At 36.6% G+C, this 144,179-nt stretch overlaps 2 protein-coding genes, 1 long non-coding RNA gene, 2 pseudogenes and 3 gene segments (V, D, J or C); 6 read left to right on the top strand and 2 right to left on the bottom strand.

Annotated features, from left to right (window-relative positions):
• LOC135773562 (fibrocystin-L-like) overlaps positions 1-7,762 on the top strand; it is a 63,587-nt gene extending 55,825 nt beyond the window's left edge. Inside the window, exons 56-75 of the mRNA XM_065283225.2 lie at positions 180-309; positions 1,039-1,212; positions 1,411-1,514; positions 1,629-1,752; positions 1,849-1,970; positions 2,178-2,268; positions 2,388-2,533; positions 2,655-2,777; positions 2,964-3,075; positions 3,372-3,488; positions 3,596-3,761; positions 3,905-4,137; positions 4,258-4,422; positions 4,561-4,718; positions 5,016-5,151; positions 5,743-6,114; positions 6,201-6,358; positions 6,496-6,642; positions 6,844-6,997; positions 7,281-7,762. Coding sequence (XP_065139297.2) covers positions 180-309; positions 1,039-1,212; positions 1,411-1,514; positions 1,629-1,752; positions 1,849-1,970; positions 2,178-2,268; positions 2,388-2,533; positions 2,655-2,777; positions 2,964-3,075; positions 3,372-3,488; positions 3,596-3,761; positions 3,905-4,137; positions 4,258-4,422; positions 4,561-4,718; positions 5,016-5,151; positions 5,743-6,114; positions 6,201-6,358; positions 6,496-6,642; positions 6,844-6,997; positions 7,281-7,492 — 3,144 coding nt within the window. The 3' untranslated portion in view covers positions 7,493-7,762. The remainder of the gene's footprint in view (positions 1-179; positions 310-1,038; positions 1,213-1,410; positions 1,515-1,628; positions 1,753-1,848; positions 1,971-2,177; positions 2,269-2,387; positions 2,534-2,654; positions 2,778-2,963; positions 3,076-3,371; positions 3,489-3,595; positions 3,762-3,904; positions 4,138-4,257; positions 4,423-4,560; positions 4,719-5,015; positions 5,152-5,742; positions 6,115-6,200; positions 6,359-6,495; positions 6,643-6,843; positions 6,998-7,280) is intronic.
• A 2,954-nt stretch (positions 7,763-10,716) lies between these two features.
• On the top strand, positions 10,717-49,844 carry LOC135773552 (fibrocystin-L-like; annotated as a pseudogene).
• A 1,886-nt stretch (positions 49,845-51,730) lies between these two features.
• LOC135773542 (fibrocystin-L-like) lies at positions 51,731-103,726 on the top strand (annotated as a pseudogene).
• Positions 103,727-104,689: 963 nt separating this feature from the next.
• Positions 104,690-108,131, top strand: gdf6b (growth differentiation factor 6b). Its single transcript, XM_065282254.2, has 2 exons — positions 104,690-105,195; positions 106,951-108,131. Exons 1-2 carry the CDS (start codon positions 104,838-104,840, stop codon positions 107,814-107,816), a joined length of 1,224 nt encoding a protein of 407 aa, XP_065138326.1. The 5' UTR covers positions 104,690-104,837; the 3' UTR covers positions 107,817-108,131.
• Positions 108,132-117,283: 9,152 nt separating this feature from the next.
• Positions 117,284-128,119, bottom strand: LOC135771990 (uncharacterized). 2 transcript variants are annotated; one of them, XR_010543198.2, is made up of 4 exons: positions 128,047-128,119; positions 122,531-122,663; positions 122,264-122,343; positions 117,284-118,930 (listed from the first exon to the last, which is right to left on the bottom strand). It is a non-coding gene; the product is annotated as an uncharacterized lncRNA (long non-coding RNA). The 2 variants fall into 2 exon arrangements; XR_010543192.2 differs by lacking the exon at positions 128,047-128,119 and having other exon boundaries at positions 122,531-122,964.
• A 951-nt stretch (positions 128,120-129,070) lies between these two features.
• LOC135773535 (Ig kappa-b4 chain C region-like) lies at positions 129,071-131,033 on the top strand. The segment is given in 3 exon segments: positions 129,071-129,118; positions 129,423-129,501; positions 130,521-131,033. Coding segments are annotated over 3 exon segments (447 nt in total).
• An 11,174-nt stretch (positions 131,034-142,207) lies between these two features.
• Positions 142,208-144,179, bottom strand: part of LOC135771969 (immunoglobulin kappa variable 1-6-like) — a 4,063-nt gene continuing 2,091 nt past the window's right edge. Inside the window, 1 exon segment of the V gene segment in view lies at positions 142,208-142,509. Coding sequence covers positions 142,208-142,509 — 302 coding nt within the window.
• LOC135771953 (Ig kappa-b4 chain C region-like) overlaps positions 142,839-144,179 on the top strand; it is a 1,744-nt gene continuing 403 nt past the window's right edge. Inside the window, 2 exon segments of the C gene segment in view lie at positions 142,839-142,964; positions 144,104-144,179. The exon segment at positions 144,104-144,179 is cut by the window's right edge and continues 403 nt beyond it. Of these exon segments, the coding sequence occupies positions 142,907-142,964; positions 144,104-144,179 (134 nt within the window).

The raw sequence follows: 144,179 nt of genomic DNA, 5'->3' as shown, positions 1-144,179 counted from the left end.
AAAACATGAAATTCCAAAAGGTTCACATATTTTTCTTGCCACTGTAATTTTACTTTTTTTATTTAATCAAATTGTCATAATTTTAAAAGATTATATCAATGTGCTCTCTACATTTGGACTTCAGTGTTTTACACAGTGCATAATAACATATTTTGTCTTTACTTGTTTATTACCTTCAGGTTGGAGATCAGATTCTGCTGTCCACCACCAGTTATGACCCACGGCATACAGAAATTCGCACCATAAATGGAGTCTCAGACGATGGCCGCACACTGATCCTGGATCGGCCTGTATCATACACACACATTGGTTAGTACTGAGCATTTTCAAATGCTTACGACCCCAGTAAGTTTATCTGGGACCAACTTTTTCAAAACCATGCAATATTCCCATTATCACTTAATGCAATTCCTGTTTCCCTGTACTCTTAATGGATTCTGTTAACAAACCAGTATTTCTGAAAGACCTAAGGCTGGGATTAAAGGGATAGTTCACCTAAAAATGAATTTACTCGCCCTTATGTTGTTACAAACCTGTATAAATGTCTTTGTTTTGCTGAACACGGAGGAAGATATTTTGAGGAATGTTGTAACCAAACCATTCATGACTCTTAGTATAATTTTGGAATACTGTGGAAGTGAATGGGGCTCATATTTCGTGTTCAATTAATGACAGAATTTTTTGGGTGAACCATCCCTTCCATCCCTTTAAGCAATGAAAGTATTTGATGAATGTATAGTATTTGCCGAGAGCATTCGGTTAATATTGTTTTTTAGTTTTTGACAGAGGTGGTATTTAGCGGGTTTTGCAGTTGAGCTCCTCATATGTTGTCTGAAAGTGATTTATTGGCATTTAGTTTCCTAAACAGAACCACCCTATGCTTATTATACATTTACTAAATATTAAAAGATTTTGATTGAATATTTATAGTTGATTTATTAAAGCAACTTGGAATTATCCCAATTCTCACAGATTTCTTTTTTACACAATTTTAAATGTATTTTCTAACCAACAAATAATATGGCTATGGTCATACAGGAAAAAGGTACAACGTTCCAGGATCTTCTAGAAGCTATCAGCTTGCAGGGAATGTGGGTCTGTTGACCAGAAACATCAAGATCATTGGACAGGAGTATCCAGCCATGAACACACAGTCTTATGGAGCAAGAGTACTGGTGGCCACTGTCCCAGGAGCAGAATCTGACTACAGAGGTATAAACCTCACAACAAAATACTCACAATAGGGAGGGGGCCATCTGACAATGAGTTAAACCAAAAGAACACAAAGGCAATCTCTTAAAAAATTCACACACTTCATATTTAAATACCTCTTACAAAGTGTGTCAAAATTATACGGGTACAGCATAAATAACTAAAACTTAAGCTCACCTGTGATATTATGTGTTACAGGAAAAGCTCAGATCAGAAACGTTGAGTTCTACCACACAGGACAGGAGGGGTGGAACGACCCATCAGATCCACGTTACTCTCTCGCGTTTCTGAACCTGGGAAATGTGAGAAAACAAATCTTGATTTTTATGCCTGGTTGATGCTTTCCTACACACCATATTCAAAATTGTTTTATACTGCAGTGATCTGCTGAAACCACATGGTTATTATTTGTATAGGTGGCTGGTGAGTCCTACATCAAGGGATGTGCTTTCCATGATGGCTTTGCTCCTGCTATTGGGGTGTTTGGAACAGATGGACTGAATATTGATGACAACGTAATCCATCACACTGTTGGAGAAGGTGTCCATTTAAAGGAAATCAATATAACAAATGTAACCAGATAAAGTATGCTGATATGATTTAATGCTTTTGTCTTTTGCAATGATCTTTCTTTAGGAATCAGAATATGGGGCGATAACAGTGCTGTCCGGAGAAATTTGGTTACTATGACACTATGGCCAGGATCCTACAATGGTGCAGCGGAGACTTTAAACACTGAGTGGAATGCAGCTATTGAGGTAAAAATAAAAAAATATTGTGGCCATACCATGCTATATTTGTGTATCATGGTAACTAAATGATATTCTTTATCAAAATCAATACAATTGTCTTATTTATGATGATAGAAACAATTATTAGCATTGCCTTCCCAGAGTACTATACAAAAGCTCTCCTGAAAAGGCAAAAGATACCTACATAAATAATAATTACGGCTTTTAATTTAGGTTAGTGAAGCAACCAATGTGATTATTCAAGGGAATATTGTTGCTGGTTATGAACGAGTGGGATTCAGAATTGATGGAGAACCTTGTCCAGGTACATAAGACTCTAGTGTATTTTAATGGACTTGATAAAGTTATAAAAGTCGTTAGTTAGAAAGATTACATGTGCAGTCTTTGTAAACTAACTACTACTTAATTTCCATTATATAAAAGAATCAGATTCAGTGGCCCAGTGGAGTGAGAATGAAGCACATGGTGGTCTGTATGGAGTTTACATGAATAAAGACGGACTTGCTGGTTGCTCTCAAATCCAGGGGTTCACCGTCTGGAAAAGTTTTGATTTTGGCATTTACGTTCAAGTATGATAAACGTCTTAAGTCAATACCTTAAAACTCATCAACAATAACAATTAAGTAGTATACAGTGCGGTACATTGCTCTTGTGGGCTTTAGGAATAAATGTTGTCGTTCTGACCTTCAGGTATCTATGAATGTGTACATCTCCAATGTGACTTTAGTTGATAATGGAATGGGCATCATGCCTATAATCTACAGTCCTCCATCTGTCAGCCACGAATACGATGACAAAACCGTCTATGTACAGGTGAGGATACACAGACTGGTTCAGCCAAAAATATCAAATTGCTTTAACATATCAACACTGTTGTTGTAATTACTTCAGATTAATCAAATGTTCGATTAAAATGGCAAAGTAAACTAGATAGTTATGAGTGTTTATTAGGAACATGAATGATTATTTAACACACACACTTCAATGATTTTCCTGCAGGAGTCTCTGATTGTGGGCAGCAGCCCTGATTTTAACTGTCTGGACAAACTGGCAACAACTGAGACCTACGTTGCACTCAGCAAAAGCCACAGGGCTCCACGACCCCCTAAAGGTACTAAATGTACTGTATATACATTTATTCAACAATATTTGATTCAAATGGTAAATAGCTGTGTTTCAATCATAATACAGCAATGTCCACTACACCCAATGATTCTATGTATTAGGAACTTAGCTTAGCAACTTTTTGCATTGTGCCTAACAGCAGCCTTTATCTGTGAGTTATTCACAAAACTGCATGTACAGGTGTATATATATAGTAAATACATAGTATATAGTATTGTTTTTATTGATGCATGCATTTAATTGGTTTAATTAATAAACTAATGCATTTTTTTTGTGCAACAGGTGGCAGGTCTGGAGTTTGCTGGCCGACGTTTGAATCTGACCACAACCAAGCACCACAGAAACCTCACCCTGGACTCACAAGCTACAACGCCATAGCCGGTTTACTGACGGTCTCTGGTGAGACCAACCTCACCTTATGTTTAATCTCCAGTTTCACATATGAAATTGTCTACAAGCTGCTAAAATTGACACTCTGTCATTTTACTGTCTGTTCCTGTCTGTAGATACAACATTTGTTGGGTTCAGGAATGTTTGTTCCACTGAAAGAAATTACATGTTCATGACCAACCCAGGAAATGAGGACCTACAACATCCAATCAGTGTTGAGAGGATCTCTAAGATAGACAGCACTGAAGAATCTCTAGCGTTCATTCATAACCCTGATCTCAGGTAAACTGAAGGCTTACTGTTCATCAATTATTGAATTAACATCATTTAGTTATTGCAGGCATTCCAAACAGAACAATATAATGTAAGGTGACTGATAAATTTAACTTGTTACCTTCCTACATCTTTCTTTGGTCTTACCGTAGTAAAGTGAACCCATCAGCCTGTGTGGACATGGACTGTGATGCTAAGAAGAAGACTCTGTTGAAGGATCTGGATGGAAGTTTCTTGGGTGCAGTAGGAGCAGTGGTGCCGTATTCAGAGTACGAGTGGAACGGAGACCCGCGGCATGGATTGGGTGATTACCGCATCCCTAAAGTCATGCTCACTGCTCTCAACGGCAGCCGCATACCTGTCAATAAAATAGCTCCTAATAAAGGTAAACCTGAGAGTTCTTCATTATTTACATTGATGTAAAAGAACCATAAGAACCATAAGCAATATTTTATCACTTGCATTTAATATCTCTGTCTATGATGTTTGTGTTTTACCTGTACAGGTGTGATCAGAGACTCTTGTACATACATGAACACCTGGCAGAGCTACAAGTGCTTTGGACTGAATTATCAGATGCTGGTTATTGAAAGTATGGACGCAGACACAGAGACAAGACGTCTTTCACCTGTGGCCATCCTTGGGGACACATATGTAGATTTACTGAATGGTATAACCAACTAACACATTATACTCTTCATTTAACATCCAACATTACCAATCATGTCCTGATGCAGTCAAATAAGTTGTTGAATGTTACTGTATTATTTCATTTTAAACTGTGGACATCTTTTTACTCTCTTTTCAGGCCCACAAGACCACAGCTGGTGTACAGGTTATGCCTGTAAGAAGAGAGTCTCTCTGTTTCATAGCATTGTGGCCACCAATAAATCCTTTGATATCTATTTCACCAGCACAACACCACAGAAGCTGAGACTTATGATGCTCAACGCTAAAACTACTGAGGTTTGTCTGTTAGATAGACACTACAATAGACAAAAAGCATTAAAGTACGACTTTACAGCTAATTATCTTACATTATAAAACGTTTCCTGAGCTTTATTTTGCTAAATGTTCTGGGAAAGTTCCAAACAACACTTGATTTTAAAAAAAATTTTGGGGGGGGTTCTTGAATGTTTCACAAAGGTTTATGAAAACAGACAGCTATAGTATCATCTTTGTAGACAACTACTGTATATATTCATTTCCATATGGACTTGTATAGTAGATTTATGCATTAACCTGCACTTCTTTTCTTTACAGGCTGTTAGGGTGGCTATATTTTACTCAAACCCTCAGCGGTTAGACGTGTATGTAAACGACAACTTAGTTGCTCCAACTAATGCTCAGTGGAATCCAGAGTACACAGATTACACAACAATTGAGCCCACATATCCAGGTGCTGTAAAGTAATACATGTTACTTGGTTGGGACAATGTTTTATGAAAATTTGAATTCCAAGTTATATGATAAATGAAAGAATACAGTAAAATGAATATAACCTATTTATCTGTTTCTGGGTCATTAAGAAAACTTATACAAACATGATAACATTTGGGTAGGATATAGAAATTTTTAAATGTACAGTACACTCTAAAATCAAATGGTGCTAAAAAGCACTAAAAGTGGTTCACTGGCTTGTAGGGGAACCATTTTAAGGGCCATATAGCACCTATGTAGTACCTTTGTAGGACCTTATAATGCTATATAGAACCATATGTGGTGCTATAGTGGTGCTATATCAACCCCGTATAGTTCTTCATAGGTGCTTTATAGGTGCTATATACTGTAGCACTAAAAATGGTTCCCCTATGATTACGAGCTTTTAGTGCTATTTAGCACCATTTTTTTAGTGTATGTAGGTTTTCGACTTTTCAGTACAGGTATTATGCTGATAAAACAATTATTAGTAAACTAATTTAGATATTACAAAAAACTGAACAACAAATTCATAATTTTACACTTTTTGATTACTCTGTCCATTCTTTAGGTGAATATCTTCCAAGTTTTGACTCCGATCACGGTTCCAACTTCTTTGACCCAGACTACAATATGTTGTACATACTTCTTCGTGGCTCACAACCGGTCCAGATCCGCACTTCCCCGCTTCTTTTCGTGGCCTTCAACCTCCCGGCCATGACTGAGGCAGAGTTCTTTGGGCCTAATCTGGTCACAAATCTGGCTGCATTCCTCAGAGTACCACCGAATATGATTCGAATCACCAAGATCATTCGTGAGGGCAGCAGTGCACGAAGACGCCGTGCGACTGGACTGACGGTTGAGATTCAGATCAGTCAGCCACCCATCCGGAGCATCAGCACCAACAACACAAACAACATCGACAACACCACCAGCACCACTAGTAAGGCCAGAAAGTGTAAATTAAGCATACATTTTAAATTTAAGATAACTTTACAATGCCTAAAATACAATTTTAAACATCTGTAGTTGAAGATGAGCAGCAGTTTGTGATTCTGAGGAACGCTGCTGATGAACTAGGCCGTGCTGCTGTATCAGGCGATCTGAGTCAAGCCATCGGCTTCAATATTTCTTCTCTGGACATGATCACCCCTCCACCCTCTTCCACTGACCCATCCTGGAGTCAAGTAAGATATTTATCAGCTCATGTTATCAAAGTCACTAATGTTGCATTTTATATCTTATATGTTGTCATAGATTAAGATCTAGTTATAATAAAATACACCACGCTGTTTTACTTATTTTACCTGTAATTGTCTGTAAGGTGGCCACTCAGGAGGTGACCCGTGAAGACCCACAGTTGGAGTCGGTCAGCACAGTGTCTTCACTGATAATTGTGGTCCAACCGGTGGCTGCGTTGTACCCTGGACCCCTCAGCGTGCAGCCCAGCATCATGGCTGTGGATGCAGAGGTGAGACTGAATTGTCTCCTCAACCTTTGTTAGGCCTCACCTTAAAAATATGATGACCAATTAGCAACATTTTCATTTTCCATTTCATCAGACAGTAACCCCAAGGGCAGAACTAAGTGATGGATAATTTTATTTTGAAAACAGTATTTGATGCAAACTGTATTTTAAGTAAATATTTTATATTTTCTTATCTGTTTTTAGGGTAACTGTGTGTCTGTGGGTGTGACGAGTTTATCAATCTCAGCTGAACTCAAAGATGCTTATGGAAATCCAGCAGAGGGACTTTCTGGAAACACATCCATCCTGTTTAATGGCTGCTGGGCAAATTACACAGACCTCAGCATATTAAAGACTGGTGAGTCCTCTCATCTCTATAAAAGACACACAACCATCAACAGATGTTCTTTTTAGTCTTTGTCTTTTTATTTAAATATTAAACCACTTAAATCAGTAATATTTGGATAATCATCTGTACAGTCAAGTTGAGGTTTTTAAAAGCTGCGTACAGTGCATATGTTTTTACTTGCATTTGTATTCATTGTGGATCATAAAGGGTTTTTGAGGTGGTAAGCATGGATAGCCATCACTGGTCATTTTCATTATTATTTTAACTTTCCCTACTGTATATTTTTTTACAGGTGTTAACCTGAAGCTGGCATTTACTCTGAATGAATGGAATGCTGAGTCGAGATCCTTTACTGTCAGAGAGGTTACAACTCCTGCACCTGTGGTTGTCACCCCGGAGTGGGACTTTCCAGGCATCTTTGACTCCAGTCCATCTATCTCATCACCATCTTTGTGTCTGCTCGTGCTGTTGAGCGGTTTTCTCCTCCTGCTCAGAGAAACCTAGGAACAAATCAAACCAATTGAAAATGTGCAATTTAAAACCCATCTTCTCTGTTAACACTTAAAATCAATATTAAGCATTTTCTCATAATTATTTATACAATCATTCATTAATCATTATTTTTGAGAGATTTAGGCCAACATTCTATAGTGATTCATAATCAGTCCTAAACATCTATTACTTCTGTCAAAATTAAACTTTTAATATATTTTGATTTGAATATTTAAATACAAATATGTCTATTTCCTTATAATTAAATTTAGGCATATTTACAATATTTCCTTCTATCATCAATAAAAATCCATTTCTAGCCTGATTGTGGTGTCTGTCATTGTATTCAGTGAGATACTGATGACTGTCGCAGTGGAAATCAGTCCGGTGCCATTATAAGAAGCCGGCACAATCTCACGCTCCACCTACACTCCATTACTTAAAAATCTCAGAAATAGTTAATAATAATTCAAAGCTCAATGGACGAGGATAGCATCAATGTGGTAAAAAGCTGAAGCTGCCTCTTCACTTAAAGGTTCACTGTGTAACTTTTCAAAGGAATTCTTGATAGGAATGTAATATAACATACATAACTATATTATCAACGGCGTATAAAGACCTTACATAATGAATTGTATTGTTTTTATTACCTTTGAGTGAGTTGTTATTATCTACATACACCTTGGGTCACCTTACATTGAAGTGGCCGTCATGTTTCTACAGTAGCGCTTAACGGACAAACTGCTCTACAAACGCTTGTCATCCCTACGTTGCCTGTGTCCAAAACCCAAGGCAGCTGACTTTTACAGATTGTCAATGTTAATTTCAACAATTACTAATACTTTATTAAAATTTGGTTAACATACATGAATAAACAATGATAGCTTTATTTCTATTAACTAACATTAACAAAGATTAATAAATTCTGTACTGTAACAAATGTATTGCTCATGGTTTGTTCATGTTAGTTAATACATTAACTAATGTTAACTAATAAACCTTATTGTAAAGTGTAACCCATATATTTGTGAAAAAACACTGTACAAGCATGCAACTATCAGCGCATAAATGCACATATTGATTTGTGAATGTGCAAAATTTGTGTGTGACTTTACATTTTTTGATGCAGGCGTTCAAATATGTTTTGCACCATATTTACTGCAGCAAAAAAACTGTGAATCTGTGATTCGTAAAATAGTATTTGTGCAGCTACAAATTCCACTGCCACAGGCGTTCAGTTTTTTTGCACCAATGCCTCATACTGTACAAAACACATTCAACCTGGATTACCATAGTAAGAAACAATGCTTTCACTCATTTACTGTACAACATCATGCGCTGGGGAGCTATCAAAGAAGATCCTGATCCGTTTAGGGGCTGTGTTTGTTTTGGTGATTTGAAATATCGTTTCCCAAAAACACTTACACCGCAGTTGGAGCACGTTTAGTGAAATATCATGAAAAGGTGTATTTAACCATAAATATACAAAGTATTTATACTTAAGGAAGTCAGTAATGCTCTTGGCTTATTTATTTTACAACCACATTAACAACACATTAATTCTACAAAGTGCAAGTTATGTTTAGCCTTTTGATTGTTCAGACTTTTGCTACTAAGGAAATGATGCTTTATTGGTTTAAATAATTGTTTTTGCAATGTGTTAAATTTCATTTAAACAAAAGGTGTCTATTGGCAACTGCATAATTATACACCAGCTTGCCAGTATCCAACATATAAAATGCACTCATTTAATTTACAAAATCTCCTTTACAGTAAACCAAGGCTGCATTCCGGTAAAGGAAATAAAGAGGACAATAAGGGGCGGTTTCCCGGACAGGGATTAGACTAGTCCTAGATTTAAATAAATGTAAGAGCTGTCCAAACTGAAAACATCTTGCACTGACATTTCTTTAAATACATCAGTGTCCAACCAAAGGTCAGAGTTGGAGGTCATCTGTGTCAAATCTTCAGCAGCACCTCTATTGAGATTGCCTGCAGACTCGGTCCTGACAGTGGCCGGTCCAGTGGCTCTGATTTAACTATATCAGTTCAGTTATCTATTAGATATTATTTCAAATTATGAACACATTTTTTGAGACTTTCTAAAGTTATTAAATATTTTAAGTTATAATTCAGTTATCTGCCTTGCATGTTTTTCCTCCTTTCAGTATAGTTGCTCCTTCACAATAATAAAAGTGAAAGTGTATTTTTACTTAAAGGCTTAAAATGCCCTTAGGTTAAGCAATATTGCACTTTATCAATTAAGTATAAAGGTAAGCTTTATATTATTCTGAAATCATTATTTTATGCCAACCACAGTTACCTGTTTCTTAACGTAAATCAATGCATTATTTACTTTGTTGTACACTCATAACATGCTTGTAGCAAAGACACCATGTTTGTAGAATGACAATAACGTTTATGATTGACATACAGAGAAAAAACAAAAAACAAAGGCCGTCTCATGTGTCAAGAACTATAAAAGGAGGAGATCTGTTAGGTTTGTTAGTGTGTTGGTTTCCAAAAAGATCTTCACAGGTATGTGACTCTGAATGATGATTAATAATGAGTAAACTTTAAAGAGCTGTAGGCTATTTAATTTATAAGAGCTAGCATAATTTATTTTGTAATAGACTAATCCCTTTTAATAATTTAATATAAAAATGTGTAGGATTTTTATTGTTAGGTACATTTTATAATATTTTCAATAATATTAACCTTCGTTTTATTATTAATATAACATATAACATATATTATATATATTATATATATATATATATATATATATGTATATGTAAATATATATATATATATATATATATATATATATATATATATATATATATATATATATATGTATATATGTATATATGTATATATGTATATATATATATATATATATATATATATATATGTATATATATATATATGTATAAATATATATATATATATGTATGTATATGTATATGTATATGTATATATATATATATATATATATATATATATATATATATATATATATATATATATATATATATACGTACGTACATATATACATACATATATACATATATATAAAAATGCAAAATGCTAATAAAATCAATAATTCCTAAGATTACAAGATTACACAATATGATCTCTAAAGGACAGTAAGTATCTTTCTGTTTTTGGTACATAAGTGATTTCTGCAGGTGTCATTGCTTTGAGGTGTGTGTGTTGTGAGTCTGTTGGAGAAGATGGGTTGCGTGGCCCGGCAGCTGCATCTGCCGCTTGCCGTTTGTACTATATTACTGTGGAGCTCCGCAGGTACGCACTTTCTTGAGTTTTTTTATTTAAATTGGATGAAAATTACTACGTTTTCATACTTAATATAAATCTCTCAATACTGACCGTCTGAGTGACCCTTTCACAACATCGACTTAGTTAAACAAATTCAAAACATGTCTTAGTAATTTTCTGCCAAGACATTAGTTCATTTTACAGACATTTTAGAGCCTTATTTTTACAGATATTTTTAAGTGTTCTACAAATGAAAATGCATATTTGGTATATTTCGTAATTTTGTGACAAATCAGGGTGGTGATGGCACAGTGGATAAGCCACTCGCCTTTGGTGTGAGAGACCTGGGTTCGAATCCACTGTGACACATTATTGTGTCCCTGAGCAAGACACTTAACCCCAGAGTTGCTCCAGAGGCGTGCGACCTCTGACATATATAGCAGTTGTAAGTCGCTTTGGATAAAAAGTGTCAGCTAAATAAGTAAGTAAGTAAGTAAATCTCATGTCATACAGGTGCGCAGCAGGTCACCAGAATATCACCCAACTATGGCAGTGTCAATGGTGGAACGAGGTTGACCATAGAGGGGGAAGGTATTAAAAACAATGTGCTAATATCTAAATGAACTGCTTCTCTTTTAAGTCAACCAAATAAATTTAAAGCCACATTTAAAAGCATTTACTGCAGTAAACTGTATTTGGGCTACTAGATACTATAGTGTTTTTGAATGTTACAATATTTGCTATCATTTCACTAGTTAATAGTACTACAGAATTGCTTTGGTTAATCGTCCTCAGGTTTTGCTCAAGCCAGTCAGTTCAGTTTAAATGCAGATGATCCAAACGTTGGCAACAGTGTGACTCTGGTGTCTCAGACGAAATCGATTCCCTGTGATGTCGAAAAAGACTCCAGTCACTCCAAAAAGATCATGTGCTATACGAGGCAAGAATGAACTAGTATAATTTTATAGTACTAATCATGTATGCTTTTCTGAAACTAAATAATAGATAGATAAATGTACAGTATGGGGAAACATTGGGTAAAGTGAATTAACTTAAAAAAAATATTTCAATGTACACAGAAGAATTCTTTAAAAATGCAAAACTGCAAAATGTCAATTATGTGTCCTAAACAAATCATTGGATTGTCTTTTTCAGAGCTCTGCCAGAAGATGACTATGATATAAGAGTCACTGTGGATGGTGTGCCGATTCCTTCAAGTCAGAGTTGTAGTTACTGGTGGTGGTATTATTGCAGGTTCTATGTAAGTCAACAAGCCTTCAATAAACTGTTTACTACAAAAAAACTTTCAAAATATTACAAAATACTTATAAATACATGTTGTGCTTTTACAGAGTAGATCATACTACACACCCACCATTGAAAGTCTTAGCCCACTGTCAGGTCTCCCAGGTAAGAGTCTAATTTTATTTAGTTTATTTCAGTAATAATTATTTTATTATAGTTCAAACTTTAAAGTAAAGTGATTTCATAAGATTCCATTATTTTAATAAACAGGGACTGTGGTGACAATTCGAGGAAGAATAATTACTGATATGTACGGAAGCAGTATAGACAGAACTTCAGCTGGTCGAAATATAAGATTTGTGAGGTCTGTAAAGATCTAATAAACAGTAAAAATTATACGAACTACACTGTAAAAAATACAGCATCAACTTGATTTTGCAAATCCTTTCAACATACTGTACTACTTAAAGCTTTTACCTGTGATAAGTTCACATAACTTATAAAAACAAGTTAAAATTGTTTAACTTAATTGTTTATGTTAAAGTAACAAAATATATGTAGAGTTGATGCAAAAATGCTTTTTTTACAGTGTATCATTATATGTTATTTAAAATATTTGTTAACATACATGCAACCGCTTGATAATAATTTAACCTGAATACTGTTTTTAATTTGTATTTTTTAAACAGGGCATACATGGGTGGTATGTCTTGCGAACTGCTGAAACCTAATTCAGATAAAAAGTAAGCAAATGACGAAAAATCGAAAGTTCAATGTATACTGCACACTGTAAATGTTGGAACTTAAAAAAATACTTTATTTGGTAACACCTACACATTTTTCACTAGTTGAAAAAAACCCTAATTTTGTAGGTTGCCAACTGAAGTAATTTTTAAGTCCAATTACAGTGCATGAATTGCCTTTCATTTTTTAGATATGGCCTAAAATTGGACTATCCTGGGAGTGAATGGGGTTACATGAGTTGTAAAATGGCAGGAACTTATGTTGGTGAGGAATTTTATTTATTTAAATAAAATATTTAATAAGAAATAATTTAAATATTTGTTGAAACAAAAATGGTTTGCTATATGGTCATCAGGTCATCACAATCTCAGTTACATTCTGGATGGTGAATACGGAAGGTCAGAGGAGTTTGATACTTAACACCAAATTTACACTGCTTCTAAATCACGTCCATATGTTGTAAAAAGTGACACAACACATTGTCTTTTAGGAGTCTGCCAGACTTGGGGCTTTTCAGTGTCTCAGCCCTGAACAAGCTTGCCATGTTTCAGACATATGCAGGTATAGAAAAACATTCATTCTTATAATACAAACTAGTAATTCCCTGAAAAGTCAAATTTTTCCTAAAATCTTGGCTTGTTGTTGATTAAAATTGTGACTGTCTTTCAGAGGTGACAGGAGTTTCTCCATCTGTTGGCAGTGTATTGGGCGGCACATCATTGACCATTCAGGGACGCTACTTTGATGAGACTGATAGTAAAGCAGTGGTTTTAGTAGGAGGTAAACCTGATATGTCAGTGGTAAATGTATATACAGGGTTCAAAATCTGAGACTACATTGAAAATCTGGAATTCAGTTTTTAACCTTACCCCGAAAATAAAGTTTAGGATTTAAACAATGTAAAATTACGCTCTATGATGTAAAATACAAGATGCCTTTGAAACATTATTAAATCAAGATGAATTATCAGGCTTTTTACAAACTTGAGTCTATTCCAGCTTCTTTGCATGCAAAAGCAAATAGAGAACATACAAATACAAAAAAATCCTGTTTAATATTGAAACTTTCAGTCCAATTATGCTTATAATATAATTTTTATGAAAAACCAATAAAAGCATTTATTACAAATGATTACAAAAATTTGATGTAACAATTCACAACTATTTCCTTTGTTATCTTTAGGTCACCAGTGTCAAATTCAGAGCTTATCAGATCAGAAAATAGTCTGCATGACTCCTGGTTATGAAATGACAAACATGACAGTGTTTCCAGGTGAGAACCTGAGATCTGATCTCTGTATGGTGACATTACTGTAAAATGTCTTTCTACAGTCCAATGTTGCACTTCAAAAATTGCACTTCAAAACAGTCACAATAAGTGTAAACTGCTTACACTTTAAGTTTGTATTTATTAACATTAGTTAATGTTATAGCTTACATGAACTAACAATGAACAGCTTTCTACAGCCTTTATTAATCTTATTTAATGTTAATTTCATTATTACCAATGCATTTTTAATTCAAAAGTTGTTACTGTTAAGTTATTTCCCCAGGGAACTTACATGAACTTTTGTTTTGGCATTAACTATAGAAAAAAATCAATCTACTAATGTTAACCAATACACTCTTATTGTAAAGTGTTACAGTTTATTTTGTCAACATAAGTTACCTACCTTAGTCAACATGAATAATTCTTCGACAGCATTTAATCAACTAATTTATGAATATAAAACTATTTTATCTATTAATTATTTAAAATGCATGTTCCTATAAAGATTGTAAATATTAATGTTAAAGTCCTACTGTGGAGAAAATCAAGTTTTAATTGTTGTTTATGTGGTGTTTTTAATGTGTTTTAAGACAAGCCATGAAACTACAGGGAGATTTTAAATAAATAACATGCTTGAGAAATACTATTTTTGTCCAATTATGTTTTGTGTTTGCAGGCAGCAGAGGATTAAAAATGGAGATGTGGAATAAAAGTAATCCCAGCAATCTAACAGACGTTTTGACCTATAATCCCAGCAGGCCGGGTTATTCTGTACAGTGGGTGGATTCATTGTCCTATATGTGGCCTGCTGAAATGAATAACTTTGTGGCTCGACTGAGTGGTTTCTTTGTTCCGACGGAAACAGACAACTACTATTTTCTAATCAAAGGATACTCTATAAACCAGCTGTACTTCAGTCAGACAGGTCTTCCAAAAGATAAAGTATGTGAATCACAGTAAAAACAAGGAAATATGTCATAATTTGCTTTGAAATAATAATTATTAGTCATTTTACCATTTATGTATTTGTAATAGAATCATGATTAAATATATTCTAACATTATAATTAAAAATCAAATAATATTTTTTTCCAGGTCAGGATTGCATATCAGCCTCAAAACACATACAATTTCTATAATTTTGGCATCCAGAAGTCAAAGGTCATGCGCTTAGAGAAGGGAAAACCGTAAGTGGGTTTCAAGCAGATAATCTGCAAAATTAAATTAAATGCGAAACAAAAAAGGCTTAAAAACAAACTGCACTTATGTACTGCTGTTCTTGTGTTGTTCTAATTGCTTCTATTGTTTACCTTATTTGTAAGTCGCTTTGGATTATAAAGATTGACAAATAACTAAATGCATATATTTGCAGTATAAGATTTGATTGTCTTCCACAAATAATTTTATATGTAACAATCTCATCATTTATTATAAAAATGCCCTGCTGTCTCCAATGTGCTGCAGGTACTACATTGAGGTTCTAGTGCAGAAGTATTATTATTATCAAGCTTCAGTTGACGTGGGCTTTTTTAAAGACATCAGTCATTTCACAGACCAGCAGACTAAAGAAGCCATCAATGAGAAACAGCAGATAAATGCCAAATATGATGTTTTTCCAGAGCAACAGGTGAGCTTACAGAAGACAGGTAAAGTTCCAAGATAAGATAAAAAGAAGTTGAAAGTGTTTGGAAATGTATAACTGGCATTGCACTTTCAATATCTATAACCAAAAGTTTTAGATATCAATGACTGTTATATTACGTCTTGTTTAATTCTTTTATAGGTGGTTAGTTTTAAGGGGTGGGCACCAGTACGTGCCGTCCAAGAGGTGCAGACTATCAGAATCAACAGTGACTGCTTTTCAACAAACTTCTGTGACAACACATATTACTTCCTGGGATATGGAGATCATAAAACAGGTACATTAATTTACCTCACTAAAGTATTAAATATTTAGTTATTGTTATAATTTTGATGTAGCTACTAGTGATGTAGTCATTGAGTCCGGTCTCGAGACCGATTTCTGCTTTCTTGGATTCTGCTTTTCAAAGACTTGTCAAAGTCTTGACTCGGACTCGGCATAGACGGTCTCGTCCCCATCACTAGTAGCTACTGTACAACATCGAAAAGAATATACTATTTTACTCCAAATGTTTGGATTCACCATCTTCTACTTCAAAACAAATCTTTACGTTTGTTTGTTAGTGTTGTTTACCGATATTGTTTCGATTATTGCAGGGCCGATTCCAGTCAGTGCATCTGCGTTGGAGTTACAGAACGCTCTGAATGATTTGTGGACGATTGAACCAGACACTGTTACAGTCACAAAGCAGGAACTGAGCACAGAGTCACTTTACAATGTGACATTCAACTCAAACAGAGGTGAACTAAACTAACATCACAATGAAAAGAGACTAAGGGCCCTATCTTGCACCCAGCGCAATTGACTTTGTCAGTGACGCATGTATCATTCGTATTTTGCGCCGGCGCACAGCGGGGTTTTTCCCTCCACAGATGCACGTCAGCAAACGAGGGAATGAACTTGCGCTCCCTGGGCGGTTCAGCGCAAAAAGGAGGCGTGTTGCGGCGCAAACCATCTCTTATGCTATTTTGCAGTTTCAAAAAACAATTGCGCTACTAACAAAAAAAAAACTAGTCTAAAGTCAGTGGCGCGTTGCGCGTGGTTCATTATGCTATTTTAAGGGCGCATGCTTGACCATAATGTATAGCGTGCACAACGCGCACACACTTTGCTTATCTAATCTACACAGATGCAACAGTTATTTTTGCAAATCATAAATTGTTACACTTAAAAATATTAATACACGAGATAAGGGGAATCATAGTGGTGAGCATTGTGGTGATAGTTTTTATTTATTCTCATGCAAATAACGATTAAAATATTTTCATAACTTTGTTGTGTGGCTGTATTACGTTTATTTTATGTAAATAATAGTTAAAATGTTTTCATAAGAAACCTTAATGTATATGAACTTGATTTGTAAGAGTACTTTGGGGTTGGACCTTGCTTGCGTTTCTTGGGTCCGATTTCAAAGCCCCCAAACCCTTTCAGTGGTGAGGGTGGACGCAGCGATGTCCTCTGCTGGCGTCAAGTCAAGAGGCAGATCCACCTCCCGTTACACGGCGTGCCCGATTTATGCTGGCAAGCGTGGGATTCCCCCGTACAAGGACGTAGGTCTCCTCGGCTGTGAACCGCTCCTGGCGTGGTAAATCCGTCATAATAATAGCAACCCGCCATGGAACTTGCGCCCTTGCGTTTAAAGGGAATGTTGGCTAGCGTTCTGATTGGTTTATTTGACGTTACGCCCAAACCACACCTATGAATAATGAACCTACTTTAGACCAACCCCTTATTGATTTGCGCCCGGCGCAAGAGTTATTTCTCACGCCGGGAAAATAGCAACAGCGCCCAAGATCCGCCCACAAACTCACTTGCGCGTTGGGCTTCGCACTTGCATTTCAGATCGTTAAAATAGAGCCCTAAGGCCTCATACACACAAAGTTGTCACTTCACCTTTCAATGCTTAATCCTGTTCTGTACAAACATAGTTCAGTCATTTACTATAGTGACAACCGCAATCTACAACCGAATAGGCTTTATTTCCAGCTGCACTACTTCCTGAACTTCAGCCAGCTCCTTGTTTCCTGTCTGCCATTATTGGACAAACTGATTAATCAAGGTGTGTCTGATTATTGTTGTTGTGACTACTGAGGTCAGGCACACCTGGATTAATCAGTTTGTCCAATAATGGCAGACAGGAAACAAGGCGTACAACAAAACGGCAATATAAAGGTGCATTTCCAATATAATGCTGAAATATTTTTTTAGTCAAAGCAGTGAATGCAAACCATGTCAGAATGGCAGGCCGTTGCTATGGTTACCTCTGTGTCAATCTTCACAGTCTGAAGAGACATTTCTGTAGAGACATTTCGGGATTCACTCCTGCATTTGTATGTGGTTGTGACTCTCGAAACTTTGAAGTGTGTACCAGGCCTAAGTGATTTACATTATTAAGCATCAAGATTCTTCTGAAAGAACTGTCTGTGAGAATCAGTACACAAGTGACTATTTTACTACTAGATGTAACAGTATTTTTTGGATTCTTAAACATTACATTCTCATGACAAATATAACAAAAATTGTCCCAATTTCAGGGGACTTTGAGGATCTTCGCTATTGGACCGTGGGGCCAGATGTTAACATCACAGTTACTGAGCGAGTAAAAGGGAAGGCCAGTCTGGAGAGTTTCACACTGATGTGGGGTGGAGTCCCATCTCCTCCACTGACTTTGGATGCATCCGAGACTGAGGTGTTTGTTTGACTGTCGAATAAAATATTAGTCCAGAAGTGTCCAATCCTGCTCCTGGAAAAATTTAGCTTACTGTCAAAAAATGTTACCCCAAGCTGTCTTTGGGGTGGTGGTACCATTTAAAAAAAGTGCAGCTTTGCCCCTATAAAGTTCATATTAGTACTACCAAATGTACACATACATTATCTGTACCTAATTATAAATATTAGGACCTTTTTGAATGGGTAGTGCCCTGGTGACAGTTTGGGTACATAATGTATTTTGCCCATTTTTTTCTAACAGTGTATGCATGACAACATTGTTAGGCAAAACATGTAATCCTCTTTTCATGTCTTTTAACACTTTTGTTTTATGATTAAAGGTGCTGGCTGCACTAAATGCGATGGTCACAGCTAAATGTCCATCTCAGATTCCAACCACTGAAAACTCGAATGTGAAATTTTTCAGAGATTATGAGGACGGCAGAGCAGTAAGTAGTTTGTATTGATAACTCAATGAGTTTAATCATAATAATCATCATTTACTTCAGCCAAAGCATCAAAAGTACATAAAGCTTTCTCTTATAGTGGTCAGGATACCTGGTCACAGATTCTGAAGCTTTCTGTGGCCGTTGGTCTCTAAGGAACCCAGGGATTATATTTAACTACTACGACTATACAGCATCCGGCGATGAAAACTACAACCCAATCCCACTTCAGACATACAATACTGTAAGCATCACTAAACATCTCAATTTTCCTCAGTATGGAAATTAATTTTCATAGGGTTGAAACTAAACCTTCTTTTGATAAAATATGTAAAAACTGTTTGTTTTCTAGCTCTGCATGGCCTACAAAGGCCGTTTGATGGATAAACTTGGAGTGTACTTCAGTTACCAGACAAGTGCAGATGTTAACCGGGAGAAAAATATACAAATCTCTGTGCAGTTTGACTCAACGGATGAGTATGTTGAATCCTCTACACATAGTCATCTTATATCAATTAAATGAAAGATTTGTTTTCTGTATTAAAGAATACATTGAATTCACAATCAAATTCATTTTTGTTATGAGCTTCTAAGTAATGTTGTTTTGGTCAATCTCAGGTGGAATTACAAGTGTGTGGATCTCCTGGATTCTCTTCAGCAAACATACGACGGCTCTAACCACAGACTCATGTGGCTGAGTTTGTATGGAGAGAGTGCTAACTCTGTTTACTACGTAGATACTGTTCACATTGGACGAGCAGAGACTGCTCTAGATCCTAATGGTAATTAGAAATAATTTTGGCTTCATTTTAAGTGGCATTTTTAAAGAAATTACTGTAAACAAATGGTTTATACACAAACTGGATCAAATCTGTTTTAATTTCTATAACATTGTTTTTACTTTCTCCATTTGTTTGTGTTCAGTTATATTGCAGAGAAGAAGGCCACCTGCTCTTGCCAGTTCAGGAAATTTCATTTCAAACTTTGCTGTACGCAAACAGGCAAATGCTTCGCAAGTCAGCTATGAGATCACAGCTTCGCCATACAACTGTGGCTTTGGTTTACCATTGTTTGAAATCGGCTTTTTGCAGGTGAGATAATAATTAAGCAAAAAATGTTGAAAGACTTTCTTTCAAAAAAAGCTTCCATGCAATGAACATATCAATATTTATAATTTTTCGTCTGTATTTATGTCTTCTTTTAGTTTTATATTATCAGGAACTAAGCAGAAACAAAAATGAACAAGCACTTTCTTCTGCTTTTAATGATTTGATTCATTTCAATTTATTTATTTTGCGACCACACACACACGCACACACATTCTGGTTTCCATGTTTTGTGGGGACATTCCATAGATGTAATGCATTTTATACTGTACAAACTGTATATTCTATTCCCAAACCCTAACCCCAACCATCACAGAAAACTGTAACTTAGATTTTCAATAAACATCATTCTGTTTGATTTATAAGCTTGTTTCCTCATGGGGACCTCAAAATGTCCGGGTAATTTTAAATGACTTTACACCGCAGGTGTGCATTATGTAAGGAATAATTGTAGAGGGTCAGTTATAATTTAATAATTGAAAAATAATGCAGACCGTCGTTGCCGCATCACCACCTCGGGTGTGCATAATTTTTCTAATAATTCAATGGCCCGTCGTTAATTACTCCTTACATTGTGCACACCTGCAGTGTAACGGCACTCCGCTTCGCGTTACCACATTGGGTGTGCATTATTTTCTAATAATTTAATGGCCGGTTGTCAATTATTCATTACGTATATTATGGTTAGGATTAAAATTTAATGTTGTTTCAGGAACAGCTAAATATGTTGACCCAGAAACAGTCCTTGCTCAGCAAAACAGGATGTGTGTTTATGAGTAGAGTAGATAACTGCATAATTGTCCCCAACATATACATATTTCAACATACTGATTTTGTGCACAAAATTCAGCATTCCCAGACTTCAATTTGTGTCCTATAGAAACTGCCAAACAGCACAGAGGATCTACTGATTCAACGTCAAGAGAATGCCACAGTCACCATTTCCCGTCTTCACAAAGCCAGCCCCCCTCTTACTGGAACCTTTGATGTTGCAATCTTTGGTCGACACATTAAGGGTAAGCTGGCTATGAGTTTGTTACCCACACTAACATAATTTCCTGTACTTGCACTAGAGATTGTTAATACTGTTGCTTTGATGTTTTGATCTTGAAATTAAATAGCAGTGAATTGGATTTTCTTTTCTGAAGAAACCACAACTCTTTAAGAGGTTTTAACATATTTTATATGTGGTGTTTGTACCTCAGGTCTGCCAGTAGACATCAGTGCTGCAGACCTTAAGTTCGCTCTACAGGGGATTCCAGAGCTCGGTCAGCTGGAAGTGCAGAAATATGGAAGTTGTACGGGATACGGCTGGGACATCCAGTGGCTCACCGTCCCTGGCAATCAACCACTGTTAGAGGCAAGAAAGACACAATAAACTCATAAACACCAAAGCAGAATGAAAATTTCAATTTCAATTACAATACCTGTAAAAATACTCTCTCATGAGAATAAGCAAATAATAATTCTAGTAATACCAAATCTGCATCTCTTCTAGATTTTAGATCGAAATAAATCTTATGAGTTTTCCCAGATTCCACCTTGCAATCCACAAGTTATATATATGAATAATCTGAGTTGTGCTTTCCACATTCATTGTATAATCTTAAATTAATACTTAATGATATGTTAACCAGATTAATTCTTCTGCTGTGATTGGCGTGAACCCTTCTGTGACAACTAGCGAGGTTCAGCAAGGAGGACTCCTCAAACAGAGAATTATGGGAGACTATCTGCGCATCCCAACAAATAAACCACAGGTGCATTTCTCACACATTACAGATTTTACTACAATATTTGTTTGTTCAACATACAGTAATTGGTTTTATGAAGTTGTGGCCTTCTGGCAACTCTGTTTCTCTTGTCACCCGAGCATGCAGTTTTCAATATACTGTTTTAAAGGCCTGATAGAAAAGTTGTTTAACTCTGAGTATACATGCTTTGGGAATTTTTCATGTTCGGTGAATTATGGTTCACGTAAAGCATAAAAGTTTGATTGTATGTGACTGCCCAATGCTATCTCATGGCAATTTGTTTGTATTTTACGAGGTGGCTAATTCGTATTTATTAGTAATTTTTTATTATTTACCTTGACCCCTGTGACATTGGGGTTAGGGGTGGGGTTTCATTATAGTTTTTTTTTTATGATAATATGTATTTTCATGACATCAGGCTGACTGCCCCTCTAAAAGAGCAACTATGGTCTGATTCACAATTGTACATTTCCTTTGGTGTGTAAGTGTGTATTAGTACATGTTAACGATATGCAAAAGGTAAATACCCCAAAGTAAACAATGACGGGAGTTATCGCTTCCAACATAAATCTCTTTTCTTGGACTACAAAAAACACACAGATTGTAGGCAACAGTTTACTTCCTGGGATTGGTGATGTAGACAAGACCGACATTATCATAATTCCTCCCACTTCGGACTCTTAACAAACGAATCTTTCAAACATGGTATGGAGCGTCACAATTCCAGCTGACGTCAGAGGTATTCAGGCAAATCACAACGTACAGGTTAGCTGGCAATCAGGGATACAGAGCTTTTCAGATCGATGAGTTTTGTACAAAATCAATGCGTTTGAGGAAAGCGGTATATCTGGAGCTACAAAAATGTACGGTATGTGGAAAATAATGTGTTTTTAACCATGAACCACACAAACAGTACATCCAAAATTTAAATTTAGGCATTATTTACTCACCTTTATGTTGTTCTAAAACCTTATGACTAGAATCTTTCTTCTGTAAAAGAAAAACAGTTTAGCAAAATGAGCTGATCTTTTTCTTATAATAAAAGCAGTTGGATACCAGTTGGCTATTTAGTGAAGTCAAATGATACCGCAACTTCATATAAAGAAAAAAGTAAAGTATTTTTTACTTGGGCAGTAGAAAAATCCTACAAATACTAAAGTTTTGTTTCTTGAAATTTGAATATCTTTCTTGACAGCCTAGATCAACATTTACTTATGTGTTAAATATAGTAGCAGACTGAAGTTTTAAGATAACAACAACTTACAATTGTCATGTGGTTTTTAAAAAAACATGAAGGTAGGGAAATACCAGAACGTTCACTTACTGTAAGTGATACTGCATGTTTGTATGAGGAAAATACCAAAGTGTTTATTTACTGTAAATCTTACCTCTGAAATCTTTCTGGACAGCCTTGGTCACCATTTGGCAGATTTAATCTTCTCCTATTAACAATTTGTGTTCCTTAATGGAAGCATAGTCATGCTGTTTTTTATAAAACACATGAGGGTGGAAAAAATACCAGAATGTTCACAAGTAGACAGCAGTGACAAAACGAATTTACAAAAATAAAATGCAACTATGCTTGTAATCTTGCATTTTTCATGTTAAGATCAAATGAAAAAACATTTGAGAATATAACTTTGAAAGTGTTTACATACAGTTATGTGTATGTTTATTTCCTTTTTATCCATAAGGTGGAGGTTTTCATCAATGGCATCCCATCATGGTGTTCGGGTGACTGTGGTTTCAACTGGAGTGAATCTAAGACACCAACAGTGACAGGAATTTCTCCTACTGAAGGTGCAATAAAAAATAAAGTTACATGTACAATATAAGCTGTAATCGGTTATTGTTTCGACAGTGGTTCATGTTGACTTGCATTTTTAGGTTCCAGTGGCTTATCAACTCTTCTAAACATAACTGGATCTGGATTTGATGGTGGGAACGTCACTGTAAAGACTGGTGATGTGAAATGCTCTGTTCAAGAGGTCAAAAGTAGGTCAATACTCAACAAGATGCATTCTGAATGGTCCTTTTAGTCTATGCATGAATATGGTAGTATAGTAGATTAAGACTTTAACAGAATGTGATTTTTAGTCATTTTAAGCACTATTTAATAAGAATTCTGAGCATGTAATTTTGTCATTTGTTTGTGTTACAGACAGCTATATAACCTGCAGAGTTGGCCCAGCAAGTGCTGGTATGCAACCGGTGTCTCTGAGTTTCTCTGCCCTGGGCAATGCCCGATATCAGAACAACATCAGTTTTAACTTTACACACCTGTTAGGAGTGACCTCCATAAACCCCACTACAGGAAGTGAAGCAGGTACAACAATAATAATCTCAGCAAAGTTGCAAGAACTGCATTTTGTTGTGAAGTGTAAAATTTCTTTCAGATAAACATTCATTGCATATTGTTGTTTTTATCTCACATTAAGATTTTGTACTAAAATGGTTGTTTGGCTTCACAGGTGGGGCGATTCTGACTGTGTTTGGTTATGGATTCAGTATTAATACATCAGTCACCATCGGCACTCAGTCATGTAATGTTATTGAAGCAGAATTTGGCCAGCTGAGATGCATAGTTCCTGCTGTAAGTGAATGGTTGCTTTTACTTTAATATTTTTACTTTTATTTTAATAATATTGTTACTTTAATAATTCATAGTGAATTTATTTTTTGAGAAACACACATGTTTATATGGGGCGATTATCAGATTTCTGTGGTCTTGTTTGTCAAATATCAATCAGGGGTCAGCAGGTGAACAGACTGTTACAGTGACCATGGGAGAGATAACAGCATCTTTAACCAACTCATTCACATACAACAACACTCTGATGGCCACCATCACTGCTGTCAGCCCACAAACTACAACAGTATTTGGTAAAGCTTTGTTTTATTATTACATGAAGTAATAAAGTTTGATGCTGATTAATAACTGTACTAGGACATTTTGGCTGCTGTAATAGCTTCAGGATCCAGACTTTATACATTAAACATCTAATGGTGACCTTAAAAACTGTTTATTAACAAAATAACCTTGAATGAAACATTTAAATGTATCAATATTACAGTAAATTGCAAAAATATGCACAGGGAGAAAAACTAAATAAAAATGTAATTTTTTACCTAACCTCATTATCTTCACCTAGTAAGTGGTAATTACAGTAATTGCTCTAAACTCTATTCATTTTCTACCATGTTTTTTTTTTGTAAAGGTCTCAGAGTTCTCACCATCTTGGGCAGAAATTTTGATGTGCAGGTCAATGGCAGCTCTGTTCTGATTGGTGAGACCGAGTGTGAATTGTTGCAGTGGACCAATGAAAACATTACCTGCATGTTACCCACACTCGGCCCAGCCGTATACGACATCCGTGTGAGAGTCGGGAACCAGGGCTACGCCTTAATCAGGTCTCATATCACTCACTGTAATGAATAACAGCAGGTTACTGTTGAATTTAAAGCATACAGTTGACAGTGATTTAATGATTTTGTTTTTGCAGTGCTGGTGTTAGTAGCACCATAGAGTATGTTCTGAAGGTGACAGGCTTCTCTCCACCGCTGGGCTCCTTGTATGGAGGAACCACCATCACCATCACCGGCTCTGGGTTCAGCTCAGTCCCAACAGACAACAATGTGACTCTGGGTAAGACAAGAGAACAGGACCAAAAACAATATGTCCCCCATATGGTATGTTTTTGAACGATTCACTTATTTTCATGGATGTTGTGACTCATGCGTTTCCCACAGGAGATGCGCAATGTCAAATAACAGACGCTTCAGAAAATCAGCTGACGTGTGTAACACAGCCAACAGAGAAAATATATACAGTGACAAACCAAGGTGTCCACCCCGGTAAGATCTTTGTAGAATGATTTCATGTAAAAAAAAAACTGTAAATCACAAGCAGGGTCACATACCTGTATGTAGTAAAATGTGTTTGCATCTTTGTGTGAACATTTGACTACATGCGTGTACAGTGGCGGTTCTAGACAAATTTCACTAGGGGGGCCGAGGAGGGGCCAGTGTTTTACAAGAGGGGCACATAAAAATGGCAAGAAATTATATTTAAAGATAATAGGGGTGGTTACAGGAATCAGTTTAAGACAGGACTAGGCCTTATAGTTTAATTAGGAAATATAACTAGTTTTGACAAACATGCCTTACTAAATACATTACTTGTGTGCATTTTGAAGCAAAACAAAGGGCACTGGTGTATTTTAAGATATGGCATTGCAAGTTGTTTTCAGTTTACGGGGAAACTGCCCCGTAAACTTTATTTTACTTTACAATCATATAAATATGTATTTAATACTTTTCTAAAGCCCCCCAACCGATAATCATGTGACCCTACTCAATAAACTTTATGAAATGCAAACTTTTATAAAGACAAACGTTTGTTTTAGTTTACATATAAACACACATTGCTAGACAGTTAGGGACCACAATCTAATCAGTATTTAAAATAATATTTATTTTAAATTGTAAACATTTTTATATGTAACATTTAATTAAATTCCTCCAATTGTATGCACGTATATGTAAGAGCATAATAACAGCGCTTTTTACAATGTGTAAACTTTAAAAAGTTAGCGAGATGTTGGTTTTACCGGTTGTTGATGAGTAACAGCTGTGAATGATCACAACGCGCCTCAGCAGCCACGTCACAGGAGAACAAGTGAACAGTGTCCCAATGTCAAGTCAGCTAGAGTCCTTACCAGTGCCCAAACCTGCATACACATTCTCAACATCGGGAGATTGGGAACAAATTCGCCGAGCATCACCCGCAGCCGGCTACAGTGATTGGGAGCGCCGCTCTAATTTGCCCGTATAGAACGTTGCGTCGCATTAGTTCCGCTTTTGGCGCTCGCGTGTAAAATCTAAATAAATGTATACTCAGGGGCGAAAATCTCATCTAAATGTTGGGGGGGACAATAAACATAAAATTTTTCAAGAACAATTTTTGAAGGGGACACCAATAATACAGGCAAAATTGTACTTGCAAGGAAATGGGTACAGATAGAAAACGTTTCTCTTTCTCTATGAACGGACGCAAATTTAATTTTAATACATATGAATGCAGAGGTGAAAAGAGTAATACAATTTTCTACTTAAGTAATAGTAAAGTTACTTTAATAATATTTTACTTAAGTAAAAGTAAAGTTACTGGTCTAAAAATCTACTCAAGTAAAAAGTCATTTTAATTTTAAGAGTTACTTTTTTACAGCGGGGAGAGGTTTCTAGTATAGTTCACAAAGGAAGGATATATACATCTCAAACTATGTTTTTAATTGTAAACATCTCTACAATTAAAGTGCAATAACAAATGTTAATAAAATAAAAAGCTTTTTATAACTAAGAAACATTTATGGAATTATTTAATGATTTTTACAGGTGAGTTATGCACTTTTGAAGCAAACATAATATGAGGTCAGCAGCTAGTAAATACAATCATTATATGAAGGTTGTAATTGATGTATTGCTGGTAACATACATTGTTATTAAACTATATACATAAATGAACATATAATGAGATGAGTGCCATGGCTATACACTATACATCCTTTACACGTTTATTAGCTCCCAGACCTGTGTACCTGATGTCTTTCAATCTATCTCTCTCGCGCTCTCTCTCTCTCTGCAATGTCTAATGATCTGCGCATTCTCGAGGACGTTCTCAAGTTGTTTGACTTGACGCGAAGCTGCTAGACCTCGGAAGATAATGCGCATGTATTAAAAATGCATCGTGCAAATTAGCGGTTAAACACGGTCGGCAATTCTCAAACTCCGTACTCAAGAGCATGAACCCTACCTGAATGAAACAATCGCTTTGCGTCAATGACCAGGGGTTTCTTTCGTAAGAATTGAATTGAGGGTCTGCATTAGCCTGCGCCTGTCTCGTCCCTCTCCATGGTTCTTTTTGCGCGTTCCCCCGCCCATCAATCAATCATCCGACCGTGGCGCGTCTTTATCACCTTACTTTTTTATTTATTTTTACTCAGTAACGGATATGATTTAACATGTAGCGAAGTAACCAACAATACTTTAAACATACTTAAGTAAAAGTAAAGTACAGATTTTAAAAACTACTCAAAGTAAAAGTACACAAAAAACTCAGTTACAGCAAGGTGAGTAAATGTAATTTGTTACTTTCAGCTCTGCCTTACCTCTGCATGAATGCATAAAAATGTTTTCTTGATCGTTTATCTGCTTCTGTTCTCAGAAAACGAAATATGTTCATGTTTATATGTCAAAATAGTCCAGTTTTAAAACATATGAGGATAAACTGATAAGTGATGGGAAACGTTGTATTGTATATAGCTTATTAACGCGTCGGCTCCGTACACTTCTCTACCACCGGAATGTGTGGTGGTGAGGTAAAAGGGGCGTGGGCAGTGGACCAAACCACTGTGAGGCAAGGGAGGGGGAATCCAAATATTTAAAACGTTTTTTTGTTGTTGCTCCGTTTGCATTTGTATTGTTTCACTTCTTACACAACTAGTTTAAGTATTATAAATCATTAAATTATTTTCAATACACATATTCTAATGATAATTTAGGGGGGACAACCCTCAGATAGGGGGGGTCCTGTCCCCCCCGACCCCCCCGGGATTTCCGCCCATGTATACTTTTTTATTTGGTCAGCACGGGGTGGCCACGGGGGTGGCCAGGGACATGTCTACAGAGGCACGGGCCACCCTTGGCCTCCGTGTAGAACCGCCACTGTGCGTGTACAGTATACTAGTACTTTAAATCATACTGAACTGTATATGTGTTCAGTGTATGGTCAGGGTTACGCCTGGAGTCCCTCTGCACTTCTAGTCTCAGTGGGAGATACAGTGGTTTGGCGCTGGGAAGCTCCGGCTTTTGTTTCTGATGTGGGCTACAGGGTCTTCAGTGTGTCCAGTCCCAGCAGTACTGAATATGATGGCATTGTCTTCAGTAGTGGAGACACCAAAACCGCCAGAGGTACAAAAACTATATCACCACTTATCTCACAATCTATCTTGTAACATCAGTCATTATATTTAAATTTTTTGTTTTGTTTTGTTTTGTTTTGTTTTTAACAATGGTCTATCCAAATTTCTGTATAAAGTGCTGTTAATTGGTTCCACCAGGAAAATATCGTTTTTGTTAAAAAATTCTATTTAGAGGAAATATAATGCAAAATAATTCACACATACAAGGTAAAAACCTTAACGTGCATAAACAATTCTTCGTTACATCTTGAGAAAAGTTTTGGCAGAAGTTTTAAAGTTAAGGTAAACAAAACTCAAGGTGCCTATTTATGCCAGCATAATTATACACCAGCTTGCCAGTCATTGTATATAATACAATGTGTGATGTGCTATACGAAACCCATAAAGCGATAATCATTGAATTATAAAATACCATTTGCGGTATGCATTCCAGTAAAGGAAATAAAGAGGACAATACGTGTTGATGACCAAATGTCAGTTTGTTTGAGGGGGGAAATCTGACACTACTTTTCTTTGTGTTTGTGTTTTACCTTAAAGGTTTTTTCGGATATCGTTTCACATCTCCTGGAGTTTATTACTATAGCAGTGGTTACATTGACTCCAGTAACCAGAAGACGCTACAGGGCGTAGTCACCGTCAGGCCGCTGGAGGAGAAAACGGTTGGGCTTCAGGTGTCTATAGCTGGGATAACAGCCTCTGTGAATTTAGGTACAATAACAACATTTAATGTTAAAGCTGTAGCATGTACAGACTACTTTTTTATTTTAGTAGCATCAACAAATATAATTGTTTTAACAAATAATTCCTAACAAAACAACCAATCTTCATTTTACTTATCCACAGCTTCAAGACAAATAAACTCATCTGAGTCTGAGTGTGTGGGCACAACTGACTGTGTCCAAGATCAGCTGGAGACTTCTGATGGTCTGTACTTCAGTTTTACTTCCTGTGCCAGTCCCACTGTAGAAAAGATTACTCCTGACCACGGTACCACACATGACATCATCAACATCCTGGGATCTGGCTTCAGCAACACGGCCTGTGCAAATGAGGTGAGATTCAGATGTTGAAACTAACCTAGATTTTTTTTTTTGATCCAATCATCAGAGGTTTTTTAAGTATTATGTTTATTTTTATTATTTAAATCTCATTATGTCTCATCACTATTGTTTGCTGCAAAGATGAATTTATACATACTATTTGGAAAAAAACTAAATTAACTTTTTGGGTTTTTATTTGGCAACCAAAGGTCAAAGTTGGAGGTAACCCGTGTCAAATCATCAACAGCACCTCCACTGAGATTAACTGCAGACTCAGTCCTGACTCAGGTGGTCCATTGGGCATCCCCCTTCCCATAACCGTCCGGGTCAACAACCTGGGTACAGCCATCATGACAATGCCAAAAGAGTATGACCGCAGATTTGTGGTTGTTCCTGTGGTTGATTCTGTCTCTCCCTCTGTGGGCAGTACGACCGGCCACACACGTCTCTTCATCTCAGGTTCTGGTTTCTTGAATGCATCTGTTATGGTAGCAAACGCTCCATGTGACGTGGTTTTCATGAACTACTCCCATGTGGTGTGCGACACCTCACCATCTCAGGCTCGCAGGGGAAGTGTTGTGGTTTACGTTAACAGCATCTTTTCCTCTTGCAGTTCTGATTGCATGTTTCAATATTCTTCATCTATTGCACCAGTTGTCTCCAGTGTGTCACTTGACTCTGTTACTGGAAACTCTACTACTGTTTTAATCACTGGCAGCGGCTTTGGGAACAATACAGCTGATCTGAGAGTATCTGCAGATGATATTACACTACAAGTCACAGGGGTTACAGATAACAACATCACACTTTTAGTTGGTGCCCTGCCCGCTGGCACACATACCCTACAGGTAGTGGTCATGAGCAAAGGTCTCGCCACAGGAATCTTCAACCTGACCAGCACACCACAGGCCACCATCCAACCAACATCAGGAAGCATTGGTGGAGGAACTCCACTGTTGATTGAAGGAAATGGCTTTGTGGAAGGAAACACCACTGTGATGTTTGATGGTACCCTCCCATGCTTGATTTTGGAAGTGACCCCAGACACAGTGAAATGTTTGACACCTCCTCATCCAAAAGGACTTATGCAGGTGGATATTTGGGTGTTTAACGTTCACTACCCACGTCAACGTTTCAACTACTCTACTGAACAAACTCCAAACATCACCTCAGTGAGCCCTGTAACAGGTAAGACTTATGTCCTACAGTTATAAATTAATCCTTAATGAGGATTACATCTGTAAGCAATCAGACTTACTGTATGATGTTCACCAAGTAGAGACTATAAAACTTGTAAAAAAAATCCCAAGCATAATGTAGGAAACATAATATTCATAATAACAACACCTATTCGTCACAGGTCCTGTGGGAACAGAGATCACTGTGTCTGGTTCAGGGTTTGGCACAGATGCAGCGCTCATCTCAGTGGAGATTGATGGTGTGGATTGTGATGTGACATCCATTACAGACACACAGTTACTGTGCACTGTTGGGGAACACGCAGGAGGGACGTTTCCAGTTATGTTATACCATCAGGTCAAAGGTCATGCCTTGACACAGTCTGTCTTCAGCTATGAACTGCTGCTGACAGGTGTCACACCAAATGAAGGTAATCACTTTCTCTGCTACTGTATATCGTATTTACAATGTAATGTATCTCAATTTTCATCTACTGTAAATTCAAGATTTTAAACAGGAAGTATAAAGTTTATTAAAGTTTTTTTTTTTTACAAATCAAGGTGTATTCAGCCCTAATCCTGTTAATAATTTTGTAAATTGTTGGGCCTACAGTAAATTACTTTAATTGGTAACACCTAAGAAGAAGACAATTTAAGTTGAAAAAAAATGTTTAGGTGTCATCAATTGAAGTAATTTTTAAGTTCATCCAACTTTTTACAGTAAAGGCAATTTTGACATTGCGACCTTTATATAATTCATATAAGACTATATAGCAACAAGACACTAACCCTTGTTCTGTATTACTTTAGGAAGCTATGCTGGAGGAGCTGTTGTTGCCATTCAAGGTTCTGGATTCGACCCAAACTCCACCAGAGTCCTCATTTGTAATAGAGAGTGTAACGTAAACGTGCAGATCTCCACATCTACCCAACTGTACTGTGAAGTCCCGTACAACAATGGTATTCATTACTTTCCCATTAAACACTGTAGATTGTATGTGCCCTGAAATAAATTTGTACTATAAAAATGTTTTTCTGGGAATACTAAAAGTCAATAATTTGGTGTAAACATTACAGTTGGATGGAGATCACTTAAAAACAGATCTGTTTGAATCAATACATACCATACATGTTATGTTTCTCTTGCAGGAAATGAAACAGATCGGGTCTGTGAGGTTGTAGTGATGAATGGAAATAACAAAGTCAACCTCACAACCGGCTACACATACAGATCCTCTTTAACCCCTGTTATCAGTGCTGTCACACCACGCAGAGGGGGAACAGCCGGAGGCACCAGACTCACCATCACTGGATCAGGCTTCAGGTGCAAACTCATCTTATTTACTTGTCATACAAAGCAAAGACAAGTTACTTCTATAAGAGATCTTTAATTTTATGTAAAGCAGTTACACATCATTTTAAACGTTTCTTAATTGCAAATACTTTTAAAGGCTCTAGTGCTGGTTATATTTTTTAAGGAGTTAATTCTAAACTTCTCTTTCTTTCCTTGTCTAACCTTTAGTGCAAATGCCAGTGAAGTTGCTGTGACTATTGCGGGATCTGTCTGTGATGTTGAGTCAGCCAATGGGACACAGATTATTTGTGTGACCAATGCTCAACCAAAATCCCAAGAAACTAAAGTGCGAGTCCTGTTTGGAAACAGAGGAATCGCCAGAATGGTAACAGAATATTTAATAACAGATAGTTGGCCCATCCTAAATAAAAAGGAACTACAAACTAACCAAGAAGGTTTATGATACCTGAAGATCAGCCAAAATCTATTAAGCTAATTCTTGATCACACTAAAAGTAACTAACTACATTTAAATATGAGAGATTCATAAGCCAATAATTGATATCAGTTGATAAAAGCAATTTTTCACACTTTCAGCAAATAATTTAAAAACAGCCGATAGTCATTGCAGATATATCCTGTCAATCAAAAGAGAACAGGAAAATGCAATGAATTTGAACTCTGTGTATAGAAAATGTAAAGAAACATTAGTAGTTTAATGTTCAGTATTAATGGTCATTATATGAATGAATAGCATTCAGAAAATATAATCTTCAGAATTTAGTTAATGCAAGTTAATATAACCAACAAACTATCAGTATCGGCAGAAATCAGTCTGAATAGTCGCATCTCTAGTTTCAACCATTGCTTGAGATGTTTCTTCTGTTTTTCAGGATCATGCTGATTTCTTCTACATTGACGTATGGTCATCTCGTTATACATGGGGTGGAGACTCACCTCCTGAGAAAGGCACATTTGCTGTAATCACACCTGGTCAGACCATCCTGTTGGACACCAGCACCCCTGTCCTAAAGATGCTCCTCATCCAAGGTATGTTCATTTAGATAAATACAACCTTTATAAATCTATGGCATGAAAAACTATATTTTACAGTCCAAATAAGAGTACAACATAATAAGAGACACTAGATCACAAAGACAACCAATCATGAAACATGACTACTTTTCTAAAATATGATTGGAATTAATACTTAGCATTATAATAGTGTAAAATGTAGGACCGTACGATCCTGAAGTTAAAGTAACAACGTGTGTTTTAAATATGAATTAGATGATTTAAAGGAGACATATCATGCTAAATCCACTTTCTTAGCTCTTAAATGCATTTTGTTGTATATTTGTAGTGTTTAGAAGACAGCTATAATAATGAGGAATTCAGACCCAAGCATTGCAGTTTCGCTTTATATAGACCACAAATAGATGATTTATATGTAAAAAGGACAGATTTAAAAGCATGATATGTCTGCTTTAACAGTTGCCAGGTACTGTAGTCCTAGCCAAAAAGTTGTTTAAGGCTATTGGGGGAAGTGGGTGAGACATTATTACCATGCCCAAGTACTGTAATAATCGTAGGCTATCTCACCAATACATACTATTCATCAATATCCTTATGAATGTTTTATCTCCTTTAAGGTGGACGGCTGATTTTTGATGAGGCAGATATTGAGCTACAGGCGGAGAACATTCTGATCACAGATGGTGGAGCTTTACAGATCGGGACAGAGCAGCAGCCCTTCCAGCATAAGGCCATCATTACACTGCATGGACACCTGAGATCTAAAGAACTTCCTGTCTATGGCACCAAGACCCTGGGTGTCAGAGAGGGAGTGCTGGATCTGCATGGTATGCTGCTTGTTAAGTAGAGTGCTTACGGTTTCATCTAAATATTATCCTAATTGTAAGAACACTTTAAACATTTCTAAGTGTCTTAGTATTTATTCTGTGTATGTCACCTACTGTCTGCTTTAATAATGACAGCATGTACCTGGGCTGGAATGAACTTAGGTTCCTCACAAATATAACATTTTAAAGATCCATATAATGAAGTCAAAAAGGCCCTACGGTTGACTTCAAAGCAGTGCTAAGTTTCCTTGATACAGACAACATAGTGTGTAAAATCTGTTTCTCCAGGAATCCCAGTACCTGTACCATGGACTCATCTTTCCCAGACAGCACAGAATGGCTCCAGTACTCTCACACTGATGGATGCTGTCAACTGGAAAACTGGAGATGAAATTGTCATTGCTTCAACAGGGGACAGGTACAGTATAAATGCACTCCTAATGATTTTAGGCTGATTTAACTGAAAAACCACATATTTCTGTCCAATGATTACACATGACTTCTACTCATTAAAATCAACTCAAACCATCAAGTTTGTTTCTTGAGCTGAATAAAAAACACTTCACAGGTTGTTTCAGCTATAGCTCATGCATTAAGGTTTGGCAAGTTCCTCACAACAGAGCCCCTCCCAAAGAGAATTGTCACATTTCTAGATTCTTCCTCATACCATTGTACTGTCTTGTAAAATGTATTCTTTGGTTTTAACAGCAAAAAGTACCATTCCTTTGACTGAACATGTTTAATTTATGAGCTTTTTCACGTCACATAATTTGATTTAAAAATAGACCAAATTATATGAATCCACAGTCATAGCCAGAGAGAGAATGAGTTGAGAAGAATTGCCGCAGTTTCGACTGATCGCAGGACCCTCACACTGACCGAACCCCTGACCTACACTCATCTGGGTGTGTCTGTCACTTTGGCCAATGGGACTGTTTTTGAAGCAAGAGCAGAGGTGGGACTTCTTACCAGAAACATTGTTGTCCGTGGATCCAACAACCAGGAGTGGAATGATCTGATACCAGCTTGCCCTGCTGGATTTGACACAGGTGTGGATGTTTGTTGTCTTGGACAGAAATAAGTCATTACTATTTGACAAGCTCACACAACATTAAATCTATTCATACATTCACATTTTCTTACAGGGGAATTTGCGGTGCAGACATGTTTCCAGGGGAGATTTGGTGAGGAAGTAGGAAGTGATGAGTTTGGTGGTTGCATCATGTTCCACCCACCACAACCAAACCAAAACCTGGCAATAGGCAGAATTGAATATGTTGAGGTAACAGTTTGAAGAATGAGTGTACACAAATCCAAATGATTTAGGAACTTTAGGAGAAGTCTTTTTGAATTACATTACATCAAGGGATTATTTTTGTTATTGCCCACCTTTCTTTAGGTTTACCATGCTGGACAGGGGTTCCGTCTGGGCCGCTACCCGATCCACTGGCATCTAATGGGTGATGTTCAAAATAAGTCGTACGTGCGAGGCTGTGCCATACATCAATCTTACAATCGTGCTGTGACCATCCGCAACACCCACAACTTACTGGTGGAGCGTAATGTCATCTACGATATTAAGGGTGCTGCTTTCTTTATTGAAGATGGCATTGAGACCGGAAACATCTTGCAGTACAATTTGGCCGTATTTGTAAGACAGAGCACAAGTTTGCTAAATGATGATGTGACTCCAGCTGCATACTGGGTAACCAACCCAAACAATATCATCAGACATAATGCCGTGGTTGGTGGGACGCACTTTGGTTTTTGGTACCCCATGCCCTATCGTCCTGATGGTCCATCTTATGATGCCAACATCTGTCCGAATAAAGTTCCACTTGGAGAGTTCTTCAACAATACTGTGCATTCACAGGGCTGGTATGGCTTGTGGATCCAAGAGTATTTCCCTGTGCAGAATAATCCATGCTATTCCAGTACACCAGCCCCAGCAGTCTTCCGCCGCCTGACCTCCTGGAACAATGAGAAAGGTGCTGAGTGGGTGAATGTTGGAGCTGTGCAGTTCAGTGAGTTTCTCATGGTCAATAATGAAAAAGCAGGAGTGGAGACCAAGAGAATCACATGGGACTATGTCAGTGGATGGGGGCTGGAAGGAGGTGCAGCCATGGTCAACAGCACAATTGTGGGACATGTGGATGAGCTGGGACTGGGAAATGATTACTGCACCACACATGGTATTGTTCTGCCTCTGGATGATGGTATGAGTGTCATCAACACCAAGTTTGTGAACTTCAACCGGTCAACATGCGCAGCTGTCAAGGTGGCAGAAATCATTGAAACCTGCACATCCCACTGTGGAGGCTGGAGCGCAAAATTTAGTGGGATCCGATTTTATCAGTCACCCAATAAGGCCAGGTTCAGATGGGAGCACGAGGTGGTGCTGGTAGATACCGATGGATCCCTGACAGGTACAGTTCTCTAGATATTATTTCAAACTAGGAGACGCATAATTCAGGTCTATTACTACTACTAATAAGCCAGATGTGTTTATTGATGATTGAAATATCTAAAATGTCTATTATTTGGTATTCCTCCAGAGAAATGGTTGGGGGTTAGGAATTTAAAGACTGGAATATGTGTCTATCTCTCTGTCTGTCTCTGTCTATCTTGGTCATTACGTCACTTTCACTTCACAGATTAAACTAGACAAGCTTCTGAGTAACATTTTCTTGTTATTTTAATAAAGGCAAAGTTAACTCTAAGGTGGTGCCAATGAGTAACCTGCTCGACCCAACTCACTGCTCTCAAGTAGCAGATTGGAGTGTTGGTGTTCCTGGAGCAGTTTGTGATAACACCATTAACTTCAATCGGCTGGTTTTCTACAGTCCCTCACCATATTCACTTTGGTATAACAAAGTGAATCTCACCAACTCCTTTGGTAGGTTGAAATTCAACTTTTGGGATTATTGAGATATAAAGATTTGTGTGCATTTGTCAGATGTCTTACTTAATTTACTCTGCCTTCATGTAATTTGTAATGATTTACACTAAATCTCCCTTTAGGGTCATGTGTGTTACCTTTCCTTTATACACTTGTGACACAATCATATGGCTGGATGGCATTGGTGCCTTCAAACCAAACCTACAACTGGTACTTTGAGCGTGGTTCCCAAGTCACCAGCATCTCATATAGTGGAATGATCTACGGCTTTAAGGTAAAGTGTGTGCACTACACAACAGTTATAATTTGATGTGCAATCAAGTAACAAAATAAAAATTTTGTCATCATTTACTTATCATCATTTTGTTCCAGACCCATATGCTGTTGTTTATTGTATAAAATATTTAAAAGTCAGTAGCGTAACGAGCCAACACCGGGCCCCTAAGCAGGATTATCAAGGCGGGCCCTTTACTACAGCACGTGATTACGCAATGTCCACAAGCAGGCTACAATGAATGGGACAGGACAGTATCATAGAGACATGAGATGACTAACAAAATCAGAAATAGCCTACACGCACCACAACAAAAACATAACATCGGTGACAGCGCACCATAACATATGAAAAAACACTGCTGGTGACAGCACACTATAACATATTGTTACTCACTGCTATGACTACACACACATACACCTAGGTCTAAATACATATAAAAGATGCTCACTTACATTATAGGCTATAGCGTTACATTATAACCACATTATAATTTGTAGAGGCATTTTCCGGGCTTCAGTTCTGGATGGCATGATGCACACAAACTTCAGACAAAACACAGCTCAATCATTACATATGTAGGATCGATCCATACCGTTAAAAATCATTTGTTTACTTACTGCTGCGCTTTGTGCTTTGCTTTAGGTGTCTGGTGTAGTGTTTGGGTATTTAAAGCGTTATCATTTCTTGTTTGTGCTAAGAAACAAAAAGATACAAACCAGCCGATTTCAAACGTGCACAGAAACTCTGGGCTGTGATTGGTTGGGCTCTATCGCTAGCGGTGATTTCATTGGGCGATGGCTTGTTCGACTTTATGCGCTGCAAGAATTGATAGCCGGGTTACGTCAAACTACCGCGAGAGTGATTCGCGAAACCATACGGAGGAGTTTGCTTTTAAATCGCTCTCGCGGAACTTTGACGTCATCCGGCTGCCTATTGAAAACCCGTGAGAAAGCCTGGGAACAGCGGATAGCAGCGATTATGTGATAGGGCCCGCCGGCTGTCAATCAAATTCTTCCAGTCGGGCGGGCCCCTGATTGGTCCGGGCCCGTAAGCAACGCTTACCCTGCTTACCGATAGTTACGCCCCTGTTAAAAGTAAAATATTTAAGCAGCTTTAATATTTAAAAGTAAAACTAACCAAAATAATAAGTCTTTTATAAAATTTATTAGTCTAATTCTGTACCTCTTTCACTCCTTGACAGCCAGAGGATTATATCATTATGAATCACAACTTTACTCAAACGCCTGACTGGTTCCACATTATAGATTACCGAAATGGTTCCTCCCAGCCACTGGATCCTGCTGTGAATGTAAATGGAGACTGGTACTTTAACGAGTCTTCAAACAGCCTATATTACATGGGTAAAAATACTCATCCTTTCATATAAAACATTTGCCAATGTAATGTCAAATCATACAAAGCAAAAGTTAACTATGCTGCAGGCCTACAGAAAATGAAACATTTGTTATATTTTGACTGCAGTATCTGGAAGAGATCATGCAGCTAGCCGGAGGAGGAGGCACAGTGTGGACCGGTCGCTTAAAGACAGATATATAGACTTGTATGTGTATCAGTGTTACTATCCAAAGTGCATTACACCAGATACAACAGATGGACCTCCAATTTCTCCACCATCAGACAATTTCACCTCTTTGCCCGGACAGGAATACTTCAAGTATGTTTTACAAGTGCACTTGCTCAGCACATTTTTTTGAATAGTACTATATGTTGTTAGACTTTATATGTTGTTTTTAAAATATATACAGCAGTGGATGTACTCCCTGGTCAAACACATCTTTCTGGAGATCAAGCCCTGAAAACAACTTTGCTGTACCACAAACAGGCTCTGATGTGGTGATTCCATTAGGTAAGCAACTTTACAAATCCTGTGCAGCAACAGTAAAAAGTAGTGATGCACCGAAATGAAAATTCTTGGCCGAAACCGAAAACCGAAAAAAGGAAACCAAGGCCGAAAAACCGAAACCGAAACACCGAAATAAATTATTATGCCAATTATTAGTACAATTGCATTTATGGCCATCACTGTGTACTAACTTTACTAGGGGTTTGTGACGGATAAAAAAACTCACAGTTCGGATCACATACAGTTTTTGAGGCACAGATCAGATTATTTTTCGGATCAGCAAAAAGCAGGTGGGAAAAATCTAATAAACAATAAAGAAATTGCAAACATTTATAAAAGAGAACAAAGTTGTACATTAATAAGGTCTGAAATTAGCATAGGGTACAGAAATCAAATTAAATGAATCATAACACAATCAATTAAATATATAATTATTTTTTAGAGCTATTTGTCTCTTTTTCATGGGTTGTTTGATTAACATTAATGACACAGACTTAAGTAGGTTAATCTGACTGTAATCTATGCATACACTTAAGACATAAACAAATGTTTTTATTAGAAAAAGAATACTGTGGAGAGAATTTTGTTTATATGTGCCCTGTCAATAACAGCGAGATTTTATGTTTGTTTTTTTTTAAACGCGTTTCTCTCGTATGTGCACTACCGAGGGCACTTAAACACATGCACATACAGAGACCGAGGGTGAAACAGCCCAAACAGCGCAACAGTCGCTCCACATAAAAACGTTACGTTGTATTTCATTGCTTTATTCGCCAAATGTATGTTAATGGATTACAGTATGAGACACATTAGCGCGACTCTCTCTAAAGTTTACACATCAAGACATGCTTAATCTTTGCAGATGCCTGCAAACAGCTCGACCGTGAGTGAAACCTTCTTGAGCACGAAAGGGAGGGGTGGGAGACGACTTATCACCGTGAGTGAAACCCAAGCGCTAGCGCACAGATGGGAGGGGCGCGGTTGACATTCATTTTCGGTTTACATTTTTGGCTGGATTTTTTATTTCGGCCCGAAACCGATAATGCCATTTTCGGCCGAAATTTTCGGCGACCGAAATTTCGGTGCACCCCTAGTAAAAAGGGCTGTTTAAGTAAAATGTTTCAAACCTAAAATAGAAAATAGACTTTTTCACAAGAAACATTTACATTTTAAATTACACAGGCATTCATCCAATGTGAATTTTAAAGTCAAGGTGGAGTGTCCCTTTAAGTCTTTATATACAGAAACAACAGAGTGCCGCAGGAATTACATATTTTCATAGTCCAACACGGAAGTTAGGTAGACACTGGTTCGCAAAAAAGCAGCCCATTAATTTTCCCCATAGATTTTCGGATAATTGCAAAAAAATAAACTCAAAACACAAAACCGTACATGTAATGTATAAACCAATAACTTTAATGTTCTTGATTTTTTCCCTTTTATGGTAAATATGAATTGACATTTTATATTACCTTGCTGCTTATGCACTAAAGGAAGACATGAATGGGTAATTTTTACATAATTAAATTCTTTGCTTGCATTTGTTTGTGTTGTGTGGATTTGCAGAATGTTCCAGAATTTGGTTTTGTTTTGAGGATTTGCAGTACGCTTCTCTATCTGGTTATGTTGTACGGATATGCCGTGCATGTGTTACAGTATGAGTTGATAAAGCTGTCATCTTAATTTGCTAGTGTTTTGCATGTTTTTTTATGTTTTCAGGGAAGTGTGTGATCGTAGACATTGATATTCCTTCCCTGAACAAGCTGACAATATTTGGAGTTCTGATGATTCCAGACACAAATAATGGCACGGCAAACATCAGTGGTTCTCAATATAACAACGTTGTTTTGAATGCCACATACATCTCCATTCAGGTAAGAATATACAGTAGATACCAAATTGCATCCTACCACTTATTTTAACTAAACACTGTCTAAGTGATAAATTAACTTACTGAAACATTACACTTTAAACAAGTGACAAAAGAAAAGTTCAGTAACAGAACATAAAATACACTTAATAAATACTAAAGTTACATTCTCAAGTCTAAAATATCTAATCCAGTGTTGCTTCTTTGGTAATTAAATATTGTTTTAACGATTTTATATATTTTTACTTTAAAGTAAATAAAGGGACTAATTTTACTTAATTTTGATAGTCCACTTCAGACGTTCTGCTAACTATAAGTAACTACATGTCTGCATATATTATTAGCAAATATTAAGCAGACAATCTATCAATACTTTTTTGACTGGTAGTTGGCAAGAAGTTATTTACAGTCAGTAAAAATATCTAAAGTGGACTATCGAAAGAAACGGTTGCTTACTTTTAATCCAGGGTGGCCGTCTGATTGCTGGATATCCTGATCAACCCTTCAGAGGTGAACTACAGATCATACTGAGAGGAAACCATCTCACACCTGACTGGTTGTTGCCTGGAATAAACCAAGGGTCTAAAGTGCTGGGTAAGGGCGTTATATAAAAGGTCACTATCATAGAGAATTTAGAGTTGCAGTCTTATAAATGTTGATATTTATAGAAACACTGCTGTTTTCCAGGTGTGTTTGGATCTCTTGATCTTTATGGCATGCCACACAATGTGTCTCACACTAAACTGGCCAACACAGTCCAGGCTGGAAACAACACTCTCTCTCTGGAGGAAACTGTTGACTGGAAGGTCAGATGTTCATCAAACATGATAAAACCGCACTTAAGAGAGCCTAAGACAACCATTTACTGTCGATCAATGTAAAATAGGCCTACTAAGTGTGATATAATTAAAGAAAATAATGAAAGGATAAAGAAATGCAATTAATTCATATAACAGTACCTTATATAACATATATCAATGTGCTCTCTATACGGTTTACTTTAAATGTGTTTTCCTCTTTGTTCGCATAAAACAATGCAAGCTTTGTGTTGACATTTTTTTACCTTCAGGTTGGAGATCAGATTCTGCTGTCCACCACCAGTTATGACCCATGGCAGACAGAAATCCGCACCATAAGTGCAGTCTCAGATGATGGCCGCACACTGATCCTGGACAGGCCTGTATCATACACACACATCGGTTAGTACTGTGCACTGAAACATTTTTAGCCCAGGACTAGGACTATGTCTTGGACAATTATTAAATCCACAATGGCCAATTGATAAGATGCTGTTGCAAACAGGTGTTGCTTTAGTGTAATCATTTTCTTTGATGAATAGAGTTTTGTGTTTTATTATTTGGTAACAATATAGGTATAACAAGATTAGGCACTGCTATTACTATGAGTAATGGAAATGTAACTTTCAATATGGCTATGGTCATATAGGACAAAGGTACAGTGTGCCAGGATCTTCTAGAAGCTATCAGCTTGCAGGCGATGTGGGTCTGCTGACCAGAAACATCAAGATCATTGGACAGGAGTATCCAGCCATGAACACACAGTCTTATGGAGCAAGAGTACTGGTGGGAACCTTCACAAGAAGAAATACTTACAGAGGTATAAAACAACTTAACACTATACTGACCAAATACTCACAATAGGGAGGAGGAGGTCTGGCTAAAGATAGAAAATCCCTTCAAACCTTTTGCAAACTTTCCTTAAATATCTAAATAGAACAAAGCATTGTAATCATGATAGGAATTAGGTTGTGATTGGATCTTGTGGACCCAGGGGGCAGCACCTCATGAGTGATTGGTTTGCATGCCTAAGGTGGGAGGTGTCTCTCAACATTGAGTGTACTTTGCTTAATTTATTGTTACACTTTATCATTGAATTATATTTGTATAAGTGTGAGACCATTGTACCACTTGCACCGAGACATTTCAAATGATATCAAGCAAGACCAGATTTAGATTCTTTGTACATGCAGAATGTAGCATTTCATATACAGTTTAGGGATGAGTTTTGGGGTCTTCTGGGCACCCATGCTGAGCTCTTTGGGGGGGTCCCTTTAGTCAGGATTTGACACCATCCTTACAGTACATCTTTAGTACAGTAAGTAAAACTTAAGCTCACCTGTGATATTATGTGTTACAGGAAAAGCTCAGATCAGAAACGTTGAGTTCTACCACACAGGACAGGAGGGATGGACCGACCCATCAGATCCACGTTACTCTCTGGCGTTTCTGAACCTGGGAAATGTGAGAAAACAAAATATTGATTCCCACACCTGACTTTTGTCTGTACACCAAATGCTTTGTTATGCATTGCAGTACTTCACTAAAATCACATGGTTATAACTGTTTAATAGGTGGCGAATGAGTCCTACATCAAGGGATGTGCTTTCCATGATGGCTTTGCTCCTGCTATTGGGGTGTTTGGAACAGATGGACTGAATATTGATGACAACGTGATCCAACACACTGTTGGAGAAGGTGTCTATACAGTGGCAACTAAACTGTTCAGTGCAAATATAAGTTAAATGGAGTACACTGAAATTGATTTTCTCTTTTATAATTTTTATTGTTTAGGAATCAGAATATGGGGCGATAACAGTGCTGTCCGGAGAAACTTGGTTACTATGACACTGTGGCCAGGATCCTACAATGGTGCAGTGGAGACTTTAAACACTGAGTGGAATGCAGCTATTGAGGTACTGTTTTCTTAAAGAAAATACTGTGATGTCTATACCACAGTACAGAAATTTAGACTATAAGAAAAAAATCACAGAAAAATAAGTATGTCTTTAAGACTTTTTGTTAGTGGCCAAAGAGAGAAATTAAGAGTTAAAGACAGACATTAACTACATAAATAATAATTACTGTTTGTGTTTTAGGTTAATGTAGCAACCAATGTGATTCTTGAAGGGAATATTGTTGCTGGTTATGAACGAGTGGGATTCAGAATTGATGGAGAACCTTGCCCAGGTATATAAGACTCTAGTGTATTTGTTTCACAAGTTATAGGTGGCTTTAATGAAGAGGTAGTCATAGTAGTCATAGTCACTGGTAACAATAAGGTTGTGTTTGTTAACATTAGTAAATGTTTACTAATGCTGATTTATTTTATGTCAAAAGGTTCAGGTTCAGTGGCTCAATGGAGTCAGAATGAAGCACATGGTGGTCTGTATGGAGTCTACATGAATAAAGACGGACTTGCTGGTTGCTCTCAAATTCAGGGGTTCACCGTCTGGAAGAGTTTTGATTTTGGCATTTACGTACAAGTATGAAATACATCTTTAGTACAGTATAGTGTATAGTGTCATATACATAGTGTTGTATAACTCAACACAAATTATGCTGTATAAAAATAAATTGTGTCCTCTCTTGACCTCCAGGTATCTATAAATGTGTACATATCTAATGTGACCCTGGTTGATAATGGAATGGGCATCATGCCTATAATCTACCGTCCTACATCTATCAGCCATGCATACTCAGATAAAACCGTCCGTGTACAGGTGAGGATCCACAGACTGGTTCAGTCGAAAATTATTAGATGTTAACAAAATATTATCACATATAATTTTGGCAATGAAAATTAAACCAGTATGGCAAAGTTACTGTAACTACCGGTAGATAGTTCTGAATATAATCAGGAATATTAATGTTTAGTTTGCACACCCGTTTGAATATCTTTCTTCTTTTTTCAGGATGCCCTGGTTGTGGGCAGCAGCCCTGATTTTAACTGTTTGGACAAACTGGCAACAACTGAGACCTACGTTGCACTCAGCAAAAGCCACAGGGCTCCACGGCCCCCTAAAGGTACAGAACTACAGAGATGATTAATAAAACAAAAACATTACAACAAATGTATGTCTTTTGACAATACTTGATGTTTTAATATCATTTTCAATTGATTTAATTTATGCTTTTGCTTCATAGCAAACTGGGGAACATTTAAGATAAAATATGATCTATACGGGGCGGTTTCCCAGACAGGGATTAGCCTAGTCCTAGATTAAAATAAATGTAGAGCTGTCCAATCTGAAAACAACTTGCACTGACATATACATCAGTGCCCTTTGTTTTGCCTCAAAATGCACACAATTATAATGTTTTTAGTAAGGCATATTTGTTAAAACTAGTTATATTTCCGAATTAAACTGACGCCTAGTCCTGGCTTAAACTATTCCCTGTCCGGGAAACCACCCCTACAATTATTACCAAAATCAACATTTAATTGTATGGAATAACTGACGTATTTTTTGTGTACAACAGGTGGCAGGTCTGGAGTTTGCTGGCCGACGTTTGAATCTGACCACAACCAAGCACCAACGGCATCTCACACTGGGCTTACAAGCTACAACGCCATAGCCGGTCTAATGACAGTCTCTGGTGAGACATCTCCAAATTCACATATGAAATTGGTTACAAGCTGGAAAAATTGACAATCATCATGTTCCTGTCCCTAGATACAACATTTGTTGGGTTCAGGAATGTTTGTTCCACTGAAAGAAATTACATGTTCATGACCAACCCAGGAAATGAGGACCTACAACATCCAATCAGTGTTGAGAGGATCTCTAAGATAGACAGCACTGAAGAATCTCTAGCGTTCATTCATAATCCTGATCTCAGGTAAACTGAAGGCTTACTGTTCATCAATTATCGCTTTGACATCATTTAGTTATTGCAGGCATTCCAAACAGAACAATATAAAGTAATTTAACTTCTTACCTTCCTACATCTTTCTTTGCTCTTACTGTAGTAAAGTGAACCCATCAGCCTGTGTGGACATGGACTGTGATGCTAAGAAGAAGACTCTGTTGAAGGATCTGGATGGAAGTTTCTTGGGTGCAGTAGGAGCAGTGGTGCCGTATTCAGAGTACGAGTGGAACGGAGACCCGCGGCATGGATTGGGTGATTACCGCATCCCTAAAGTCATGCTCACTGCTCTCAACGGCAGCCGCATACCTGTCAATCAAATAGCTCCTAATAAAGGTAAACCTGAGATTTCTTCATTATTTACATTGATGTTAGAGACTTAAGAACCATAAGCAATATTTGATCATTGTTGTATTTAACATCTCTATCTATGATGTGTGTGTTTTACCTGTACAGGTGTGATCAGAGACTCTTGTACATACATGAACACCTGGCAGAGCTACAAGTGCTTTGGACTCAATTATCAGATGCTGGTTATTGAAAGTATGGACGCAGACACAGAGACAAGACGTCTTTCACCCGTGGCCATCCTGGGGGACGCTTATGTAGATTTACTGAATGGTATAAACAACTAACACATTCATGTCAGGGTGCAGTCAAATCATCTTGTCATTGTGAATGTTACTGTATTCCTTCATTTTAAACTGTGAACGTCTTATTTCTCTCATCTCAGGCCCACAAGACCACAGCTGGTGTACAGGTTATGCCTGTAGGAAGAGAGTCTCTCTGTTTCATAGCATTGTGGCCACCAATAAGTCCTTTGATATCTATTTCACCAGCACAACACCACAGAAGCTGAGACTTATGATGCTCAACGCTAAAACTACTGAGGTTTGTCTGTTAGATAGACACTACAATAAACACACAACATCTAGAGGACAACTTTCCTTAATCTTACACACTAAGAGAAGTTTCCTAAAGTTATGAAAATATTATTCAGAATTTTCTGCAAAGGTTTAAAACATCACTTTGTTTCATGTTTTAAGAACATTTGTGCTTGGTTTTAAGAAATGTTCAGCAAAACATAGTAAAAGTTTAAGAAAACACACCACTATGGCATCATCCTTGTAGACAACTGTACATTTATTTCCATATTTGCTATATAGCACCAAAACTGTTGCTTTGGATTGTAACCATAGAAGAACCGTTTTTAGTGCCATATAGCACCGGTGAAGCACCTGTGTAGAACCATAAAGGGGCCATATAGCACCTCTATAGCACCACATATGGTTCTACAAAGCACTATATGGTTCTACACAGGTGCTTCACTGGTGCTTCACCGGTGCTATATGGCACTAAAAACGGTTCTTCTGTGGTTACGATTCAAATCAACAGTTTTGGTGCTATATAGCACCGTTTGTTTTTTTTAGTGTATGCATTAACCTGCACTTCTTTTCTTTACAGGCTGTTAGGGTGGCTATATTTTACTCAAACCCTCAGCGGTTAGACGTGTATGTAAACGACAATTTTGTTGCTCCAACTAATGCTCAATGGAATGAAGGTCACACCGATTACACACCGCTTGAGCCGACATATCCAGGTACAGTACAGTAATAGAGTTTAATACAGCTTTCCCACAGGCTTGGGAGTAGGGTTGCAAATTCCAGGAATTTTGGAAACTTTCCATGTAAATTACACAGGAATAAATGTGAATTGTGGCACACAAATGAGGATGAATCAGATCTAAATATTTACAAGAAAAAAAATCTTTAATTCCTGGATTTTTTTTAACTTGGAATATTTTCTACATTACTGAGCTTTGCAGCCCTACTTGGAAGATATTTTTATTTAATTCAAAATAACTTACAATTACAAAAATAAAAAGGTACAACACAAAATAAATATAACATTTTCGATTCTGCATGGTTTAGTTAAACAAGCCAAACTGTGACACTGACAGTCTATTATACAATATTTGTATAATAGTCACATTTCCTTTCTTCTATTAAAGCGCAATAGATGCTATTTAAAACATACTCAAATCTTATTAGGAATGGCATCATAGTAGGCTACACATACCAAGATATTTGTAGCATTTATGTGCATTTTTTCAAATCAATTATTCGATATAAAAAATCCCCGATAAAGTTTCCTTATAAAAAATCATACCTGAACAACACATCAGCGTTTTTCATTCAATCCTATCTGATTTCTCTCTTCATTCTTCAGGTCAATATCTTCCAAGTTTTAATTCCAATCACGGTTCCAACTTCTTTGACCCAGACTACAATATGTTTTACATACTTCTTCGTGGCTCACAACCGGTCCAGATCCGCACTTCTCCGCTTCTTTTCGTGGCCTTCAACCTCCCGGCCATGACTGAGGACCAGTTCTTTGGACCTAATCTTGTCAGAAATCTGGCTGCATTCCTCAAAGTACCACCGAATATGATTCGAATCACCAAGATCATTCGTGAGGGCAGCAGTGCACGAAGACGGCGTGCGACTGGACTGACGGTTGAGATTCAGATCAGTCAGCCACCCATCCAGAGCATCAGCACCAACAACACAAACAACATCGACAACACCACCAGCACCAACAGCACCACCAGCACCACTGGTAAGGCCAAACAATGTCAATTATTCATCAATTTAAATGTAAGATTTCTTTAAAATGCCTAAAATACCATTTTGAACCTCTGTAAAGACGACCAGCAGTTTTCGGTTCTGAAGAGCATTGCTAATGACCTGGGCCGTGCTGCTGTATCAGGCAATCTGAGTCAATCCATCGGCTTCAATGTGTCTTCTCTGAACATGATCACTCCTCCACCCCCTTCCAGTGACCCATCCTGGAGTCAAGTAAGATATTTATTAGCTCATGATATCAAACTCACTAATGGTGCATTTTATAATAATGCAAGGTAGCAGTGGGAATTTAAAAAAAACTGACACAAGTAGCTATTAAAAACTCATTACATTGAATTTGGTTTTGATTGCAGAATGATTATTATATTATATATTACAACAAATTCAAACTTAACCTATACTGTGTCCAAGAAATGTAATATGAAGCACAAAAGGGCTACATCATGCACCCTATAGATTAGTATACTGTCATAAATTGTTTATATATAGTAATAATAAAGCACACCACACTGTTTTATTTATTTTACCTGTGTTTGATAAGGTGGCCACTCAGGAGGTGACTCGTGAAGACCCGCAGGTGGTGTCAGTCAGCACAGTGTCTTCACTGATAATTGTGGTCCAACCGGTGGCTGCGTTGTACCCTGGACCCCTCAGCGTGCAGCCCAGCATCATGGCTGTGGATGCAGAGGTCAGTACAGGACTTTTGCTAAGCACCAATCATACTTTAGCATGTTGTTATGAATGAGCTGTGCACATAATAGACATCAGTGATATGGAGCGTTTGCAATGCATGTTTGACCGAGCCACAGTAACCATCATAAATTCATGATCAATTAAGAAACTGCATTTTCATTAATTCCACAATATTTTCTGGTGTGTGCCATATCTGTTTTCAGGGTAACTGTGTGTCTGTGGGTGTGACGAGTTTAACAATCTCAGCTGTACTCAAAGATGCTAATGGAAATCCAGCAGAGGGACTTTCTGGAAACACCACCATCCTGTTCAGTGGCTGCTGGGCAAATTACACAGACCTCAGCATCTTAAACACTGGTGAGTCAAATCATTTCACTAGAAGAAATGTCTTTTGATTTTAATCATCATCACCTAAAACAGCAATATTTGGATAGTCATCTGTACAAATAAACTATGTGTTATGTTGCAGTTCCTTACTTTATTTACTTATTAATTACTATTTACTACTAAGCTAATTCTTTCTTGCATGTGTCAAGATTTTCTGGGTAACTAAGTTGTCATCTTCTTTCTCTCTCTTTATTTCCTACAGGTGTAAACTTGACATTATCATTCACTTTAAGTAAATGGAATGCAGGTTCGAGATCATTTACTGTCAGAGCGGTTACAACCCCTACAAATCTCCCAGTTCCACCGAACACAACTTCCACAACTCTTACTACTAACGTTGCCACCACGAGCTCCAGTCCATTTATCTCATCACCATCTGTGTGTCTGCTTGTGCTGTTAACTGGTCTACTCCTCCTGTTCAGACAAACTTAGAACCCGAAATCAACAATGTGCCTTCTCTGTTAGCCCTAAAATTCATAATTATTATTATTACACATATATCTCTGTTATTTTCTCTTAATCATGTATACAATCATTTATTTAATAATCATGATGTCTAAGCTATTTCTGAGAGCTTAGACCAGCGTTCTCTAATGTCAAAAGTAAATTTAATGTATTTAAACTTTAATATTTAAATAAATATTAATATTTCTCTATAATCAACTATTAATATTTGTATGCTGTATATGCCTTATATATACAATAAAAATTATCAGAATGCTTGTGGTGGTTGTTCTTTTGGACAGCAAGATAAAAGTGGAAATCAGAAATCAGGTGCTGTTATAATAATCTGTTCACACTCCACCTGCAGGGTCATGAACCTGTCACTCATTCACCTTAAAGTAAAAAAATATAATTATCACTGATTCTTGAAACTTTGGCAAAAACATCTCCCACTAAGAAAAGTGCTAATTCTGTTGAAAATTTATAACATTTTCATGAAGAAAAAAATCAATATTATAATCTGGGGGTCCTTTGCACTGTAAGGTTCTTTTATGGGTTTATTTAATTTTTTTATTAATTTAATGATTATATGCTGGCCCATTGCCTACCAAATCAGTTGTCCTTGGTATATTTATTATTTTGTGATTGCTCAAAATGTGTCCCACACATATAATATATCACTCAAGCTCCTGTGTGTTTGCTATTTTCTCTTAAACTTGTTCATATTTTTGGACACTGCCACTGTGACAACCTTAACATGTCAACACCGTGATCTTTGTATAAAAAATATTAGATTAGATTATGAAATAAATGTATCATTTTTAAGAAGAGGTCTGAAGTAGCTAGCAACAGAGAGGAAACGAGATTGCTAATGTGAACAACTCATCTATTTCATGTGAAAGAGTAGGTTTTTGTCACCACCGTCAGATGTCACCACCGTCAGGTTTTCTGTCTTTTCTGTCAGGTTTTATGTATTTTAGGAAGTTATGATTTGATATTTGTTCATCACAGTGCTCAGGATTGTTATTTTTTGGACCAATTTTTTTCATAAAGTTTAAGCAAGAAGCCATTGACTTGACTGGTAGACATTTTGGAATTGTATGTTGTAATGAGGCCACTGTCACCACCGTCAGACGGAGTTTTATTTGTTTTAAATGAATATGCTTACAATATGTTTCTTCAGTGCTGTTAAATTATTAAAGTAGTCTCTCATAATACAAAAATATGTTTATTAAATAAAAAAATCATTACTTTTTCTATTTAGGCTTAAACTAGGCTAAATGAGTGAAAGTGTATTTTTACTCAAAGGCATAAAATGGCCTTCGGTTAAGCACTATTATAAATTACGCATAAAGGTAAGCTTTACATTATTCTGAAATCATTCTTTTATGCCAACAGCTGCCAGTTTTTTTAGCGTAAATCAACGCAATCTTTACTTTGTTGTTGACATGTTTGTAACAAAGATAACGTGTTTGTAGAATGACAGTAATGTTCATGATTGACAGGCAGAGATAAAGATAAAAAAACAAAGACTGTCTCCTGTTTCCACCCTGAAGGCAAGAACTATAAAAGAGCAAGTTTTGTTAGGTTTGTTAGTGTGTGGGTTTCCCAAAAGATCTTCACAGGTATGTGGCTCTGAATGATGATTAATTTAAACTTTAAAGAGCTGGAGGCTATTAAATTTCTAAGAGCGCTCTGACTAGTTTGATGTTTTGTAATAGACTCACTTTAAATAATTTAACATAAAAATGTGTAGGATTCCTAAAGTTAGTTACATTTTAGTTTACATTTTATTTTTAATAATATTAAACCAGGCTTTTTATAAGATATAATGCTGATAAAAATCCTTATTTTCTAAGATTACACAATAGAGAGTAAGTATCTTTCTGTTTTTGGCACAGAAGTGATTTTTGCAGGTATTGCTTTGCGGTGTGTGAGTTGTGAGTCTGTTGGAGAAGATGGGTCGCTTGGCCCGGCAGCTGCATCTGCCGCTTGCTGTTTGTACTATATTACTGTGGAGCTCTGTGGGTACGTGCTTTCTTGAGTTTTTTATTCATTTTGGATGAAAATGACTACGTTTTCATACTTAATAAATCAATCTGTCAATATCAAATATAATTTTCTGACCGTTTGAGTGACCCTTTCACAACATCAACTTCATTCACTGTTAAACAAAATCAAAAAATGTATAATTTTCTGACAAGACATTTGTTCATTTCAGTAACCCTAGGAAACATCATAAGTAAAATAATATGGAAAAGTTATAATAGCCTACAGTAGGCTAATGTGCCCTATTTCTTCGGATATTTTTAGAAGTGTTCTACAAATGAAACATGCATGTTATGTAACTAATCTGATGTCATACAGGTGCGCAGCAGGTCACCAGAATAACACCCAACTATGGCAGTGTCAATGGTGGGACGAGGTTGACCATTGAGGGGGGAGGTATTAAAAACAATGTGCTAGCATATGAATTAACTGCTTTTATTTTAGGTCAACCAAAAAAAATAAATAAATTAAAAGTATTTCCTGCAGTAAACTTATTAAAATTTGGCTACTAAATACTATGTTTTTGAATCTTACCATAATAAATAATAAAATAAGCTATGCTACTAGGGATGTCCCGATAAAGTTTTTTTGCCCTCGAGTCCGAGTCATTTGATTTTGAGTATCTGCCGATACCGAGTCCCGATCCGATACTTCTATAATACATAAAAAAGAAAAAAGAAGAGCGAAAAAACAGATCCAGGATGTTCCTTATGTCATGCCGCACACATTGCTGTTTCTGTGTGTAGTCAAAAGGGTCTAACTCTGTGCCAGCACATAACTAGATGTGTTAAAAAATAATGAGAATATAGTATATATGTTCAGGGGTAAAATTGGGGTTTGTTTTGTGGGGATGCTCTGTTAGGAGGGAGGGTTGGAGGGGTAACATGTTTTATCCTGATGACAGCAAAGCCACTGGTGTGTTTCAATGACATTTTGGACCTCTGATAGGATTTTATAAGTTTCAGCTTTAAAGCTGTGCCACAGGTTGACCCACACTTTAAAACCTGAACTTTAAATTATGCACATCTATGAGTCTGACACTCTATATGCATTTGTTGCACATGTCAATCACTAGTTAGGTCGTAATTGATTTGTATAATCAAAATCCAGTTATCTAGTTAACATATTGTAATAAGATGATTGACATGGCTATACATACTTTAATACTTTGTTTCGAGTTAGGTCGTAATTGATTTGTATAATCAAAATCCAGTTATCTAGTTAACATATTGTAATAAGATGATTGACATGGCTATACATACTTTAATACTTTGTTTCTAGACTTTTATTACGTTTTTTCGAGGTGTGCAACATTCTTACCTCTCTCTCTATCTCTCATCTCTACAATGTGTAATGTGATCCTCCTGCGCGAAATCGCGTTCTTGAGGTTCTGAGTGAGACACGAGCTGCGTACTGGTGTAGATAAACTGAGCACATAGTGACAACGATCGACGCGTCTTTTAAATGAGCGGTAAAAACCCGGTTTCGTCGTGGATGATCTGATGCACGAGTGCATTATTCGCGTCAGTTCGCACGCACCAGCGCAGCGCGTACACTGGCGCGGAGCAGAGCGAGACCTTCAGCCAGTGGCCGTTTCTCAATGTCAAGGAAGGATCCTCGGAAGCTAGAATTTCTACGTCCGTCGAAGGACTGTTCCAATGTCGAGGATCCTCGAAATTTCAGCCAAGGACTGAGTCCTTCGTTTGAGAAATATCCCATATACAGGAAAGGATGCAAATTTGTATCCTTCGCGCTCTTCACGCGCTGAAATCACCCACAATCCTATGCGCGCAGCACCGAAAGCACACCTTTTAATCACGCAATGACGTAATGACGTGTATTTGCTAGCCTGTTCCATTTAACGTGTTCTCCGAATGCTTAAAAGGAGCCTCGCCTAGCCTCTGAAGGAAGTGACTTTTAAGGACTAGTCCTGCCAAGGAAGCATCCTTGACTTTGAGAAACGGCTTATGTATCCGAGTCCTGATCGGAAAGTAACGTCCGATTCCGATCGAGTCTGAAAACACGTGATCGGGGCCGATTTCCGATCACGTGATCGGATCGGGACATCCCTATATGCTACAATACTTGCAAGTTTATCAATTCACTGTAGTTCTACAGAATAGCTTTGGTTAATTGTCCTCAGGTTTTGCTCAAGCCAGTCAGTTCAGTTTAAATGCAGACGACCCAAACGTTGGCAACAGTGTGACTCTGGTGTCTCAGACGAGATCGATTCCCTGTGATGTCGAAAAAGACTCCAGTCACTCTACAAAGATCATGTGCTATACAAGGCAAGAATTAACTAGTTCAAAATATGTTAACTATTATTATTATTTATAGTATAAGTATATTTCATTTTCTGAAACTGATAAATGTACAGTAGGGTGAAACATTGGGTTATGTGAAATGAAAAAGTTTTAAAGTTAATTCAATGTACACAGAAGAATTCTATAAAAAAGCAAAACTGCAAAATGTCAATTATGTGTCCTAAACAAATCATTGGATTGTCTTTTTCAGAGCTCTGCCAGAAGATAACTATGATATAAGAGTCACTGTGGATGGTCTGCCGATTCCTTCGAGTCAGATTTGTAGTAACTGGTGGAACAATTATTATTGCAGATTCTATGTAAGTCAACAAGCCTTCAATAAACTGTTTACCACAAAAAACCTTTTAAAATATTACAAAGTACTTATAAATACATGTTGTGCTTTTACAGAGTAGATCATACTACACACCCACCATTGAAAGTCTAAGCCCACTGTCAGGTCTCCCAGGTAAGAGTCTAATTTTAGTTAGTTTACTTCAGAAATAATTATTGTATGCCCTGATTGGACCTTTATAGTTTAAGTTAACTTTTTTATAATGTCACTGAATAGGGACTGTGGTGACAATTCGAGGAAGAATTATTACCGATGTGTATGGAAGCAGTACAGACATAACTTCAAATGGTCGCAATATAAGATTTGTGAGGTCTGTAAAGATCTAATAAACAGTAAAAAATTATATGAACTATAATTATGATATTAAAAATATTTGTTAACATACAACCGCTTGATAGTTTAATTTAAATACTGTTTTTATTTTGTTTTCTTTAAACAGGGCATATATGGGTGGTATGTCTTGTGAACTACTGAAACCTAATTCAAATGAAAAGTAAGTGTAAAATATCTATTAATGAAAGTTTGAAAAAGTTTGTTGAAAGTTTTGCATAAATGGCCTTTCATTTCTTAGATATGGCCTGAAATTGGACTATCCTGGGAGTGAATGGGGATTCATGAGTTGTAAAATGACAGGAACTTATGTTGGTGAGGAATTTTTATTTAAATAGAATATTTAATAAAATATAATAAAAAATTTTGTTGAAAATAAAACTGTTTGCTATCTTTGTCTTTAGGTCATCACAATCTCAGTTACATTCTGGATGATATATATGGGAGGTCAGAGGAGTTTAATTTAACTTTACACCAAATTTAAACTGCTTCTAAATTTTATGTTTTGAAAGTGACACAACACAATTTATTTTCTAGGAGTCTGCCAAACTTCGGGCTTTTCAGTGTCTCAGCCCTGAACAAGCTTGCGATGTTTCAAACATATGCAGGTACAGAATAACATTCATTCTTATAACACAAACTGTTACGTTTTTTTAAATCTTGGCTTGTTGTTGATTAAAAGTGTGCCTGTCTTTCAGAGGTGACAGGAGTTTCTCCATCTGTTGGCAGTGTTTTGGGCGGCACATCATTGACCATTCAGGGACGCTACTTTGATGAGACTGATAGTAAAGCAGTGGTTTTAGTAGGAGGTAAACCTGATATGTCAGTGGTGAATGTATATACAGAGTTCAAAAGTCTGAGCATACAATAAAAATCTGGGATTTAGTATTTAATTTAACCCTGAAAGTTAACTTGAGGATTAAAATAAAATACGCTTTATGAAAATACACTTTGAAACATTATTAAAATCAAGATGCATTATAGGGCTTTATTAAAAATTATCAAAAATTTGATGTAACAATTCACAACAAATACAGTAATTCTCATTATTTGCTTTGTTATCTTTAGGTCACAAGTGTCAAATTCAGAGCTTATCTGATCAGAAAATAGTCTGCATGACTCCTGGTTATGAAATGACAAACATGACAGTGTTTCCAGGTGAGAACTTAAGATCTGATCTCTGTATGGTGATATCACATTACTGTCAAATCTCTACAGTCTAATGTCACACTTCATACCTAAAGAGCATTCACAAAAAGTGTAAACTGATAACACTTTAAATTTGATTTTATTAACATTAGTTGCATTAGCTAACATGAAATAACAATAAATGAATAATACTCCTACAGCAAGTATTAGTCTTAATTCATAATTTGAATACATTTTTAAATCAAAAGTCTGTTACACTGTTAAGTAAGGAATAATTGATGACGGGCCATTGAATGATAAAAATGCACACCCGAGGTGGTAATGCGGCACGACACGAAGTGGAGCGCCGTTACACTGCGGGTGTGCATTATTTTCTTATAAAAAAACATTGCTCTGGTGCCTATTTTTTGGACATTTGACAAGTTAGGTGTGCGGTTATCAAAAAAAAAAGGCATAATCATGGAACATTTCTCAATCAGAATACAGCATTCAATATACCCGTGGTATAACATTAGTTAATGCACAAGGAACTTACATTGCTTTGTTAGCATTAACAAAGCAAGAAATTATTGACGACGGGTCGTACAATTATGTAAGCAATAAGGTACGAGAGGCTGTGCTGTATCGACGCGAAGCGGAGTGCCTGCAACCCCTTCAGCCGTTACTTATTCATGATACAGAACTTGCCTCAAGTACCTTATTGCTTTTATAAAACGGTTACCACACAATGTTAAAGTAAAAAAAAATATTAGTGCAACTTTCATGAAGTTAAATCAATAAAAAGCGTTCCTTCCAGTAGAAAAACCAATACGTGTGGTTGCTAAGGGTGTTGCTAAGGGCGCAGTGAAAAACAGAACCGTTGGGTGAAGCGGTCATAGCCATAGATATGTATAAGGGCTAGATGTCTTACCGCCGAGTCCCTAACGGCATCACCTGGCGGCCATCTTACCACAGGGCGCTCGCTCACTCGTAGCATTGAGATTAATGGTGCAGGTACTTTTAAATGACCATAACTTGCTCAATTTTCTACCGATTTTCAAACGGTTTGGTTTTTTACAAACGTTATTAACGTGGCTATAATTCTGGATGCTTTAACATGTTTCATGAATTTTTTATTTATTTTTAGTATAGGTATGCAGTGTCATAGGTACATCTTTGACGTTTATAACAAACCAAACCGTTTGAAAATCGGTAAAAAATTAAACAAGTTATGGTCATTTAAAAGTACCTGCATCATTAAAACTCAATGCTACGAGTGAGCGAGCGCCCTGTGGTAAGATGGCTGCCAAAATGCAGACGTTCCACTCAATTGGCCAGCAGCGCGGACGAGACATCTAGCCTTTATACATATCTATGGTCATAGCCGTGTTTTATTGTGAATAAAGCACACCTATTGACCAATCAGAATCAAGGACAGGAACTAACCGTTTTATAATTGAAAATAATGCACACCCGAGGTGGTCATGCCTTTACAGATGCATGTTATTAAATCCATTTACTAGTGTTACTAGTGTTAGTAAAAACATTCACTCCACACACATTTCATGTTATAATGCTATGTCGTACTGTATTTTAAATCACACATTTAAAATACATGTTCTATAAAGATTGTAAATATTAGGATAAGGGTTAAAGCACTGATCTATATAAATGACTGGATTGCACATAGAACGCTTACGGTAACAGGGTGAGGTGAAGCCAGCACAGAGTTTGAGTGGTCATCTTGGTATACCCAACCAGCAGAGGGCGTCATTGACTTTCTTTCAAAATTATGATCTAAATTCGTTTAGATAACATAATTACAGAACCAGCTAATTATTGCATGCACATACAGTACAAAGCATGATTATTTATGTAGATTTCAGAATGAGTTTGTCATTAATACTATGCTGCGGTCTTTCTGCTGATCTGATAATAAAGATAATTTCATGGCACAACAGACTGTAATAATGTTTTGTTATATTCCAACAAATCATGCATTGTTTTGCATGCATTGTTTTATGTTTTAATAGAGAATGTAAAAATATAAATAACTCATTTTTGAAAATTTGCTAAAATTGCCAGCACAGGTCACAAATGATGCAGCAGCAAACAGAAATGGAGAAAGAAAAGGGTCCTCTGAGTGGAAAATTCATATACAAAACAATGACTTGATGGTTTTGTTGTAAACAGGCTGGTGTAAACATACATTTGCATAAAACATATATAGATGTATATATAATTACTGTATTAAAAACCTGAAGGTGTTAAATTAGGATAAATTTAGAACAAATAAAAATGTGAGATTAATTTGCGATTAATCGCGGGTTAACTCATGAAATCATACGATTAATCTAGATTAAATATTTTAATCTATTGACAGCCCTAGTTTTAACTGATAAATTATTGACTACAGGGAGATTTTAAATAAATAACATGCTTGAGAAATACTATTTTTGACAAATTATGTTCAAACTTTTGTGTTTGCAGGCAGCAGAGGATTAAAAATGGAGATGTGGAATAAAAGTAATCCCAGTAATCTAACAGACGTTTTGACCTATAATGCCAGCATGCCGGGTTATTCTGTACAGTGGGTGGATTCATTGTCCTATATGGGGGCTGCTGAAATGAATAACTTTGTGGCTCGACTGAGTGGTTTCTTTGTTCCGACGGAAACAGACAACTACTATTTTATAATCAAAGGAAACTCTATAAACCAGCTGTACTTCAGTCAGACAGGTCTTCCAAAAGATAAAGTATGTGAATCACAGTAAAAACAAGGAAATATGTCATAATAAGTAGTAATTAGTAATCATTGTATATTTGTAATATAATCGTGTTATACAAACATATTATAGCATTTTAATTAAAATTCATATCATTTTATATTTTATTTCAGGTCAGGATTGCAAATCAGCCTCAAAACACATACAATTTCTCTTATTTTGGTTTCCCGACGTTGGAGGTCATGCGCTTAGAGAAGGGAAAACCGTAAGTTTGTTTTTTTGCTATAAGATTATGACAGATAATCTGCTGAAATTCAGTCAAATTTAACACAAAAAGGCTTAAAATGTAAACATTCACAGGATAAGATGTTATTGCTTTTTATTCATCATTTATTATAAAATGCCCTGCTGTCTCCACTGTGCTGCAGATACTACATTGAGGTTCTAGTGAACAAGTCTTATTATCAAGCTTCAGTTGACGTGGGCTTTTTCAAAGAGATAAGCCCTTTCACGGCACAACAGACAACAGAAGCTGTAAATGAGAGACAGAAGATAAACGCAAACTATGATGTATTATCTGAAAAACAGGTAAGTGGGCATGCAGAAGTATTTTTGGTAAAGTTTCAAGATAAGATAGAAGGAAGTTGATAGTGTTTGGAAATGCATAACTGTCTCTGCACTTTTAACATATGTAAAGGACATTTTTAGAAAAAAATATGAATGACTATATTACCTTTTGTTTAATTCTTTTATAGGTGGTTAGTTTTAAGGGGTGGGCACCAGTACGTGCCGTCCAAGAGGTGCAGACTATCAGAATCAACAGTGACTGCTTTTCAACAAACTTCTGTGACAACACATATTACTTCCTGGGATATGGAGATCATAAAACAGGTGCATTACTGTACCTCACTAAAGTATTAGAAATTGAGTTGTTATTATTATTATAATTGTCATGATTTTGATCTAGTCTCAAGATCAAAAACTGTACAGTATACTTACCTAATCTTTGTACTCCAAACGTTTGCATTCACCATCTTCACCTTTAAGACAAATCTTTATGTTTGTTTATTTGTTGTGTTGCTTATGGATACTGTTTGCATATTGCAGGGCCGATTCCAGTCAGTGCATCAGCGCTGGTATTACAGAACGCTCTTAATGATTTGTGGACGATTAAGCCAGACACTGTTACAGTCACAAAGCAAGTACTGAGGACAGAGGCACTTTACAATGTGACATTCAACTCAAACAAAGGTAAAAGGCTTCATACACATAAGCTTGTCACTTAAGTTTTTAAATCCTTAGGGGCTAATCACACCAAAAGCATTTTAAATGCTTGGAAACGCAAGGCGCAACACACTGCCTTTTTTTAAAAGAGCAGTGTGGCGCGGCTTTTATATTGCTAGGCAACCACCGAGTCAGGTGTCTTGTCAATCAAATGTTGAAGCGTGAGCGCTTTTTTGTTGTTAACTGTCATATTAGCAGAAACTTTGAAAAGAGGGCGCTTGCTCTGACCTTGTTTGAGAGGTGCACAAACACGCAGGAGAGAGTGTGAGTGAGTGAAGTCCGGTTTTTCAGACGCATTCTTTTTTTTGAGTGCGCTTGGCGCGCGTGTACACTGTAAAAAAAATAATTTGCTGCCTTAAAATTTTTTGTTAAATCAACTCAGATTTACAAGTCATGTCAACAGAGTGAATTGTCACAAATTATAAAATATAGTTGAGAAAAGTCAACTTAATTTTATAAGTTATAACAACTCACCTGTAGTTATAACAACTCATCTCTAGTCAAGATAAATAATAGTAAGTTGAAATGACTTGTAAATCCGAGTTGATTCAACAAAAAAATTTAAGGCAGCAAAGTATTTTTCTAAAAGGAAAAATGATCTACAAATCATGTTTATTAAAGTCATTGTTCTAACAATGAATTGTCTATTAATAATCATTCCCCTATTCATCCTCTATTGCAAGAAATAAAAATCTATTTTATGCAAAACTCATCTCAGTTTATTGGATAAAAGTAAGTTTCATATGAATATGATGCTTTTTTAAGTAAAACAAAATGTGTCAAAATTTGACACAAGTTAGGCCTACCTTACATTATTTGACAATATACATGATCTAAGTATAAAATGAAGATAAAGATTTTATTTTTCCATCTGCTTTCCCTGCACTTGATAAATCTTGCTTGTGTATTGTACTGTATATCAGTGGTTTCCAAGCTTTTTCAACCAACAGGTAATCTCAAGACCCACCATTTTTAAAGAAAATAGAAATATAGGAGAAAACACAAACACATTTGTTCCCTTTGAGTAGTTTACTTACTTTACTTACGTATGATGCCAGATCTTGCCGATTAAAAAACAGCTAACAAAATATCCCATGATAAACCAATACAAATTTAAATGCTTTACCTCAAAGACCAAAATATTGGGACCTGCACCTTCCCACTTTAAGCCATGACCAGTTAGGAACAACAACAGTGTGTAAAAAAAAAAAAAAAGATGTGGACATGGCAACACTGCCTGCACAGCTCTCTGTTAAGTAGCTTCACAAATACATACAACACACAACGCCAAGACGTTTATTAAAATGAAGAACATAATGCTGAAATATTATGAATGGTTACCAGGTGAGACACAGACCGTTGCTATACTGTAGTTACCTCTGTGTCAATCATATTTTCGGGAGTGAGCTTTGTTCTGTAGAGACATTAGGGGATTCACTTCCACATTTAAATGCGGTTATCACTCTCAAAACTTTGAAGTGTGTACTAAGTGATTTACATTATTAAGCACAGGAGCGTCATGCACCAATTTTTTTTTAAGGGGGCACAGTGTGCACAGCTCACAGAAATTTGTGCATACACAGACTTCAAACTAAATATATTATAGAGCTTTCAGTCTTTTCCATGGCACCTACATTTCTAACAATCTGACCGCGCCTGCCTTCATGCAAAAAACTCCAAAATAAAAGCGTTGACTAACTTTTATATCAAATACTATTCAATCGAAATAATGACATATTGGCATATTTACATCTGAAACGGCATGTTTTGTTTATTTACGTTTTGTTTAATGACTTGTTTAATTGTGTCATTAATGCATTTTGCACAACAACTACATTATACTATGAAATTAATCTAATTCTATCCATAAAGTATATAAACAACACAAATGACATAAGCTATAGCCACGTGATTGATTTTAAAGAGTAACTAAACCCTAAACCAACTTTTTTTGGTTAATGATCTGTAAGAATGATGCTTTATTAGTGCTGTTCATTAATTTTAGTCAGTTTTTTGACATTTGGATATAAAGGGCCCTATTTTAACGATCTAAGCGCATTGTCTAAAGCGCACAGCGCAACGTCTAAATGGGCGTGTCCGAATCCACTTTTGCTAATTTAACGACCGGAAAAATGGTTTTGCGCCGAGCGCATGGTCGAAAAGGGTTGGTACAATTTTTTAAATGAGAAATGGGAGTATTTCGGGCGTAACGTGCAATAAACCAATGAGAGTCTCAGCTCTCATCCCCTTTAAAAGCCTGTTGCGCTGGCGCTATATCTAATCCCTATTTAGATGACGGACTTTGTAAACTGAAAAACTAAGTGGAGGAAGAAGATCCCCAGTTTAAGATTAATGTTAAATAATTGTGTTGTTTTCACTTGTATTGAAATAATTTTTTGGATTAAAACATTTAAAACCCGTTTTCTTTTAGTCATGGAAGTAAAAAAGCAGGCTTATAGTTGCTTTAAATGTATGGCTATCCATTATCATCAAAAAATTATTTACAAGTATGTAAGAAAAGGTTTGTACTCTAAAAATACTTTATTTGTAACAAACAGGAGATAAAGAATTTAAAAACGGCTCTCCTTTCAGCACTTGGACAGCGTCACGAGATTTTTTAAGCATTACTTAAAAGTGTTTCTTATCTCACCATATCCACAGTTACAGAGTCATCATATACAATAAATCCGTGAGGTAGCATTTAAAAAAACATTTAAAAACAGATGCATTTGTTTAAAGCAAAGCATTTATTTACTTACCAGGCTGCAGGTGAAGCAGCTCTTTGTGCCTTCTAACGTCTCATAATTAGTCCTCATTTATGTCCAATAGACTCAATAATAATCTTTTACATTCAATCCTTTAATCTTTCATATTTAAAAGCATTTTTGTGCTGCTGCGCATTCATGTATGTGTTAAGCAAACCCGCGTATTCGTCCCGTTTAGGCGCATATTACTAATGCGCTCTTTAAATAACAAAAAATATATATTGCGCCATTGACTTTAGACTTTAGAGCAGGTTTTTGTTGGTCAATGGCGTAGTCTATTTTAGTTGCCTCAAAATAGCAATGCGCCAACAATGCGCCTGAACACACCTCGTTTTCAGACCAGAACGCCCATGGGCGCAAAAGGGGGCGCAAATGCATTTGCTATTTAAACAACGCCGCGCTAAACGTGAAAATTATAATTGCGAAGGGTGGAAAATAGCAAATGACACTTGCATCGCGCATTGCGCTGCATTGCGCCGGGTGTAAGATAGAGCCCAAAGTGTTTCAATACTACAATATATGGTGAAAAACATCTGAGTGCTGCCCTCTTCAGGTTGAACGTTTGCTACTGCAGTTTAATTTTCCTATTGGATGTTGGGTCCAAAAAATGACTCGTGACGTAAGCAGGTTCAAGCTCACCACGCCCTTGTTACGATCTCACCACACACTTGGTACGAGCTCCCCTCTATCTCCGTTGGGATCTGCCCACTTTTCTTGCTTTTTTTCAAATATTGCCAGTGGGTGGAGTCAGGATCTGACCACGGGTTTAGTTACGCTTTAATGTTCAATAATGATTTAAAAAAAAAAAAAAAAAAATTATATATTATTAGAGGAACGGATTTTTGCATAAAATTTTACCTCATATGTGAGCATGTGTGATTCCGCGTTGTGCCAAGAAGATGAATCTAGAAATCTCTACTAATATAAAGTCAAGATGGTCACATTTTAAAGAGTCATGAAACCCTAAACCAAAATTTCTGAGATTTTAACAGAGGTATGTGTGTTGAACACCACTGAAGACAATGTTAGCATCTGTTAGATTTAATAGTAGGGGGGAAATGGTTAAATTTTAGTTTTTATACGCTATTTTCGTCTTCCGGGTTTAAAATCTTCATCCTGTGCAGAGCACGATAGTACTTTGATGACTCATCGGTGTCTCATAATTATTAATGAGACTGAGTTTTTTATCCAGTCGATATGCATGGGCTACTGGTGATGAGAGTTCCCCCCCTCCCCTCTCCTCTCCCCTGCAGTACCACACCCACTCCCCTCCCCCCTTCTCACAGCCACCACACCCATTTCAGTTCCATTTTTCAAAAAGATTGTGAGCTAGACTTGAGCTGAAAGAGGGGGGTTTCATGACCCTTTAAACCATACATTTTCTACACATAGTAGGTTAACTGCACATTACCGTACTGGGATTTGGAAATGTTGTGAGCGTTTCTTACACGTTTTAATTCCTCAGATAGCCAAATGCAGCAGCAACAGCAATGCTGCGCTGACTGCAGCGCCTGCCGCCAGAATGTAACATGATCAAAACACTATCAAAATGCAAAAATCTCTGAAAAGTGACAAAGATGCAGCACAGAATTGATAATATTGTGCATTTTAAACAGATTAAAAGAAAGTAACAGATTAATGGACACTTCTTTGTTTTTGAGGTTGCATGCAAAATCTATTTGGCTCAAAAAACCGTTTGAATGGGCATGATGCCTCTAGCATCACGATTCTTCTGAATAATCTGTCTGTGAGAATCAGTACCAGATCTATACACAATTTTACTATAATATGTAACAGTATTTTTGCATTCATAACAGTTCATTACATTGTTGTGACAGGCACTGGGTTGCCCACACATTTTCTCGAAAAATATAAACGAATATTCTCAAATGGTTTCTGTCTTGTAATTGTCCCAATTTCAGGGGACTTTGAGGATCTTCGCTATTGGACCGTGGGGCCAGATGTTAACATCACAGTTACTGAGCGAGTAAAAGGAAAGGCTAGTCTGGAGAGTTTCACACTGATGTGGGGTGGAGTCCCATCTCCTCCACTGACTTTGAATGCATCCGAGACTGAGGTGTTTGTTTGACTGTCTAATAAAATATTAGTCCAAATATGTCCAATCCTGCTCCTGGAAAAATGTACCTTACTGTCTGAAAAAAAGGTCAAAATATGTACACTCAGCTGTTACTTGGGTGGTACCCTTTCAAAAAGTACAGGTTTGTCCCTATACAGTTCATATTAGTAGCTCAAAGATATTGGTACCAAATGAACACATATCTGTACCTAATGGTAAATATAAGGAGCTTTAAAAGGCTATTGCCCAGTGACAGTTTGGGTACATACTGTACTGTATTTTGACTCTTTTTTTTCTAACAGTGTATGCATGACATAGTAGAGTATGAGTATGGACACCTTTGGTAAGCAAAACGTGTTACGCTCTTTTCATGTCTTTTAACAATTTTGTTTTATGATTAAAGGTGCTGGCTGCACTAAATGTGACGGTCACAGCTAAATGTCCATCACAGATTCCAACCACTGAAAACTTTAATGTGAAATTTTTCAGAGATTATGAGGACGGCAGAGCAGTAAGTAGTTTGTATTGATAACTCAATGAGTTTAATCATAATAATCATCATTTACTTCAGCCAAACTATCAAAAGTACATAAAGCTTTCTCTTATAGTTGTCAGGATACCTGGTCACAGATTCTGAAGCTTTCTGTGGCCGTTGGTCTCTAAGGAACCCAGGGATTATATTTTACTACTATGACTATACAGCATCTGGCGATGGAAACTACAACCCAATCCCACTACAGACGTACAATACTGTAAGCATCACCAAACATCTCAGTTGTCCTCGGGATGAAAATGAAGTTCCACAGGGTAAAAACGAAATCTTTTTTTATTGAAATGTGTAAAATCTGTTTGTTTTGTAGCTCTGCATGGCCTACAAAGGCCGTTTGATGAATACACTTGGAGTGTACTTCAGTTACCAGAACAGTGCAGATGTTATCTACAGAAATATACAAATCTCTGTGCAGTTTGACTCAACGGATGAGTATGTTATGAGTATCTTATATCATTTAAATGACGAATTTGTTTTCTGCTATTAAAAATACACTGAATCCACATCAAAGTCATTTTGAGCTTTTAAATAATGTTGTTTTGGTCAATCTCAGGTGGAATTACAAGTGTGTGGATCTCCTGGATTCTCTTCAGCAAACATACAATGGCTCTAACCACAGACTCATATGGCTGAGTTTGTATGGAGAGAGCGCTAACTCTGTTTACTACGTAGATACTGTTCACATTGGACGTGCAGCGACTGCTTTAGATGCTAATGGTACTTAGAAATACTTTTGGTTTCATTTTGAGTGCCAATTTTAAGCACATTACTGTAAACAAATGTATGTTGGAAATATATCCCGGTTTATACACAAACTGAATAAAATCTGTATTAAATTCTGTACAATTATTTATTTCACTTCCTCTATGTTCAGTTATATTGCAGAGAAGAAGGCCACCTGCTCTCGCCCGCTCAGGATATTTCTTCTCAAGCTTTGCTGTACGCAAACAAGCAAATGCTTCACAAGTCAGCTATGAGATCACAGCATCACCATACAACTGTGGCTTTGGTTTACCGCTGTTTGAAATCGGCTTTTTACACGTGAGATAATAATTAAACTAAAAATGTTCAAAGACTTTCTTTCTAAAAAGCATCCATGCAATGAACATTGTTATAGCATTTAGTAAATTTAGTATGTTAATTTTATATTTACTACTGTATTACATATTTGAAATGAAACATTATATGTGTTAAGAAAGGAATAATTGATAATTATTCGGTTATCATGCACACTCGAGGTGGTAATACCGCCACGTTGATGACAAGCTATTGAAAGCTTGCAATTAATATTTATATATTATTTTTTCTTCTGTATTTATGTCTCAACTAGTTCTATATTATCAGGAATTAAGCAGAAACAAAATGATCAAGCATGTACTCATTTTCTTCTCCTTGTAATGATCCTATTCATTTAAATTTATTTATTTTGCGCCAACACATATATTTATGCTTTATTTTATTTAAACTTGGCGCAGTGATATGAAACTGTAATGCGGCCGACAGACCTGGAACTACAGTACTTCATAAATGTGTGTTTACTGAACAATAATGCACACCCTTTAGTCAACCGTAGTTATTGCACAATTAGCTTAAATTCATTTAAACATGTTATTAGTAATTAAAAATAACTAAAATAAAGTGGTCCACAGAAACAATCTCAATATAGTACATACTATAACTGTATTCTTTTATGGACAGACAGTTTTAAGTCATAATTCATTGCCAGTATTGTAATTCACTACCTCTGTAATTTATGAGCCATCATGAATGCTTAAACAACGATTATGGCTATCTCTCAGAAATGTCCTACCTCAGAAAAGTTTGTGCATTCCTAGGTCAACATTTTTGTTGCTCCAGGAACAATGTTCCTGGTCAGATAATTCCAAGAATTCCTACAGCATTCCTATCAATGCATTATTTCCTGTTTCTGCTTATCTCATGTTAATCTTGAGTATAAAGTAGTTTTCCATCCTTCATATATCCAAAGAATCTTTAGTTTTATCAGATTTTAAAAAGCCAAATCACAGATTCTTTCCAAATAAACCCGATCCCCTCGGACGGTGTACCGCGGACCGAGGGAGTCACGAGCAAGCAACACAAAACATTACCCCACGAGTCATTTACATTATATGCAGTTAACGTGGTGGTTGACAATAAAATACAGACATCTAATACACACACAACTCCACGTCTACCCCAGATAAACAAAGTATATCTATTGTTTCCATAATGCTGGTTCTTTGGGAATTTCACTAAATTTTACTCACAAACACAACACTTCTTTGGTGATGTTGATTTCCGAAACTTGTACGAAACCTGGCGAAGTGCATTCAGCACAGAAATACTCAGTCACATGTCAAACTGCTTTTTTGAAACTTTTGCATATTTAGCATGAGGAATCCAACTCTTAAAACAGTGTTTATAAATCAGAATACTTTAACCCCCCCTCTTCAAATTAAAACTTGATTTCCTTATGTTTCCCAGAAATATGCCTTGCTCAGCAAAATCAGGATGTGTGTTTATTTGTAAAATGGATAACTGCATATCTGTCCATAGCACATAAGTATTCCAAATACAGCATTCTCAAACTTAAATTTTGTCTTATAGAAACTGCCAAACAGCACAGAGGATCTACTGATTCAACGCCAGGAGAATGCCACAGTCACCATTTCCCGTCTTCAGAAAGCCAGCCCCCCTCTTACTGGAACCTTTGATGTTGCAATATTTGGTCAACACATAAAGGGTAAACATGCCGACCATGAGTTTGTTAACTAAATTAACATAATTTCTTATACTTGCACTACAAATTGTTATAAATACTGTTGGCTCTGATGTTTGATCCTGAAATGAAATAGCAGTGAATTGGATTTTCTTCTTTGCATAAACCACAACCTTCATAAGATTTTTTTTATATTTTATATGTGGTGTTTGTACCTCAGGTCTGCCAGTAAACATCAGTGCTGTGGACCTTAAGTTTGCTCTACAGGGGATTCCAGAGCTCGGTCAACTAGATGTGCAGAAATATGGAAGTTGTACGGGATACGGCTGGGACATCCAGTGGCTCACCGTCCCTGGCAATCAACCACTGTTAGAGGCAAGAGACAATAAACTCATAAACACCAAAGCAGAATTAAAAATTTGTCAATTTCTATTAAAGTACCTGTAAAAAATAATCTTAGTTTTCTCTCATGAGAATAAGGAAATAATAATTCTAATCCACATCTGCATCTCTTTTAGACTTTACATCAACATAAATCTTATGAGTTTTCCCAGATTCCACTTTGTAATCCACGAGTTATACATTAAAATAGGCATTTCTTGAGATGTGCTTTACACATTAATTTTATAATTTTAAATTAATATTTGATATGTTAACCAGATTAATTCTTCTGCTGTAATCGGCGTGAATCCTTCTGTGACGACTAGCGAGGTTCAGCGAGGAGGACTCCTCAAACCGATAATTATGGGAGACTATCTGCGCCTCCCAACAGATAAACCACAGGTGCATTTCTCACACATGACATTATTTGATTGTTCAACATACATTAATTAGTCTTATAAAGGTGTGTCCTTCTGGCAACTCTTACATGCTGTTTTTCTTGTTACCCGAGCATGTAGATTTCAATAGTGTGACAAAGGCCTGATAGAAAAGTTATGGTTAGCAGCCATATCAGCCATATCATATGGTTAGCAGCCATATCACCCTGTAGCCCAAGACAGCTTGCCCACTGAAGCCAAGCCGTTGAGCCTGGTCAGTATTTGGATGGGAGACCACCTGGGAAAATCGGGTTGCTGCTGGAAGAGGTGTTAGTGAGACCAGCAGGGGGTGCTCACCCTGTGGTCTGTGTGGGTTCTAAAACCCCAGTATAGTGATGGGGACACTATACTGTCACAAAAAATCACCGTTCTTCGGATGAGACATTAAACCGAGGTCCTGACTCCTTGTGGTCATTAAAAATCCCAGGATGTCATTCGAAAAAGAGTAGGGGTGTGCCCTGGCATCCTGTCCAAACTTGCCCATTGGCCTACTAATCATCCCCATATATACTAATTGGCGATATCACTCTGTCTCCTCTCCACTAATAAGCTGGTGTGTGGTTGGCGTTCTGGCACAATATGGCTGCTGTCGCATCATCCAGGTGGATGCTGCACATTGGTGGTGGTTGAGGAGATTCCCCATTCATATGTAAAGCGCTTTGAGGTCTGCAGAAAAAGCACTATATAAATGTAACAAATTATTATAATTATTATAATAAATCTGAGTACGCATTGTTTTTCATGTCTGGAGAACTATGGCTCAAGTAAAGCACAAACGATTTGTGTTTGATTATGTGAATGCCACTGTTAAAGTAGTATATAAAAGAGTATATCTAAAATAAAAATTTAGACTTTATTTACTCACCTTTGTATTATTCCAAGGCATTATGACCAGTGGCAGCTTGTGACTGCTCTTCCAAGGGATATTCAAAATATTCATACCATTTATGATAAAAGAGACACTCACATTCACAACATACATGCAAGACACTCCCTTAATAGTAAACTCCGATTACCGAGTTTCTGGCAAACACAAGCGTCTCTTTTATCATAAACCCTTTAGACGCGTCTACAGCAGGCACTTATTTTGACAGAGACACGATGCACATAGATTCATTCGACACGCCAAACACATATTTTGAACTTACGAACCACACACATGACGGGCTACATACATGTTGTGACGAACTTCGCATCATGCACGCTTTAAAAAAAAGAAGTCACCGGCCGCCACTGCTTATGACTACAATTTTTACTTCTGCTAAAGACAAAATGTTTAGTATATTGGGCTTTTTTTTCTTCTAATAAAAACTGTTCGGCGAAGTCAAATGACACTGCAACTTTTTATATAGTCTTAAATTTTGTGTTTTACTAAAAAACTAGCCTTGGACATTTTTCTTGACAGACTTGATCATCATTTACTTTCATGTTATATACAGTAGCAGATTGAATGTTTTATGATAAAAAAAACTTGTGATTGTCATGTGGTTTTTGAAAAACATGAGGGTAGGGAAATACCTGAATGTTTTCTTACTGTAAGTGATACTGCATGCTTGTATGAGGAAAATACCAAAGTGGTTATTTACTGTAAATCTTACCTTGGAAATCTTTCTGGACAGTCTTGGTCACCATTTGGCAGATTTAATCTTCTCAACAATTTGTGTTCCTTAACGGAAGGGTAGTGACGCTGGTGTTTTTTTTTTTTTTTTTTTTTTAACATGAGGGTAGGGAAATATCACAATGCTCACTTACTGTAAGTGATACTGCATGTGTGTATGAGGAAAATACCAAAGTGGTTATTTACTGTAAATCCTACCTTGGAAATCTTCCTTGGCCTTGGTTACCATTTGGCAGATTGAATCTTCTCAACAATTTGTGTTCCTTAATGGAAGAATAGTGACGCTGTTTCTGAGAGTAGAGAAATACCACAATGTTTACAAGTGCTGTAAAAAAGCAGCATGCAAAATCCTTAAAATATTTGTTGATATGACAAAAATGCCGCATATTTAGACAGCAGAGACGAAACAATGATTCTAGAATTACAAAAATACAATAAGATGTAAATTTTTATTTAAGATCAAAGAAAAAAATATTTGAAAACATACACTGAAAAATGCAGCGTGAAGTTATAACAACTTGGTTTTGCAAATCAATTCAATCTACTATTTTAAGTTTTGGCTTAAAAATGACATAACTAATAAATTCAAGTTGAAATTGTTTAGCTTAATTTTTTCAAGTTAAAGTAACAAAAAATATGTTTTGATTTGACAAAAATTCTGCAAATTAGAGTTATGTGCATGTTTATGTCCATTTTATCTATAAGGTGGAGGTTTTCATCAATGGCATCCCATCATGGTGTTCTGGTGACTGTGGTTTCACCTGGACTGAATCTAAGACACCAACAGTGACAGGAATTTCTCCTACAAAAGGTGCAATAATTAATAAAATAACATGTATGTAATCTGTTTTGTTTCAATAGTGTTTCATGTTGACTTGCATTTTTAGGTTCCAGTGGCTTATCAACTCTTCTGAACATAACTGGATCTGGATTTGATGGTGGGAACGTCACTGTAAAGACTGGTGATGTGGAATGTTCTGTCCAAGAGATCACCAGTAAGTCAAAACTCAACAAGATGCATTCTGAAGTGTTTTTTGTCCTTTTAGTCTATGCATGTTCACTCTTAAGAGCATGAATATGGTAGTGTAATAGATTAGGACTTTAATAGAAAGTGATTTTAAGTCATTTTAAGCACTATTTAATAAGAAATCTGATTTGAACATGTAATTTTGTCATTTGTTTGTGTTACAGACAGCTATATAACCTGTAGAGTTGGCCCAGCAAGTGCTGGTATGCAACCAGTGTCACTGAGTTTCTCTGCCCTGGGCAATGCCCGATACCAGAACAACATCAGTTTTAACTTTACACACCTGTTAGGAGTGACCTCCATAAACCCTGCCATAGGAAGTGAATCAGGTATAACAATAATAATCTCAGCAAAATTGCTAGAAGTGCATTTTTTTGTGAAATTGTCTATTGTTGGATTTTTTTACTTACATTTAGATATTGTATTAAAATGATCTTTTTGGCTTCACAGGAGGGGCGATTCTGACTGTGTTTGGTTATGGATTCAGTATTAATACATCAGTCACCATTGGCACTCATTCATGTAATGTCACTGAAGCAGAGTTTAGCCAGATGAGATGCATAGTTCCTGCTGTAAGTCAAGGGTTGCTTTTACTTAAATCATTCATTGTGAATTTATTTTTTTAGAAACACACATTTAAATGTGTGTGTTATGGGGCGATTATCAGATTTCTGTGGTCTTGTTTGTCACATATGAATCAGGGGTCAGCAGGTGTACAGACTGTAACAGTGACCATGGGAGAGATAACAGCATCTTTAAGCAACTCATTCACATACAACAACACTCTGATGGCCACCATCACTGCTGTCAGCCCGCAAACTACAACAGTATTTGGTAAAGCTTGTTTTATTATTACATGAATCCTTATTTGTTGTTCTCACATAAAAACACATAAAAAAGTATTCCCCAAAATCTTTTTTTAAAATAAATGTGTAAAGTTTTCAGCCATACAGTATATTTCCCTCTTTTAAGAAAGTTTTCAAGTAGTTTTATTAAGAATTAGCCAATGAACTGACTCCTAGACTCCTAAATATGCTTTTGCAATACAACATCATCTTGTTGGTTTCCTATAGCTTGTCAATTTATTAATATTACAAAAAATGTATAAGCCCAACAATATGTAAAAATATACACAGGATTTAGAAAACATATATATGAAAAAAATCATTACCTAACCTCCTTATCTTCACCTCCAGTAATTACAGTAAGTGCTCTAAACTCTTTTATTATTTTTTAATTAATTTTCTACTATATTGTTTTTTTTTTGTAAAGGTCTCAGAGTTCTCACCATCTTGGGCAGAAATTTTGAGGTGCAGGTCAATGGCAGCTCTGTTCTGATTGGTGAGACCGAGTGTGAATTGTTGCAGTGGACCAATAAAAACATCACCTGCATGTTACCCACACTGGGCCCAGCTGTATATGACATCCGTGTGAGAGTCGGGAACCAGGGCTACGCCTTAATCAGGTCTCATATCACTCACTGTAATGAATAACAGCAGAATTTAAACTCTTACAGCACTTATACAGTATGTTAGCATTTCTACAGTTTATGAAGTTCATTGTTTCTATAAAACTATGGGAGAATATTTTGCTTCATGATTTGTACATTTCTTCTGAAAATTTAATTAAAAGTAAAGGCACTATTCTTCAATACAGTTGTTGAATTTAAAGCATACAGTTGAGAGTGATTAAATGGTTTTGTGTTTTTGCAGTGCTGGTGTTAGTAGCACCATAGAGTATGTTCTGAAGGTGACAGGCTTCTCTCCACCGCTGGGCTCCTTGTATGGAGGAACCACCATCAACATCACCGGCTCTGGGTTCAGCTCAGTCCCAACAGACAACAATGTGACTCTGGGTAAGACACGAGAACAGGACAAAATAATTTTTTTTGAACGATTCACTTATTTTCATGAATGTTTTGACTCATGCATTTCACACAGGAGATGCGCAATGTCAAATAACAGATGCTTCAGAACATCAGCTGAAGTGTGTAACACAGCCTACAGACAAAATATATACAGTGACAAACCAAGGTGTCCACCCCGGTAAGATCTATTTAATTTCACAAATATCAGATTAATACATCGGTCGCAGTAACACAGTGACTGTCAAGATTTGTCACATTGAAAATGAATATAAGTTTAAAGGTACTTGCTAATAAAGTAGCAGGGTATACCACAGCCCGCCATGCACACTTCTGTGAAATCCAGTGTAATAATCTGAGATTAGGAGCACCTAAATTTGATTTCCCTTTATTTAAATTTTTGACTTAGTAATAGCCTCAGTATTAAAGATGTCAATGTTATATTTTAACAAAATGGTCTTTATATCATGTAGAATGATTTCATGTAAAAAAAACAGTAAATCACAAGCAGGGTCACATACCTGCATGTAGTAAAATGTGTTTGCATGTGTAAAGATTTGACTACATGCAGTACCTTAAATCATCCTTTGTGTGTTTAGTGTATGGTCAAGGTTACGCCTGGAGTCCCTCTGCACTTATAGTCTCAGTGGGAGATACAGTGGTTTGGCGCTGGAAAGCTCCGGCTTTTGTTTCTGATGTGGGCTACAGGGTCTTCAGTGTGTCCAGTCCCAGCAGTACTGATTATGATGGCATTGTCTTCAATAGTGGAGACACCAAAACCGCCAGAGGTACAAAAAATATATCACCACTTATCTTACAATCTATTTTAAATATGGTTTAGCCAAAGTTCGGTATAAAGTGCTACTGGTAATTAGTTCCACCAGGAGAATATAATTTGGTCAAAACCCTAAATCCTATGATAAGTAATATTTAAATCAATTTGCAAGATAATTCACACATATAGGGGCGGTTTATTGGACAGGGATTAGACTAGTCCTAGACTAACATAAATGTAAGAGCTGTCCAAACAGAAAACAACTTGCACTGACATACAGTATTGTTCAAAATAATAGCAGTACAATGTGACTAACCAGAATAATCAAGGTTTTTGGTATATTTTTTATTGCTACGTGGCAAACAAGTTACCAGTAGGTTCAGTAGATTCTCAGAAAACAAATGAGACCCAGCATTCATGATATGCACGCTCTTAAGGCTGTGCAATTGGGCAATTAGTTGAATTAGTTGAAAGGGGTGTGTTCAAAAAAATAGCAGTTTGTGGCATTCAATCACTGAGGTCATAAATTTTGTGAAGAAACAGGTGTGAATCAGGTGGCCCCTATTTAAGGATGAAGCCAACACTTGTTGAACATGCATTTGAAAGCTGAGGAAAATGGGTCGTTCAAGACATTGTTTAGAAGAACAGCGTACTTTGATTAAAAAGTTGATTGGAGAGGGGAAAACCTATAAAGAGGTGCAAAAAATGATAGGCTGTTCAGCTAAAATGATCTCCAATGCCTTAAAATGAAGAGCAAAACCAGAGAGATGTGGAAGAAAATGGAAGACAACCATCAAAATGGATAGAAGAATAACCAGAATGGCAAAGGCTCAGCCAATGATCACCTCCAGGATGATCAAAGACAGTCTGGAGTTACCTGTAAGTACTGTGACAGTTAGAAGACGTCTGTGTGAAGCTAATCTATTTTCAAGAATCCCCCGCAAAGTCCCTCTGTTAAAAAAAAGGCATGTGCAGAAGAGGTTACAATTTGCCAAAGAACAGATCAACTGGCCTAAAGAGAAATGGAGGAACATTTTGTGGACTGATGAGAGTAAAATTGTTCTTTTTGGGTCCAAGGGCCACAGGCAGTTTGTGAGACGACCCCCAAACTCTGAATTCAAGCCACAGTACACAGTGAAGACAGTGAAGCATGGAGCATGATATGGGCATGTTTCACCTACCATGGTGTTGGGCCTATTTATCGCATACCAGGGATCATGGATCAGTTTGCATATGTTAAAATACTTGAAGAGGTCATGTTGCCCTATGCTGAAGAGGACATGCCCTTGAAATGGTTGTTTCAACAAGACAATGACCCAAAACACACTAGTAAACGGGCAAAGTCTTGGTTCCAAACCAACAAAATTAATGTCATGGAGTGGCCAGCCCAATCTCCAGACCTTAATCCAATTGAGAACTTGTGGGGTGATATCAAAAATGCTGTTTCTGAAGCAAAACCAAGAAATGTGAATGAATTGTTAAAGAATCATGGAGTGGAATAACAGCTGAGAGGTGCCACAAGTTGGTTGACTCCATGGCACACAGATGTCAAGCAGTTTTAAAAAACTGTGGTCATACAACTAAATATTAGTTTAGTGATTCACAGGATTGCTAAATCCCAGAAAAAAAAATGTTTGTACAAAATAGTTTTGAGTTTGTACAGTCAAAGGTAGACACTGCTATTTTTTTGAACACACCCCTTTCAACTAATTGCTCAATTGCACAGCCTTAAGAGCGTGCATATCATGAATGCTGGGTCTTGTTTGTTTTCTGAGAATCTACTGAACCTACTGGTAACTTGTTTGCCACGTAGCAATAAAAAATATCCTAAAAACCTTGATTATTCTGGTTAGTCACATTGTACTGCTATTATTTTGAACAATACTGTATCTTAAAATACATCAGTGCCCTTTGTTTTTCCTTAAAAATGCATGCCAGTAATGTTTTTAGTAAGGCATGTTTGTTAAAACCAGTTATATTTCCTAATTAAAATAAGGCCAAGTCCATGCTTAAGCTAAAAAAATTGATTTAATGATTTAATGAAATTAAATCAATCAAAAGATGCGTTTAACCCTGAAAATACAAAGGAATCATAATTATGGGAATCAGTTTAATATATATGCTGCTTGTAAATAGTTGTGCACAATAAACAGACTGTTTACAGTGAAGCAATAAAGGTGACAATCATTGAATTTATAAAATACTATTTGTGGTAAATTACCGCATTCCAGTAAAGGAAATAAAGAGGACAATAAGTGTTGGTGACCAAATGTCAGTTTGTTTGAAGAGGGGGGAAATCTGACACTACTTTTCTTTGTGTGTCTGTGTTTTACCTTAAAGGTTTTTTCGGATATCGTTTCACATCTCCTGGAGTTTATTACTATAGCAGTGGTTACATTGACTCCAGTAACCAGAAGACGCTACAGGGTGTAGTCACCGTCAGGCCGCTGGAGGATAAAACGGTTGAGCTTCAGGTGTCTATAGATGGGATAACAGCCTCTGTGAATTTAGGTACAATAACAACATTTAATGTTAAAGCTGTAGCATGTACACTATACTTTCTTATTTCAGTAGCGTCAACAAATTACATTGGATATACTTGAATAGAAGTACATTCTAAAATAATGATTTGAAATATCACCTAAAGTGATTCACTGGCTCGTGATCATATGGTGGAACCACTTAAGCACAATTCCTAACAAAACAACCAATCTTCATTTTACTTATCCACAGCTTTAAGACAAATAAACTCATCTGAGTCTGAGTGTGTGGGCACATCTGACTGTGTTCGAGATCAGCTGGAGACTTCTGATGGTCTGACCTTCAGTTTTACTTCCTGTGCCAGTCCCACTGTAGAAAAGATTACTCCTGACCACGGTACCATACATGACATCATCAACATCCTGGGATCTGGCTTCAGCAACACTTCCTGTGCAAATGAGGTGAGGTTGATATTAACATAAACTGACCTAACCTTAGAGAGAGTAGTTTTTTTCTAATAATAAAAGGTTATCAGAGATTAATTTAAATATGTGACCCAGCCTGTGAAAACCCAACTAACATCATTATTTTGACATTTTTTGACATAAAGTCATTCTACACAATGTAAATAACTTTCTATAACCTTGATATCTTTATAAGTAATAAAGTCTTGTTAAAGACTAAATCAATGTGAAATTAAAGTGAAATCAATGAGTAACTTTAATGCTTCTAATTTCAAAATCAGATTATGAAAGTTTAGCTTGGATTTCACAGACAGGGTCACATACAGTTTACTGGATTACTGGATGGGCATCTGATGATTATGAATGTGACAGAAAAACATTAACATGTTTAATATTATTTAAATGATAAAACATTTTCAGACACTGTATTTTTGTTTGAGTCATTGTCAACTGCAAAAATGATGAAAGATGAATGTATGCATATTACTTGGAATAAAGCTAAATTAACAAATTTGCTTTTCATTTGGCAACCAAAGGTCAAAGTTGGAGGTCATCCGTGTCAAGTCATCAGCAGCACCTCTAATGAGATAAACTGCAGACTCAGTCCTGACTCAGGTGCTCCATTGGGCATCCCCCTACCTGTAGCCATCCGGGTCAACAACCTGGGTACAGCCATCATGACAATGCCAAAAGAGTACGACCGCAGATTTGTGGTTCTACCTGTGGTTGATTCTGTCTCCCCCTCTGTGGGCAGTACGACCGGCCAAACACGTCTCTTCATCTCAGGTTCTGGTTTCTTGAACGCATCTGTTATGGTAGCAAACACTCCATGTGATGTAGTTTTCATGAACTACTCCCATGTGGTGTGCGACATCTCACCATCTCAGCCTCGCAGGGGAAACGTCACGGTTTACGTTAACAGCATCTCCTCCTCTTGCAGTTCTGATTGCATGTTTCAATATTCTTCATCTATTGCACCTGTTGTCTCCAGTGTGTCACCTGACTCTGTTACTGGAAACTCTACTTCTGTTTTAATCACTGGCAGCGGCTTTGGGAACAATACAGCTGATCTGAGAGTATCTGCAGATGATATTACACTACAAGTCACAGGGGTTACAGATAACAACATCACACTTTTGGTTGGTGCCCTGCCTGCTGGGGAACATGCACTAAAGGTAGTGGTCATGAGCAAAGGTCTCGCCACAGGAATCTTCACCCTGACCAGCACACCACAGGCCACCATCCAACCAACATCAGGAAGCATTGGTGGAGGAACTCCACTGTTGATTGAAGGAAATGGCTTTGTGGAAGGAAACACCACTGTGATGTTTGGTAACCTCCCCTGCTCGATTCTGGAAGTAAACCCAGACATGGTGAAATGTTTGACACCTCTTCATCCAAAGGGACTGGTGCAGGTGGATATTTGGGTGTTTAACGTTCAGTACCCAAGTCAACGTTTCAACTACTCCATTGAACAAACTCCAAACATCACGTCAGTGAGCCCTGTAACAGGTAAGATTTGATTTTCCTGAGCAATCAGACTTATGATTTTTACAGAGAAGATAACAGAATAAAAAATAAAATCTTGGCAGGAAACAAAACAGGGCACAATTCACCCTAAAATTCTGACCTTATAGCCACTCTATTGCTTTAAATGGTCACACAGGTCGTGTGGGAACAGAGATCACTGTGTCTGGTTCAGGGTTTGGCACAGATGCAGCGCTCATCTCAGTGGAGATTGATGGTGTGGATTGTGATGTGACATCCATCACAGACACACAGTTACTGTGCACTGTTGGGGAACACGCAGGAGGAACGTTTCCGGTTATGTTATACCATCAGGTCAAAGGTCATGCCTTGACAAAGTCTGTCTTCAGCTATGAACTGCTGCTGACAGGTGTCACACCAAATGAAGGTAATCACTTTCTCTGCCACTGTATTACATCTCATTTACAGTGTAATGTATCAAATTTTGCATACTGTAAGTTCAGGATATTAAAACAGGAAGTAAAATGAAAATAATCTAAACAAATCAAAATAGTAAAATAAATTCTTATTCAGCCTTAATCCTGTTAATAATGTTGTAAATTGTTGGGCCTACATTATACAGTTTTTGTAGAGAAATCAATCTACTTTAAAAATTACTTTTATTGGTAACACCTAAAAAGTGAGAAAATTTAAGTTGAAAAAATAGTTTTTTAAGTTTTTAGCAGTTGAAGTATATTTTTATTTATTTAATTCAAGTATAAGACTATACAGCAAGAAAACCCTACAGTTATGCCCTTTGTTCTGTATTTCTTCAGGAAGCTATGCTGGAGGAGCTGTTGTTGCCATTCAAGGTTCTGGATTCGACCCAAACTCCACCAGAGTCCTCATCTGTAACAGAGAGTGTAACGTAAACGTGCAGATCTCCACATCTACCCAACTGTACTGTGTAGTCCCGTACAACAATGGTATGCATTACTTTCTCATTAAACACTGTAGATTGTATATGTGCCATAAAATAAATATGTTCTATGATTTTATGTAAAAGTATATAATTTGGAGTAAACATCTGACAGCTTTGATGCAGATCTTTTACAGTACCGTACATGTTGTTTCTCTTGCAGGAAATGAAACAGATCGGGTCTGTGAGGTTGTAGTGATGAATGGAGATAACAGAGTCAACCTCACAATCGGCTACACATACAGATCCTCTTTAACCCCTGTTATCAGTGCTGTCACACCACGCAGAGGGGGAACAGCTGGAGGCACCAGACTCACCATCACTGGATCAGGCTTCAGGTGAAAAGTTGCCTGTTTCCACTTCTGTGTCTTTAAACGCTCGTTTATTGGGGTCGACAGCTTATAAAAACTTATTTACAGATTAAACTTTAAAACAGAATAATACCTAAAAGCTGCTTTGTGACAAGATGTACAGCTAACAAGCCAAAAAACCCAGAAATAAGTTTTTACTTATAAGCTTTCGACCTCAAAAAACGAGCGTTATTCTGTTTTTGTTATAAGCCATAAATGACAAGGAGGCGGCCTCTCGCAATACAAAGTCAATGGAGATGGTTGGATTGTTTCCCCCCCGGTGGACGTGGTTTTCAAATTTGCATTACTGCACTCTGTCTATAAAAAGCAAAGACAAGTTGCTTCTAAGAAAGATCTTTGATTTTATGTAAAGCAGTTACAGATCATTTCAAGTGTTTCTTAAGAATTAATTCTGCTCATATTTTTTAATGAGTTCATTTTAAACTTCTCTTTCTTTCCTTGTCTCACCTGTAGTGCAAATGCCAGTGAAGTTACTGTGACGATTGCGGGATCTGTCTGTGATGTTGAGTCAGCCAATGGGACGCAGATTATATGTGTGACTAATGCTCAACCAAAATCCCAAGAAACTAAAGTGCGAGTTCTGATAGGAAACAGAGGAATCGCCAGAATGGTAACAGAATTTTTAATAACAGATGGTTGACCCATCCTAAATTAAAAGAACCACAAACTAACCAATGTATTTCATACCTGGAGATCAGCCAAAATCTATTAAGCTAAATCTTGACCCCACTGAAAGTAATTAACTTCATTCTGAACTGAATTGAAATAACTTCAATTGGGCCAATTTTTAACACTATCGGTAATAGTTTGACAACAGCCGATAGTCACAGAAGATATATCCTGTCAATCAAAAGAAAATGGAAAATGCAATGAATGTGAGCTCTGTGTATAGAAAATGTAAAGAAACATTACTAGTGTAATGTACAATATTAATGGTCTTGTATGACTGAAAATAGAATATTCCGAATTTAGTTAATGCAAGTTAATATAACCACCAAACTATCAGCATCAGATGATATCAGTCTGAATAATTGGCTATTGGTGGAGAAATTTGATATTGGTGCATCACAACTATTGCATGAGATGTTTCTTCTTTTTTTTTTTCAGGATCATGCTAATTTCTTCTACATTGACGTATGGTCATCTCCTTATACATGGGGTGGAGACTCACCTCCTGAGAAAGGCGCATTTGCTGTAATCACTGCTGGTCAAACCATTCTGTTGGACACCAGCACCCCTGTCCTAAAGATGCTCCTCATCCAAGGTATGTTCATGGAGATAAATGCAACCTTTATAAATATGTGGCATGAAGAATTATGCAGTCCTGTAGTCCTTGACAAAAAGTTTTTAAAGGCTATTAGGGCAAGTGGGTGAGGCATGTTTACCACCAGGGTTTAAATTGGGCAAGGATTGAGCCCCAAAAAAAACATAAGCTGAAGGTCTCATTCCGCTCTGTGCCAGTGTACCTGCTGCTGGTGCATGTGGACTGAAGTGAAGTGAATAACGTGTTTTCATTTATTTCTATGGAGGGCCAAAACGGATTGTGCGCTCGGGTTTTTACCGCTCATTTGCACGACGCGTCAAACGTTTTTTTGCCACCATGTGCCAACCCCATGGAGCCCCCACCCCACATAACAAATCCCAATTTAACCCCTGTTTACCACACCCAAGTAATAATCCTAGGCTAGGCTAGGCTAGTTCATACAGTTCATATATACAGTACTATTTAATTCAATTCAATTTTATTTATATAGCGCTTTTCACAATTGTTAATGGTTGCAAAGCAGCTTTACATGAGTAATAGATAATATAAGAAGTAGAATATAGCGTCTAAGGTTAAACCGTACAAGCAAGCATATTAATAATGTAAAGTATACAGTAAAGTGCTAAGTTAAGCCAAAGTTGGCTGACTCTCCCGGGGACGAAAAAAACCCCTAGGAGAAAACCCGGTGGGAAAAACTCCTAGAAGGACAAAAACTCTTGGGAGAAATTAATATATATTTATATATATATATAAACACGGTAGGGATAGGAAGCGGGTAAGCGGATTAAACTGGTTCAGCCGGTGGTCGTTGGTCGTGTATCGGCTGGGCATCACGTTGAAGGACAGCCAGTAGATCAGTGGTGTGATGAGCTTCACAGCAACAGGAACTGGGTCTGTTTGTCGAGACAGGGAGACAAAAACAGAATTCTATTAGTGTAGGGGCCGTTCGCATGTAATGCAAGTGTCATACATTATAGTGGTTTAAGTCAGCTCGGTTCCAGACAGGCTAACTATTGCGGCAATAGTATATTACCCATATGAGGTATGTGAGTGCTTTGTTCTAGACAAAATAACAATTGCGGGATAAGTTCATTTACTGGACATTTTATGTGAATGCTTTGTTAAAGAAGAATGCCTTAAGTTTAGATTTAAATTGATCGACTGTGTCAGATACACAAAATGATTTGGTAAATCATTCCAGAGCTTAGGGGCCAAGTAGGAAAAGGATCTACCACCTTTAGACACTTTTGGGGCTCTATTTTAACGATCTGAAACGCAAGTGCGAAGCGCAACGCGCAAGTGAGTTTGTGGGCGGATCTTGGGCGCTGTTGCTATTTTCCCGGCGTGAGAAATAACTCTTGCGCCGGGCGCAAATCAATAAGAGGTTGGTCTGAAGTAGGTTCATTATTCATAAGTGTGGTTTGGGCGTAACGTCAAATAAACCAATCAGAACGCTAGCCAACATTCCCTTTAAACGCAAGGGCGCAAGTTCCATGGCGGGTTGCTATTATTATGACGGATTTACCAGGCGCACGCCAGGAGCGGTTTACAGCCGAGGAGACCCACGTTCTTGTACGGGGGAATCCCACGCTTGCCAGCATAAATCGGGCACGCCGTGTAACGGGAGGTGGATCTGCCTCAGGACTTGACGCCAGCAGAGGACATCGCTGCGTCCACCCTCACCGCTGAAAGGGTTTGGGGGCTTTGAAATCGGACCCAAGAAACGCAAGCAAGGTCCAACCCCAAAGTACTCTTACAAATCAAGTTCATATACATTAAGGTTTCTTATGAAAACATTTGAACTATTATTTACATAAAATAAACGTAATACAGCCACACAACAAAGTTATGAAAATATTTTAATCGTTATTTGCATGAGAATAAATAAAAAATATCACCACAATGCTCACCACTATGATTCCCCTTATCTCGTGTATTAATATTTTTAAGTGTAACAATTTATGATTTGCAAAAATAACTGTTGCATCTGTGTAGATTAGATAAGCAAAGTGTATGCGCGTTGTGCACGCTATACATTATGGTCAAGCATGCGCCCTTAAAATAGCATAATGAACCACGCGCAACGCGCCACTGACTTTAGACTAGTTTTTTTTTGTTAGTAGCGCAATTGTTTTTTGAAACTGCAAAATAGCATAAGAGATGGTTTGCGCCGCAACACGCCTCCTTTTTGCGCTGAACCGCCCAGGGAGCGCAAGTTCATTCCCTAGTTTGCTGACGTGCATCTGTGGAGGGAAAAACCCCGCTGTGCGCCGGCGCAAAATACTAATGATACATGCGTCACTGACAAAGTCAATTGCGCTGGGTGCAAGATAGAGCCCTTGATATTCTAGGGATAATTAAGTGACCAGAATTTTGTGATCGCAGTTTACGTGGTGGATTGTATTCTGACAGTAATTCGTTAATATACGAGGGCGCTAGGCCATTTAAGGCTTTGTAGGTGATTAGTAATATTTTAAATTGTATGCGATATTTAACTGGTTGCCAGTGTAAAGATGCCAGAATTGGACTAATGTGGTCATACTTTTTAGATCGAGTAAGCACTCTTGCGGCGGCGTTTTGAACTAGCTGAAGCTTGTTTACCTGATTTGCATGGCATAAGATGGAAGAATGCTGTGCGTCAGACGTTGGAGATATGACTATCGAAAGATAGATTGCTGTCGAACATTCTTAACCGTGTAAGATGGCACCACCGTGCAGCCATCTATGGGCAACTTGTAATCTGACATATTATGTTTGGAGCGATTTGGTTCAATAATAAGTATCTCAGTCTTATTGGAGTTTAGCATAAGAAAGTTATGTGCCATCCAGTCCCTAATATCACTAATGCACTCTGTTAGCTTAGCAAACTGGTGGGTTTCGCTAGGATGTGACGAGATGTAAAGCTGGGTATCATCCGCATAGCAGTGAAAACTTATGTTATGTTCCCTGATAATGTCTCCTAGAGGTAACATATATAACGAGAATAGGATAGGTCCTAGAACTGATCCCTGAGGTATGCCGTATTTAACGGGGGACTGATATGACTCTTCCTCATTTACATAAACAAAGTGATATCGATTGGTTAGATACGATCTAAACCAGGCTAACGCCTGACCACTGATGCCAACATAGTTTTCTAGTCTATTGAGTAGGATTCTGTGATCTATTGTGTCAAAGGCTGCACTAAGGTCTAGTAATATAAGGATTGAGATTTCACCATGATCGGATGTTAATAGGAGGTCATTTGTAACTCTAAGCAGCGCTGTTTCTGTGCTATGGTGGGGCCTGAATCCTGATTGGAACTTTTCATATGTATTATTATTCGCTATGAATGTGCATAGCTGGCTTGCCACTACTTTTTCTAATATTTTAGAAAGAAAAGGTAGATTTGAGATTGGTCTAAAGTTATTAAGATCTCCCCGGTCAAGGTTTGTTTTTTTAATGAGCGGTCTAATAACTGCTAGTTTGAAAGCTGTTGGAACGTATCCTAATTCTAGAGATGAGTTAAAGATATTTATTACTGTGTCTGACACTACATGAAATACCTCTTTTAGTAATTTTGTGGGAACGGGGTCTAATATGCAGGACAATGATTTGGATGCAATACTAATTTAGAAAGCTCTTCTATTGTAGTAGGTTTAAATGACTCAAGATGTTCGTAAGGTAATCTAGTGGTAAATGTACTATTGGGTAGAGTGGTGGCTGCTTGCGTAGTTTCTATGTTTTCCCTAATAAACATAATTTTGTTATTATAGAAGTTCATGAAGTCGTTACTATTGTGTTGGAGTTTACTATTGGTTTCTGTTTGTTCTTTGTTTCTAGTCAGTTTCGCAACTGTGCTAAAGAGGAAACGAGGGTTGTTATGATCTTCTTTAATTAGCGTACTGAGATAGGTAGATCTGGTGGTTTTTATATTCTGTTTGTAGTGTTGAACACTCTCTTTCCATGCTGAACGCCATACGGTAGTTTCTTTCCATTTTTCTAGCTACTGTTTTAAGGACTGCAGTATGATGGTCATACCATGGAGCTGTGAACCAATATCCTTGTGAATGTTTTATCTCCTTTAAGGTGGACGGCTGATTTTTGATGAGGCAGATATTGAGCTACAGGCGGAGAACATTTTGATCACAGATGGTGGAGCTTTACAGATCGGGACAGAGCAGCAGCCCTTCCAGCATAAGGCCATCATTACACTGCATGGACACCTGAGGTCTAAAGAACTTCCTGTCTATGGTGCCAAGACCCTGGGTGTCAGAGAGGGAGTGCTGGATCTGCATGGTATGCTTGTACAGTAGAGTACTTCGGTTTCATCTTAATATAATCCCAATTGTAAAAATACTTTCAACATTTCTTAGTATTGTTCTTAGTATTTATTCTGTATATGTAACCTACTGTCTGCTTTAATAATGACAGCATGTACATGGGCTGACATGAACACATATATAGAAATGAGCCATATAACAAAGTCAAAATAGCCCTTAGGTTGACATCACAACGGTGCTAAGTTTTCTTGATCCAGACAACATAGTGCGTAACCAGTGATGCTTCGTTTAAAGATTAAATTAAAACCTGCTTCTCCAGGAATCCCAGTACCTGTACCGTGGACTCGTCTTTCCCAGACTGCACAGAATGGCTCCAGTACTCTCACACTGATGGATGCTGTCACCTGGAAAACTGGAGATGAAATTGTCATTGCTTCAACAGGGAAGAGGTACAGTATAGATGCACACTGCTAAAGCTGGAGTGAAACTCAGTTAACAAAATCACATATTTTTGACCAACGATTACACATGACTTATACTCACAAAGATTAACTCAAACCATAAAGTTTGTTTCTTGAGCTCAAGAGCTATAGCTCATGCGTTAAGGTTTGCAAGTTCCTCACAAATCTCTGTACAGAGCGCCTCCTAATGAGAGGGCTGTTTGGAAAGTGAGACTTCTTTTACTATAGCATCACTTTAATCGCTCCACATGTCTAGATTCTTATTCATTTTAACAGCAAAAAGTACCATTCCTTTGATAAAACTGGTGTATTTTTTTAAATCAAATTATGTGACCTGAAAATGCTTATGAATTAAACCTAATTGAATCGTATGTTCTTAAAAATCCAAAGACATAGCCAGAGAGAGAATGAGTTAAGAAGAATTGCCTCAGTTTCGGCTGATGGCAGGACCCTCACACTGACTGAACCCCTGACCTACACTCATCTGGGTGTTTCTGTCACTCTGCCTGATGGGACTGTTTTTGAAGCAAGAGCAGAGGTGGGACTTCTTACCAGAAACATTGTTGTCCGTGGATCCAACAACCAGGAGTGGAATGATTTGATACCAGCTTGCCCTGATGGATTTGACACAGGTCTGGCTGTTTGTTTGTTAATAAGTAATTATTGTTTGAAACATTTACACAACATTAATTTATTCATATATTCATATTTTCTTACAGGGGAATTTGCGGTGCAGACATGTTTCCAGGGGAGATTTGGTGAGGAAGTAGGAAGTGATGAGTTTGGTGGTTGCATCATGTTCCACTCACCACAACCAAACCAGAACCTGACAATTGGCAGAATTGAATATGTTGAGGTAACAGTTTAATGAATGAGTGTACAAAAAACCAAATGATTAACTTCGTTTGAAAACTTAAGGAGATTCAAATACAAAACCTTTTAATTACATTCCATCAAGGTATTATTTTGTTATTGCCCACCTTTCTTTAGGTTTATCATGCTGGACAGGGGTTCCGTCTGGGCCGCTACCCGATCCACTGGCATCTAATGGGTGATGTTCAAAATAAGTCGTACGTGCGAGGGTGTGCCATACATCAATCTTACAACCGTGCTGTGGCCATCCGCAACACCCACAACTTACTGGTGGAGCGTAATGTCGTCTACGATATTAAAGGTGCCGCATTCTTTATTGAAGACGGCATTGAGACCGGAAACATCTTGCAGTACAATTTGGCCGTATTTGTAAGACAGAGCACAAGTTTGCTAAATGATGATGTAACTCCGGCTGCATACTGGCTCACCAACCCTAACAACATCATCAGACATAATGCCGTGGTTGGTGGGACACACTTTGGATTTTGGTACCCAATGCCCAATCGTCCTGATGGTCCATCTTATGATGCCAACATCTGTCCGAATAGAGTTCCACTTGGAGAGTTCTTCAACAATACTGTGCATTCACAGGGCTGGTATGGATTGTGGATCTTTCAGGAGTATTTCCCTGTGCAGAATAATCCATGCTCTTCCAGTACACCAGCCCCAGCAGTCTTCCGCCGCCTGATCTCCTGGAACAATGAGAAAGGTGCTGAGTGGGTGAATGTTGGAGCTGTGCAGTTCAGTGAGTTCCTGATGGTCAATAATGAAAAAGCAGGAGTGGAGACCAAGAGGATCACATGGAGCTATGTCAGTGGATGGGGGCTGGAAAGAGGTGCAGCTGTGGTCAACAGCACAATTGTGGGTCACGTGGATGAGCTGGGGCTGGGAAATGATTACTGCACCACACATGGTGTTGTTCTGCCTCTGGATGATGGTATGAGTGTCATCAACACCAAGTTTGTGAACTTCAACCGGTCAACATGCGCAGTTATTGGGGTGGCAGAAATCATTGGAACCTGCACATCCCACTGTGGAGGCTGGAGCGCAAGATTTAGTGGGATCCGATACTATCAGTCACCCAATAAGGCCAGGTTCAGATGGGAGCACGAGGTGGTGCTCGTAGATACTGATGGATCCCTGACAGGTACAGTTCTCTAGATATTATTTCAAACTGGGAGACACCTACTTCAGGTCTAATACTACTACTAATAAGCCAGATGTGTTTATTGATGATTGAGATCTCTTAAAGTGTACTAGTTGGTGTTACTCCAGAGAAATTGTTGGGGGTTAGGAATTTCGAGACTGGAATGTGTGTCTGTCTTTCTGTGTCTATCTTGGCCATAATGTCACTTTCATGTTACAGATTAAACAAGACAAGCTTCTGAATAACATTATCTAATTATTTTAATAAAGGCAAAGTTAACTCTAAGGTGGTGCCGATGAGTAACCTGCTCGACCCAAGTCACTGCTCTCAAGTAGCAGATTGGAGTGTCGGTGTTCCTGGAGCAGTTTGTGACAACACCATTAACTTCCATCGGCTGGTTTTCTTCTATCCCTCACCATATTCACTTTGGTATAACAATGTAAATCTCACTAACTCATACGGTAGGTTGAAAATCTACTTTTGGGATTATTGAGATATAAAGATTTGTGTGCATTTGTCAGATGTGTTACTGTACAATTCACTCTGCCTTGTAATGTACTTTGTAATGATTTACACTAAATCTCCCTTTAGGGTCTTGTGTGTTACCTTTCCTTTATACGCTTGTGACACAGTCATATGGCTGGATGGCATTGGTGCCTTCAAACCAAACCTACAACTGGTACTTTGAGCGTGGTTCCCAAGTCACCAGCATCTCATATAGTGGAATGATCTACGGCTTTAAGGTAAAGTGTGACCACTTAAGTGTGACTTTTTTTAGGTAAATTATTGCTTTGTTTCATTTTTTCTATTATTTCTTAAAGCAATACCATGTAAGTCTAGCTCACCCCTACAGTTTGGAAACAGTATTGTCTTCTACTGTCGTAATTAAATCTGTCATGGTTACACCAGGGGATACACATGCGAAACCCACAAACTCTGCATATATTTCAGGATATTATATATTAAATTTTATGACATCATTATACAATATACAATATATACACACTATATACAATATAATTTCCATGGGTTTTAAGAGATCACGTAGCTCACATTTACAAGCCAGCGTTATTATAGTAGCCTATTTTGTCTACTGTTTTACAGAATGGATATGCCAATAACATTTTTGTGTTGTTAATCAATGTTTGTGTGGTAGGTAATAGCCATATACCGTCAATATTATAATAACAATCTCGATGAATCTGCAAAGTTGAAAGATCGATTTGCATTATAGCCTGAGGCAAGACACTTTGACCAGAAAAATAAATAAACAAACATGATTATCAGCCTGCAGTCATCAGGCTAGTTAGCTTAAAATATTAATTTGTCCATCTAATAATGTATTATTTACTTGCAAGAATGTAGCCCCTACCAAACTTGTACTACACGCGATTTAGACATAGGCTAATAATAATAATAATTTGCTCCTCTACTAGCATTACTTGATTCATGAAGAGAAATGGAGGACCAGATAGCTTCAGTAACATAGACAACAAATTACTTCAATACTTATTAGTCTAACACAGTGTTTCTCAAACTTTTTCTGCCATTCCCCACTTTGGAGGTAGGGAAGGGTTTCGAGCCCCACCTGTCCCTAATCGCCCAAACAAAATGGTAATCAACTAGGCTTTAAGTTTAACTGTTAAAATGTATTTAATCACATCATATTATAAACCATAACAGCATAAACACTTTCAAAAGAGCAAGAAATGTGCAAATGTGTTATCCCTTTGCATGAAATTAGACTTTTTTCAAATGTAAAAAATAATATTGCAACTGTTTGCATTTTGATTCTTACAAAATTCATCATACTTTCTTTTTGGCTGGCTTTTTGGTTTATTAGGTCCACTGTCTGTCTTGGTTTTCTCTGCTGGTGCTGAATCCAGTTTTCTTCTCATTTCGTGTCACAAACCTATCCATTATTAACTTTTATACCCGCTACCACCTATACCGCCTCTCTACATTCAAGTTTTTGATCAGCTTCAATTAACATTCCGACATTAAGTTATTCTTGAAGGGTTTCGCGTGACATTTTCTTCACAGTCTGATGTTGTTTTTAAATTTCCTCCCGTTTGTCACGCCCCACTTGTAATGTTCCCATTCCCCACTAGTGGGGCCCACCCCACACTTTGAGAAACTCTGGTCTAACAGCATGACGGCTAAGTCAGCATCGGTCGGGCAGCCCACTGCCACTTTTAGCTCCTGTCAGCGAGCAAACGCTGTACCAATGTTTATCCTCGTATCCTCGCCTTTAATTTTGTCACTCTCTTCCTAGACTCCTCAGACAAAACCCATGCCTTCTTGAGTTTCATTGCTGATTCAGTGGCCATGATAACAACATACACCCGCGTGACAGCACAAACAAACGCTAGTAAGGCTCTCGCGTCCGAACTTGACAAAATGGGGGTGGGGGCGGAAGTGAGGTATGCCGTAAAGCAGTCAGATTTTGTAGTTCTTTTTGTGCTTCTTTTTGAAGTTCCGTAGTGCCAGTAAAAGCGATACAGACCCCGTCAGGCTATGGCATACATGTCATTCACCCTATTGTAAGTCAATGTACCATCACAAGGGTCTTGGAAATATATTATGAAGGTTGAAAAACTACTTGGTGTTGCTTTAATATATATTTAGCAATTTTCTAGTTGGTTTCATCAGTCTAATTTTGTACCTTTTCCCTCCCTGATAGACAGAGGATTATATCATAATGAATCACAACTTTAATCAAACGCCTGACTGGTTCCACATTATGGATAACCGAAATGGTTCCTCCCAGCCACTGGACCCTGCTGTGAATGTAAATGGCGACTGGTACTTTAACAAGTCTTCAAACAGCCTATATTACATGGGTAAAAATACTCATCCTTTCATATAAAACATTTGCCAACGTAATCCAAGTCCTATAAAATGTCAACCCTATGCTGCAGGTCTATAGGAAATTAAACATTTGTTATATTTTGACTGCAGTATCTGGAAGAGATCATGCAGCTAGCCGGAGGAGGAGGCACAGTGTGGACCGGTCACTTAAAGACAGAGATATATACTTCTATGTGTATCAGTGTTACTATCCAAAGTGCATCACACCAACAAGTGGACCTCCAATTCCCTCACCATCAGACAATTTCACCTCTTTGCCCGGACAGGAATACTTCAAGTATGTTACACAAATTCACTTGCTCAGCACATTTTTTGAATAATACAATATGTTGTTAGACTTCATATGTTGTTTGTAAAATATATACAGCAGTGGATGTACTCCCTGGTCAAACACATCTTTCTGGAGATCAAGCCCTGAAAACAACTTTGCTGTACCACAAACAGACTCTGATGTGGTCATTCCATTAGGTAAGCAACTGTTTAAGTAAAATGCTTAGAAATTAACTTTTTTCACAAGAAACATTTACATTTTAATTTACACATAGCCATTCTTCCAATGTAAATTTTAAAGTCAAGGTATTTTTTAAATGCAAGTAAATAAATAAGAACTGCTACTACCACGATGCAGGTTTGCACACTTCAGACCTAAAGTCCTTATATTCTGAAACAATAGAGTGCCGCAGCGATGATGTATTTTTGTGTAATTAATGACAATTACACATTTTGTCCAAGAAGTTAATCTTCACAGATGAATTAAAAATGTTATGAACACAAACAAATAGTAAAAACATTTGCAAATGAAGATAACAGCTTCAACAGTTTGACAACACGTGCACTGCAAATCTGCACAACACAACCAAATACAAAAACAGCACATATGACAATATAAGTGTTTCAAGGGGACCAAATAAAGTGATGCACTTTGCTGAGACTGCTCATTTTTCACTGACTAAATTATTTGCTGAAATGTATAAACCAAAAACACATTATTAATCACTTTAATGTTCTCTATTTGTTCCTTTTTATGTTAAATATTAACATTTTATTCTACCTAACCACTTATGCACTTAAAGCAACACCAAAGAGTTTTTTTACCTTAAAATAACGTTTCCAAAAAAGTTTTAGTGGTTCAACCACTCAAAACAGGGTGAATGGCACTTTCACATTCGCTTTGCAGCCCTCTATCGGCCAAAACCGCACTAAAGATGTTTCCAACCGTCGGGTAGTGGTCCTGTAGTTCGAGTGAAAACTACAAAAACTTGCTTTACGGCAGACCTACAATCCAATCAGAGCCAGCTACTGTATGCTGCAGTATTTACGACAGTGGTAATGAACAATTACGCTTCTAACCTGTAGGGGGAGCAAAGAGCAATAAGTCTTTAGTGTTGCTTTAAAGGAGACATGAATAGGTAATATTTTTAAGAATTAAATTCGTTGCTTTTATTTTGTTTAGTTGTTTTGAGGATTTGCAATGCATGTGTTGTAAAACACATCTTTGTTTTCTAGGGTTTTTTCCCCATTTAAAAATGTTTTATTTTATTGCTGTGCAGTAACCCCTGTTTGCCACTGTATCTTAGCTTTCAGGTTTATTAATATGATACAACTGTATAATAATTACAAATGATCGTTAAATTGTCCCATTTTGTTTTAAAGGGAAGTGTGTGGTTGTAGACATTGAAATTCCTTCCCTGAACAAGCTGACAATATTTGGAGTTCTGATGATTCCAGACACAATTAATGGCACGGCAAACATCAGTGGTTCTCAATATAACAACGTTGTTTTGAATGTCACATACATCTCCATTCAGGTAAGAATATAAAGTATAGACCAAATTGCATCCTACCATTTATTTCAACTGAGTGATAAATTAACTACAAAAGTAACTACAGTACATGTCAGAGAGTATCTGCTGGGGATCATCACTATAAACTATAGCAGATCTTAAGCGGGCAATCTATCAATACTTTATTGACTGGTAGTTGCTAAAGTTATTTACAGTCAGTAAAAATATCTAAAGTGGACTATCGAAATAAACTGTTACCTTACTTTTAACTCAGGGTGGCCGTCTGGTTGCTGGATATCCTGATCAACCCTTCAGAGGTGAACTACAGATCATACTGAGAGGAAACCATCTCACACCAGACTGGTTGTTGCCTGGAATAAACCAAGGGTCTAAAGTGCTGGGTAAGGGCGTTATATAAAAGGTTCTTCATAGAGAATTTAGCAGTTGCAATCATATAAATGATCATATTTATAGAAACACTGCTGTTTTCCAGGTGTGTTTGGATCTCTTGATCTTTATGGCATGCCACACAATGTGTCTCACACTAAACTGGCCAACACAGTCCAGGCTGGAAACAACACTCTCTCTCTGGAGGAAACTGTTGACTGGAAGGTTAGATGTTCAAAACAGCACTTAAGAGGGGCTAAGACAACCATTTACTAAGGTTGCAAATGTAACATACTAAGCTATAATTTAATGTAGTCGTTGTCATAAACAACTGATTTAATAGCACCTTATATTACATACCTTTATGTCATGTGCTCTCCTTCACTTCAAATGTGTTTTCCTCTTTGTTCGCATAAAACAATGCAAGCTTTGTGTTGACATTTTTTTACCTTCAGGTTGGAGATCAGATTCTGCTGTCTACCACCAGTTATGATCCATGGCAGACAGAAGTCCGCACCATAAGTGCAGTCTCAGACGATGGCCGCACACTGATCCTGGACCGGCCTGTCACATACACACACATCGGTTAGTACACTGAAACATTTTCAGCCTAGGACTAGGACTATATGTCTTGGACAATCATTTAATCCACAATGGCCAATTGATAAGTTGCTGTTGCAACGGTGCATTTAGAAAAACGGCTATTTTTATTACTCCTGTAGTAATCAGGTGTATGCTTTAGTGCAGTGTTTCCCAATCCTGGTCCTCGAGGCCCCCCTGACAAAAAGTTTTAGATGTCTCCTTATTTAAAACACCTGATTCAACTTATCAACCTCCTTCAAAAATGGTAAACATGTCTCCCTAACAAGCTGATGAGTAAAATCAGGTGTGTTGAATAAGGAGACATCTAAAACTTTCTGGCAGGGGGGCCTCGAGGACCAGGATTGGGAAACACTGCTTTAGTGTAATATTTGTCTGTGATGAATAGAGGTTTGTGTTTTATTATTTGGTAACAATATAGATATAACAAGATTAGGCACTGCTATTACTATGAATGAGGGAAATGTAACTCTCAATATAGGACAAAGGTACAGTGTCCCAGGATCTTCTGGAAGCTATCAGCTTGCAGGGGATGTGGGTCTGCTGACCAGAAACATCAAGATCATTGGACAGGAGTATCCAGCCATGAACACACAGTCTTATGGAGCTAGAGTACTGGTGGGCTCCTTCACAAGAGGAAATACTTTATACAGAGGTATAAAACAAATTAAACTGACAAAATACTCACAACAGGGAGGAGGTCTAAGATTCCTAAAAAAATTTTTTTTTTTGTTATCTCACAGTAAGTGAGAAATTAATTCATTTACACGCTTCATATTTAAACATTTCTATTAAAATTGCTTAAATAAACATCTTGTTTGTATATCATAAGTAAAACTTAAGCTCACCTGTGATATTATGTGTTGCAGGAAAAGCTCAGATCAGAAACATTGAGTTCTACCACACAGGACAGGAGGGATGGAACGACCCATCAGATCCACGTTACTCTCTGGCGTTTCTGAACCTGGGAGATGTGAGAACACAAAAGCTTAATTCCTACACCTGACTTTTGTCTGTACACCAAATGCTTTTTATGCATTGCAGTACTTTACTAAAATCACATGGTTATAACTGTTTAATAGGTGGCGAATGAGTCCTACATAAAGGGATGTGCTTTCCATGATGGCTTTGCTCCTGCTATTGGGGTGTTTGGAACAGATGGACTGAATATCGATGACAACGTGATCCATCACACTGTTGGAGAAGGTGTCTATACAGTGGCAACTAAACTGTTCAGTGCAAATATAAGTTAAATTGAGTACGCTGAAATTGATTTTCTCTTTTACAATTTTTATTCTTTAGGAATCAGAATATGGGGCGATAACAGTGCTGTCAGGAGAAACTTGGTTACTATGACACTGTGGCCAGGATCCTACAATGGTGCAATAGAGACTTTAAACACTGAGTGGAATGCAGCTATTGAGGTACTGTTTTCAAATAAATAAATAAATGTAGTGTCCATACCATAGTACAAAAATAACCTTAGCCTGATTATTCATGTTACTGTACATTCACAAAACAAACACTGTTTTAACTTCCCCACTCCTACCCACAAAATATATGCCATATTACGGTATGTTTTAAAGATTACTTGTTAGTGATTAAGGAGAGAAATTAAGGGCTCTATCATACACCCGGCACAATGCATGACGCAAGTTTCTTTTGCTAGTTTCAACCTAGCACAATGATCATTTTCACGCTTTGCGCCACGTTGTTTAAATAGCAAATGCATTTGCGCCCAATTCTGTGCCCATGGGTGTTCTGGTCTGAAAACGAGGTGTGTTCAGGAACATTGTTGGCGCGTTGCTATTTTGAGGCAACTAAAATAGACTACGCCATTGACCAACAAAAACCTGGTCTGAAGTCAATTGGCTTAAATGTTTTTTGTTATTTAATGAGCGCGATAGTAATATGCGCATATAAACGGAACTACAACGCTTTTGCTTATCACATACATGAATGCGCAGCAGCACAAAAACGCTTTTAAATAAAAAAATTAAAGGATTAAAATGTAAAGATTATTATTGAGTCTCTTGGGCATAAATGAAGACCGATTATGAGACGTCAATGAGACTTGTAGCTTGGTAAGTATATAAATGCTTTGCTTTAAACAAATGCATCTATTTTTAAATGTTTTTTTAAATGCTACCCTACGAATTTATTGGAAACAATGACACTGTACCTATAGATATGGTGAGATGAGAAACATTTTAAGTAATGCTTTTTAAAAACAGTGTTTAAGCTACTGCCCAACACTGCTTTTAAAGGGGATGAGAGCTGAGACTCTCATTGGTTTATTGCACGTTACGCCCATAATACACCCATTACTCATTATGAGATATATGAACAACCCTTTTCGACCGTGCGCTCGGCGCGCAAACCATTTTTCCTGTCATTAAATTAGCAAAAGTGGCACCGAAACACCCCTTTAGAGCGTGCGCCGTGTGCTTTAGACAATGCGCTTAGATCGTTAAAATAGGGCCCTAAGAGTTAAAGACAGACAATAACTACATAAATAATAATTACTGTTTATATTTCAGGTTAGTGAAGCAACCAATGTGATTCTTCAAGGGAATATTGTTGCTGGTTATGAACGAGTGGGATTCAGAATTGATGGAGAACCTTGCCCAGGTAAATCAGACTGAAGTGTATTTGTGTCACAGGTTTAAATTATGGGTGATTTTAATGAGGAGGTAGTCATAGTTGTTAAAGTTGTTAATAATGAGGTTGTGTTTGTTAACATTAGTAAATAAGTGTGTTTACATTAACAGTGAGCAATACTTCTACAACATAAAAGCTTCTTCTTAATCAACTGCTGTTTTATTTTTATGTCAAAAGGTTCAGGTTTAGTACCTCAATGGAGTGAGAATGAAGCACATGGTGGTCTGTATGGAGTCTACATGAATAAAGACGGACTTGCTGGTTGCTCTCAAATCCAGGGGTTCACCGTCTGGAAGAGTTTTGATTTTGGCATTTACGTACAAGTATGATAAACATCCTAAAGCCTATCAACAGTTGTATACTGCAGAAAGTATTTGCTGAATTGCCATCTATACAGATGCAGTACATCTCATCAACATTATTATGCTGTTTGAAGATATGTTGTCCTCTCTTGACCTCCAGGTATCTATGAATGTGTACATCTCTAATGTGACCCTGGTTGATAATGGAATGGGCATCATGCCTATAATCTACCGCCCTACATCCATCAGCCATGCATATGCTGACAAAACCGTCCGTGTACAGGTGAGGATCCACAGACTGCTTCAGTCGAAAATTATTAGATGTTAATAAAATATTTTCACGTCATATTATAGCAATCACATTTACATTGGTCACATTTCATAGTGTAATTAGGAATATTAATGTTTCGTTTGCACACCCGTTCGAATATCTTTCTTCTTTATTCAGGATGCCCTGATTGTGGGCAGCAGCCCTGATTTTAACTGTCTGGACACACTGGCAACAACTGAGACCTACGTCGCCGTCAGTGAAAGCCACAGGGCTCCACGACCCCCTAAAGGTACAGAACTATAGAGATGATTAATAAAACAAATACAATACAACACATTTTTGTCATTTGACAAGACTTGACATTTCAATATTATTTTCAACTGAATTAATTTCTGCTTTTGGTTCATTCAAAGAAAACTGGGGAACATTTAAGATAACATTTTATCTGTACAAGTATTCCTAAAATCAACACTGCATTAGAAAAGTTTACTGGTAAAAGTGTTATTGTAGAAATTACCATGCAAGGTAGTAGTTGCATTTTCTGTATTGATGTTTTAATTGTATGGAATAACTGATGTATTTTTTGGTACAACAGGTGGCAGGTCTGGAGTTTGCTGGCCGACGTTTGAATCTGACCACAACCAAGCACCAATGGCATCTCATGCTGGAATCACGAGCTACAACGCCATAGCCGGTCTAATGACAGTCTCTGGTGAGACACATCTCCAATTACACACATAAAATTGGTTACAAGCTGGAAAAATTGACAATCATCTTTACCTGTCCCTAGATACAATATTTGTTGGGTTCAGGAATGTGTGCTCCACTGAAAGAAATTACATGTTCATGACCAACCCAAGAAATGAGGACCTACAACATCCAATCAGTGTTGAGAGGATCTCTAAGATAGACAGCACTGAAGAATCTCTAGCATTCATTCATAACCCTGATCTCAGGTAAACTGAAGGCTTACTGTTCGTCAATTATCGCTTTAACAACATTTAGTTATTGCAGGCATTCCAAACAGAACAATATAATGTAAGGTGACTGATAAATTTATACTTCTTACCTTCCTACATCTTTCTTTACTCTTACCATAGTAAAGTGAACCCATCAGACTGTGTGGACATGGACTGTGATGCTAAGAAGAAGACTCTGTTAAAGGATCTGGATGGAAGTTTCTTGGGTGCAGTAGGAGCAGTGGTGCCGTATTCAGAGTACGAGTGGAACGGAGACCCGCGGCATGGATTGGGTGATTACCGCATCCCTAAAGTCATGCTCACTGCTCTCAACGGCAGCCGCATACCTGTCAATCAAATAGCTCCTAATAAAGGTAAACCTGAGAGTTCTTCATTATTTACATTAATGTAAGAGAGCCATATTTTATCACTCTTGCATTAAATATCTCTGTTTATGATGTGTGTGTTTTACCTGTACAGGTGTGATCAGAGACTCTTGTACATACATGAACACCTGGCAGAGCTACAAGTGCTTTGGACTCAATTATCAGATGCTGGTTATTGAAAGTATGGACGCAGACACAGAGACAAGACGTCTTTCACCTGTGGCCATCCTGGGAGACACTTATGTAGATTTACTGAATGGTATATCAACTTACATCTCTTCCTCGTTATTTTAAAATATAGTAAAATAACTACTCTGATTGTCACTGTAAATGTTACAGTATATTTTACTTCATAAAGCTCACTGTGGACGTCTTATTTCTCTCATCAGGCCCACAAGACCACAGCTGGTGTACAGGTTATGCCTGTAAGAAGAGAGTCTCTCTGTTTCATAGCATTGTGGCCACCAATAAATCCTTTGATATCTATTTCACCAGCACAACACCACAGAAGCTGAGACTCATGATGCTAAACGCTAAAACTACAGAGGTTTGTCCATTAGATAGACACTACAATAGACACAAAGCATCTAGAGCAGAGGTCCCCAACTACCGGGTCGCTACCCAGTACCAGGCTGTGGACAACTTGCTACCAGGTTGCAAGAACGTCCAGGAAAAATGTGTATAATAGCTACACAATATCTTTTTTTTTAGTGTTTTGCCCTTTAAGAGCCATTCCACACAGTCCTGTGTCATAGCATACAGTATAAGCCGCAGTCTGGATGCCTCCATGGAATGAAAGTAAAATTTCTGCCAAAATATGATTCTACACTTCTACTAAAATAAAGCATTTATTAATTTTACTAATGGATGTTTTTTTGATCTTCACATACGTTTAAAACTTTCAAAAAGTAGGATTTTTTAGCACTAAAACAGCAACTTAAAATAAGCGACGGAGCAGGTATGTGCAACACGCCAGTCTCACTTGCCCAGCAAACCCCAGTCCACAAAAAAATACAAGCAGAAACCGGTCCGTGGTGTAAAAAAGGTTGGGGACCCTTGATAAAGCTTTCCTTTATCTTATGTTCTAAGACGTTTTTTAAAGTTAACCAAATATTATTCTGAATGTTCTAAAAGTTTAAAACATCAATGGCATCATCCTTGTAGACAACTGAACATTTATTTCCATATGGATTTGTTTAGTATATTTATGCATTAACCTGCTCTTCTTTTCTTTACAGGCTGTTAGGGTGGCTATATTTTACTCAAACCCTCAGCGGTTAGACGTGTATGTAAACAACAATTTTGTTGGTCCAACTAACGCTCAGTGGAATGAAGGTCACACCGATTACACACCACTTGAGCCGACATATCCAGGTACAGTACAGTAAAGGAGATTAATACAACTCTCTCACAGGCTTGGAAGTAGTGTTGCAAAATCAGGAATTTTGGAAATTTTCCATGTAAATTAATAGGAATTGTGGCACACGGATGAGATGAGTTAGATGTCAAGGAAGCTAATGTTTGAATCTGATACACTTTGTGTAAAATTACCCAAAATTTACTAATAATTTCCTTTAATTCCTTAAGTTTCCAACTTGGAATATTAAAAAAAATCCCAAGCATTGCAACCCTACTTGAAATAGATTTTCATTTAATTTACGGTAAAAATAAAAAGGTAAAATGAAATATAACATTTAAGATTCTACATGGTTTATAAGTAAATAGTAAAATATTCAAAATTCTGACACTGGCATATTACATCTTTGTATAAATTACATTTCCTTGCTACCATTAATACACAATATATGCTATTTAAATCGTACTGAGATCTTATTGGGAAAAGTTTGGAACAAATTAGTGGAGTTCATAACTGCCCAAAAATAAGATTTTTTTCAAGTATTATTCAATTCAATTATTAAATTAATTGGGACATGAAAATCTGAATTTTTCCATGTTTAATTGCTATAATTTGGTCCCCAGTGCTCCTATCAACCTAGAAAATGTGAAAAAAGATCAAACCAGTAACTTGCACCATTCTCTGCAAGCATGTGATGAAATAGGTCATTAAAATTTGGCTCCACTTATGATGTCAGAAGGGGATCATACCGCCCCTTAATCTGAACTATCCAACCATGGGACTGTCATTTAGGGCAAAGATCAGCTAATTTGCATTTAAAAGGACACACCCCAAAACAGCACATTTTGCTCACACCTACAAAGTGGCAATTTTAACATGCTATAATAAATAGCTAGAACTTCATACATACTCTGGCGACATCAAAAATGTCCAGCGTTTTTCATTCAATCCTATCTGATTTCTCTCTTCATTCTTTAGGTCAATATTTTCCAAGTTTAAACTCCGATCACGGTTCCAACTTCTTTGACTCAGACTACAATATGTTGTACATACTTCTTCGTGGCTCACAACCGGTCCAGATCCGCACTTCCCCGCTTCTTTTCGTGTCCTTCAACCTCCCGGCCATGACTGAGGCAGAGTTCTTTGGACCTAATCTGGTCAGAAATCTGGCTGCATTCCTCAAAGTACCACCGAATATGATTCGAATCACCAAGATCATCCGCGAGGGAACCAGTGCACGAAGACGGCGTGCGACTGGACTGACGGTTGAGATTCAGATCAGTCAGCCACCCATCCAGAGCATCAGCACCAACAACACAAACAACATCGACAACACCACCAGCACCAACAGCACCACTGGTAAGGCCAAACAATGTCAATTATGCATCAATTTAAATGCAAGATTACTTTAAAATGCCTAAAATACCATTTTGAACCTCTGTAAAGACGACCAGCAGTTTCAGGTTCTGAAGAACATTGCTAATGAACTGGGCCTTGCTGCTGTATCAGGCAACCTGAGTCAATCCATCGGCTTCAATGTGTCTTCTCTGAACATGATCACCCCTCCACCTCCTTCCAGTGACCCATCCTGGAGTCAAGTAAGATATTTATCAGCTCATGTTAAAATACTGCATTTGAAGGCAGCAGTGGAAATTTACTAATTCAAAAAGAACTGACACAAGTAGCTATTAAAAACTCATTACATTGAATTTGGTTTTGATTGCAGAATGATTATTATATTATATATTACACAGGGTTCCCGCGGGGTCTTAAAAAGTCTTAAAAAGTCTGAAATTTAGAAAGTTAAATTTAAGGCCATAAAAAGTCTTAAAAATGGCCAGATTTTCACCCTAGGTCTTAAATTTAATTAACCCAAGTCTTAAATTTCTTACCTCCATTTATTCCCGAAAAGGTTGTCCGAAAAAAAATAAAATGGTAAATTAAAATGCTGTAGAACTAATCAGTGACGGAGGAAGAATGTATTTGATGGGTGGGCCTCTAAAAAGAAAAGTTCTGCATTTTGAATGTCACTGAATGTCTCTTCAATCCAGTTTTTAATCATTATTTTTTAAAGAGAATACAAATGTAGGCTATTATAATCCACGCAATTCATGCCATAAGCTATATTTCAGATGTTGTGATCCGATTGTATACTGTAGGTTTGGCGAGAAAAATCTTTTCTGTGTTAATTTAACCAACTAGCCCGTGGCTTACCAGAGCATTTGCAAGGTTCTGAAACAGAGGACCCAGAAGCGAAAAAATCAACACTGCTTTATTAAAAATCAACTTAAACAGTCAGGCCGTCAAGTCCCGCGCCATCAACAATGAGTCAACTTTAGTGTTACACAGTTTTCATATGCAGCCTACAAATGCGACCTCTGGAGGCTACAGCCTTCGGATTTAGAAACGGCCTTGATTGCAACACACAACAAACCACGAACAGCCTTTTAATAGTAAATTTCCTTTTCATTTCATTATTGTGTAATTAGAGAGGGGAATAAATGCGATGGCGGTGTAGTGCATATTTATGCACATAACGTATGGGTGGAGAAAGTGTAAAACATGTTAACAAGCCACATATCAGCAGCTGACCATACTGATCTTCCCATATTAGTGGATTTTATTTGTCAAAAAAAAAATAAAAAAAAAACAGATATAATAAAAATATAATGTTTTGAGAATTTCTGAGATCATTGTGCCGCTTTGGTCTTAAATTTCACTCATAATGGTCTTAAAAAGGTCTTAAAAAGTCTTAAATTTGACTTGGTGAAACCTGCAGGAACCCTGTTACAACAAGTTCAAACTTAACCTATACTGTGTCCAAGAAATGTAATATGAAGCACAAAAGGGCTACATGATGCACCCTATAGATTAGTATACTGTCATAAATTGTTTATATATAGTATAATAAAACACACCACGCTGTTTTAATTATTTTACCTGTAATTGTCTATAAGGTGGCCACTCAGGAGGTGACTCGTGAAGACCCCCAGGTGGTGTCAGTCAGCACAGTGTCTTCACTGATAATTGTGGTCCAACCGGTTGCTGCGTTGTACCCTGGACCCCTCAGCGTGCAGCCCAGCATCATGGCTGTGGATGCAGAGGTCAGAACAGGACTTTTGCTAAGCACCAATCATACTTAAGCAACTGTAGCCATTCACCTTAAACATTGTTATGAATGAGCTGTGCACATAATAGACTTCAATGATATGGAGCGTTTGTAATGCATGTTTGACCGAGCCACAGTAACCATGATAAATTCATGATCAATTAGGAAACTGCATCTTGTATTAATCTCACAATATTTTCTGGTGTGTGCCATGTTTGTTTTCAGGGTAACTGTGTGTCTGTGGGAGTGACGAGTCTTACAATCTCAGCTGTACTCAAAGATGCTAATGGAAATCCAGCAGAGGGACTTTCTGGAAACACCACCATCCTGTTCAGTGGCTGCTGGGCAAATTACACAGACCTCAGCATCTTAAACACTGGTGAGTCAAATTATTTAATTAGAAGAAATAAGCATTTTAGTATGCATGTCTTTTGGTTTTATTCATCACTTAAAACAGTAATATTTGGATAATCATCTGTACAAATAAACTTAAACTATGCATAATGTTGCAGTTCCTAAAAACGCTACCAGCCAACTGTTGCATAACTTTATTTACTATTTACTATTACTAAGCTAATTCTTTCTTGCATGTATCAAGTGTTAATTTTGGATCCTGAAAGTTTTAAAACCTGTGAGATTTCTGGGTAACTAAGTTGTCATCTTCCTTTCTCTCTCTTTATTTCCTACAGGTGTAAACTTGACATTATCATTCACTTTAAGTAAATGGAATGCAGGTTCGAGATCTTTTAATGTCAGAGCGGTTAACTCTACAAGTCTCCCAGTTATACAGAACACAACTTCCACAACTTCCACAACTTCCACAACTTCCACAACTGCCACAACTCCCACAACTCTTACTATTAATGTTGCCGCTACAAGCTCCAGTCCATTTATCTCATCACCATCTGTGTGTCTGCTTGTGCTGTTAACTGGTCTACTCCTTCTGTTCAGAAAAACTTAGAATATGAAATCAACAATGTGCCTTCTCTAAAATTCATAATTATTATTACACATATATCTCTGTTATTTTCTCTTAATCATGTATACAATCATTTATTTAATAATCATGATTTCTAAGCTATTTCTGAGAGCTTAGACCAGCATCTTCTAATGATTACTGTCAAACTGAAAATATTTTTTTGTCAAAAGAAAATTTAATATATTTTAACTTAAATATTTGAATAGATATTCATATTTCTTTACAATCAACTATGAATATGTATATGCTTCCTTGTATCCCCAATAAAAATTTGCAGCATGCTTGTGGAGTTTGTTATTTTGGACAGCAAGATAAAAATGTTTGGGCTTTACTTAGCTTCCTCTTCTAGACGTTACTTTAGTAATACGTTCGCTTATAATATTGAGTCATAGCCGCAGCAAATTTAACTGCTTATGCTATCATGTATTTTGTTGTGCTATCTGTCGTTTTTCTGTGCTTTTCACTGCTTCTATTTATGTAAAGCTGCTTTGAAACAATTGACTTTTGTGAAAAGCGCTATATAAATAAAATTGAATTGAATTGAATTGAAAAGTGGAAATCAGTCAGGTGCTGTTATAATAATCCGCCACTAGAGGGCGCTAAGGTTCAATTCTCACACTCCACCTGCGGGGTTGTGAACCTGTCACTTATTCACCATAAAGTAAAAAAAATATATCACAAATTTGCGAATATCAAAACACAATATTTAAAAAGTATTTTTTCATCTCAAAATTATTTTTTCATAGTCTAGATAGGGTAGCTGTTTCAAAATCGTTGCATGTTTGCTCTAAATAAATTAATATGAACAAACATTTATGAATAGTTGAATGAATGAAATATGCTACGAACGACTTCACGGGCCTTCCTGACGCTTCCAGAGCAAGACAGATAAAAAAATGAAATAAAAATCTACATTTACACAACAGATAAGATATCTGGCAAGCGACATATACAAATGTGATATATTCAACGATTATGTGCATAAGCACGTGATCAGTTATTTCAAAGCAGAACCACATGCCAACGGAAAAAGCATAAAGGCAAGAGAGAGAAGTTGAAAAGGAGTTTGATGTCTTTCAAGTCTTGTAGTGGTTTTAGTGAGTGAGAGCTTATAATGTCCTGCGTGTACATAAGCGCGCGTCTGTTCTTCAGGGTGAGCTGAATTCAGTCTGCGCGCTCCTCACATCACGCACCTCTACACGCATGTGAGCGCTCGATCTTTTCCTCTCGTGCACTGACAAGATGCGTGCTCGCGGAGTGTCTTTGTTATTTCTGACCTTTAGCTTTCTTTTGCATTTTCTGTGCGTACATACAATGACACCTCTGTTTCCGACCGCATCCAAAGGCACCAAAGTTGGCAAGTCTGCGCCAGCCGATGGTCAGAGAAGATCAAAATACAGCAGAAGTGTATTGTCAGCATCACCGTTTTTTGGGAACGCACAACCACGGCGGACGAACAGAGATTCAGTTGAACCTCACGACTACATGATCTCCATCTATAAAACTTTCTCTGCGGCTGAGAAACTGGGACTCAATGCGAGTTTTTTCCGCTCATCAAAAGCGGCCAACACTATAACGAGTTTTGTGGACGAGGGTCAAGGTTAGTTGTTTCATTTCTTTTATTAATGCATCTGAATTTTATTATTGATGTTGTTTTTTCCTTTTCAAAGCATTTTGGTCTGAATTATATTTTATTTTTTCGCCGAGTGTGAGAATAAATTACAGGTGCGTTTGGGAAGATCAAGCCAAAAGAGTAAAGCTCCCATGGGACCCAGCTTATTATCATTAATTGTTTTCTATATAAAATCATCCTACATAATGTAAAAAACATTCTGTGAAAATAACCTTTATATCTTTAATATTGACTGACTAAGTCATGTCAAAGATTGAAATTATGGTGAAATTAAATAAAGCTTTCATGTCTCTCAAGATTAAGAGACTTCAGTCTGGAAGGGGTCACATTTAGTATTACAGTAGATCATTTATGGCAACAACAAAGGCAAGAAAAAAAATTCTGAGTTGTTTCAACTCATGGCTGGGTGGAAAAATAGTCAGACCCAAGTGTTAAGTTAAATTAACCTCAAAATTCCCTTTAATCCAACCAGGGTTAAAACAACCCAGCATTTTTTTACAGTGTACATGTGTGACCCTGGTCATCAAAACCAGTCATAAGGGTCAGTTTTTTTTTACATTGACATACATAATCTTAAAGCTGAATAAATAAGCTATCCATTGATGTATGGTTTGGATGGATAGGACAATATTTGGCCCGAAATTTGAAAATCTGGAATCTGAGGGTACAAAAAATCTAAATATTGAGAAAATCGCCTTTCAAGTTGTCCAAATGAAGTCCTTAACAACACATTACTAATAATAAATGCATTACCTTTACTTACTATCCTAATGATTTTTGGCATAAAAATGACATTTTGGAATCATGCAATTTATTTTTAGTAATTGCAACAAATAAACCCATCCACTTATGACTGGTTTTGTGGTCCAGGGTGACATATAATGTTGCGGAGCCAATTTTTTTAATTCTGTCGTTTGATGATTTAGTTGCAGTGGCGGCCGGTGACTTCTTTTTTCAAGAGCGCTCGATGCAAAGTTCATCACAACATGTACAGTATGTAGCCCGTCATGTGTGTGGTTCGTCATTTCAAAATATGTGTTCGACGCGTCGAGTGAACCTATGAGCATCATGTGTTTTGTCAAAATAAGTGCCTGATGCAGATGCGTGTTAAAGACGCTTGCGTTTGCCAGATACTCGCATAATCTCATGCATAATAATCAGAGTTAACTGTTAAGGGAGTGTCTTGCATCTATTTTGTGAACGTGAGCGTCTCTTTTATCATAAACGGTTTTGACGCGTGTGCAGCAGGTACTTATTTTGACAAAACACATGATGCACATGGTTCACATGACGCAACAAACACATATTTTGAAAACACAAGCAACACACGACACTCCAAACACTTCTTTTGAATTTGCGCCCCACGGAAAAGCAGTCACCAGCCGCCACTGTTTAGTTGTTTATATTTAGTTTACAAAAAAATCTTATCTAACTTCAATTCAATTCAACTTACCTTTATTTATACAGTGCTTTATGCAATTCATATTGTTTCAAAGCCTCTTCACAAAAAATTATATTGCGTATGAAAGTTTTTAAAGTCATCAAACGTATTTTTTACTTTAGTTTCAATCTTACAATTCATTTTTTTAACTCATTCCACAATACATTTTTAATAGAAAAGGCCCAGATAAAAGCAACAATATGAGCTATTTAAATTTTGAATGCCTCTTTAAACTGACACTGTTACTAAACAGCCATAAACACTTGTGCTCTTTGTTTCAGACGACCTCTTGAACTCTCCACTGTGGAGACAGAAGTACTTGTTTGATGTATCAACGCTTTCTGAAAACGTTGAGCTTCTGGGTGCTGAACTGAGGATATACACAAAGATCTCTGGACATTTCCGAGCGTCTGAGACGGGACCGGTTGAGATACAGCTTCTCTCCTGTCAATCACAGGCAGTCCTTGATTCCAAAAGTTTGGATCTGGAGAACGTACATAAACCAAAATGGGAGGTATTTGATATATGGGAGATTTTTAAGGAACGTCATCAGCACTTTGAGGGGAGTCGCATTTGTTTGGAGCTCAAGGCCACGCTAGACAGTCCTGAGAGAGAAATAGACTTGCAATATCTTGGCTTTCACAGGTACGGCCGTCCTCAATTAAAGAAAGCCATACTGGTCGTTTTCACCAGGTCAAAAAAGAGACAGAGCCTTTTTTACGAGAAGAGGGGTCCTTTGGAAACTGAAAAAGGACCTCATTCAAAGAACAGGCGGAGAAGGCGGACCACGTTACCTAACCGGCACGGTAAAAGGCATGGTAAAAAGTCCAAATCTAGGTGCAGCAAGAAGCCCCTGCATGTAAATTTCCGAGACCTGGGTTGGGACGACTGGGTCATCGCACCTTTAGATTACGAAGCGTACCACTGCGAGGGCATGTGTGACTTTCCCCTCCGCTCGCACCTGGAGCCGACCAATCACGCCATCATTCAAACTCTGATGAACTCTATGAACCCCAGCAACATGCCCCCTAGTTGCTGTGTCCCTTCAAAACTCAGTCCAATCAGTATCTTGTACATTGATTCAGGTAATAACGTCGTATACAAGCAGTATGAGGACATGGTTGTGGAGTCCTGTGGCTGCAGGTGACTCTATAGTTCATTCATTAGACTGTTGTTGCTATTAATGATGTCAGACGTGTCTAACTCAAGAGCATGAGAAGCTGCAATATCTTTTTGTGTTGATGTTTTGGATCTATATTGTTCAAAATCAGAAAACTACTGGAAAAAATTAAATATACACGAGTCAGCGAATCTCTAACAAATACTGCAGTGATACTGGACTGTGATATTGTATTACATGCACTATAATAGAGGGGGCAAAGGAAACGGTCCGATGTTTTACTGATCATTGTACTGTCTGTACTTACAAACATACTCTATTATTATTATTTTGTAATGGAAACCCACAATGGACAATTTCAAACTTCAAATAGTTTTTTACAAGACAATATCAGACCTAAACATCTCTGAAGAGCTGCTTTTGTGGATTTATATGTAAATAAGTTTTTTTATATTGTACAGTTACTAAATTAAATGTGTTCTGTTTCATTAAGTTATTTTATCATTTATTTCTGTAATAACTTTATATTTTAATCTAATAAGCTATTTACTGTAGTTACTGTACTGTATCTACCTCATTGTTCAATTTTTCCTTTAATTGACAGACATCATTAAAAGGTTTGTAAATATTTTATAAAATCTTTGAACCAATTTGTGCATTACTCAAATAAATTGCCATAAAAATAAACAGTTTTGAGGTCATTTAATTATATTAATAAAAACCTGTTCCACTACTTGACAAAAGTTTGAAAACACTTTTAAAATATGGGATAACACAAATTTAACTGTGGGAACTATGACTAAAAGCATCTAAAATAAATCAAAACTCTGTTACATTTTATCATCTGCAGTATAAAATTTGCTAAATTTGACTTGTGGCATTCCAGCAACTTCTTGAGGTTTTTCCCTGAGATGTATTTTAAACATTATTGAAGGATTTTACATCTATTCTGAACTATTGTTGGCTGCTTTTTCTTTAATATTTACTCTTAGTCAGAGGTCTTTAAAGGACAACGAAAATTTTTAAATATTTTACTATGTTCTTACCTCAGTTTAGACAAATTAATACATACCTATCTTTTTTTTAATGCGTGCACTTAATCTTTGTACAGCGTGTGGTGAATGTGTTAACATTTAGTCTAGCACATTTATTCCTTAGGATCCAAACAGGGATGAATTTAGAAGCCACCAAACACTGTCATATTTTATCTATTTAAAGACTGTTACATGAGTAGTTACACAAGTAAGTATGGTGGCACAAAATAAAACAAGGCAATATTAAGCGGATAAAAAATGAGAACTATATATTGTATGGCGGAAGAGCACTTCGTCCTCGGCACGCAGTAACATCATCACTCCCCTTCTCACTGAGTTTGAGCGAAGATGTTTCTGCGCCCGAGGTCGAAGTGCTCTTCAGCCATACAATATTATTCTCATTTTGTATCGGTTTAAAAAAATCGCTTAAAAAAATCACCACGCTAACACATTCACATATTTGCATGCGCTGTGCAAAGATGAAGAGCATGCATTGATAAAAGAAGGTATGTATTAATTTGTCTAAGTTGATGTAAGACCATAGTAAAATATTGAAAAACTGTGTTGTTTTCCTTTTAACCTTTTTGCAAATGACCCTTTTAAGGAGAGAGATGAGTGAAGGACCCCAGAACATAAATAAATAATAAATCCAGTCTTAATTTGATATATTAAACACAACTCTTGTTAAGATGGTTAATAATAATTGCTAATTTTACTGAGTAGATTTTTAGCATGGAAACATTCTGCTAAAACATTTTGCATTCGAACAATATTTGGAGGACCTCAAATAATACCACCATAACCACGGACCCCCAAGGGTCCCGGACCCCCTGTTGAAGACACATGGTCTAGGTTGTCTATTTAAAAGATTTAATAAAATTTTACTTTTCTATGAAAGAAATTAATGTTTGGCACAATTATATTTTCTCTAGCATTTAAACGCACTTTCATATTAAAGGATTTTTAATATCATGGGAAACATTTCATCCAAGGGATTCCAAACTTTTAACCAGAAAGAAACAAATACGCTAAAAAAAAAGGTACAAAAGTTGTTACTGGGACAGTACCTTTAAGGTCCTAATATGTACCATTTTAGTACAGATATGAAGAGTTTGGTTCCAAAACGTGATAAACGTCATTTAAAAAAAATAGTTACCACCCAAATCAGCATTGTATCAGGTAAGTATTAAAAAGTAAATTCTTAATTTTACGCAAAATCCAATATCCGCCAAGTTATTCTGTCATCTTTTCTCCCTTTCCCCAAAACGCGATAAACGCCAGTCCTCCCTCTCTGCATAATGAAAAAAATCCACTTAACAAATCACATAGTTTTCCTCATCTACTTTGTACTTCGTGATCAACAAACAAACAAACAAAGACAAAATAATACTTTTGATGGCATTGATAAACCTGTGGTGGTTTTCTTTGGCAGGGAAGAAATGTAAGCCATACAAATCGAATAATTTACACGAGACACACTCCGATGAAGGAAAAATGTCGTCTGTTGCTTGTTCTCCCGACAGCATCAAGCTTCTCTAATGCTAACACATTGACCCTCAGGGGATCTTATGAAAAACTTTACATTATTTTACTCAAAGTCAATGAAAATTGATCAGGACCAAAACATTTTACAGCTGATCGCTGTCAAAAAAGTTCAGTGACGACGTCCCACAGATGACAGCAGCAATGAAGTAAGTGTTTTGATTAATGTCATTAATGTTTTTTTTTTTTAAATCAGTGTTTACCACTAGTCAACTAAATGAATATAACATCGCAAAGATGAATGCAAATTTATATATTGAATCAATAGATTTATAGCATTTTGAAAAAAAATAATCAGTTTTTATAATAAATCTTTCAAAATCAAATTATGGATTTGAATTTTTTAAGTCATTATAAACTAAAGATGCTATATGAAAGGTTGTAACAGAAAATAGTGGTTTTCATCTTGTCACTTTCTTGGTATAGAAAATACGTTTTTTTTTTTTTACCAAAATTAGTCCAAATGGATTTATTGCGTTTTGGAACCAAACTCTTCATTTAGTTCTTTACAGTCTAAGCTTTGAAAACACAAACATTAAAATAAAAAGATAATTGAATATTTTATTTACCCTCTATAATGGAAAATAACTAACTGTACTTTCAGGAGTGCGGCTTCCTTACAAGACCGTTTTTCATCTTTCAGGTCTGGGTTACACAGCAAGAACCATAACTGACTCATGGGAAGGGAGGGTAATTCAAAACTGCGTCTTCTCAAGAAAAATACTCCACACCTTGCTCTCATTTATGCCAACTGGAGATCAACAAAGACCCGAGTAATCTGTGTACCTTCCTGTAAAGAGTTACAGAGAGATAATTGCGGTGTTTAGTAAAAGGTGAAAAGGGGGTCAACAGACACTGTGCACAGTCTTCCCTGGGTGGGCTGTGAGTCACAGTGTGTGAACAGAGTAAGACACACACACACACGGACACATCCGCAAACTATTCTATTGGTTAACAGTGAACAGATGACCCCAGCATCCAACGCAGCATTGATTTCTTGTCTGGGAAAAGACAATGACTACCGAGGACGGAAACTTCAGATTAGGGTGTCCCAAAGGTCAAAGGTCGAGCGCCCTTTGTCTTTTGTCTCTGTGCGCGTTTAACGCGTCCAGTAAAGAAAGAGGAAGCAATCAAAGCTGCACAACAAGTTAAAGGAATGTGCGTGATGCTATTACACCAGCTTTCTGTTTCTGTTGCCTTTGCCCGGTCTATAAAAGGCAATGAGATATAAGCAATGCAATACAGCTGGGGAAGAACAATGGAGTGGAATGCTGTGCATCTCTAAAGGACATCTGTGGATGGATAGCTTAGTGGTAAAGCATTGCTAGTGGTGCCACAAGTCATGGGTTCGAACCCAGGGAACATGCAAATGATGTCATCTTGCTTAGTTATCTCAAAAGAAATCACTTTAAAAATGATGCGTGCCTCTGAATGTATTTTTGCATACTCGTGTGATGCCTTTTTCTGTGGAACAGGAAAGCTTGAAAGCCTTTATTCGCTACATGCTTTTGTTCGTTAGGGTTTAGTAAAACATCTTGGTTTGTGATCCAAGGTTTTACGAGTTTGAGGGCGAGTAAATGATTAACCCGTGCTCGAGTTTAAACAGATGTTTTAACAGCAGTGCTCATCTATCTGAAGGATAAGAATAAGACCGTAACATAAGAGGCAATGCAAATGTGCAAAATTGACTAAAAGCACAAAAATTTTCATAAATGTAGGTGTGAGTGAGACACATGCACCAATAAAAAAACAAAGATACACAAGACTTTCAGTATTTTTAACTGATCATGGATGCATAAAATAAGTCAGCAGTCATTTCTGGATAGTGACGTTCTCTATTGCTAAGGTGGACATTTTAAGATCAAGTCTAATTATTTGACAGAAGAAATTATCGGACTGATCGAATTCTGATACGTTTACAAAAATCTTTGCATTTGGTGTGCATGTTATTTATTAACTCACTAGGTTTATCTTAATCAGTGACACTGGTGCTGCTGTCACCGCCTTCTTAGACAAGACTTTCTTTGCTCTCGTTTAATTCTTTGTCTTGTGTGTTTGGGAAGATGTCATCTTGTGCCAAAGGCTTAAATCCAGGTGACCTACGAGTTAAGCAAACGGATGGTGGGCTGAGAAGTCATCTGGGACGTGAACATGTCTGAAGTGAACTTCAGAAAGGAAAGTGGAACGGTAAGTTTAAATGCTCAGGCAACAGTAAATGAATAGCAGGCTACAGGTTAATCTGCTCTACTTAGCCTCTGTACACAAACTACTGGTGAGAGATTAACTGTTAACCCAACACTCATTCATCAGTCTTGTTAGCAGAACGTCAGATAATCCTGTACCGCTCACACAGTGACTGATACTGCATCTTATGTTTACAATCTCTTAAAAAGTTAACCTGGTCTCTTCTGCAACATCTCACAATTATTACATAAAGTGCAACTATTATTTTTATGATCGTAGTATTTATGAGCTACTTTGAATGAATGTGAGCTATATCTAGTTTGACTTAAAGGGGACATTTCACAAGACTTTTTTAAGATGTCAAATAAATCTTTGGTGTCCCAGAGTACGTATGTGAAGTTATAGCTCAAAATACCACATAGATAATATATTATAGCATGTTAAAATTGCCACTTTGTAGGTGTGAGCAAAAATTTGCCTTTTTGGGTGTGTCCTTTAAAATGCAAATGAGCTGATCTCTGCACTAAATGGCAGTGCCGTGGTTGGATAGTGCATATTAAGGGGCTGGATTATCCCCTTCTGACATCACAAGGGGAGCTAAATTTTAATGACCTATTTTTTCCACATGCTTGCAGAGAATGGTTTACCAAAACTAAGTTACTGGGTTATTTTTTTTTACATTTTACTAGATTGATAGATGCACTGGGAACTCAATTATAGCAGTTAAACATGGAAAAAGTGAGATTTTCATGATATGTATCCTTTAAGTCAAAGTAAGCATTTACAGTCAGCAACTACACTGTGGAAGAAAAAAATGTCCCTAGCTGTCACTGGGGTGGTGCCCTTTCAAGAAGTATACCTTTGTAACTAGAGTTCATATTAGTACCTCAAAAGATAAATATTGGTACCAAATATACATATCTGTACTTAAAGGTGCAGTGTGTAAATTTTAGTGGCATCTAGTGGTAAGGTTTCAAATTGAACCCAACGGCTCAGTTCATGGCTCATCCCTCGCTTTTGAAACACATACTGTAGAGAAGCTATGCTAGCCGCCATAGGACAAACACTTAATCATACGCACAACCGGCGCAACGTCATAGAATGTTTCTGAACAGGTTCACGCCCACTTTTGGGGGAAAACAAACTAGCCCTCCCATTGACTTCCATACAAAATAGCGCAATAAAGCAACGTTCGTACACACCCGGCAGGCGTAAATAACTTAAGAAATCACTCAGATTAAACATGTTGAGTATTTATCTGTCCACCCTGCCTGCCATAGAGCGCGAAAGATACATTAAAACATTTAATTTGGTCAATATAAAAACATGTCTCTTTCATTCTAATAGCATCAAATTTGTTTGACAATGCTTCCCATTGGCCAGAGGTGTCTTACCCGGACATTTAATCGTACCTCATCGAGTCAACAGGGAAGACAGTGAATGATTTTATTTCGTATTTGAAAGTTACTTCGTATTTATATATTATGTCTTTATATTTAGTGTACTGAGTGCACTTTTACGTCCAGCCATACAACTAACTGGCTTAACGATATTTCCAGCAATCACTGGATAGCGTTACACAAATTTGACGCTGGGAGAATGAAAGGGACATGTTTTTATATTGACCAAATTAAATGTGTAAATGTATCTTTCGCGCTCTATGGCAGGCAGGGTGGACAGATAATTACTCAACATGTTTAATCTGAGTGATTTCTTAAGTTATTTATGCCTGCCGGCTGTGTAAAAACGTTGCTTTGTTCCGCTATTTTGTATGGAAGTCAATGGGAAGTCTTGTCTGTTTTCCCCCAAAAAGGGGCAGTGACGCAATTTACAGTCAAGTTCCCGGATGCGCCGGTAGTCCGTACTGGTAAACAAAGTTTACACAAAATGGCGGCACAAAATGGTAACTTCCGTGGAAGGGGACCCTCGGTGAATATAGATAAAAACGGCTAATTTTGAGGACATATGAACATAATGGTTCATTATGAAAGGTCTTTATACACCATGTATAATATAGTTAAGTATATAGCATTTTGGTCAAGGGATTCTTCTAAAAGTTACACACTGCACCTTTAAATTGTAAATATTAGGACCTTTTTAAAGGGTACTGTCCCAGTTAAGCTTGCATGTTTGACCATTTTTTTCTGACAGTGTAACAAAAGCTACAAAGTATTCCTGCAGCTTAACTGGATGAGCATTAGGTTAGCACTGAAAGGTCATGGGTTCGATTTCCAGGGAACACAATGAAATGTATACCTTAAATGCCAGTCACTTTGGATAAAAGCACCTGCCAAATGTATAAATAGAGTGCTCATTGAGAGCCATCCGCAACATCTTAGCATCGTGACGGACAGTTTTGCACCACCACATTTACCATCATGCAGGTGATTTTATCCAAAGCGACTTACAGTGCATTTAAGCTATACGTATTTTTATTATTATTATGTGTTTCATGGGAATCGAACCAACATCCTTTCTGTTGCTAAAATCTACTTCCTCTTGTAATACAATTGAATGGTGCTAGTGGCACAAAAATTCATGCATCAAGCATGTGTACAATAATTATGTCCAGGTAGCATGGATTCAGTAGTGGCTTTTTAAATAAACTATTAAACTCTCCTCCGGTATTGCGATGACTAAAAGCCATAGCTGTTAGCTGATCTTTTTTATCTCTTCAAAGCTATTTCAAATAGACAGCGGTGGTATCCTCACAGAGTTTCTGCGGGTCACCACCGACCCAACGGCTTTGCACCATCTATAAGAGGATAAAGCAAAGTGAAGATGTCCAGATGTTTAAAATGGGCAGCGCTGGAAAACATGTGGCTTTGGTTGAGGCGGCTGCATCGTTTTGCATGCTGGGTTTAGTTATACGTGGATTAGGCTACTTAGAAGAGGATTCAGAGTCACCGGCGGACAGGTCTGACCCCAGCGCTCGTGTGTTTTGACTGAATGATAATCAGACCTCTGGACTTCTTTTACACACAAGAAGCCGAGCTGATATGACAGGGGCTGTAGTATTTCTTTACAGTCTTTCTGTGCAGAAAATGCGAAACAGATGAGCGGAGTCTACAGTGAAGCCTTTTCTCCCCTTTAATTAAAAGTGCCTGTCGAGGACGTTTGGAGCGAGTTATGCCCCCGTATCAGTGTTCCATTTGCACATCAAAAGGAAATGACACTGGACACAGGGTTAGCCATTAGCAGAGGAGTTTTATGCAAAGATCACAGGCTTTCGTTTAACGGTAATGACCTACAGATTGTCTCGCTCTAAACGTCCATTCCCTTGTCAAAACAAAGACCGATTACAATCTCAGGTAAATCAGTGGGTTAACCAACTCAAAGTCTTTTCATCCCATAATAAGCAAACACCGCAGAGGGGGGTCTGTTTGTAATGTCATGCTTGGTGAGCATAGTTACGAAGCTTTGTAATGGCAATTTTGAGTATCTGCCAAATGGTGACTCCATGAACTCTTAACAGTGTTCATAACAGTACAGGTCATGCGAGTAGGTTTCCATCTGGACCTGGTCAAGATTCATATTCCTCAACACAAATGTTACTTTAGACACTAAACAAAAAGAGTTAAGACACGACTTTAATTGAGTAAGACAGAGCATGACAGTAAATACAAGGATCAGTGAATCAATGGTTAAGGTTTGAATGGAATACAGACTTATTGAACACTATGCCGCATACTTCCCTACTACAAAGAGTAGTGCTATTATTGATCACATGACCTCATTACATTGCATGGGAGTTAAGGCTAGTTGTCATATAGTGTAAAAAGTGAAAGCTGCTCTACTTAAAAAAAACTTACTTTAATTGTTAAAATATAAAAAAAGTTTTATAAACTTAAATTGTCTCACTGTAGGCCTTAAGTCCAATTTATAGTCGTACGTAAAGGTACATTCACAGTATAAACGACTTTGTCGCTAGTCTCTTTCAAAAGAGGCATTTCTAAATCTGGTTGTCATAAATAAATGAGCAACCTCCACTCCAGTAACTGACTAGAAGGATGACGTAAACTCCACTGCTTCATTCTCATTGGTAGTCGCTCCCGAATGTCGCTCATAATTTGCATAAAGTTAAACATTTCTCAACTTTGTCCCATGACTGGACATGCCCCATCCAGCCGTCAACGGTAATTGTCGCTAGTGTTGCCGGATACCGCCGAGCTTCCACTGAAATCAGTGAGATCACGTCGCTCTGCTACTGCTAGTCGCTTACAATGTGAATGTTCCATTAGGGTCCACGCCGTAGCTAAGCCATAGGTTACCTCGCCAAATTTTTAGACTGCAAGCACTGTGATTAGTCCACTAGAACCCCTCCCATCAGGTAAAAAAACTGCGTAGTAGGTATTTCCGTTTGCAACGGTTGAACAAAGATGGACCAAGTTGAGGAGTGATCTAACTCAAACTGCAACAAAAGTCGCTGTTTATTTATTTCCATCACTGCTGGTCTTCTCAAAACATACACAACAAGTTGGTATTTCTTCTTTGTTTGTGGGTTGCTTCTTCATTAACGGTTGCGCTGCTACTGTGGTTACACTAGTGGAAACTGCCTACCAGTGGTCTGTGTGTTTGCACGTCGAAGTGAACGACGACGCAAAAGTATAAATGAAAACCGACACGGAACGAATAGTGGCTACGCTGTAGGACCTACACACAACTACACTTAAAAAAAAGAAATTTTACGTTTGTCAATTTTACTTAATTCTTAATTTTTTCATGTTGTGCAACTTAAAAAAATCTATTTAACAAAGTGAACTTAATTAAATCTAGTTAATTCAACAAAAAATGTGTCTTGTCAGCTTTACTTAAAAATTATTTGCTCAGCCAACATAACATTGTTGCATAAAAGTAACAGATTAATAAAACCAATACAGACTTGCACCTCATTGGCTGAGGATTTTGCCGTGTATTATGCGTAATTGTTGTTCTGGCACCCTCTTGCAGAAGTGTAGCACCATTAGATAGGTACGTGGGTTATAAGTGGCCAAATATGAGTCGGTGAACTTGTTCTTATATATTTTAGAACAAAACAAACAAACGGTTTGGAATGTTACATTGCATTTCAAATATGTTTGTGATATGTTTGATAAACTGTTATAAAAAAAGAAGTGGACTTAAATTTTAATTAAAAGGGTTGGCGTTTTTAATGTGGCATTATTCAAATTTTGTGTCATCATTGATTCATTTTTTCATGTACATTTAACTCAATTTTTATTTGTTGACTCTACTAAGGTTTGTTAAGTTTACTTAAACTTCTTTTCTAAATGATTGTTTGTTGAGATTACTTAAACAAATTGTGTGGAACCTGTTGACATAATATTTTTAATTAAACCCAACATTACATTTTTTGAGTGTATAACGATCAGGCTGGTTGATCCAACTTTTACCTTTAACAGTGTGATAAAAGTTAAATCCCAAATATAAAAATATGGCCTAACTATTGGCTGTGGGTAAATATATAACTAAAAGTCAAAATGCATTTGTAAAAAGCCATCATGGCAACAAAAAGTCAAGCAGTTTGCATTTTGGGATACATTTGCGTAACACTTTACAATAAAGTTGTATTTGTTAACATACTGCGTTAGCTAACACGTACTAACAATGAACAATACAGTACTTCTAAAGCATTTTACTTTATGATCATTTCAACATCTACTAATACATAGGCATACTTCTTAACATTAGATGATGTACAATGAACTAAAAAACTGGCATTAATATTAGCCTAACACTTGCTGAAAAACTAAACGTTTATTGTTAGTTTATGCTAGCTAAGGCATTTACTGTCGTAAAGTGTTAACGTTTGCATATCATGTAGTTTAGGTCCATAATTTTAATTTAAAGGCCTAAATGTTTGTGAATACAATATTTTTATCATATATGCCTCAAGAAAAGATATGTTTTCTTATATTGTTAGTGACCCGCTTTGAATATTTTGTAAAGGTTTGCTCCATTTGCTATTAGACCGACCTTAAGTAAAGGTTTGCTTTTTGTTAAAATAGAAAGTTGGAGAAAAACAGTTTAGGACTAAAGTTTTTGTTAACGTGGATCATAAAGACAAAAAACTCAAGAGAAACAGATGACTATTGCTACCATATCATACTAATGTATTAAAAAGCATGAAATTCTGATTACCATTTAAGGCCATTTTAATTATGGCATCCTTTGATCACTATACCAACCTTCAAAACGTTAGCAAGAATTATGTAACACAAAGGTGTAAAGGAACTTTAAAGCCAATAAAAATCAGCAAAGTGTTCATTGATTGTGAAATCCTCGGTCCTCTGGGGGAAACTCAAAACCTGTCCAGTTCTGCTGAGCCGGTCTAGTGTCTGGATCCAAGAGAAGGAGGAAATCTGCTATGACATGATCAGGCTGGAAAAAGGAAGTATTTTTGCACTGAATTAAATAAAGGGAGGGATTTTAAGAATGCACATACAGATAAGTTCATACCAGCACAGACCCACACAAAGACAACCTCAGACTAATTCTGAGGATAACAAACTTTGTCAGCTATTTTCCCTCAGGTGTGGATGTTAGATTTTATGGAGCAATTATTCAAACAGAACCACAATCATACAATAAAGGCCTTTTAGTAAAATAAATCATGTGTTACCTATCAACATAATGGGCTGCAGCCTTCACTAATAGGCTATAGGTTGGCTATCTTCATCTATATCTTATCTTTAAAAATGCAATGATCAAAATAAGGAGCAGATTTCACAAATCTCAACGACGATCTTGAAAGGTCAAGAGCAGATGAAAAGCATGCTTTCAATTACAGCTCGCAAACCACCTCCAGGACAACATTAGTAGAAGTGGATATGAAGAAAAAATACCTAAATATCTTGAACCCTGGATAAAACATCTAAGCAAAGAAAATAATCTTGTTTTAAAAGGATAAAATGTGTGGGACACTTTGTATACCACCCTCTGTTTGAGATCACTTACTTATTGTAAGACCACATGAGAATTGTTTAATGTATACTGTCCTCCACCTAGAGGATTCTGGGAAACTAACAATTTAACTTTTTAGTAAAAAATAAAATAATATGTACAGTATGTGTATGTAAATACAAAATCAGTTATACAAAATCTGCACATAAAAATCTTACCCAGATTCAACAAAGACAATGATTGTTGAGTTGAGCTCCTGGTAAGGTAAACTTGATTTTATATTTCAAACAGTGATGGCCATTCCCGTTTACTATGGTTAAAATTGTACATTTATTGCCACCAGCTAATAGATGACAAATGACAGCTCTCCCTCAAGATACGTGGGTCACGTGCAAACCCATTAAACACAACCTGCACATTACCTAAACAAAAGCCTTTTACAGTATGAACAAAAGGTAATTATATGCAGATGAATTCTAAAAGCTGTGGATTGAAACGAAATTAAAAGAAATCTTTTAATATTTCTCTTCTATGTCTTTGTAAATATTTATGCATTTTATGATATAATTTATTGGTGCGGTCTCTCACTCTGCCATGCATGAAAGCACACTGCTGGCGAATCCTGTGCATTAGATGCACCAATGTCAAATTTCATTATTTCTATTTTTGCCATAGAAAAAAGTTAAGACTTTATACTTACGCCTACACTTGACCAGACGTAAGATTTACGTCTCAGACGTGCGCTACGCCTAGATGGTGCAACAGGTGTAAATTATAAACTGACATTTATAACAAACCAAACCGTTAGAAAATCGATAGAAAATTGAGCAAGTTATGGTTGTTTAAAAAGTACATGCACCATTAAAACACAATGCTACGAGTGAGCGAGCTGTCTGAGGTAAGATGGCCGCCAGGTGCAGACGTCGACCTCCATTGGCCAGCAGTGTGGGCATGACATCTAGCCTTTAGTATACATATCTATGCATATTACGACCTTAAAGGCGCAAAAGAGGATGTTTTCCGCCGACTGAGAATCCAAAGACCGTTACTGACTTTTTTAAATAAGCGCATGCGTAAGAACAGCCTCCCTCCTTCACAGCTAATTTCTAGGGAACGCCTTCCAAAACTCATGCACGAGTATTTGAACACGAGTGTTTGTTTACCACTGGCATATGCTGTGTCGCGTGACTCGCGTCAGTGGATTCATTATGTGAAATGATATGATAATAAACACATAAGACGTAAAGTTAGATCATTCGACGCTACTCCCATTTCAACTAGCATGTAGCAGACTGGTCACTGCCTTACAACTACAGTACACAAACAACGTCGATATACCTGAATAACAGTACAACAATAATTATTCCACAAAGAAAGAATAATCACTGTTACCTGTCGAGAAGAATTTTTGCGAACTGCGCGTCTGTCTTGACACCTCTCTGTTCCTTCATTGCTCTCCAGTGTTGAAATTTTTCTCCAATAACGACTCTGTTTACATTACGTTCTTCTGACAATTTTCTCCTATTCCCAGCGGCTTAAAAAGTCTTTCTTTTACGTCCTCCTTCGGGTTTCTTCTCTTCCGTGGTGCAAATTCGAGGAGGAAAGCAGGAGCGACAATGAAAACAAACCGAAACTTAAGAAGGAGTTTCATGCGTTATGCGCATGCGTCACTCGTGTAAAGTTACTGGAGCGTGCACGTCTCTCACAAGGAATGTAATGGCAGTGATTGACAAGCCAGAGGGCCAATCGCTCATGCGATGATTACGTCAACGAATGGCTGATGTTTTTAAGGCCCTATCTTGTGCACAGATGACATATATTAAATGTATTACTTTCAGTGTACCTAATAAATAGTCTTTTATCATTTAGTAAAGACAGTTTCAAGTAATATTGCAAAAATGTATTAACCAAACATCCTCTTTTCCACCTTTAATTAGCCTTTAATTCAGGTGTGTTTGATTAGGGTTGGAACTAAACTCCGGCAAAACACCGGCCCTGCAGGACCGAGTTTGGGCAACCCCTTTTGAAGCGCCGCCACCGGACAATCATGATATTGTCTGAAACAACATAGTGACAAAATGCGCTCTATAAAACAGTTGGTCTGTTTAGGGCGACTGTTAAAACATAGCGACATGAAATGACGACTTCCATGTCCGGGGTCCCACAGTGTATACTGTAGATAAAAGCGGCTCATTCTAAGGTAATAAAAATAATACAGTTCATTTTGAAAGTTCTTTACACACCACTGATTATAAAGTTTTGTATAATATAATTTTGTATAATATATTGCATTTCTGTCAAAAGACCCTTCTAAAGTGCATTTTTAAGAAAATTTGTGATGTTTTTTACTGCTTATGTCACAGCCGAATAATGGTTGTGGCCAAATATCTCTACGGTCCACATCAATGAAACAGTTGTGTTTAATGCAAGATTGAGCTCTTTTTGTCAAGCATGTTTTCACCCACAAAAAATCTTTCTTGGCTACAGGAGCATGATACATGGCAACAAATAATAAAAGATGATAAAAAAACTTTTACACAAGAGATGAAAACTGTATATACCGTACAAGCACAGATAAAGTCTGCTAAATACAAAAAAAATGCGTGGGACTAAATAAATATAATGTTAAAATAACTACAATTAGTAATCATTTAACGTTTTTAAAAGTAGGCTATTGTGTAATTTCTTTGGCATCATTAAATGCAAAGTAATAACTATAATGGCTACATCTGTTGCTACCACCTAATCTCACACAGGGGTCCCTACTGATCCCTACTGTCCCCTATAATGTTTAGATCCAAAAATACTCACCCAACAACTGTCCGCTTTCAGCGTCACATCATTGTTGGCAGTGAATCATGGTCGCTTTGTGCTGACCATCAGCAACATTCCTAAACATGAAAAATAGCTTACAAAATGATTGACAACATAAACTTCAATGGCAATGTCAAACACATTAAACGCATATGCACACGCAAGTCACATGTGCACGCACACACATACACCGGCCAACCAGAGCAAAGACAGAAGCTATTAGCATGCTAGACTGACCACAAGCTCCAGACTCACCCAACTAACCTCTAGGTGTTGATTGCTTGGGGGACCTGATCCTGGATCAGCGGGACCATTCCCATGAAGATTTAAGTATACACTTGAAAGCTGCTCCAACAGGTCGCTTGTAAAGGGTCAGGGGGTCAATTGCCTGGTTGTCCTTAATGGTAGCAAAAAAAAACCTTGGTGGGTTTAAATGGCCGCAGTGAGTTTTGTGGCCCGCGACTGGAGGAATGCAAAGAATTCAAGGGGTTAAAGTGGTGCCATGGGGTGGCAGACACCGACACGGGGCTCTGGAAGTTGGATACAATGTCACCCCCCCTCACCATCACTCAACATTAGTCACTACTCTTTCAACACCTTGTTGTCGCCGTGGGTATTAGCCATTGTTAGTTTATGGGAAAGAAAAAGGCTTGATGAGGATTGAACCAGTGATCTTTTTGAGTCCAAAGCTAAGGCTTTGAAATCATAAAATCGATGAAATGTAGCAAATTATTTGTGTATATTGGAATAAAGGATTTGGAAAGGAGGACTGGAAGGTCCCTCAAACTTGGGTCACCCGTAAAGCTCCTGCATGATATGTCAGAGAGCTGCACGCAAGGCGGTTGTGCCAAAAAGGTATTTCAATGTGCCTCCACTAAAGACAACATGGACTACTTCAAAACTAAAGTGAATGACTTCAAATTTCTATATGTGAAATAAAGAATGGATCTATTTTGGGTTAATGAGACCCGTGTAAAAAACAAGCACTTTGGAGGATTACCTAATGTTTTTCTCGACGCTGTTATTCAAGTGCTTCTTAAAGCTGTTGCAACTGTGAAAACATATGGCATCATCATGCACCGAAGGCCACATATTATAATTATTTTCCAAAGAAAATGACAAAAATCATTTGAAGGTGCTGTCACCGAGTGCAAGCAATCGTACATCAAAAACCTGGAAAGCAAAATAAGTCGTCATGCATAGACTAATAACACAAGTGTTTTCAACCCTAACATGAAAGATCTCTTAACGTTCTTCATCAGACAACACAATCTTCTTCTGCACTTCACGGCCCGAGCGTTCACCTGGCCGCCCATCGCTGCCAACGTGTTATTTCCTCCATGAGTTTAAACTCATGATCTAACAACGGCCTTTGGTCCAAAGTCAACACGGAGCGGGACTTGTCAATCATTCGATCCACTTCATTGGCATCAAGGCTTGATTGGGTACAATTAGTTCTCAGAAACAAATGACATCAATCTGCCCTGGATTTCCATAGAGGAAGGCTGATTATTTGCTTTAACCTGGAACCCTGATTTCATTTTCACCCCTCCGAGTCCCCCGGGGCTTAACAAACAGTGGAAAACATGTTCGACTGACATAAGATCCTCTGGACTTAGCCGAGAGACGTTTTCAAAAGCAATTTGGCCGAGCGCAAAGGGAGTCCAACCGCACAACAATTTTGGCACGGCTCACGCGCCACCTCGAGATTTATTTCAGTTTATCTACGGGCCGTGTAACACAGAGGCAGCGATTTCGGTTTCCTGTCTTATACCTTTACATCAGACACACACTGCGGTTCAAACCGGCACAGGACAAGCTGTTATTGGCTCGGTGGACGGATATAAAGAACAGATGATTCGTTCATTTTAATTAACAGTACAAACAGTAACATAAAACTTATGTGCAAAATTGTCAATTATCGTAAGTAAAGCTTTAACAAAAATAGAGAAAAAGTCCAGTTTAAATCCTACCAGCGTCCAGGCAAGCACTCAGAAGTTTAATGTTTATGTTTAGGGAATTACTAATGAACCATGGTCCATTAACTACGTGGATTTATTTTTCAACCATTCAGTGTTATGAAAAGGCTGGCATCTTTAAAACTCATGCTGTGAAACTCTAATTTAACAATATTGACTTTTTGACTGTGTTCAAGAGAAAACTAAGTTATAGTGGAGAAAATACCGGGGTAAATGTGAGTAAATACAAACACATGAAACATTCACACCGTACTCTGAAAACATGAATCTACTGGCCAGAGCTCTTTGCATGCACAAACATTATGCTTAATTATTAACAGTAGCTGTTATATACATAGCTGATGTACATTTAAAGTCCATCTTATGTACATTTACAGTACGTGTATTCTTTAGCTGAATTTTTTTAGATGCACTGAATTTTCAGCAACCAAAACTATTCAGCATAAAATAAAATAAAAGCTTTTTCAGTGTTTAGCCGAAAAGTGAAAAGACTGATTTTTTTCCAAACAATAATGTTTTTAAAGAAGAGGTCAAATAGCAACCAGTGTAAAGTGAGAGGCGGGCATGCTTTATAAATGCAGCAAACAGTGTGGAAATGTCCGAGAAAGATGCCGTTTCAGCTGAATAATTTCGGTTGCAAAACATTCTGTGCATCCCTACGCATTCCTACTTTTTTATTTAACATTTTGTATAAAAACAATAATGCATTCAAGTTATACAACTAATTACCATGCTTGTTCCTGTGATTCGAAATTCCAACCTTTGCGCTGATTTATACATAAGGGTGATTCTCACGAAATCCAGACTTAGAATGTGTCCAGCATCAAAAAATTTTAAAGCCCTTGAAGCCAATTTTTTTTTGTTTTTTTGTTTTGCACGTATAAGATTAAGGTCTGAAGTTACTATAACCATTATTTTTAGAGGATTTAAAAAATATTTCCTATAGAATTATTTACATTTTTTTTAGATTATCATTATTAAAAATGATCATTACCGCAACATGATATTACATTAAATATATGCATTCACTAACTCATGTTTCGGTAATGAGAACTAAAAAGTTGTCTAGCTACTATGACAAACAAAATTTCAACTTTTATCTGGAGAGAAAAAATAAGAACTGCTTGCCTGGTAGCCATCTTGAGTGTCACAGTCAATTATGTCCTTTACAACAAATTTTTTTAAAATGTTAGTTCCTTGAGGACTGTGATTGAAAATTGTTGCGGAGGATGAGAAAATTGGTCCTGGACACATTTATATTCCTTATTATTGTCTCTACATTTACCAATGATCACCATACCACATGTTTCTTTATAGTATAAAATGCACTGAAGCTTTTTTTAATAAATATTTCCATGTCAAAGAACCCAAATCTAGTCATGGACAAGTTGCGGTAATGAAAATGTTCCCCTAAAATGTGGAAAAAACAACAAAATTGGTTAAGATTATGTCATTTGAAATCACGTGCAAAATAGTACATGAAGAGATGTTTGTAGCTGTTCTTATTTTGATACTCTTACTTTGCATTTTCTTTTTTAATCAAAATGTTTAATGATACCTCATAAGTCTAATTTCGTGAGAATCAAAATGCGAACATCAAGTTTCTTTTGTAGCCTGATGTGAAAAAGAAAGGGTGCAGAATAGCAGTAGGTTGTGTTTGCATAACGTCGCACTATAAATGCACATACTGTATACAGTTGATTATATATTAAAAGTTCACTGATATTGCAACAAATCTTCAGCCACTACAAGATCGGGACGAGCAGATCAAAATGCATTTGAATGCATTTACACTTGCTTTATTCACGTGTACAACATCCAGATGGTTGTACATTTAAATTCCAAATGAAAATCTGGCAAACAAGTAAATAAAAACTGAGTGCAACAATTCAGTGAAAATTCGACATCACTTCTGTCCTGAAAACTCTGAGACCGCAAGCTGGATGTTGTCATTTGGTGATGATGCTCAGATTAGAGCAAGAATTACTATATGAGAGTCTGTGTGTGGATCCAGTGACCCAGAGTAACCCGCAGCTGTGTTCTGAAGACAGGAGCAGAGTTTGATCAGAGCTGATGACCTGAAGCCCAGCTGTAAAAGTCTTAATGAGCCTCAGAAGCAGCGCTACAGCAACATGTAAGTCATCTAATGAGCCAAAACTAATCTCTGCTCCTCCCATAATGCCACACAAAATCAACTACTTCATGTTGTTACTTATCAGTGACTTCAATGAAATGACTTTGAGGCTAATAATAATAAAATATATAGTTTCATATTTTTTTTATAAATTATTTCACCTTGATTTCAATCATGGCCTTACTTGGTCAATTTAATTAAAGATATTAAGATGAAATTTTTACAGAAGTTCTTCACATTATGTAGGATGATTTAATGTAGCCTAGTAAATCACATAAAAATGACTTTAGCTGTGGGTTTTCACAAGCAAGTATTGTTTTTTATGTAAAACGTGTTTGTAAAAACTGCTTCAATGATAATAGTCCTGGCCTAATCTAAAACCTGTCCGGGTCCGGCCCTAAAAGTTTAGTGTTTGTCTATTTCGTACCACCTCATATTTTTGATGGTGGAGGAGGAGGAGCATTAAAAGCAAATATTGTACAAATTTCCACCCCGAACATCAGTTTTGGCCTTTCACTCCTGTTTTTATTTACAAGCAAACTCATACACTGCCTGCAAATTAAATACAAATACAACACTAGGGCCAAAACTGTTCTACACCTGCACCACTGACACCAGCATTCCTCCTCCTCCCCCTTGTGGCAGCCAGGCTCCAATGTAGACAAGTGATCTCAACTATGTTTAATTCTGTGCATTAATAAAGTCCTGTTTACATTTAGTCAGCACTGAATCTGATAGCACATGAAAGTCCCACATGGTTATAATGGGAATCTTAATCCTACTGAAACTATAATGGCATTTAAACAGATGTCACGACATGTACAATTAAACTGGGCAAACTGGTTGAAATTATCAAGCCTTTCATCATAACACTAAAGCTTTATGATAAATCATTCATGGAGGAAATAAAAAAAAAAATCTGACACAATATACATTTTCAGTATCGTAAGAGAAATCAAAGGTCATGTTTACAATCTCTTGTACTGTCCATGCATAGGGAAACATCACCTCCAAAACTCTTCGAATTGCATTTCCCACGTCACAACACTGACTGACAATGCAACATTTACATCACACATTGATATAACTTACCATAAACATTGCGCTGAAGGGAATATAATTTTATACACAAATCAAATCCACAATTATTGAATTTATATATTTAGTTTGTATACAAACTTTACCAGCGTGATAATCTAACATGTATGATGATGTGATAACGCTTGAATCAATAACACGTATGCTAATGGCGCCACCTTGCGACTTTACAACTACACTTAAACATCTTTGACTTAAATGTTGAGACATTTCAGTGTTTACAAATTGTTAACTTTCAATAACAGGATTTATAAAGATTCACAAACAATAAACCTAAGTGTCAATTCTCTTGTTAAAGCTGTATATGCTGTTTTAATCTGATTAATATTATGTAACTGATATTTGTATCATGTATCTCTCGAAAACTTTTGTGTTATGTAAACTGCTGAATTTATTAGATCATAACCTTTGCAAAGGTTGGAGTCAGACTAGAGTGTGAAAGTTAAAAACATGATCTTAATCTAGATTATATGTTAGCAGTGCTATTGTTTCAGAAAGTCTTGTTTTTATTTATTTATTTACCACATCATGCTACATACATAAACTATGAAAAACTATATTAGACTTACCGATCGGTGTGTTTCTAAATTGTGGAATCATAAGCAAATTATCGTAACGTTGTTCTTCTCACATCTGACGTCGTTTCAGTTTAGTTTGTTGTGAAAACCGCGCAGTTTTCGTTTTCATTTTTATCCGGTAGGGGGCAGTACAATACTAATTTATACTAGAGTGCGTGCGCAGGTGCGTGTGTGTGTTTGTTCACCTGAGTGGAACGTGTGTGAGGACACTTCAAGGGTGCATAGCAAAGGTTTTTGTGTAAGGCTTTTTTACTGTGTGAATGCTGTACTGACTACCCCATAATCATAACCCCCCATACAGTAATAATCTCCTGCATCATCAGGCTGAACTCTTTCTATTTTCATTGTAAATGTATATCCAGAGTTAGTTCCACTGAATCGACTTGGTACTCCAGATGCAAGATAACTGGATGTGTAGATCAGGAGTTTAGGAGCTTTTCCAGGTTTCACCACATACCAACTTAAGTCATAATGAATTCCACCTGATGTAATGCAGTTAATAGAGGCCGAACCACCTGCTTTAACCGGCAGAAACTCAGGAGACTGAACCTCTTGATGGGACACTGAGAGAGGATTTTGAACAAGGCATTAACAAATGTAACAAGTGTTACATTTAAAGACTAATGATGAGACTTTTACACACTTAATAAAACACTTGTAGTCCAATAATCCTAAACAAAACAGCTTTAACAAAAAACAAAGCTTTACAATAATAAACAACACATATTCTGATAATGAAGAAGACAAAATTTTAACCTTGTGCAAGCAGACCCAGTGTGCCCAGAATAGCTAAAAGAAACATTATTGTTTTTGTGTGACCCTGACTGAATGCAAGCTGATCTTTCGTGAACTTTTGTATAGCAGTGAATATGCAAAACACTTTCAACTCATCAGATGACTGTCAAAGACAAACTCAAAGATGCATACTGGAATTAAACTTAATGTTATAAATCAAATTGCTAGATTTTTTGTTGGTGCATTGAATTTATTCTGGAGATTTTTGTAAAGTCAATAAATGAGGAGAAATTACTGTTGTGGACTTTTAGCAGAGGACCCAAACGTTGTAGGTAAGTGCAGAATAAAATAAATAAACAAATGTATAAGCAGAATAAGCAGCATTTTCAGGACATTATATTTTTTTACTTTTTACTGTGAAGCTCTTGCTAAGAGAAATATTAGTTGTAGTAATTTGTACAGTGTGTGTGGTTAAGCCTATAGAACATTTTCTCATAAAATATGAATATAAATACAAATTATTTGGCTGTATCATACATTAATATTTATTATTTAAGAAAACATAACAAATTGTGTTAATCATAATGATATTGTATTTATTGCTAATGTTTAGTGTTAGTGTTTGCATGTAGGAGGTTTTTGTACAGGCACTGAATGGGTTTGTATCACTGTGGTACACTTTTGGTGGCGGCACAAGACTCTCAGTTGGAAGTAAGTAAATCTCTTTTATTTCCAGACATTGAAAGCATAGAAAAAGTAACTTTATTCACAATATGGTAAAAGTTTAATAGATTTCAATTTAACTGGTTAATATTTTGTTTTATGGTGCTTAAATGTGTTTGTTTACTTTGTAATGAAACAGAAATGTATCTATATAAAATTATCATTAGGATAAAGTTTAATTTAAAATATATTTAAAATCAGAAAGTACTTTAAAAAAATTTATTTAGAAGTAAACACAGAAAATATAAAAAATGAATAGCAGATTTTAATTCTGACTGTATGTGTTTTATTAAATGATAACAAATTTAGTTAATCTCACATAAGTCATAAAGTTAAGATCTTATTTTTGAATTACATTTATAAACTTTTATTGAACAATTATGACTGTATCGAAATGTATTTTATACTGTTGATATAAATGTAATGTAATCTAAAATCATGTATATCAATTACTAAAAGTAATATTTTAAATATCTTAATGGTAACACTTTACACAAGGTTTGTATCAGTAAACATTAGTAAACGCATTAACTAACATGAACAAACAATGAACAATATAGTTGAATAATATTCAACATGTACTAATTCTTGTTAGTTATTGTTAATGTTACATAATGTCAATATAGTTATTCATTTCATGGTGCGTTAACTTATGTTAACAGCTACAACATTTGATTTAAAAATGTATTAGTAAATGCTGAAATAACATAAACTAAGATTAATAAATGCTGTAGATGTAGACTATTGTTCATTGATAGGCATGTTAGCTATTGCTATTGCACAAATTGTAAGTGCAACTTATTGTAAAGTGTGTTTTTTTACATTTAATTGTAAATATTGTCTACTGAAATGTGTTTAAAATAAAAATTCAGTTTTAATGGGCTGCTGCATGAAGATATGCTTGATTAACTAAGAATCTTTTAAAGGGAAGTGAAAACACAAAATGTTTTAAACAAACGATTAAGAAACTTCTTAGTATTCACCCCCCCCCCCTCTCTTTCTCTCAGATAACGCTCTCCCTACTCTAACGGTCCTGCCTCCCTCCAGAGATGAGTTAAATCAGGGTAAAGCTACAGTCATGTGTGTTGGCAGTAATGGTTTTCCCTCTGACTGGAAGCTGAACTGGAAGGTTGATGGTAACAGCAGGAGCTCTGGTGTGAATCTGAGTCCCAGTGTACTGCTGAAGGATGGACTGTACAGCTGGAGCAGCAGTCTGAGTCTCACTGACAATGAATGGAGATCAGCAAAAACCATCAGCTGTGAGGCCACACAGAGCTCACAGAATCCAGTCATCAAAACCATTGACACACAACAGTGTGATGCATAATGATAACACGCACACACGCATGCACATACACACACATGATTTATACTACTAAATCTTATAAAAAAATATTTTTCACTGTTTGCTGAGGTTCTGTTGCTTTATTACTGTAGCCTATTGTAGTGCATATGACAGCAGACTTTATTAATTTGCTCATTTCTATATTTTGGTTACAAAATAAATTCATTTTGGCTCAAATCAGTGTTAATATTTTTGTGTGTTTTCAGAAAATATCAGATGCTATAAACAATATTTTTAAACACCTAGTATGTTTTAGAATTATAACATTTTAGTTGTAATATACATCTATAGCACTATATCATCAGTGTGAATTGTAGCCCTGAATTGTAGTAAATACTTTTAGATTTTCAGACGTAGGGTTGTGTTCTCTGTTGGGATTAAGCATGAGTCATGCTGCATGACAGATATTTAAGAGCTCTAAAAAAATCTAATGACCTGTAGCTAAATGTTTATATAAACGTACATTTCTAACATTAAAATATATTTACTATTTGCTAATGTATAAATAAGTGTGCCTAAAAAACTTAAAAAAGACAATAGAGGTGAAGGTATTTATTTTCTCAGAGGGGGTATTACTAAGTACTGTATTTGAATTATAATTGTTGATATAGTGTCAAATAATGTAAAATAGTGTAGAGTAAATGAATTATTTTTTATACTGTAAACTGACAAGTGGATAATATATCCACAAGACAAGTTTATTTAAGAGCCATGATCTTTCTCAACAGTCTAATGTTGTGAGCTTCTGTTCTCTGTGCTGTCTGACTGAGGGAGGTTTTTGTATGACTCTATTTCACTGTGTGAACCTGTATGGTGAAGTATAACACCCCATACAGTAATAATCTCCTGCATCCTCAGACTGAACTCTACGTATGTTCAGTGTAAAAAGGAGTCCAGAATAAGTTCCACTGAACCGATCTGGGACTCCAGATGCACGGTAACTCGCATCATGGATCAGGAGTTTAGGAGCTTCTCCAGATTTCTGTAGATACCAGCTCATGTCATCATCAACTCCACTGGTCCCAGTACAACTAATAGAGGCAGAATCTCCAACTTTAACTGACAGAGATTCAGGAGACTGAACCTCCTGATGAGAAACTGAGAAAAGGATTGAGAAAAAATATAGAGGAGATATTTTTATGTGCTAATAAGTAACAATAATATTTAAGTTCAGAAATGAGAATTTTAAATCTATAAAACAAATGGAAATTCTCATTCTCTTTAAAATAATAAAAATAAATAAATAATAACCTTGAGCAAGCAGACCCAGAGTTCCAAACATCAGAATAAGAGACATTGTTTTTTGTCAGTTCTTGCACGGCTGAATACACACAGATCACAAGTGAAGTTTTAAGAGCAGTGATATGCAAAACTCTCTAGAAGTTTCCCCTGAATACAAAAGATATTTAGTTACATCCTGAAATGTAACTCTCTCTCTCTCTCTCTCTCTCTCTCTCTCTCTCTCTCTCTCTCTCTCTCTCTCTCTATATATATATATATATATATATATATATATATATATATATATATATATAATTATGCAGATGTACCTTTCACAATTAAGAAAAATAAATAATAATTTTGACAGATGTGCCTCTCTTCCAAATGTGTGTCACACTTTTTTCTTAATACTAGCTTTTTATTTAATAATTATTAAGCAGAAATTATAGTTACACATAAAATATGTTTTAATATCACATTTAGGTCTTTATTCATTAATATCTGAAAGGGAAGTGAAAAGACTTAATCACTAACAGAAGTGTTTATAACTTGACTCTTAAAAGAACTGAGGCTTGCTGTCATGAAACAAAAAATGCATATATGTACTGTAAATTTATCCTATATAATGACATAATATGATGATAAATTATGTTAGGCCAGATTAAGTGTTTTATGTTTATATATTTCATGCACATGTGTGCTGACTTTATTTTTGTTTTCCTTTCAACACCTGCATTCTCGGTTCAGCAGTTTCTCAGTCTGATCAAGTGAGGTTTTTGTATGGCACTTTTTCACTGTGTGGACACATACTTGCTACTGATCTCATGTACACTCATACAGTAATAAACTCCTACATCTTCAAGCTGTACATCATTGTTGGTCAGAGTAAAATCAAGCCCATTTCCTCCAGAATGAAAACTTCCACCACCACTCATTCTGGATTGAGTACTGGATTGCTTCATTGTTGTGTAATATATCAGGAGTTCAGGGGGACCCTCTGCCTTCTGAAGATACCATGAGATGTAATAATCTTTAGATATTAAGCCCCCCGGAACCCTATAAACTACAGTGTTGACCTTACAGTCAATAGAGATGCTCTGACCAATCTGAGCAGATTTAACTTCAGGCTGAGTCACAATAACCTGACCCAAAACACCTGTTTGAAAAGAGAATCTCTGTTAAATTAAAACATTACCATTATTAAACAGATGTGTTACAAACGTAGTATAAAAGTTACCTTGGATGAAGCAAAGTGCCCATATAAAGATAATCATTTTGCTTCAGGTTGTGTTTTAGTGTGCGCTGATGTTATGTTAAAAGTCTTCACAGGTCTATAAACACTAGCAGAGCACTGAAGCATGAGCTGTCAATGCAAAGCTTTATTATAGAGGAAAACCCCTCTGTTAACAGAAGTTTCATTTCAGGGCAAAGGTTTCAAAACCTGTGACTAATGGTAACACTTTATTTCGATAGTCCACTTTAGACACTTTACTAATTATAAGTAACTTTGCAACTACTTCAACTACCAATCTTTAGAGTATTAGTAAATGGTATGCTTAATTTCTATTAACACTTTATTGTGATGATCCCTCAACAGACATTCAACTGTCTATACCTTTGCAGGTGCATGTCAACTTATTCCACTAACCCTAACCTCTTCCCTAACCCTAACCCTTATAGTCTACTTATATTCTAATGACAGTTAGTTGAGATATTGCAAATGAATCAAAGTTAGTTGACATGTAGTTGCAAAGTTATTTTTAGTTAGTAAAATGTCTAAAGTGGACTATCAAAATAAAGTGTAACCTAATTTATTTTTAGAAAATAATACCATTGCTTGTATTACTGTAATTGTTGTATTTTGCAAATTGGATATTTAAAGCTCTAATATTTTGCTTAATATGTAGCAGTATAAATGCTAAACAAACATTCAAAATATAAAAAAAACATTTTAAATAAGCTTTAAGTTTAAACTAAAACATAGGCTCGTATAGAAAATTGTAGTCGGGTTACAGTGTTGTGCTGTTTCTGTACAGCCACTGAATGGGTTTGTATCACTGAACACAAATGTTGTAGTACAGAAACAAAAAAATGTACACTCTGCCAGTAATAAATTCCTGAATATATAGGGCGGGAAGAACTGTAAATAATTTTGTTTTTACATTTAAAGCTTTGACTGATATTACAGTGAATAGGAACAATTTGACCAGGCTGCACTGTTTGAGCTTCACATTGAGTCAAAATTCCACAGTAACTCAAGACACAAAACTGAAAAAAAAAAAATTCCATTGGGCACACTTTAAAGCGTCAAACTGCCAAAAAAATTACGTAATCTTAAATGTGACTGTTTTAACTATTTTACTGAAATATACTGTATTCACAGTTTGAATGCATTTTTATACATCAAATATTACAGGCACACATCTAAACTCCAGGTGTAGATAATGTCAGTGTTTCATGGTGGTTGCTCTGCAACCCAGTATCACGAAATTACGTACCTATAGTCACGTAAATTTGTGAGTCTTTTCCGTGACACACTGACACGCTTTTCTTCCTTTTTGCGTGAACATGTCATGCATTTCTGTTTACGTGTCACTGTCACGTATTTGTTACTCAACTGTTTTGCCTATTTTTTACCATTGTCGTTTTGGTTTAGGGTTAGATTTTGATAAAATGACATCCTTACCCAACTCTAACCCTAATGCCAAGTGACAATGGTTAGAAAATCATAAAATATAAAGAAATAAATCATGAAGAAAAGGTATAAACCAATATTTAAAGTGACTTCCTAACGCAAACACCAAATCTAACCCTAAACCGAAGCGTCAACGGTTTGAAAATAGGACTAAACAGTTGAGTAACAAAATGTGTGACATGTTCATGCAAAAGGCGGAAAAACGTGTCAGTGTCACGGAAAAGACTCACAAATTTACGTGACTACACTGTAAAAAATTAGCTGTAATTATGCAGCTGGTTGCCAGTAACTTACTGTAGAAGATAAAGACTAAAATGTTTCATGTTCATTTAACTTTAAACAAACTGTTGCAAGTAAATAACATAAATGTAAAATCTACAGTAAGTTACTGGCAGCTAGTTGCCAGTAATACCCTGTAATACTGTAATTTCTACAGAATTTTTTTACAGTGTATAGGTACATAATTTCATAATAAAGGGTTGCGCTCAAATATAATGGTATATACATATACATTCAAAATCTTGGGGGTTTGTTATGTGTTACAATTGTTTTTTTTTATTCAGATATTATATTCATAATTTTATTGATAAATGGATAAAGAATATGCCATATCTGGTGGGGACATCGATTTATCTCATGTTGTTACAAACCTGTATACATTTCTTTGTTTTGTTGAACACGAATGCTGATATTTTGAGGAATGTTTATAACCAAACCATTAGTAAGCCCCATTAACTTCCATAGAACAAGAATACTATGGAAGTGAATGGGGCTCACCAACTGTTTGATTACGAACATTCCTTAATATATCTTTATTCGTGTTCATCAGAAAAACAGAAATTTATACAGGTTTGTAACAAAATGAGAGTGAGTAAATAATGACAGAATTTTCATTTTTGGATGAACTATCCCTTTAACAGAGATTTAGGAGTCTGAACTTCCTGATGGAAAACTGAAAATGGAGCATTATTGCTTTTGTTTGAACCTTGCTTGCAGGACTGAAAGCTGATCTCCATTGACCTTTTGTATCTAAAGCAGTTAATATGCAAAACACTGCACTCAGCATGCGGCCAAAATACAAGGTTTACAATGATAAAACAATTAAACATGCATTTTCGGAGGATTTCTTTTTTAAAAGAAGCTTTTGTAAAGGGAAGACATGAGAAGAAATCACTGTGGTGGACTTTCAGTGAAGGAACCAAACTGACCGTTGAAAGTGATTGCTTAAATAAATAAGATGTTAAATAAACACTAGAAAAATCATACTACACATCTGAACCTGGATTAGGCAGCATTTTCTAAACAAAATATTGTTTTAAGAGATACCAAGCTGTACTAGATTATAGAGACCCTGAATATTTTAGTAAAGAAAATAACATGCACCTGTGTAAAATGTACAGTTACATCAAGTTGATATACATCATTCTAGTTTATCTGTAATATTGTTTGTATTAGTGTTAAATTAACAGTTGTCTGATAGTATTATATAATATTTGTTTGTGGTTAATCCTACATTCAGAAAATCATCACAATAATAAAAAAGAGTTTAAATGAATCAGTTTTATCTTGCATGAATATTTATTATTAAGCAGTCAATAAACAAACTGATGTTGTCATATTTTTGATAATATTTGGTGTTTAGTGTTAGTATTCAGTGTTAGTGTTATTGTTCTGTGTAAGTGTGCAGGAGGTTTTTGTACAGCTGCTGAATGGGTTTGTATCACTGTGGTGGACTTTTGGTGGAGGAACAAGACTCTCGGTTGGCAGTAAGTAAATCTCACTTTATTTTCAACACAATAGTTTAAAATAACAGAATAAGAAAGAAGCAATACTATAAAAAATGAATACTCATAGAATACTCAATTGTTTTATAAAGAACACATTTTTTGTACTTATTTGTTCAAAGTTTATCTCGCTATCATATTTATCTTCTGAATTTGTTTGGTTGATGGTTTTATTTAAAGTGCTGATTTTGAAAATATTAACAGCCAAAACTGTAACTATACAATTTATGACTGGACCTAATAATCTAAATATGTGACCCTAGACCACAAAACCAGTCAAAAGAAGCACGGGTACATTTGTAATAAAACCAAAAAATACATTGTCTGGGTCAAAATAATAATTTTTTCTTTTATCCAAAAATCGTAAGGATCATGTTCCATGAAGATATTTTGTAAATTTCCTACCATATCAAAACTTTCTTTTTGTGAGTGGATGCAGTGCCAAGGACTTATTTGGGGAACTTTAAAGGTAATATTTTCATTATTTAGATTTTTTGCACCATCAGATTCCAGATTTTCGAATAGTTATATCTCGGCCAAATATTGTATCCTAACAAAAAAGTTTATTGATTCAGCTTTCAGATGGTGTATAAATCTTAATTTTAAAAAATGTACCGTTATGACTGGAGTTGTGGTCCAGGGTCACAAATGTGAAAAATATGTAAAAATATATAATTTAAAAGCAAATAATAAATATCTGAATAAACAAATTTCAAATTTTAATTGTTTATTTGTATACTGACAGATAATATAATTTTAAATTAGTCTTTCATGAAATAGAAATGTTAACTGTTTTTTATTTCTAAATGTTGTGCTTTTTGGTTAAATTAAAATCACATACTTAACAGCAATTAATAAATATTATCTGAAAACTTTAATCTACTCTAGATCTTAATTTACCTCAAACAAATGAAAAAGATAAATGTTTAAATATGTTTTATGCATAAATATTAAAAGAATATTTTAACTACTTTAATTTGTATATTTTACATGTATTGTAATAACGAAAGCGACTAAAAGTGTTTAAAAATATCATTCAGTTTTAATGGGCTGCTGCACTCAGATCTGCTTGATTAACTAAGAATCTATTAAAGAGAAGTGAGAAACACAGAAACACAGAATGTTTGCTAAACCCATTTATGAACATAAACTTCACATCTGTTTCTCTCTCTCTCTCTCTCTCTCTCTCTCTCTCTAGGTAATCGTCCCCCTACTCTAACAGTCTTGCCTCCCTCCAGAGATGAGTTGAAACAGGGTAAAGCTACAGTCATGTGTGTAGGCAGTAATGGTTATCCCTCTGACTGGAAGCTGAACTGGAAAGTTGATGGTAGCAGCAAGAGCTCTGGTGTGAATCTGAGTCCCAGTGTACTGCTGAAGGATGGACTGTACAGCTGGAGCAGCAGTCTGAGTCTCACTGACAATGAATGGAGATCAGCAAAAACCATCAGCTGTGAGGCCACACAGAGCTCACAGAGTCCAGTCATACAAACCATTGACACACAACAGTGTGATGCTGAATGATAACACACAGAATAATATACAGAATAAATAAAATCTTATTAAAAATGAAATGTTTCACTTTTTGCAGAGTTGCTTTTTATTGTAGTTCATGACAGCAGACTTTATTAATTTGCTGATATTTTGGCTGCAAAAATAAATGCATTTTGGCTCAAATCAGTGTTATCGTTTTTACTGTTTAAACTATATTTTGATGTAATATACACAATATATACAGTGCTTCCGGAAAGTATTTAGCTCTTCACTTTTTGTTATGTTACACCCTCCAAAATGGATTAAATTCATTATTTTCCTCATTTCTACAAACAATGCCTCATAATTACAATGTTAAAGAAGTTTGCTTAAAATCTTTGCAAATTTATATATATATATGAAAAAACTAAGAAATAAAATGTACATAAGTATTCACAGCCTTTGGACAATACATTGTTGAAGCACCTTTGGCACCAGTTACACCTTTAAGTCTTTTGGAGTATGATGCTACAAGGTTGCTACACCTCTTTTTGGTCAGTTTCTCCCAATCTTCTTTGTAGGACCAATCAAGGTCCATCAGGTTGGATAGGGAGCGTTGTTGCACAGCCATTTTCAGATTTTCAGCCATTTTCATTTTCAGACAGGGTTCAATGGGGTTCAAGTCTGGACTCTCTTTTGTTATTTCTGCTGTGTGTTAATTTTAAGTGCCAGTGAAAAGGCTGTGAAAACATTGTTTAAAACACAAAGATTTTAAATAAACTTCTTTCAAGTTGTCATTATGGGCTATTGTTTGTAGAATTTTGAGGAAAAAAAGGGTTTTCTGTTGCAATGTATCAACTTTAATTGTAATCTTGAATTGTAGTAAATACTTTTAGATGTTTGTTTATAAAGTGTTCTTTTCAAAAGCTCTTACAATCTAATGTTTGAACTGTTTGAACAAACATAAAGCTCTTACATTATAATATATCAACTATTTGCTATAAATAAGGGCACCTGAACACCTTAATTAAATTAAGGTTTTAAAACTAAAATAAAGATATAATGTAATATTTGTAGATTATTTTTATCACTGTAAACTGACAAGTAGATAATACATTCATGACAAATATATTTAAGCACAAATGATCTGTCTCAACAGTCTAATGTGAGCTTCTCTTCTCTGTGCTGTCTGACTGAGGGAGGTTTTTGTATGACTCTATTTCACTGTGTGTTCCAGCTGCTATAAGCCCCCATACAGTAATAATCTCCTGCATCCTCAGGCTGAACTCTACGTATGTTCAGTGTAAAAAGGAGTCCAGAGTAAGTTCCACTGAACCGATCTGGTACTCCAGATTCAAGATTACTTGCTTCATAAATTAGGAGTTTAGGAGCTTCTCCAGTTTTCTGTAGATACCAACTCATGTCATCATCAACTCCATCGGTCCCAGTACAACTAATAGAGGCAGAATCTCCAACTTTAACAGACAGAGATTCAGGAGACTGAACCTCTTGATGAGAAACTGAGAAAAGATTTGAGTAAAAATATTAGAGAAGTTTGCATGTGCTATTTAATAAGTAACAATAATATTTAAAAGCAGAAATGAGAATTCTAAAGCTAAGAAAATGAATGGGAATTGTAATTCTTATTAAAATAATATAAAAATGAATAAATAATAACCTCGAGCAAGCAGACCCAGAGTTCCAAACATCAGAATAAGAGACATTGTTTTTTTGTCGGTTCTTGCACGGCTGAATACACACAGATCACAAGTGATGTTTTAAGAGCAGTGATATGCAAAACTCTCTAGAAGTTTCCCTCTGAATACAAAACATATTTAGTTACATCCTGAAAGTTTGCCAATAAAACAATAAATGCTAACCAGATTGTGTAACTGCATATTTGGGTCAATATTTAAAATAATTATACACGTATAATTATGCGAATGTACCTTTTTCATCACAACCAAGAACACTCCAAAATTGCTCGGTTACTTTTTATCGGGTAATTATTGGACAGAATACACTGCTGGGTTAAAATTGACCCAATGCTGGGTTGTTTTAACCCAACTGCTGGTTTATTATACCTAATGGTTGCAAAACATCAACCCAACATTGGGTCATTTTTAACCCAGCATGTGTTCTTCAATATTTACCCATTATGGGTAAAAAATTACCCAGACATTTTTAGAGTGAAAAGAAATAATATTTTTGACAGATAAAATATATTTTAATATTGCATTCAGGTCTGCTTCATTAACTTCATTAATATCTGAAAGGGAAGTAAAAAACACTGACTGGCAGAAGTGACTTTCTGGAAAGAACTGAGGCTTGCTCTCATGTAACAGAAAATAATTAAATGTACTGCAAATTTATCCTATATAATGACATTAGATATCATATGATGATTAGATTATGTGAGGCCAGATGAAGTGTTTTATGTTTGTGTGTCTCATACACAATGTGTGTTGTTGTGATTGTGCATATTTTTGTTCTCCTTTGAACACCTGCAGTCTCCGTTCATAATATTCTCAGTCTGACTAAAGGAGGTTTTTGTATGGCATTTTTTCACTGTGTGAACACCCAGTTGTCACTGATCTTATGAACACTAAGACAGTAATACACTCCTGCATCTTCAAGCTGGACATTATTGTTGTTTAGAGTAAAATCAAGTCCATTTCCTCCAGAATGAAAACTGCCTCCACCACTCATTCTGGATGGAGTACTTGATTGCTTCTTTGTTGTTAAATATATCAGGAGTTCAGGAGGACCCTCTGCCTTCTGAAGGTACCAGGACATGTAATAATCTGTTGAGCCATCTGGATGCTTACGGACTACAGTGTTGACCTTACAGTCAATAGAGATGCTCTGACCAATCTGAGCAGATTTAACTTCAGGTTGAGTCACAACAACTTGACCCAAAACACCTGTTTGGAAAAAAAAACTCTGCTAAATTAACATTATTGCCATGATCATTTACCATAATTGCATTTTTTATTTTCTATTTTGTGTTATCAAATATTAAACAAAAACATGAATTTTTTTTACCTTGAACAAAGCAAAGTGCCCATATAAAGATAATCATATTTGCTTCAGGTTGTGTATTAGTGTGAGCAGTTGTTGTGTTAAAAGTCTTCACAGGTCTATAAACACTAGCAGAGCACTGAAGCATGAGCTGTCAATGCAAAGCAAGCATCATTATACTGGAAAAACCCTCTGTTAACAGGAGTTTATTCTCAGGGCAAAGGTTTCAAAACTTAAAACCAATCCACTAGGAGACAGTAACATCTTCATTTCTGTTCACTAAATAAACTCATTGACACTATAGATTTATAGAGAAATATTTGTGGTGGGCTTGTAGCAGAGGAAACTAAATTTTTGTTGGGAGAAAATGCTACTGATGAAAAATGATTTTTTTCTAGATTTGAATTTATATTTAGAGAATAACATTATTGTAATGTACTTAATTGTTGCACTGTAATTAGGAGGTTTTACTCACACTACTACTAATTGTTGTATTTTGAGTAATGTGATTTCGCAGATTAGATGTTTAAAGCCCTTAATATTTTGCAATCAAAATGTTTAAAAAGCATATCAAGTAAGAGAGATTAATGTGCCATGCAAAATTCAGTTACTGTATAATAATATTTATTATTTCAATGAACGGTAGGCCTGAAATTTTAGATTAACAATTTTAATTTGAAAATAAAACTTTTCAATGAACATTAAATTTAAACGTAAACATTTGCTGGTGTACAGGAGGTAACAAAGAGCAAATCGTGTAGTTGTTGGGTTACCGTGTTATTATGCAAGTTTTGTCTGGACACTCATTGGGTTCCTATTACTGAACATAAATTTTGTATTACAGTAGTAAAGAGATGTGCAGTCTGACATTAATAAACTTTCTTTAGGCTGGACAGAACTGATGGTCAAAGTGAATTGACATTTATTGCAACTGAATCTATAAGAAACAATCTATAAGACTGATGTGAGATATAGTAGATATATCAGGACATATAGTACTTAGTGTTGTGTGTTTGTGTGTGTGTGTGTGTGTGTGTGTGTGTGTGTGTGTGTGTGTGTGTGTGTGTGTGTGTGTGTGTGTGTGTGCTACGGGTAGTGCTATAGGGTCCCCAGTGGCAGGAGATCTCATGTCTTCAAAGTTTTTTGTATGAGGCTTTTTCACTGTGTGAATACTGGACCACGATAAGCCCCCATACAGTAATAATCTCCTGCATCCTCAGGCTGAACTCTACGTATGTTTAGTGTAAATAGGAGTTCAGATTGACTTCCACTGAGCCGATCTGGTACTCCAGATTCAAGTTGATTTGCTTTATAAATTAGGAGTTTAGGAGCTTCTCCAGGTTTCAGTAGATACCAGCTCATGTCATCATCAACTCCACTGGTCCCAGTACAACTAATAGAGGCAGAATCTCCAACTTTAACTGACAGAGATTCAGGAGACTGAACCTCCTGATGAGAAACTAAGAACAAGACAAGTGTTACAGTTAAACACAATTGATGAGATACATTGCAGTCCAAACAATGTAAATAAAACAAAGAATAGTTCCAAAGCATTGCAAAAATAAATAGCATATTTCCTGATAAAGTAGAAAACAAAATTTTAACCTTGAGTAAGCAGACCCAGTGTACACAGAATAAGTAATGGAGACATTATTGTTTTTGTGTGAATCTTGCAGGACTGAAAAGTTGATCTTCAGTGGACTTTTGTATCTAAAGCAGTGAATATGCAAAACGCTCTCAACTCATCAGATCAGACTGCAACCAAAATCAGTTTCGTGCTACTACACTGATAAAACAATTAAACATTTAGCATTTTCTCAAGTTTTTGTTGTTTAAAAAAGCTATAGAAGTGAAGACATGAGAAAAAGGTCATTGTGGTGGACTTTCAGTGAAGGAACCAAACTGTCTGTTGAAAGTAAGTGCAGAATATAATAATAAATTGATGCTATAAATGCAATAAAAATCAGACTACGCATCTGGACCTAGACAGCATTTTCACAATAAAATATTGTTCTTTATGTACTGTAAAGAGCATGTTTAGTGAGGTTCTAATTGGTATGTTAGAAACCCTGAATATTTTATTAAAGAAAATCTGGTTTATTTTGCATGAATATGTATGATTTAACAGCCAGTAAAATGTATAGTTTTGCTATATTTATTATTGATAACATTCAGTGTTTAGGGTAAGTATTCAGTGTTAGTATTGTTCAGTGCACAGTGTAAGTGTGCAGGAGGTTTTTGTACAGCTGCTTAATGGGTTTGTATCACTGTGGAGGACTTTTGGTGGAGGCACAAGACTCTCGGTTGGAAGTAAGTAAATCTCTCTTTATTTTCAACACAATATTTAACAGAAAATAACAGAACAAGAAAGAAGCAATACTGAAAAAATGTAATACTCATAAAATACTTCATGCTAGATCATGCTTATTTATCTTCTGAATTTACTTTGTTCATAGTATAATTTCAAGTAAGTTAATATACTTGTTAATTGTGAAATGAATTTCACATTAGACAAAACTGTATCTGTACAAATATATGGATCAAACAGGCCATGATATTAAAATCTAAACATGTGAAAAATATATATTTTTAAAAGCAAATAATAAATATTTGATTGAACAAACTTCAAATTGTAACTGTTTATTTTTATATTGACTAATCATTATAATTTTTAATTAGTCTTTCATAAAACATGAAAGTTTAACATGACTTTGTTAACTAATATTTAACAGCAATGAATTGTAAATAAAATCTAAATGTTTTAATCGAATCTAAATGCACAAATAAATGAAAAGATAAATGTATAAAATGTTTATGTATAAGCATAAATACAAACAATTGTATTTTAATTACTTTAATTTTATATTTTACTATGTTGTAAAACTAAACGTTACTAAAAGTGTTTAACAATATAATTTTGTTTTAATGGGGTGCTGCACTCAGATCTGCTTGATTAACTAAGAGAAGTGAAAAACACAGAATGTGTGATAAAGACTTAACAGAAAAGAACAGAAACTTCACATCTGTTTCCATCTCTCTCTCTCTCTCTCTCAGATAACGCTCTCCCTACTCTAACGGTCCTGCCTCCCTCCAGAGATGAGTTGAAACAGGGTAAAGCTACAGTCATGTG

This window comes from Paramisgurnus dabryanus, chromosome 19 (genome assembly GCF_030506205.2).
Source record: "Paramisgurnus dabryanus chromosome 19, PD_genome_1.1, whole genome shotgun sequence".
Taxonomy (NCBI): Eukaryota; Metazoa; Chordata; class Actinopteri; order Cypriniformes; family Cobitidae; genus Paramisgurnus; species Paramisgurnus dabryanus.
Note: the sequence above shows the minus strand (reverse complement) of the source record. Positions and strands in the feature narration are given on the sequence as shown.

Coding starts and splice junctions, on each gene's coding strand:
- gdf6b (XM_065282254.2), top strand. CDS start 104,838: ATGCGTGCTCGCGGAGTGTCTTTGTTATTTCTGACCTTTAGCTTTCTT. Junction 105,196..106,950: donor TTTTGTGGACGAGGGTCAAG/GTTAGTTGTTTC, acceptor TCTTTGTTTCAG/ACGACCTCTTGAACTCTCCA.